Raw genomic sequence first — 141676 nt, 5'->3', positions numbered from 1 at the left:
AAAAAAATAAAAAATTGAAATTAGAAATATCTTTTAAAAACAATTTTTAATATTTTTTTGGGAGGGCGTGGGGGTAGCGGTGAGAGTGGGGTAAAAAAATTGAATTGAGAAATAAACTTTAAAATTATTATTATTATTATTATTATTTGGGAGGGGGGGGGGGGTTGGGGGCCGGCTTGAGGGTAGGGACAAAATAAATTGAATTTTTCAACAAAAAAGTAATTGTAATTTAAAGTTGGAAGAGAGTTTTGGAAAATGTTTTCCTTAAGTTTTGAAGGGAAGTTATTTTCCTTAAATTTGAGGAAAATGAGTTGATTTGAAAAACATTTTCCAAAACATTTNAATTGGAAAACATTTTTCGGAAAATGTTTTCCTTCATACCAAACACACCCTTAATCCATTTTAAAAGAATATTCACTTGAACCCAATTTAATCTCCAATTTCAATCGTTTTAAGACTCTTTATTTACATTGGTGTAATGTATATTCTCATATTTAATGTATGAATTACTATCTATTTATATCTCCTAAGATTTATCTATCAATTTGTAATTTTTTTTTATGTTCCAGAGTTAAAATTCAAATTGTGATTGTAAAAAGTAAATAACAATATGTTAAAATTATTGAAATAAAACGGGTCAAATTGACGAGTCCCGACCCAATATGATTTTTAGCCAAACTCATTTAATTTGAGTAGGTCATAACCCAATCCAATTTCTATTTCAACCCATTTTAACATCTCTAATTTTAACTCAACTAGCCCATTTGGCACCCGTAATTTTATCATAAAAAATGACTTTCTTAATGTAATCAACTAATTAAAAGTAGGGCTAATTACTTGAGTGGATCCCTTTTAAAAAATAATTACTTATTTTAAATATACTCTTTATATATAACAATACTATATATTTTATTAGATTTGTCTCTCTCTCTTGCCTCTTTCTCCCTTTTCTCTCTCGCTCTTTCTCCCTTTTTCTTCTTTATGTTGTTCTTTCTCTTTTGTTTTTCTTTTTGCTGCTTTTTTTTTTGTTGCTCTTTCTCTTACTTTTTTTCCCTTTCTCTCTCTATTTTCTTTTGTAGAGTAGTTAATGATTCGTAGACTAAATAAAATTTGTATCAATAATTAATTAATTAGACAAGTAATCTAATCGTAACAAATGAAGAGACATAATAAATTGTAAAATGAATTAAATTTACATTAAAAATGTATTCCACAAATATTAAAGTTGAATTAGTAGAGAATTAAGTATGAATGCAAAATGTAGCAAACCAAATAGCATTCTATGTAAACTGAATGGATTTGTATCAACAATGAATTTCACAAGTAATTCAATCGTAACAAATCAATAAATTACAAAATGAATTAAAATTGTATTTAAAAGTGTATTACACAAATATTAAACAAGTAAATAAATTAAATTTGCTTTAAAATTGTATTACACGATATTAAAGTTGAATTAGGAGAGAAAATTAAGAATGAATGAAAAACATAACTAATGAAAGACAAGACACCGATCTATAAATTGAATTAAATTTGTAGTATTCATGAATTAAACATGTATTATATGTGTCTAATAAATTATTTTGGATTTGTATCACTAAGTACGTAAGTGATGTTTGCAATATGTATTGTGCATATATAAGTGTGTTACCTAAATTGTTTTAGTTGATATCATTAAAAAGGGAGTGAAATTTGCAATATATATTATAAATGTAGGATGTATTGTTCATGAATTTTATACAATTTTAATACAATTATGAAACATATCTAATACAACTTTAATACAAACCTGATATAGTTTCATAAACTTCATCCTTTTCGTGCTTCAATCTAGTATTTCTCCTAAAATCAATTCTAAACTTAATCAAACCCTCTTAAAATTGAGATATAAACTCCAAAAGATATTCTCAATTATTTGTAGGAACAACCTATCCAAACCCCATATAGTTCCATAAACTTCATCCTTTTCGTGCTTCAATCTAGTATTTCTCCTAAAATCAATTCTAAACTTAATCAAACCCTCTTAAAATTGAGATATAAACTCCAAAAGATATTCTCAATTATTTGTAGGAACAACCTATCCAAACTAATCGCAAACGAAAGAGCAGACAAGTAATCTAATCATAACAAATGAAGAAACATAATAAACTGCCGAATGAATTAAAGTTGAATTAAAAATGTATTACACACATATTAAAGTTGAATTAGAACTGAATTAAACATGAATGCAAAATGTAGCAAACTAAAGAATATTATGTGATTTGTAAACTAAATAAAACTTGTATAAATAATGAAGTAATCAAGTCATTCAATCGTAACAAATCAACCAATAAACTGCAAAATGAATTAACTTGTATTAAAAGTGTATTACACAAATATTAAAATTGAATTAGAAGAGAGAATTAAGCACGAATAAAAAATTTAACTAATGAAAGAGCAGCCAATGATCTACAAAGTGAATTAAGCTTATATAAAAAATGAATTAAACAAGTAATCGAATAGTAACACATAATAAACTACAAAATGAATTAAATTTGCATTAAAAGTGTATACACAATATTAAAGTTGAATTAGAAGAGAAAATTAAGAATAAATGAAAAACGTAACTAACGAAAGACAAGACAATAATCTATAGACTGAATTAAACTCATGAATAAAACATGTATTATTCATGAATAAAACATGTATTATATGTGTTATAAATTATTTTGGTTTGTACCACTAAAAACATGAGTGATGTTTGCAATATATATTAAAAATGTAGTGTGCATGTATTATTAAGTGTGTTACCTAAATCATTTGGTTGGTCTCACTAAGAAGAGAGTAAAGTTTGCAATATGTATTATAACTATACTGTTCATTATTTTAATACAATTATAAAACATATCTAATTCAACTTTAATACAATTGCGATATAGTTCCATAAACTTTACCTTTTTTGAGTTCCAATCTTATATTTCTCCTAAAATCAATTATAAACTTAACTGAACCTTCTTAAAATTGAGATATAAACTTTAAACTGCATTTTCAATTATTTGTAGAATCAACCAATCCAAACTAATCACGAGTTCGTAAGATTCATAAAATGAATTCAAAATTTGAAGCTTTATAGTGACCATCAATGGTGAATTCTTGTTGTTGTGATTTTAGAGATTTGAAATTTTTGTTTGAGAATATGATATTGTAAAAAAAAAATTATTTTTTTATTTCTCTTCTCGTCGTGTTTTTGGATAAAAATAGTGAAATATGGATAAAAATTAATTTGAGAATAATTATTTAAATGAAAATTTTAAAAGAAGAAGAAGAAGAATAAAAAAAGAAGAGGAGGAAGAGAGAATAACACAGAAAGAGACGAAAAGAAGAAAAATAAAAAGAAGAAGATGAGGAAGAGAAAAGGGACAGAGAAAGAGGTGAAGCGGTACAATTTTTTAATCCAAAAAAATGTTATATTAAGTTAGAAAAATTATATTACCATAGATGGTAAATATTTTCTTAATATATCATATTTATGTGATTTGCCCATTTTTTAATCCAAAAAATTGTTATATTAAGTTAGAAAAATTATATTGCCATAGATGGTAAATATTTTCTTAATATATCATATTTATGTGATTTGCCCTTAAAAGTAAAGTAATGTTATAAAAATATAAATCATAATAAATTAAAGTATCCTTAAAAAAGATAATAAAACTTATTAATCACATTATTTAAGTAAAAGAATCCTAAATTATTTAAATAAAAAAAAAACCCTATAAATAAACAAAATTACATTTAAGAAAAAGAATTATCAGAATGAGTTTTTAACCCAACCCTTTTTTGGTCCTATTAATCTGGATTCTCCGCGTAAGGCCATTAAAGGACGAAATCCTCCATACCATATTTATTTATGTACTTTTATTTTTTGTTTTTTTTAAGGGTAAGGGTCTAGGGATCCCTAATAGTCCCACCACCAGACTGCAACTTCAACCTTTTTGCTACTTGTACTACTCTAAATTTTTAGAGAGAATTTTTGCTCAGAATGCAATTTAACCGTTTGCCAATTTCTTTTTGTTGATATTGAAGCATGGACAAATACTCAATATGTCTGGCGATTGATGAAGTCTTTTGAAGAAATTTAAAATTATATATATTGCTTGAATGTGGGCTCATAATCTAGCTAATTAAATTTTCTATTTCACATAGGATTTCTCGGGATTCTACCTTCCATGTGATATCTTATGGACATCTGAAACATATTTTAAAGTAATGCAATAAAGTATTTTTCTGAAAAAATAAAAGCTACGGGGAATTCGTTTTCATTGTAACGAGTATTGTGTTGAAAATAGTTATTTGGTTGAAACCACTCAAAAGTCAAAACCCATTAGTTTGCCCTTCTCCTAAACCTTACCTATAAATATATAAGTGTAGGATTTTTTACCATAACATGATGGCTAGATTTCAGGGATTTTAAGGTTATAGACAAAGAAAATTCATTTGCCTCGTTGAGTCGTGGTTACTGGAGATCTGCTGCCGCAAAAGTAAAATCCGTAAATCTCCTACTATGAGAAACAGAAGAATGACTGAATGTATTTAATACTCACCTTCAAATTGCAATGGGACAACATATTTACCTCCAAATGGATAGGATTGTAGAGCATATGCAATCTTTCAAGTTTCAAATGAAGCCAGTCCCCTGTAGTAATTAAGATATGAGATAATTTGCAGATGCTAAACTTTGAACTTTTTTTGGTCAAGTGAAGAAAACACACTGTTTATTTATTGACATTGGGAACAGGCAGGCAGGCAGCTAGCAAATTCTCAAACTTAGATGTGATGCACTACAGCTATAAGGTGCACCAAGCTATTCATACAGATGTGAACTGTATGTTGTTCCCGGGTAAGATACATATGACTTTAGCTAATGCTGCATTCAGAGGCACCCTCAGTATCACCATCTGAAAACCCTAAAACATAGGCCTCTCCCCCATCATCTTCATCACTCTCGATGTCACCTCTAGTGTGTCTTCTTTCAACATAAGCCAGTGCTTGCCTCCTATGCATACGTAAGACGTGCATAATTACATCTGGGGTCAGTGTAGCCCGTGAATGGTCTTCTCGGCCTTGCTTGTTAGCTTCCATTATCTACACACAGCAAGACAGTGCAGCAGCAAAAAAAAAATCAATAATAGATTACATGAACCAACTGTGACTTTCGATTCTAAACATGAATAGTTATTGAGAAAACTGCTAAGATATGCACCTTTTGGGCGTCACGAGGCAATGGAGTAACATTCTTTGATGATGGGGTCCAAAGCTTTATGGTCTTTTCTATTCCACATGTTGCAAGAACAGGAATAGAGGGATGGGGCGCAAGCTGATTTACTATGTGCCTATCACCAACCATCAACCTAACAAGCTTAGCACCCTTTTTCTTCCAGATAAATATACGACCACAATCAGACCCACTCATGACATATTCATCACCAGGACCAAAAAAACTCACTCCTTTAACAGTTCTCGAATTTCTATGCCCAGAATAAACTTGTGGCTCGTCCAATTTCTTTGCATCTTCACCTTGTGAAGACAGGGGAGATGGACCCAATCCCATATTCTTCTGAAACAAATATATCAATTCATCATTGTATGAGACCAGCAACTCACTAGAGCTTGAGTAAGCCAATGCTGTGATGTGAACGTCATGTGTTTCAATCAGGTGATGGGGGCAAAATGTGTTGCTAGGCCTATCTGTATTATGAGAAGCATCCATTTGGTACATTCTGATGTCATATACACGTGCATATTCATCAGAACCTCCAACAGCAAAATAATTAGGATTTCTTGGATCTATCACAATGGAGTTCAACCTAACACTGCTAGAAGATTGCTTATTGTTTTCTGTGAAAGATGAGCAACATAATATCTTTGTGGCAGAATTGCTTCGCAGGTCATACTGCAGAACAGATGCAAGTTATAGCAAAATAATCTGAGGAAGAGAACTTTTTACAGGTAAAACAGCACGTGGCAACCTACATGTTGAACAAAACCATCTTCACTGCAGCTATACAATATGTAGGGGCTCCCTGGTTCCACTGCAAGATTATGTACACGACCTTGATGCTTACCAAGCCTTTTAGTTTCTATGTGGCCATTCTCCAGCAATAGACCAAGCCTGACCTGCAGTGAGAAAACCAGTGTTTTGCGATGGCAGAAATCAGACAAGATTAAAGAATAAGCCCATAGGTGTCGGGAATTATTTCTCCCTAGTCCTTCTCAAATTACGAATTAAGCAACTCCAGGAGGCCTAAACTATAATATATTGGTACAAAAACATTCTCTGGATGTACATCCCTGCGGTCTATAAACATGTGTTACTTCATACAAGGACTTCTCAAATTACGAATTAAACAACTCCAGCAGGCCTAAACTATCATATATTGGTACAAAAACATTGTCTTGATGTACATCCCTGTGATCTATTAACATGTGTTACTTCATACTAGGACAATAAGAAGAATATGATTGGTATGAGAATTACTTATCCAATCATTCAATGCTAAAATGCAATTTGGTGATCTCACTAATTCTGCAATGTGTAAGAACTCCTAAATCGATGAAGTGTTGGGCACAGATTCTTTATGGCATTGAGAAAAAGAATGGACAAGTGAAGCAGAAGATGCCACACAGTAGCTGATAGTTGCATAGGTAATTCTTATAGCTCATAAAATGGTGGTGTTGAGGCTAGCTTGTGCACACCTCAACTATTCTACTGGGTACCTGTTACACCTCACCAACACAAGTACCGGGTCCCTGCCAAGACTTAGGAAGAGGGAAAGAAATATCTAGAATCTTTTGTCTCTACTAGAATTCGAACCATTCTCCCATTCAATGGTTTTCACACATTTCAATGACCACTAGGCCATACCCTTGAATGCTTGCCTTTAATACTCTTACCCAGGTTTGGTTAATTGTGAGAAATATAAGAAAAGAATATTATCGAATTGTTGTATCTACATTATTACATTGAGACTCTATTTATAGAGACTACATTGGACTCTTTTCCCAACTAGGATTCCTATTCCTATTCTAAGTAGGATTGTATATACTTATTCCTATTCTAGCACTCCCTCTCAAGCTGATGCATACAAATTATATGTACCTAGCTTGTTACATATGTAATTAATACGAGGACTGGTGAGGGCCTTGGTGAAGATATCTGTAAGCTGATCATTTGACTTCACAAATAGTCCTTTCATGAAACACTGGATTCGATGCAATATGAAGGGCCGCTTGATTATCTCACACAAGTTCCATCTAACTGATTTCGCCAAAATTTAGTTCTCCTAGCAACTGTTTGATCCAAACTAGCTCACAAGTTGTTGCAGTCATTGCTCGATATTCTGATTCTGCACTAGATCGAGCAACCACACTTTGTTTCTTACTCTTCCACGACATCAAATTACCTACTACTAAAACACAATATCCAGATGTCGAACTTCTATCAGAGGATAATCTTGCCCAATCAGCATCTGTATATACGCTCATAGCCTTGATCCTCGAAGAGTAGTCCTTTACCAGGAGTTGACTTTATATGTTGCAGAATACAAACAAGTGCTTCCCAATGACCATGACAAGGGGAAGTCATAAACCGACTTACAACACTCATAGGAAAAGAGATGTCGGGTCTAGTCACTATGAGATAATTCAACTTTCCAACCAGTTGTCTATACCTTTCAGGATTACTTAGTGGCCCCTGTCCTAGAAGGATTTAACATTCGGATCCATAGGAGTGTCAATGGGCCATCATCCCATCATTTCTGTCTCCTCAAGAATGTCTTAAGGCATACTTGCGTTGAGAAATAACAACAACTGATCTAGACTAAGCAACCTCAATACCTAGAAAATACTTCGGCCTGCCGAGGTCTTGAGTCTTGAAATGCTTAAAAAGAGATGTTGCTTCAAATTAGTGATACCATCTTGATCATTGCCAGTGATAACAATATCATCAACATAAACAACCAAATAAATACACTGATTTGGTGCAAAATGTTGATAAAACACAGAGTGATCAGCTCCACTATGAGTCATGCCAAATTCCAGAATTACTGTGCTAAACTTTCCAAACCAGGATCGAGGTGACTGTTTTAGACCATAGAGTAACTTACGCAATCGAAATACAAGGCTACTAGACTTCCCCATATAGACTTTTTCTGCTCCATGTAGACTTTTTCTGCAAGATCACCATGTAGAAAAACATTTTTAATGTCCAACTGATGAAGAGACCAATGACGAACAACCATAGATAGAAAAAGACAGACAAATGCTATTTTAGCCACGGGAGCGAAAATATCTGCCTCACTAGCCTTTGCCTTTCATCTACCACACAAGCATTGTTGGTTAAGTGATCTTGAACGCCTTGACCCTTGCACCATAACTCAACCGAGGAAGCGCTCGAAATAGTTTGAGCTTCCCATTAATGGTTCTAAAGTGATCATAGCACTTGAACTACCTATATTTTTGGAGCCAAAAATATCAATCCCTAAAGACATATTATGAAATAGAGAAAAGAGAAAAAAAAACAAATAAAACTAGTCGGAATCTGGGAAAGAGGGTTCAGTCACCGAAGATTAGATCTGACTGCTCGGAATTGGAAGGAATCAAAAAATAAATAGATGGTCTGCCTCGGAATGGAGAGGCGACCTCAATGGGAAAAAATGTCAAAAAATTGGCCAGAAACTGCCGCACGCGCCTGCGCGTGAAGCACATGGTGACGCAAGCCTGAGTCTTCCGGCAGCGTGTGAGGGCGCGTGACATGGAAAAACTCAAAGGAGCTCACTTGGGTTTGCTCGCTTGAGTGTTCTGCACCTCGTGGTGGTGTGGGTTTTCACCCTACACTTATAAAACAAGAAAACGATGCAAACCAGCCTTCAACAGTCACCGAAATCTGACTTCTTTTTTTTTTTGGGTAAGTTTCTCATCAATGCACCATGTGAGAAATATAGGAAATGAATATTATTGAATTGTTGTATCTACATTATTACATTGAGACCCTATTTATAGACACTACATTGGACTCCTTTTCCAACTAGGATTCCTATTCCTATTCTAAGTAGGATAGTATATACTTATTCATATTCTAACATTAATAAATGTATTGTAAATCCACATTGGATTCACAAAAATAATGCATAGATTATAAAATGTATTGTTAATCCACTTGGATTCACATAAAGTAATATAAATTTCTACATTGCACGAGTATCGGCAATGCAGAATTTAATATTGCAAATCAAGCACTGCAGTAATTATGCAAACCGTATACTGCTACGTTATGCAAAGAATAAATTAGTGATGCAATCATTTATTTTAGAAATCAAATATTACACTAGTTATGCAGAATTTTATGCTTTTTTCCTTATGCGACATTAATCGACCTCTTAGAATCTCTTAAAGGGCTTGATCGGCTCAGAGATTTGACAGGACTTCTCCTTTCCAATACAGACCACTAATATTATGATCATTTGACAGTTCTTGTTTGATAATGACCGGGATCATGATTAAATCACAACAGGAGAATGGTCCAGTAAGCAGAATCCACATCTACTACAGCGTATTTCAGACTTACAAATGAACATTTGCTCATACACATTGTCGTTATCTTTCAGATTTCACATAATAAAGTGCACAAGATACGCAGAACATCACCTGGCCATCAGCAGCAGCAGTTACTACTTTCCGATCATCAGTGAAGGGCATGAACCTGGCCTGGAATATGTTGTCCATGTGGCCTGATGAGTAAGACAATTTTGATTTCCTTGTTGCCCAATCCCATAGTATTACTCGTCTGTCATCAGAGCCTGAGACAAGAACATCGCCAGTGGCATTGAAGTCAATTGTGTTAACACAACCCTCATGACCATTTAACTTCCCATACAAATCCAGCCGCTTCACTGTAACCTGCCCCAAATATGGAAAAAGAAAATAGTTTCAGCCGCTTTGCATAATGGACCAGTTTCTCAGATTCTACAGAAAAGAATTTCAAACACCGTAAAATTTATTACCTTCAGGCAGAATATAATAGACCGGAAATGGATACTGAGCATTCGCATAGATAACACAACTAATTTGGCATTAGGGGTAGTTAGTTAATTGATTTAGTGACTGATGTGGGATTACCTTACTATCGAAATGTGAAATTCTTTTACACCAAATTATGCTGCAACTGGGACTCAAGTCTTAACCACCACTAAGTATGAAGGCCTCATTTTTGTTACCTTCTTATACTAATGTGATAATTTCTTACACATAAAACAGAGACTTAACATCAAGGAACATGAAGGCCTCAGTTTTCTTTAGTTATTTATTTGTTTGTTCCACTTTATTGGATGTGCCACAGAAACTTCACATCAGGCTCTGCCATTAAGAAGAAATAGATACAAGGAAATTAACAGTACATACCTGGTGATGAACTGGAAGACCGTCACATGGATGATACGTTCAATAAATAGTAGCTGGTATTAGCTGAAAGACTTTAAGTTTTATTTGGTGACAATGGAAAAGAATAATCATACTTAAAGCCAAATGCAGGTGAGCTTCTACACTAAGCACCTGTTGGTAACATGGAAAAGCAGGCTACAACCCTGTTGGAGTTGGCCAGATTACATTAGTCATATAAATATGTCTATACCGTTAATGGATAAAACTTAAATTCTCATCCAAAACCTAGCAGGTAAGATGCTTGGCGTTCAATAAATTTCCAAGTATTAACCAGAAATATATATGTGTACCATTCAACTCATTTAACAAGGTGACTATATCTCTGTAACTCAAACCTTTACTTTCGCAACTAGTGATTGGTTAACCACCCAAAGAAGAAAACAGACTGCCTGATGCATGACTCACTATAAGCAGTTCGTGCAAAGTGTAGTATGTTGATGCAAATTCTTATGGGTCATTTGCACAAATGCCCTAAGTTGCTCGGACTCTTCACTTTTGGTGTTGCACCCGTGTCGACACGACATGGGTGTGGGTGTGGGATCTGTGTCCGATTTGGTCAACCGATTTTGGGTACTTTGACCAAAATCGATGGGGAAAGTCTGGACAGTTTTATGTAATCAATACAAAAGTTAAGGTAAAATTGAAGAAAATGGAATACCTTTAATATAAGTTTTTTTATGTCACTACTTTTCCTTTAATCTCCTAGGATTCTCCTCAAGTTTTTCATATAATATCTCATAATTTAGGTTTTATAACTCTATTTTTAGATATTTTAATTATTTTTAGGAGAACCCTCGCACCTATATCCATATCCCCGAATCTTAAAAATTAGATCATGAAGGATCCGACCTCTAGATCCACACCCATATTGGACACCTGCACCCGAGTCTGAGTAACTTAGTTCCCTTCAACACTTTGAGAAACAAAAAAGTGGCCGAAAATGCCCCAACATCGAAAAAACAAAGTAAAACAAGCAAGGCAAAAGCCCATACTTTCGAACCATAATATAACACAAGTTATGTCGCTTAATTCCTATAGAACTTAGGCATAACTTAGTTCCTACAAAACTTATGCTAATAGAGGAATACGTTCAGTTACAGAACGTTATGTTTTAAGAAGTTCATAACCCACAAGTTATGTTTTACAAGGCATAATTTAGTTCCAACAAATATGCTGATAGAGGCATAAGTTCACTTTCGGAAACCACAAAGTTATACCTTAAGGGCTCGTTTGGTGTGAGGTATAATAACAAATAGTCCCGGGATTAAATTATAGTACCGCTTATTTTGTTGTTTGGTTGGCAAGTTTGGGATAACTTATCCCGGGATTAATAATTAGTACCGGGATAAGTTATCCCTCTCCTTGGGTGGTATAGTAATTCCGGGATAACTTATCCCGGGATAAAATAGGTAAATGACAAAAATGTCTCTTTCAATCCTTTTGTTATATCACTTTTTACATTAATGAAGGGCATTTTTGTAAATAAATAAATTGTTCTTAAAATTTATTATTTTGAATACAACAAAACAAACACTCAATAAAAAATAATTCCAACACAACTTATCCCATCATAACTAATCTCAACATAACTTATCCCAACATAACTTATCCCATCATAACTCATTTTCAAACCAAACGACCCCTAAGAGACATAACTTTTGCCGGACAAGACAAAAGTTCTCCAAACTCATGCCTTGTGAAATTAGGTCATAGTTAAGCATATTTTGACCACAAATTTTCATTAAATGAGCAACAGGGGTTAAATTAAAGAACATGATCGAGGGAAAAAATTAAAGATCATCCCGAAATAGGGGTAATCCATGCAAAAACTTGAATTCTTACTTTTACCTTCCAACATCGGGTAAACAATGAATTAGGCTAGGTCTGGCTTTGATCCATGATAAAGAAGCTATTCTTGGGTCTAACTCAACCCAAAAGTTAGCTCAAGAGGTGAGTATCACCAAAGATCACATAAAGAGACCAAGTAATCCTTAACCCACTCCAACAGATAAAAAAATAAATGGAGTTTTGTAAGTATAGAAACATTGAAAACGAAAACCCTAGAGAAATCTAAAGATAAGAAATTTAAATTTCATAATTACAATCTGCTATTTGCTTAGTGAGATGAAAATCATCGGGGACAGGATTCAGATTGCAGCAAAAACAAACCACGCCAATTTGATTTCCCTCCCCAACCTGTCTAAGCTAAACCTTGACAAAATTACTCTTTGCTGGTGAAAGATACAAAATAGCTGTGGAATAGTATAAGTGCACACAAACAGACGAACACCACCTCTCTCAATATAAAAAACGAAGAAGAAGCTGAAGTATCCCCAATTTGAGCTCTGGTAGACTAATCTATTGAGCAACACAAGTACCATGAATAGCCATAAGTACGAAATTGGGGGAAAATTCGATACTGTCAATCATTTCATCAAACAAATAAATGTAAACAACAGATAATCTTAAGTAAATCAGACCTCAGAAGCGGAGATTCGACGAGTGAAGTTTCTGGGTTGAGAAATTCCAATTTCTCTGTTATGGAACTCCATGAATTCATCGTCAGTAGACTTGTACAGCCTCTTCATGTTACCTTTAGCTTCCTCGTAAGTGCTTCAACTCTGTATATATCCACTTTAATGGAGGTTGTAATCTTCGCCCTGCGGAACACATTAACACTCAAATTTGTGCCAAAAAGGTAAGTGCGGTATTCCTAATTATTACTCCATTCTTACTAGTGTTTCATAACATAGGTATATATCTATGTATATAGAAGAGAGAAAGTATTAAATATCCCTAACCGGGTAAATTATTAGTTTCATTTTAGAATTATGGATATGCTTGAAATCATATTATCTGAACCTAAATACACATGATCATGCAATATGAGTGAAATATGTTCCTAAATTCTAGCCCAATTTAGAGGTGTTTAACACTTCGATCGGCTTTTTATTAAGAGTCTCGTGCTCTTACAATAGTTTGAGACCACTTACTATGTCATGCAATAAATTGTAGTATATCTAAGTTTAGTTAATCAATTAGATTGGTGTTTTAAGAAGGGAAAAAAGACAAATATACCTTCGAACTATCGCAAATGGTATATAAATACCCCTCGTCATACTTTTCGTTCATTAATGCCCTTGCCGTAAAAAAAACAATGCACATTTACCCCTCACTATAACAGAAGACTTATTTGATACACGTGTCGCAATCCTACGGAGGGACCTGATTTAACCAATTAATTAAATCTAAATTTTAAAAACCCACCCATACCCACACAAATAACGTATCTAAAAACCTAAAGAAAAATCCCCTTCTCTCAAATATCCATGGCTTGTAGTTGCATAATCTATCTTAACATTGAATTTGATTTATTTCCAAATGTACAACCTGGTTTATGTGACTCGTGTTAATGCCTATTGTAATATGACTTACATCTCTTTCTCCTCATTATTCTTTCTGCCAATATCATCTGCACATTGCAATCTGCACGTAGCCATTTTCAACCTCAATTCAAACCTCTTTTCACTCACAATGGTCAACTCTCACTCTTTCCGTTAATCCATTCCCCTAATTCTCTTTATTTTTCAAGTAAAACGAAAATTCACTTTTTTTCTTGTTAATATGCTTTTTTTTGTTGCCCAAAACATGCTCATTCTCATTTATCACTGATTTGGGTTGTATGGTTGAGGTTATCACTTGTAGAAAAAATTATGCATTTTGGGTTTTAGGTTTAGTTGAATTGAAATAGTTGGCGTAGTATTTTTTCGTGATCTCTCTGATTGTCGCAGAATCGATCAAGAATTGACTAAGAAAAGAAGAACATGGACGAAATCGACAGAAACGACGAAGAATTAACGAAAACAAAAAGGAATCGATGATGAAATTGGTATGTCGAGATGAAGGAGAAATCAGATTTTTTTGGTTATTTGGTTTGTTTGTGTGAGCTTATGTGTGAGGAATTGGAGATTTTTTTTTAGGTTTTTGGATGGGTTATACGGGTGGGTTAAGTGGATATGGGTGGGTTTTTAAATTTTGGGTTTAAATAATTGGTCAAATCAGGTCCCTTCGTAGGATTGCGACATGTGTATCAAATACGTCTTCCGTTATAGTGGGGGGGGGGTAAATGTGCACTTCTTTTTGGACGGCAGGGGCATTAATGAACGAAAAGTATGACGGAGGGTATTTATATACCATTTGCGATAGTTCGGGGGTATATTTGTCCTTTTTCCCTTTTAAGAATGTTAATAGTTTGAGGAGAAAACTAATAATTTGTTCAAATTCAGGGGTATTTTCAATACTTCTTTCTAAAACGAAAAATAATAATTGAAAATAGGGTAAATAATTAAATAGATTATTAAATAATAAGTGGAGATAAAATGAAAATAAAATATTAAGATAACAACATGATCACATTAAATCAATTATTACACAAAATGAGTTTTTTCATTGTTATCTACGATGAATTTAAATAATATGAGATAGTAAAATTTAAGTAAAAATTAAAATAAATATTGTATTTAAACTACAAAAAATAGCCCAAAATACCCCTGAACTGTTATGACCCGAGCCTACACCCTGGATGTGGCCGACACTCGAGAACCATTGCTGGTCCCCAAGCGAATCCTCATCCTATCTGACTACAAGCGAAAGACTAACTCAAGCATACATAAGCATCAGATTCAAAAGAAACATTTTAAAACAATTTACTTAATCTCAAAACTTCGCTAAATATACTAAGTATGAAACATAAGTTTTAAATAAAATATCTGAATCTGAAAGACTCTCCAAAACTGTCTATCTATGAAGCCTCTACTATACAAAGATGAGTGTTGGTACAAGACTCACGACTCCTCAAAAGAGCTACTACTAACAACTCATAAACTTGGAGTTTTTGGAAGCAGGGAGACCTCACTTGAAAGCTAACGAGCGGATGAAGTGATCTCAACAGACTCTTGTTGAGGATCTTAAGAACCTGCATCATTAAAAGATGCAGGTCGAATGACATCAATACATTGAATGAACGAGTATGTAATATAGCTGAATAACAAAAAAACTGAATGAAAAGACTGCAATAGATATAGATATATCCTCAACTGAATGTAAAGAAATAAAGGACTGAAATCATTAAAACTTTACAAAATACTTACTCATCTTTGAAATCAACATATTAAATGATATAATAAAAATATACTTTTAATTATATTTGAGAGATTCACTAAGCGACAACCATAACTATGAGCTACGTGATGATACAACATCTCGCTCATACTTCCAGAATTGTCAAATACCTTGCCGGGGTATAGAACACATCAACTAAGTGGATCCAATAAGCTCTGCCCGAAAGCACTTAGGATTCATCTAAAAAGTATGATCCTGTACCCATGTTGGCATACATGGTTTATGAGGAATGCGAGTTGTTTGAACTCATCCCAATATCGGTGCTCAATACTACTTCCAATAATATATACTCATGCTCAATATTTAAAAACATACTCTTCCTCTGGTTTGAGATAATTGCTCAAATTATCTTCTTAAAAGAGGTAACTGCTCTTGAAATATCTTTGAACTCATAACTCATTTAGAAATCAAAGTTTCTCTTTTATCAATGTAAAAACTGATACCTTTGGGAATACTTAGTTCCCTTATACTCTTAGGGGTCGTTTGGTGTGATGGATAAGATAAATTAATCATGAGATAATTTTTTAGTGGCCTTTAATTCATTGTTTGGTTGCAAAGGTACGGATAACTTATTCTAGGATTAACAATTAGTCTTGAGATAAGTTATCCCTCACTGGTGGTGGTATAGTAATCCCAGGATAAGTTATCCTGGGATAAAGTGTGTAAATTAACAAAAATATCCCCCATAAACTCTCTTTTATACACCACTTTTACATTCACACATATTAACATATTTTTTAACAACATAATAACATTCACAACCTTGATTATTTGTTGTTTTAATGATAAGTATATTTTTCTATTAAAAATTTACATTTTATAAATACAATTTTTATTTATGAATATATTATAAGTTGAATTTATTTGTGTAATTATTATGTTTATTTATATTTTGATTTCTCTTAAAATGACACTCCACTACTAAATTACATATTTTTCATTAAATAGTTTATTACTCACTTAATAATTATATTTTATCTATAATTAAAATGTAGATAACTTTAATAATAAATTTTCGTTTACTTTAATAAACATAAAATGAAAGTTTTATTTTTAAGCTAAATAAGATGAAAGTTTTATTTTTAAACTAAATAAGATGAAAGTTTTATTTTTAAGTTAAATAAGATCAAAATCTTATTTTTAAGATAAATAAGATGAATATTTTATTTTTAAGCTAGATAAGATGAAAGTTTAATTTTTAAGTTAAATAAGATGAACGTTTAAATTTTAAAACATACGACACAATCATGGAAATGCACACAAAAATATTTAAGCTAAATAAGATGAAAATTTTATTTTTAAGAATGAATAACTAAAGCTTGCAAAGAAAATGTAAAAAAAAAACTAAATATGGTGAGGGTATTTTTGTAAACAAACAACTTATTCACAAAAATTATACAATGAATATTAGTTTGAATTTGACAAACCAAACAAGCAATAAAAACTAATCCCAGCATAACTTATCTCAATATAATTTATCCCAATATAACTAATCCCAGCATAACTAGTATTCAAACCAAACGACCCCTTACTTAATTCATACTTGAAAACTCTTTCTAAAAAATATATCAAAATCAGATTGTGATATGATCATTGATGACTTGAAAAGTCATATTGCATAAACATTAACGGTTTATCTAGATACCATACTGCTTCAACATTGATGACATACTCGACTATCATACTAATCATGTGTTAAAAACTCTTTCTCAAAACTCATCTTTACTTTCTCAAAAACTCAGTTTAAAACTCAAATATTGGCTTTAAACAGCTTCTCAATATTTATAACTCAATTCATAGGGTTCATGCAGAATTATGGACATGAACGACTCAACTCATGGGTCTTAATAGCAATATGAAAACTCAGTACTCAAAACTCAAGAACTCGAAACTCAGAACTCAACGATACTACTCATCTTGAGAATACCCAATTCATATGGTTCATGTTGAAATATAGACATCAATGAATCAACTCAAGAATCTTAATGCATAACATATAGCAATTCAATAATTAGGAATAAAATTTCAAAAAGAAACATGAACACGAGAACTCAAAATCAACTCATCTCAAGAATACTCAAATTTAGTGGTAGAATCTTAGATTTCTCATTTACTGATTTGAAAGTAGATGTAGGACGTGAGGACGAACTAGTCCAACACTATGATAGCCTTACCTACCTGAAAGAACAAGGTTCTTTAAGAATCTTGAAAAAGAACTTGTATAGAAGCCTTGAAACCCTAGCTTGAAGGTAAACAATCAAGAAAACCTTTATTGAGATTCTTGAAATCTCTATGGCTAAGAATTATGATTTTCATTAGTGATTCATAATTGTACGGAGGAATTTGAATTGAAATGAATGGAATTCTTGGAGAAAGACTTACCTTGAAGAAGAATCTTGAAAAAAAATTGAAAGAATCTTGAATGGAGTCTTCTACTTTGATTTTTCCTTAGGGATTTGCCTTAAGATTTGAGAGATGTATTAAAAGATGAAAATCTGATTGTTTTGGGTCCTTAATTAGTCAAGAAATTCGTTTAGAGTTTTCATTGAGGTAAAAAGACAAAAACGACTCTTTTTAATATTTTCCCGTTGGCTAATTCGTCACTGCACTGTATATGATTATTAAAGTGGTCATAACTTTTTACTTAAAACTCAGATTGTTGCGAAATTGGTGGCGTTGGAAAGAAGATTCAAATACCTTTAAGTTTATAGGTTATGGGACTCGTAAATCTTCATATTGTAAGAGATATGCTTGTTTGAAGTTGACCCGAAGAGAATCTTACATCAAAACTTAATCGGTAGGGCAACTTTCAATTCTACTTTGGGCTAGGAGTTTCTAGTGACCTTAATTAATATCCAAAATCATTCACACACTAAAAAAATTACCTTTACACATATGGGCAATTTAAGAATGGGATAAGGGTCTGAAAAATACCTCAACTTTGGTCGAATTTGTTGTTGCGATACTAAACTTTCATGAGGATCTATCACCTCCCTAGACTATTTAATACCATATTTTAAACATATATATTTGCCCACGTGGACATAAAAAATAATGCAAAATTATAAATAGTAATGTGTCCACGTTGGCACATATATATCTTTAAAATACACTATTAAATAGTTCAGGGGTAAATAATACGATATTAAATAGTCTAGGGAGGTAATAAGTCCTCATGAAAGTTTAGTATCGCAACAACAAATTCGACCAAAGTTGAGATATTTTTCAGACCCTTATCCCTTTAAGAATCATCCAATCTGACCCTACAAATAAATGAACAATAGTTCGGGTCTTCACTTAGAAATTTTTGGGGTGTTATATGATCTATCGAATTTGGTACAAAAATACCCTTCATTAACCTTTCGGATCTAAAATGCCCTAGACGTAAGCTTATTAGTTCTAAAATTCCCTTTCTTACGACCAAAATTAAAAATATAATTAAAAATCTCATTTATTACATGGCTCAATTTCATTGTTGTGTTTTATAATTAACCTAAACTAATCAAATTCAAATTCATATCCAGATCTATCTAATAACCTCATATCCGCCTCACCCATAACCCCATTAAACTAACGGGAAAAAAAAATCTTAATTTTCATTTATTAATTAATCTAAATTTAATTTGTTCTTCATATTGTTCATCTTCTTCATTGAACCCAACTATTAAATTCATCCAAGTCACCTTAATCCATCTACAAAACCCTTCAAAAATAAAATACAACTTCACAATGACACCAAGAATAATAATTTGAATCACCCACTTCAAAATAAACAACAAATTATATAGAAAAATTTGACATCTCCATTAGAGGTTCATCCTAGCTTCAATGATGTTCAACATATTTTAAACCAATTTTTCTTCGTCTTAATATTCAAATACAATACCAATCATATTTCAAGCTCGAAATCATACACTTCCTAAAATTACAATTTATCTACTGATTTTGATAGTTGAAGGATTTCGAATTCGATTGAGGTTCTTTTTAAGAGTTGTAAGTTGTTCAATCTTTAAAGGGATAAGGGTCTGAAAAATACCCAAACTTTGGTCGAATTTGCTGTTGCGATACTAAACTTTCATGAGGACCTATTAGCTCCCTAGACTATTTAATACCATATTTTTTACCCCCGAACTATTTAATAGTGTATTTTAAAGGTATATATGTGCCCACGTGGACACATTACTATTTATAATTTCACATTATTTTTTATGTCCACGTGGGAAAATATATATGTTTAAAATATGGTATTAAATAGTCTAGGGAGGTAATAGGTCCTCATGAAAGTTTAGTATCGCAACAACAAATTCGACTAAAGTTGGGGTATTTTTTAGACCCTTATCCCATCTTTAAATATAATCAACTTTGAAGTATGTTTGGTTTGACCTAAATCTGATTTAGTTGATTTAGTGAATAAGATGAAAAAAAAAGTTGAAGGAAATTATTGAAACTCCATTTATGAAACAGAAGAATTTTGCATCTCAATTTCAAAATTGGAGAACTGGAGTTTGTAGACCTATAGTTTAAATCGCTTTGAAAATCATTTATTGTACTTAATTTTAGATTTACTTAATAATTTGGGGATATATTTAAAGGAAATTTAAAATCACCACCGAAGAATTTGAAAAAAAAAAACTTGAACCAAATCTATGAGAATAAAAGTTTTCCTGTTAGCTTAATGAGATTTTTAGGTGGAGTGGATATTATGTAGATCCGAATTTGGGTTGATATAATAAGTTTAGGTTAATTGTAAAATACATCAATAAAATTGTGACACGTAATAAATGAGAATTTTAATTATTTTATAATTATGGACGTAAAAAAGAAGGGTATTTTAGGATCAATAGGTTGACGTTAAGGGCATTTTAGAGCCAAAGGTTAACGAAAAATATTTTTGTCCCAAATTCGATAGTTAAAGGATATTTTAGGCTTTTTTCCGTTTAAACTAACAATACAATACAAAAGAACAGGTAACGATAATTTAAACAAGGTGTCAAACATACAATTTAAGAAAGGAAGAAAAACTTTAGAAGTTCAGTTTAAAATAAATCATACAAGTATGTGGGGTTATATATTATTTTATTAAGGATAAGATGAGAATTTTAAAGTTAAATTATTACTAATATAAAAATGTGTCGTTCTTTTTTATACTGACTAAAAAAAAATAGCATATCATATAAATCGGAACAAAAGAATATTGTAGGACATATCCTTTTAAAATTGTCTCATGACACATTTTTTTTTTTTACAAAGGTAGAAATAAAGTGTGCTTACATTCTCTACTTTTCATACTCCACTTATGAGATTACACTTAATTTGTAATAGAAATGAGACTGTAAAAATAAAAATAATAATTTTTTTCTAACTTGTCAATACTTTAAGTCTCCGGCAACGGCGCCAAAAACTTGTTTCCTCTATACACACATGTAAGTGTATGTAGTCGCAGGTAATTAGTGATTGCTTTCACAATCAGGTTTTTCAATCCCTCAGAGACTTGATTGCTAATAAGCTATTCGTTTTCCTGATGTAATTATTCGAAATAGTGTTGTTAGATTTCAGAGATGTTAATTTTGTGATTATTCTACTAACTATTACTACCATTGAATTTGACAAAAAGAGATTTAATTAAAGAAGATAATTATTGCAGGTGTTGTTCACGAAGAGTTTAAGACCTAGAGCTATGACGTTTGTGTATTTTCATCTTTTCCAATTATAGTTGTTAAACATGATTAAGATATTTACCGAATTGCTGAATCACAAGGTTGATAATATAATTATGGTCTTTCAAGCCGTATAGTCACCTATTCAAATTTGCTTCATGCCTACATTGTTGAGAGAAAATGTTGTAAACCTCTCTGAATACATTTGTATATCATCCTGTATTTGACTCAAGCAGGACAAACTAGGTATGTTTTCGCCCTAGCCGCTAATCCATCCTTGGATGAATCTTATCTCCCCAATCCACATTCTATTTATATATATCGCGTATCTATTTCCAATAGCAATTATTCATTTACTTTATGGGTTCACGAAGCCAAAAATAGTTGAGTATGCTATTAAGAGAACAAAACATGTGTGCTAGAATCCACTAAACAGTTGTATTATTAGAAGAATATGTTTATACAATGGTCATAACCCTAGAATGAGGGATTTTAACTGTTCATTTTTTTATTACACATAAATTTCATCATCCAAAATCACAAATCGTGATGACATCTATGTTCCTAATGGATAGGTAAACAAACCCAATAAATTTATCACTTAAAATTAATAAATAAAGTTGAAAGATAGGTGATAAGAAAATATCCTGAACACTAAGTCTTTCTCAAGTATAAAATGTGGAAAGACTGAATACCACCCAAGATTTAGTGTCATAAGTACAAAAACTTCTAAAACATGATGCAAGTCCGAAAATAAAATGATAAGTCTAGACGTAAGAAATATCTTGTTTGAATACTTGAACAATAGAATAAATAAAGTGATAGAGGGAGGTGTGGACCACGTATCAACCAAAGAAGCTCACCGCACTCCAAGATGACTCAAGCTTAAACTCGGAATTCTCCATGAGATACGCTCCTAATCAAAATTCAATCTGTACCACAAAAGAGTGCAAGAGTTGTAGTATGAGTACTAAACCACGTGTACCCAATATGTCTCATAGATCGACTATCATGACACAAAGTATACCCTAGGTATAACATGGCGTATAGAACCCCGAGAGGCCCTACACAAACCACTTAGCATACAAGCTAATAGAAATAAAGAGTTCAAAATGAAAGCATTTCATATTTCAAAAGAGCTTGACAAAGAGAAAGTCTAACATAAGTCTCAATAAGCTATATAATACATCATAAGGAAAGTGACTGGGACGTAACCCATACATCACATACAAAGTCTGAAAATGGAGATGACATAAAGCAATAAAGGTATCCCGGTCCTCAGAACATGAGGACTCACCAATCTTCGAAGTCAATGAAATCGACTAGCCATGAGTATGAGAGGTAGGAGCGTCGGACCCTACATTTGGGAAACAACATAGGCACAAATATACATTAGTACATGAAATGTACTAAGTATGAGGTAATATGCATAAAATATACATAATAACATGAATGACTCAAAGCATGTAGGGATGACAATGGGGCGGGACGGGCGGAGTGATTGTGGGGCAAGTCCACATAAACCCGGGAAGATTTCAATCGGCCCCACATAGCAAAAGTTTTAATTTTCAATCCGCCCTACCCCACTCTGCTTAGATCCGCCCCACCCACCCCGCACATGAGCAATATGTGTATCATTTTCCTAATTCTACTTGAAAACATAATATTTGCATGAAAAATCTTTCACTTGTTGATGTGCCTTCTCCCAAAATGGTTATCATGATTTATAGTTTTTTTTTTTGATGTTATTGATGACTATAAAATTAGCATGTTTAAGTTAAACGGTTTAACTATAATATTTGCATGTTTTATAAATGTTGAAATTTATAAATGAATTCTTTCTTACATTAATAGCTGAGCATATTACAACTTTTACTACTCTTTCTTAAGTTATTAATGAATATCTAATTCAAATAGTAAAATTAATCCATGTTTGATTTAACATTGACAGTTGGTAAAATTATTACTCAAGAAACTAAAAATAACAATAAAAAAATTTGGAACAGATGAAGTGATATTAAGGAGTAATTTTAGGTTTATTTACCAACAAGGGTTGTGGTGGAGTGGTATGTACTCCTTCATCCTTAACAAAGAGGTCTCGGGTTCGAGCCTCCTTGGGTACAGAGTCACCTTTGTTAGGGAGTCCTTTACCACCCCTCCCCCCAATGTGGGACTTTCCGGTGCGAAGCTGAATTTAATCGGGCTCCAATGTGGGTACCGGCCACCGGATGGGAAACCAAAAAAAAATTTCAGGATTATTCTAGTTTTTGAGATTTCAATTCGCAACCCGCTTCACCCTGCCAGATTTTATTTTAAAAAAGAATTGAACCCGCCCCGCAACACATGAGTTCAAACCCACCCCACCCCACAAAGACAATAACCCGCCCCGCACCCACCTCGCCCCATTGCCATCCCGATAGGCATGCTCATTCTTTGAACATTTAAAGTCTTAAAGAATAAATGACATGTGAATTATGAAATATGGTCAAATACATTAACAAAAAAGCCATAAGAAAAATCTTGAAGAAACATAGTTGATTTATGAGATATTAGCTTTAACCGACAATAAGGCCATGCGAGCTATATCATGGAATCCGGTATATCCCTCATACTGAAAGAGAGAGAATCTACTTGTCAAGGTAGAATCCATACATGTCATATTTTGCTAAAGTGGATCCACTAGCTAGGTCATTTAAGACAATCCTATGGGGGAACATAGTTTGAGACTAAAGGTTGCTACTAGAGACTATCCTATTTGAGTCTCCACCTTAAAGACCTCTCACTGCTAAGTCTAAATCCCAATGGAATAGATAAAATTCAAATATGAATATCATAGGAAAGACGATGATCAATACCAATCCACACTTTTCAAGATCAAAACATAGAATAACTCCTTAAACATAATTCAACATAGATGAGAACTTTCAACATTGTGAATCCATGTATGAGAAATACCTTTACATAGATGAAAAAACCTTTCACCATTGTGAATCTATATCAAAAATACCTTTCACAATCATGATCATAATAACATGTGAGAAAAACTTTCACAATAACATTAATAGTTTCCTTTCAAAGCATACGCAAATCATTTACAACCATTTCATAAAAACATGAATATCTTCATAAATTCATAATTCATAGCTTCATGAGTTCACCATAGGTTCATAGTTGAAAATCATAATGTAGGCATGAGTCAACATACTTTCAACTAAATATTATGTATTAATGTCCCGACCCATGGGTAACCCCTAGATGTAACATGGCGTATGGAACCTCAAAAGACCCCATACAATCCACTCAGCTTTCATAACATAAGAAATAGAACAATAAGAGTAAAACAATAGTCCAAGTCCAATAGTTTTTATAAAGAAAAATGGAAGTCTAAAACACGTCTCAATATAGCCATCTAGTACAATAAAATGAAATTGGGCCTAGCCCATACATCATGTTCAAATGTGAAATACATGAAAGAAAGTGAAACAGTGAACATCCATCCTCGAAACATGAGGACTCACCAAAGCTCGGAAATCAACCACTTGCCACAAAACTGAGAAACCTGATTGTCAGACCCTACATTTGGAGAAAGGTAGGCAAGAGTATGCGTTAGTACAAAACAATGTACTAAGTATGATAGCTATGGATAAAACATTTAAATCATGCTAAAAAGGGACATTTCATTTCATGACATGGAATTGACCAAGCTAAAACATGATATAAGAGAGTTAGAAAACGTAAGTCATAAAACCATGGTCAATGAAAGCTAACATCATATAAGTCCTTTGAACACTTATGAGATACTTCTTGAAGTAACCTTAGTTCATTATTAATGTGGAAAATTAGCCTTAACCGATATAGAGACTATGTGAGCTATAACATGATCCCCCGGTGTCTCCCACACCGAAAAATCTTGTCCTATTTGCCACGGTAAGGACCATAGTCTGAGCTTAAGTGGATCCACTAGCTAATGTCTATCTAGACAATCATCCTATTGGGGCACATAGGTAAGAGATAAGCAGATTGCTTCTAGAAGCCCGACCTCTACTAACGGGAGAGCTTCCATCTCAATATACCCTCGATGCTAAGCATAAATCCCACAGAATAGTCATTTCTTCTTGTTCTTATTAGCCATGGAAAGGCACGTCATCTTGACAATCCAAGATAAGTTCATCACCCCTAGAAATGTATCTTTCGATAACCAATCCAAGCTAGGTTTCATTAGGATAACTCTTAATCTTTGATTCAATTAGGTGAGAAAACCTTTCAACGTTAGAATCCTTATTAGGTGAGAAAATCTTTCTCATCTGGCTTTTATGTGTATATGAGAAAAGTCCTTTCAACAACACATCTATATCATCATCATTGATACTTAACTCTGAAAGCATCCTTAAAACATTTGCATAGATTTCATAAGACATGCATAATTCCATAATTTACCTTTCAAGGCTCAAAACCCACTTTCAATCATCGACATTTAGAAAACATGCGTTAGATATGGATTTCATCATAAATTCATGCAAAGCTATCAATATATGAAAAATTTCATAAAACTCTTCCTTTATAATCGAAATCCCACATCATATGATCATAACTTGAAAACATGGGGATTACATGGGTTCATAGGGGAAATCATCATAAAATCATTGTCATTCATCAATTAATGCATAAGAGATCATAATTCAATCATTTAAATCAATAATCCAAAGAACCCATGACAATTGAAGAAAACCCTAACTCAATTGGGGTTTTTTAAGTTGTAAAATAGAGGAATTCGGGAACTCCATGAATGGAAGGAATCCATGGATGAAAACTATCATACCTTGAGGCTAATTTCTAATCTTTAATGGAGGAATTGAGACTTGACTTGAAACCCTAGGTTGAATCCTTCTTCTTCTTCAAGTTTCTAGAGAGAAATATTTTGGGGAGAAGAATTGATCTTCTTTTTTGTGAATTTGGAAGAATGACTTTGAATTTGAGGGTTAAAATGCTTATATATGGGTCTTAGTGAAGGGAAAAATGACATAGTGTAGGAGTTAATTAATTAGGAAAAGACCTAACTGCCCCTAAGAATAACTGCTAGCTTCGCACTGACGGCCACTGACAACGGGCCGTAGTCAGGACGACGGGCCATCCTGCACGTCCATCATTCGTGGTCAGTAGCTTGATTTCTAGCCCTTGAACCACGGACCGTGGTCTGACCAACGGTCTGTTGGTCAAGCCGTGGTTTCAGGGTTCCTGGAATGTCTTGGGTGCCTAGTCCACGAACCATAGCCTTGGTCTGTGGTCCCATCCACGGGCCGTGGTTGGCCTCCGTGGCTGGCACATGCAACTCCTTGAAACTTGCCTCATTTCCCTTTTTCGAGTCCGGGTGTTACAATATCTCCCCCTTGAGACCATTCGTCCTCGAATGAGATTCAAGCTAGTACGAAAAGAGTAAGAGAGGAACTAACAATCCAACCTACAATGCAATGCATATAACCAAGGATGAACTATCGACTCCCAGCTAAGACGTTATCAAAACATCATAAGAGGGGTGAAACTAAATCTAACAGCCCATTATGCATGCAATGCACATATCCGAGGAGGAAACATCAACTCCAAGCTAATAACATGCTCAAATGCATATATCCGAGGAAGAAATATCAACTCCAAGCTAAAGACATGCTCACAATATCATATCGAGTAGTCTACATGCAATTCATACTCATATGCACATAAACATGTAAGAGTCAATTAAACAAACTCATTTTCTCAAAACTTGAACTTTTGACAAAGCATGCTTAATAAGGAAATCATGGAAACACATAAAAGCACATGACTCTAAAACAAAGAACAAACCATGAGGGATTCATTACCTCAAGCTAGAGTAAGAGTAGAAGGAAAGAAATGAGGATATCGGGACATCATATCGGCCTCGGCCTCCTAAGTAGGACCATCAACTAACTGATTCCTCCATAACACTTTCACGGAAGCTACTTCTTTACTTCTTAACCTCTTGACTTGCCGGTCTAAAATCTCAATCGAAACTTCCTCATAAGAAAGATTTTCATTAACTCCTAAACCTTCTAAGGAAACTATAGATGTCAGATCACCAACACATTTCTTCAACATAGAGACATGGAAAACCTGATGCAGCAATGCCAACTCATTCGGCAAATATAGCTCATAAGTAACCTTACCAATACGTCTCAAAATTTGATATGGGCCTACATAACGGGGAATAAGCTTCCCCTTCTTACCAAATCTCATTACACCCTTCATGGGTGAAATTTTCAAGTAAACCCAATCATGAAAATCAAACTTAAGATCTCTTCTTCTTACATCGACATATGACTTTTGCCAACTTTGAGCCGTTTTCAACCTTTCTCTAATAAGCCAAACTTTCTCTATGGCCTCATGTACTAGTTCGGGACCTATTAGGCAATTTCACCTACCTCAAACCATCCTATAGGAGATCTACACCTCCTACCATATAATGCCTCAAATGAAGCCATACCAATACTCGAGTGATAGTTGTTGTTATAAGAAAACTCAATCAATGGCAAAGGGTCATCCTAATTACCCTTAAAATCAATCACATAAGCCCTTAACATGTCTTCCAAAGTTTTGATGGTACGCTCCACTTGCCCATCGATTTGGGGATGAAAGGCCGTACTAAGCTTAACACGAGTACCAAAACCCTTTTGGAAAGACTTCTGAAATTGAGAAGTGAATTGGGTACCACGATTAGAAATAATGGACAAAGTCACTCCATGCAACTTTACCATTTCTCTCAAGTATAACTCTGCATAGTCTTCCGCCGAATAGGAAACTTTGACGGGAAGAAAATGAGCCCATTTTGTCATCCGATTTACTATGACCCAAATCGAGTCATATTGTCGCTGGGTGCGAGGCAAACCAACAATGAATTCCATCTTCACATCTTCTCACTTCCAAGTAGGAATGCTAATATCTTGGGATAAACCTCCCAGTTTCTCAACTTTCACTTGTTGGTAATTCGGACACGTAGTCACAAATTCCGCAATATCCTTTTTCATCCCATTCCACCAATAGACTTCCCGTAAATCACGGTACATCTTGGTGGCTCCCGGGTGAATGGAATATCGCAAACTATGGGCTTCTGACAAGATTTGTTCCCTTAAATCATCAACATTCAGAACACATTAACGACCTTCATATCTAAGTACCCCGTCTCCCCCTTGGAAGAAAGCCTCAACGGATTTCTTAGGCACTGCTTCTTTTAAGTCAACCAAAATTGGATCAAGACCTAGTTTGGCTTTCACATCCGCCACTAAAGACGGTTATGAACTATTGTGGACCATAACACCACCCTTGGTAGAATCCACTAACCGAACACCCAATGGGGCCAATCTATGAACCTCTCGAACCAACACTTCCCATAAATAATTGGCTAAGAGCATCCACCACCACATTTGCCTTTTCGGGGTGATAGAGAAAACTAATGTCATAGTCTTTCAATAGTTCAAGCCACCTTCTTTGGCGGGGATTATATCTTTCTGATTAAACACATATTGGAAACTCTTGTAGTTGGTAAACACATCTACATGAACTCCATACAAATAATGCCTCCAAATTTTTAAGGCAAAAAAAACCACCGCTAGTTCAAGGTTATGGGTAGGATAATTCCTCTCATGAATCTTAAGTTGACTTGATGCATAGGCAATGACTTTCCCATTTTGCATAAGCACATTGAGACATCACAATAAACAACAAAATCATCGGTCCCTTCTGGTAAAATCAACACCGGAGCGGAAGTAAGTCTATCCTTCAACTCTTGGAAACTCTTATCACATGCTTTGGACCATATGAACTTAGCCTTCTTCTGAGTCAAAGCCATCAAAGGAGATGCAATTGAAGAGAAACCCTCAACAAACCTTCTATAGTAACCGACTAAACTTAAGAAACTTCTAGTATCCGAAGGAGTTAGAGGTCTAGGACAACTCTTGACCGCATCCGTCTTTTTATGATCTACCTCAATACCCTTACTTGAAATAATATGGCCAAGGAAAGCTACAGATCTTAACCAAAACTCACATTTTCTAAACTTCGCAAACAATTGTTGGTCCTTAAGAACTTGCAACACAATCCTTAAATGATGAATATGCTCATTCTTATTTCTTGAATGAATCAATATATCATCAATGAACACAATCACAAACATGTCATGGTATTGTCTAAACTGTCACAGACTTAGAGTTTTCACTAACGCTCCGTGCGACTCTTGGTAACTTACTCACTATCTTTTAAGATCTTGTAAGCTCAAGAAAGCTCTTTATGCTAAGATCGCTAAGAGAATGAAAGGAAAGACTCAGAAAGATCAAAAGAGAACTTTTGAAGAAGACTTTTTTTATTGCTTTGGAGGATTGCTTTACAACTTGAGTGATGCCTTGCAAATGGTTGGCACCTCTATTTATACTACCAACTAAGGACTAAAGTGTAAATTAAAATTACTTTGCAAGTCCCTAGGATATTTACACAAAGGTCCCATTCTAGAGAAATCTACATGGTCTAGGACCTTCCATGGCATTCTTGAGAAATCTAAAGGTTTCTAGAGTTCTCCGCAAGCCTCTCCTCAACTCTAGAACCTTTTGCCCCTATCAGGTTGCGAAATCAAACTGTCAAAGTGGCGGGACGTCACACGCTCCCCCACTTGATGATGCGACGGTCGCGACGCATTGCTGTAGAAACTCCCAGACTTGGTCTTTGAATTGCCACAAGTCTTCATATTTCTCCCATGTGGCCTCCTCCAGAGATTGTCCTTTCCAATGCACAAGGAACATGGCACTGGCTTGTTGACCCCGCTTCCGTTTGGCTTGATAGTCTATGATAGCTTCAATCTCTCGATCGCGCGAGGCGGTGACAGTAATGGAGGCCCGTCGTGATTGGTTCCGGCTAGTGTCTTCCTTGCCCTCATGGTATGGCTTGAGGATGCTTGCGTGAAATACCGGATGGATTTTAAAGTGTGGAGGCAATTCCACCTATATACGATCTTGCCCACCTTGGCAACGATTTTGAACGGACCCTCATATTTCCGCACTATGTTTTTATGAACGAGCCTTAGTGCCTTGAACTGTCTTGGTTTGAATTTCACCAAGACCATGTCACCTTCTTTGTAGTCTGTAGGACGTCGTATGCGGTCGGTAAACTTCTTCATCTTGTTTACTGCCTTGTCCAAGTAGGACTTGGCAGTGTCAAGTTGCTCTTCCCATCCCTTGGCAAGATGGTAAGCTCCTAAACTCTTTCCTTCGAAGGCAACTGGTAACGGATATGGAGTTTGGGGCTATTGGCCCGTCGCCAACTCAAACGGTGTGCGCTCGGTGGACTCTCTCCTCTGCAAGTTATATGAAAACTGCGCCATGTCTAGGAGTCTTGCCCAATCCTTTTGGTGAGCACTGACATAGTGCCTCAGGTAGCACCCCAACAAGGCATTGATACATTTTGTCTGGCCGTCGGTCTGCGGATGGAAACTTGTGGAGAAGTGAAATTTTGTGCCCAGTATCTCAAACAGCTCCCTCCAGAAGTTCCCAGCTAAGCGGGGGTCTCAATTGCTAATGATATGTCTTGGCAACCCCCAATATATCACCATGTTCTTGAAGAACAGTCGAGTGGCCTCCTTTGCAGTGCATCCGACTGTGGAAGGTATGAAGGTAGCATACTTTGAGAACCTGTCCACCACGACCATGATGGTTCCATACCCGTCGAACTTAGGTAGGGAAGTGATGATGTCCATGGTTACGCTTTCCCATGGGCGTTTTGCTACGGGTAGTGGCTCTAGTAGTCCTCCCAGATGCCTTTGCTCCACCTTGTCTTGTTGGTACACAAGACAAGTCTACACATAGCACTCGATATCTTCCCGCATGCGTGGTCAGAAATATATTAACTCGATCACTACCCTCATTCGTCACTGCCCTGGATTCTCGACCCACGGTGTGTCGTGACTTTCTTTAATGATTCCCCGCTTGATGGACCCAAACTTAGGTACATAGACCCTTCAACCCGTCGTGAGCAAAAAGCCATCTTTCCCCAAAAAACGCCTAGTCTTTCCTTGGGCGGCTAACTCCATCAGTTTCTTGGCCTCGGGATCATGCCATCTTTGATTGCATCTTGAATATCACAATGGGCTGTCGTTATGGCATCAAGTTCGGCCTTCCTACTTAGCGCATCGGCCACGATGTTGCCTCTTCCTAGTTTGTACTTTAAGATGCATTGAAATTCAGCTAAAAAATCCTACCACCTAGGTTGTTTCAGGGTGATCTTTTTCTGTAACTGAAAGTAGTTAGTGGCCACATTGTCCATCTTGACTAAGAACTTAGAGCCTAGTAGATAGTGTCTCCACGTGCGCAAACAATGTACAATGGCTGTCATTTCTTTCTCCTGCACTGTGTAGCGCCGTTCGGTCTCATTCAACTTGCGGCTTTCAAAGGCTATTGGGTGTCTATCCTGGATCAAGATTCCTCCAATGGAAAAGTCCGAAGCATCTGTATGCACTTCGAAGGTCTTTGAAAAGTCGAGCAACGTCAAGACCGGTTCTTCCATCACTGCGGCCTTGATACCTTCGAAGGCTTGCTGGCACTCCGTACTCCAAACCCACGACTTATTTCTCTTTAACAACTCGGTCAGTAGAGCAGCCTTCGGGGAGTAGCCACTTATGAACCTGTGATAATGATTCGCAAGTCCAAGGAATGATCGTAGCTTGGTCACTTTGGTGGGCGCCTCCCACTCTTAGATTGCCCGAATCTTAGCCTCGTCCATTTGTAGTTTACCCTGGCTGATGATATGGCCCAAGAAGTGCACCTTCTGTTGGGCAAACTCACACTTCTCCCGCTTGATGTATAGTTGTTTCTCCCGCAAGACTTGGAAGACCTTCTTTAGGTGCTCCACGTGTTCCTCCAGGGTGTTGCTGTAGATGACTATGTCATTCAAGTAAACCACCACGAACTGATCCAAATAGGGATGGAAGATCTTGTTCATTAGCGTGTAGAAGGTAGCGGGTGCGTTGGTTAAGCCGAATGGCATCACCAACCACTCATATGCTCCGTATCTGGTCACGCACGCCGTCTTCAGCTCATCCCCCTCTGCGATGCGTACTTGGTAGTAGCCTTTTCGGAGGTCCACCTTAGTGAAGTACTTGGCCTGCCCAAGTCTATCAAACAAATTTGCAATGAGCGGGATATGATATTTGTTCTTAATAGTTACCTTATTGAGCGCCTGATAGTCGATGCATAAGTGTAAGGATCCATCCTTCTTCTTCTGGAACAGTACCGGTGCGCCATAAGGTACCTTGGATAGACGGATGTGACTAGCCTCGAGGAGCTCCTTGAATTGCTTCTTTAGCTCCTCTTATTCGGGTGGAGCCATGGGGTAAGGTGCATGTGCGGGTGGCTTGGCTCCAACCTCCAACTCTATCTTGTGATCTACCTCGCCCCTCGGAGGTAGAGTCTTCGGCAGCTCGTCTGGCATCACGTCGATGTTTTCTTCAAGGACCTTCTCTATGATCGGTGGCAAGGACTCCTTGGCACCATTGTCTTCTTCCAAACTTGAAATGGTGGCTAAAAGTGTCGGCTCCCCTTTCTTCAGGCCCTTCACAATCTGCATGTCCGACAAGTGGGCGTGTCCTTCCTTTTTTGGCACCTTGACTAAAGGTACCATGCACGACCCTTCCCGCTCCATGACCTTGAGTCGTTGGAGGTAGGGGTCAATTATCGTATGGCAACGCTGGAAGAACTCCTGCCCAAGAATGATGCCAAAGATATCTAAAGGTGCGACAATGAAGTTTGTCTTACCTTGCTATTTTCCTAGCGTGATGCTCACTCCTTGGGTGACTCCACACACGGGGGTCGGTGGTGTATTGACCGTCTTGAGGCGGGTGTTGCTTGGAACATAGTTTAGCCCTAACCTCTCTGTCGTCGTCTTGGTCATGATATTTGCTTCTTCCCCGAAGTCCACCATGGCACGAGCTGTTTGTCCATTAATGGAGATGTCTACATATTGCGTGCTGAAGTCTCTTGGCTTCTCTATTTCTTGGCTATAGCCCCGCATATTCCAACCAAGCCTAACTGCGTCGTTCCCGTGTCCTGCCCTTGCTCTTGTGCGTCCTTCTCTTTCTGTTCGCGTAGGATGGCACCAAGGTTCTTCATTTATGGGTACCTGGCATAGCCATGTGGTCTTCTGCATATGTAGCAACCATCTCCCTTGGTGGTTTGCACCTTTTTCTCTGAGTAGTTCTGGCGCATGAACCGCTTTCTGTCCGGTTTGTGGGAGTCCTGCAGCTTTTTGCCACAGCCACGATCTCCCCCACCTTTGGCATGACTACTCCTTATATCCTTTCCCTTTGCCTTGTCATGCCGGTCATGCTTAAAGTAGGTCAAGGATTCTGCTTGCGTGATGGCCTCATCTATGGTCCTGACTTATCGCTGCTCCAACTCAGTCTTGGCCCAATTTTGCGGTCCGTCCATGAAGTGGAACAACATGTCTTTGTCTGTGAGGTTGGGAATCTGAAGTGTTAGAGTTATGAACTCTTTCACATACGCCCGAATGCTTCCCATTTGCTTCAGCTCCCTGAACTTGCGCTTAACCTCATATATGATGTTGTTAGGGAAGAAGGCTTTCTTTAACTTCTCGCGGAATTTCTCCCACGTGTTGATGGTGCACGTCCCCTTCCCTATCTCGGCTTCCTTGCGCATCTACCAAAACATGGCCATCTCTGAAAGATACAACACGGCAGAGTTGATCTTGTTCTCGTCACTCTTCACCCGACTACACTTGAAGTAATTTTCCAAGTGCCACATAAAGTTCTCCACCTCTTGAGCGTCATAGATGCCTTTAAAAATAGGTTACTTGGGAGTCTCGACCCTGGCCTCCCTGTCACGGTCGAGTGACACCAATCCTCTAGCTTTCATGTCATGGTTTCAATTGTGCTTAACGCCTCCATGAACCGGCACTCCAAGGAAGTGATAGCCTCCTTCATCTCGAACTTGGCCCGCTGGCGTCCCTCTAACTCCTTACGGATGTTTTTGGTCTCCTCAAGGGTGAAGTCTTCAAGCGTTTTGAACTTTCCGTCGGCCATATTCATGCGCCGGCCTAATACCTCAACGGCCTGCCTTGCCATTTCAACCCTTACGACCCACTCCTCTCCAGCAGTGACGTCAATGGCCTCCTCACCAAGGTCGTCGTCACTTGCTTCAGTGGTGGAAGGTGGATGAGATGTTAGCGCCTCGCTTGGTGTGGGATCCAGCAGCATTTCCTCATTACTCTTTTGGTGGTTCTTCCCCTTGCGGTTCTTCCTTTCACCATCCGGTCGGACGTTGGTGGTGCTAGCGGCGTTTACGTCTCCTTCGATTGCCATTCCCTTAGTGCAAACCTTTGCTCTGATACCACGTTGTCACAGACTTAGAGTTTTCACTAACGCTCCGGTGGTTCTTGACAACTTACTCACTAACTTTCAAGATCTTGTAAGCTTAAGAAAACTCTTTATGCTAAGATCGCTAAGAGAATGAAAGAAATGACTTAGAATGATCAAAAGAGAACTTTTGAAGAAGGCTTTTTATATTGCTTTGGAAGATTACTTTACAACTTGAGTGATGCCTTGCAAATGTTTGGTACCTCTATTTATACTACCAACTAAGGACTAAAGTGTAAATTAAAATTACTTTACAAGTCCCTAAGATATTTACACAAAGGTCCCATTCTAGAGAAATCTATATGGTCTAGGACCTTCCATGGCCTTCTTGAGAAATCTAAAGATTTCTAGAGTTCTCCGCAAGCCTCTCCTTAACTCTAGAACCTTCTACCCCTATTCGGTTACGAAATTGGACTGTCAAAGTGGCGGGACGTCACAAAACACCCTATTCATCAAATGCATAAACACCACCGGAGGATTAGTCATAATGAACAAAAACTCATAATGACAATATCGAGTTTGAAAGTCTTCTTTGGAATATCATCTTCCTTCACTCTCAACTGGTGATAACCCGATCTAAGGTCAATCTTAGAGAAATAACTTGCTCCTTGAAGTTGGTCAAATAAATTATCTATCCTTGGGAGAGGATACTTATTCTTAATGGTCACCTTGTTCAACTGATGATAGTTAATACACATACAAAAAGAACCATCCTTCTTTCTAACAATCAAAATTGGAGCACCCCATGGAGAGATACTCGGTCGAATGTAACCCTTATCCAATAAATCTTTCAATTTCTCTTTCAACTCCTTTAATTCTGCTGGATCCATACGGTAATGAGGAATAGAAATAGGTTGTGTATCTAGGAGAATGTCAATATCGAAGTCTATTTCCCTTTCAGGAGGAATACAAGGTAAGTCATATGGGAATACTTTTGGAAAATCATTTACAATGGGGACCAACTCGAGAGTAGGGGTTTCAGAATCTACATCCCTCACCCTAATTAGATGGTAAATACAACCCTTAGAAATCATCCTTCTAGCTTTAAGACAAGAGACAAACCAACCCTTAGGCATAGAATTTCCTCTTCTCCACTCTAGGACATGCTTATTCAGGAATGAAACTTGACTAAACAAGTTCTACAATTGATAGAAGCATAACTTGAGCGCAACTAATCCATACCAAGAATCATGTCAAAGTCTAGCATATCAAGCTCTACCAAGTCAACAAGAGTAACTATATGAGACAAGGAAACGAGACACTTTCTATAGACCCTCTTAGCCACAATAGAATCACCAATGAGAGTAAAGACAGAAAAATGATCTAACAACACATCAAGAAGGACATCAAACCTCATAACCACATATGGCATCACAAAAGACAAGGTAGCACCACGATCCAGTAAAGAATAAACATCGAGTTGGACAACTTTCAACATACCGGTAACCACATCGGGAGAACCCTCTTGTTCACAACGAGTCTGAAGTGCATATAATCAGTTTTTCTTAGGTGCATTGGGACCCAAACCATTAGGAGGAACTTACTTGACCTCTCTTCCTTTAACCATAAGCATCGGGCAATCCCTCATTTTATGACCACTCTTACCACAACCCAAGCAACCATGCAGTTTCCTTTGTGCTTCCTTCCACACCTAGTATAAGTAGACATGGAAAATGAAGATCCGCTACCATTCCTTCCTTGAGGCTTAGGATTAGACACCCTATCTTTGTTGAACTTAGGAGGAGCATTGGAGGAACCTTGACCGGAAAACCTTTGTCGAAATATATAATGACCATGTCCACCGAACCTTGCATGAGAGAAATCATTACTGGTCTTAGACCTGTTTACCTCTATAGACTTTTCCTTAAGTTTCTTCTCTTCAATCTGTTGTGCATGAACCATGACACAAGAGATGTCCATGTCATTAATGATCATGGCGGTATGACACTCTTTAACCACCATTTTGGACACTCCCGAAATGAACTTACTCATCCTTGCCCTTAAATCGACAACCATTGTTGGAGCTTACTAAGATAATTGTGTGAAATTTAGAGCATGCTCCCTCACACTCATACTTCCTTGATGAAGGTTGATAAACTCAAGCACCTTGGCGTCCCTTATCTCAAGGGGAAAAAACCTATCAAGAAAATCAGCCTTAAACTTCTCCCAATCAAAAGGACCCGCATCTTCCGATCTCCCTTTTTTTCGTTATTTGTACCAAATTTGAGCCAGACCCTTAAGTTAATAAGTGGCCAATTCCACCTTTTCCACTAGCGTCACCCCCATGATCATCAAAACCTTATAGACCTCATCAATGAACTCTTGAGGATCTTCCTCAACTTTCGAACCATGAAACTCTGGAGGATCTATCCTAGTGAAGTCCCTCACTCTAGATACCGCTGTACCCATATTTTGGTTCACAGGAAATACAATTTTCCTATTGGCTTGGGAAGTCACAGCTTGAGCCATCACTTAAAAAATAGCCCTAAACTCCATTAGTCACTTGCTCGCCCAAATGATCGACCAGAACTTGAGAAACTTCTTATCCGCATTCTCCATCACATTTCTTCTAGAATAAGTTCTTAGAGTAGCCATATCCTGTAGAGCATCAAATAATGATTAGGAGAGAGACCTTATACAGTTAAACTCTACCACATGACTTAAGAGTGATGAGGGGCAAATACTTTAGCCCATTGATCTCAATCTTACTTTATAAAATTATGGATATCAGCCCATGATATGAACATATTCATATAAGCACTCGTTTCTCATAGTACACTCAGTCTCGCAAATTCAAGATTTGATCTTAATGGATAACAAAATAATGTTATGTCATGCATATTCTTATATCAGAACTCTCAAATGAATCGTGCTTATGATCATTCACCCTAAAGCTCTTTCAATGATCCTTTTTGGTTTTGAGAGCGATATTATCAATAATTGTTGAGTAATGATAGAATGAGAGGGTTTATGTTTCTTATTGTGGTAGTGGAAGTCTTTTTCTTCCATCCAAGTTATAAATATGGAGGTAGAAGGGGATGAGGTTTTACCATGAGTAATAGTTAAATGAGAGCAATTAGTCAATTCCTAGTAGTAATGCGTGAAATTTCAGTTGGTAGAGATGATGAAAATTCTTATAAGGATTGGTTAGGAGGAGTCCATGGAGTGGTTATAATATTAGGCTTGAATGTGGTGTTGTTAACATGTAGACAAATGCATGATGCATTATGTGTTTCTTGATATGGGCTCAAGGTTGGTTGAAAGCTGCTATAAGGAGAAGTATTCTTGGGATGAGATTTCCTATAGAGGTATAGAACCCCAATCTTGTGATTTAGATAGGAATAATAACCCTATATTAAGTACTTTATGATTCTTAGTTAGACTTGAATATAGTAAGAGTAATCCCTTTCCATTCTCAAACTAGTTGTTATTCGAAGACGAACGATCCCAAGGGGTATATATTGTAACACCTCAAGAATTTCTAAGTTAAGACTCAAACCATTCTTCATTTACTTGTAGGGTCATATCGGGTGATTTTTAAATTTCCTATATGTTTAAAGGTAAATTACTTAGTCTGGGAATGATTTTGGATATTAATTAAGGTAACTAGAAACTCCTAGCACAAAGTAGAGTTAAAAGTTTCCTTATCCATTAAGTTTTGATGTAAAATTCTACTTGGGTCAATTTCAAACGACCATATCTCTCAGAATATTAAGAGTTACATGGCCCATAACCTATCAAATTAATGGTGTTTGAATCTTCTTTCCAATGCCACCAATTTTGCACAATCCGAGGTTTGAGTAAAATGTTATGATCATTTTAGTAACCTGATACAGTGGTGTGATGAATTAGCTGACGAGAAAACATTAATAAGGGTCATTTTTGTCTTTTTACTTATAAGAAAACCCTAAACGAATTTTGACTAATTAACGACCCAAAATAATCATATTTTCATATATTAATTCATCATTATCTTCTCTCTCAAACCCTAAGGCAAAACCCTTAGGAAAAATCAAAGTAGAAGACTTTATTCAAGATTCTTTCAATATTTTTCAAGATTCTTCTACAAGGTAAGTCTTTCTCCAAGAATTCAGTTATTTTCAACTCAAATTCTTCAATACAATTATGAATCACTAACGAAAATCATAATTCTTGGCCGTAGAGATTTCAAAAAACTAATTCAAGAATCTCAAGAAAGGTTTTCTTGATTGTTCTCCTTCAAGCTAGGGTTTAAAGGCTTCTAATCAAGTTCTTCTTCAAGATTCTTCAAGAAACTTATTCTTTCAGGTTTGTAAGGCTATCATAGTGTTGGACTAGTTCGTCATCATGCCCTACATGTACTTTCAAATAAGTAAAAGAGAAATCTAGGATTCTACCCCTAGATTTGAGTATTCTTGAAATGAGTTGATTTTGAGTTCTTGAGTTCCTGTTCCTTTTTGAAATTCTATTCCTAATTATTGAATTTCTATATGTTATGCATTAAAATTCTTGATTTGATTCGTTCATGTCTATATTTCAGCATGAACCCTATGAATTGAGTATTTTTGAGATGAGAAATATCGTTGAGTTTTGAGTTTCGAGTTCTTGAGTCCTTGATTTCTTGAGTCTTGAGTTCTAAGTACTGAGCTTCCTTATTGCTATTAAGATCTCTGAGTTGAGTCGTTCATATCCTTAATTCCACATGAATCCTATGATTTGAGATATAAATTTTGAAAAGCCTTTTAAGGCCAACACTTGAGTTCTTAAACTGAGTTTTGAGAAAGTAAAGATGAGTTTTGAGAAAAGAGTTTCTAAAATATGATTAGTATGACAATCGAGTATGCCATCAATGTATGAGCAGTATGGTATATAGATATACCGTCTATGTTAATGCAGTGTGACTTTTCGAGTCATCAATGATCATATTAAAATATGACTTTGATATGCTTTTGAGAAAGTGTTTTCAAGTATTAATTAAGTAAGAGTATAAGGGGACTATGTATTCCCAGAGGTATCAATTTTTACATTGTTAAAAAAGAAGCTGTGATTTCTAAATGAGTTATGAGTTCAAAAGATATTTCAAGAGGAGTTACCTCTTTTGAGAGGGTAGTTTGAGCAATCATCTCAAACCAAAGGAAGATTTATGTTTTTAAACATATGAGCATGAGTATATATTATTGGGAGTAGTATTGAACACCGATATGAGGACGAGTTTAGACAACTCAAAGTCCTCATAAACTATGTATACCAACATGGTAAAGGGTCATACTTCTTAGATGATTCCTTATTGCTTTTCAAGCATAGCCTAGTGGATCCACTTAGTTGAGGTGTTCATTAACCCTACAAGGTATATGACAGTTCTTGCAGCGTGGGTGAGACGCTGTATCATCACGTAGCTCATAGTGATGGTTGTCGGTTAGAGAATCTCCCAAACAGAGTTAAGAGTGTATTTTTACTATATCACTTAATATGTTGAGTTAAGAGACGAGTAAGTATTTTGTAAAGTTTTAATGATTACACTTCTTTATTTATTTACACTCAGTTGAGTATATATCTATATCTTCTACAGCCCTTTCATTCAGTTATTTGTTATTCAGCTATATGACATACTCGTACATTCAATGTACTGATGTCATTCGGCTTGAATCTTTTAATGATGCAGATACAAGTTCTTAGGATTCATAACAAGAGTCCATTGAGACCACTTCATCTGCTCGTTAGCTTTTGAGTAAGACCTCCTTGCTTCTGGAGGACTCCATTTTTATGAGTTGTTAGTAGTAGTTCCCTTGAGGAGTCGTGTGTCTTATCTCGACACCCTTCTTTGTGTAGTAGAGGCTTCATTGATAGATAATTTTGTAGAGTCTTTCAGTTTCAAATATTTTATTTAAAAACAAATGTTTTAGACTTAGTATATTCAACGAAGTTTTAAGATTCAATAAACTGTTTTTAAACGTTTCTTTCAATTTAATGCTTATGTATGCTTGAGTTAGTCTTCCGCTTGTAGTCAGCCAAGATGAGGGTTCGCTTGGGGACCATCAATGGTTCTTGAGTGCCGGCTAGGTCTAGGGTGTAGGCTTGGGTCGTGACACAAGTCGTGACCAACCAAGCTGGACAACAAAGAGGAAATCGTCAGGATGTGGCTGATACATCCAGAATCCGTGAGTTCTTAAGAATGCATCCTCCAGACTTTACCTATTTAAGTGTTATTGAGGATCCATAAAACTTTGGGGAAGAGTTGAAGAAAATGTTTGAGGTGATGCATGTTGCAGATGTTGAGCGCGTGGAACTAGCTGCATACCAATTGAAGGGTGTTGCTAGAGTATGGTACGACCAATGGAAGAAAAGTAGAGTTGATGGTGCACCAATTGTGAGCTGGGCTGTGTTTGAAGAGCCCTTCATGGGGAGTTTCTTTCCTTGTGAGCTGAGAGAGGCAAAAATTAGATTATTCTTATTCTTAAGCAGGAATCCATATGTGTGCATGAGTACAACCTCAAGTTTACTCTACTTTCCTGTTATGCTCCGGAAATGATTGCTGATATGAGGAGCAAGATGAGATTATTTATGTCCTGGTTGTCTCGTCTGTCAAGCAAAGAGGGTAAGGCTGAGCTGTTGATAGGGGATATAGACATAACAAGGTTGATGATCCATGTGCAATAGGTTGAGGAAGATAAGCTGAGGGATAGAGAAGAGTTTTGAAGTAAGAAGGCTAAGACAACAAGAAATGAGTCTAGGCAGCAGAAGAATAATGTGAACCAATCCTCTTTTCAACAAAGCCAAATAGACCTGCTCCATCGTCTACTAGTGTACCTGCACCAAAGAACATATGTGAGTTCAGGAATTAGAATTCGTAGAACTTCAGAGCTAGACGTGCACAATTTCAAGGTAGTGTGGCACAAGGAGGTAGGAACCATGAAAGAGCGTGTCACGATGGCTCCACTGGTTGTTTGAAGTGTGGTCTGACAGGTCACTTCATGAGAGAATTCTCTAAGAACATTCAGGGAAATGGTAATGGGGGCACTAGAGCCCAATCTTCTTCAGCAGCTCTGCCAGACAGGGCTGCACCTAAATGAGCTACTTCAGGAACAAGAGAAGGTTCAAACCATCTGCATGCTATCACTAGTAGCCAAGAGCAAGAGAATTCGCCAGATGTTGTCACTGGTATGATCAAAGTCTTTAATTTTGATGCATATACATTGCTAGATCCAGGTGCGAGTCTATCTTTTGTGACTCCTTATGTTGCAATGAGGTTCGAAATTATTCCTGAACAACTTTTGAGCCCTGCAGTGTTTCCAGACTTGTTGGTGAGTCTATTTTAGCTAAGAGAGTTTATCATGATTATACCATTTCTGTCAATCACAAAGACACCATGGCTGACTTAGTTGAGCTAGACATGGTGGATTTTGATGTTATTCTAGGTATGGACTGGCTTCATACGTGTTATGCCTCAATTGATTGTAGAACTCGAGCTGTAAAGTTTCAATTTTCTAATGAGCCAGTATTTGAGTGGAGAAGTAGTTCAGCAGTGCCTACGGGTCATTTTATTTCATACCTTAAGGCCAAAAAGTTATTTTCCAAGGGGTGCATCTATCACTTAGTCTGAGTTAATGACTCTTAGTGTTGAGACACCACCTATTCAGTCAGTTCCAGTTAAGAGTGAGTTTCTAGAGGTCTTTCCAGATGATTTTCCTAAAGTCCCTCCTGAGAGAGAAATAGACTTCGTTATAGATATTCTTCTTGATACTCATCCTATTTTTATTCTGCCATATAGAATGGCTCCAGCTGAGTTGAAAGATATAAAAAGCAGTTGAAAGACCTTCTTGAGAAAGGTTTCACTCGACCAAGTGTCTCACCTTAGGGCGCTTTGGTCTTAATTGTAAGGAAAAATCATGGAATACTTAGGATGTGTATTGATTACCACCAATTGAACAAGGTTACTATCAAGAATAAGTATCCCCTTCTGAGAATTGATGATATATTTGATCAACTTCAGGATGCTTCTTGTTTTTCTAAGATAGACCTCAGATCTGGCTATCATCAATTGAGAGTAAGAGAAAACGACATTCCTAAGACAACGTTTAGGACCCGATATGGTCATTATGAGCTTCTAGTTATGTCCTTCGGCTTAACTAATGCTCCTGCAACGTTCATGGATCTTATACACAGAGTGTTTAAGCCTTATCTTGATATGTTTGTTATCGTATTCATTGATGACATTATGATTTATTCGAGGAATAAGGAGGATCATGCTAGTCATCTTAGAATGTTCTCCAAACTCTCAGAGATAGAGAGTTGTATGCCAAATGTTCCAAGTGTGAGTTTTGGCTTGAGTTAGTGGCGTTCTTAGGCTATATTGTTCTTGGTGATGGGATTTTATTTGACACTCAGAAGATTGAGGTAGTGCAGAACTGGCCTAGAGCCATATCTCCAACAGATATTAGGAGTTTCTTGGGATTGGCTGGTTATTATAGAAGGTTTGTCAAGGGGTTTTCAACTATTTCATCCCCTTTGACAAAGTTGACTAAGAAGATAACAAAGTTTCAATGGTCTGAAGCTTGTGAAAAGAGCTTTTTGGAATTGAAAATTAGGTTGACTACTGCCCAGTGTTGGCCTTACCAGAAGGTACACAAGGTTTTGTTATGTATTGTAATGCGTCCAGAGTTGGACTGGGTTGTGTATTGATGCAGAATGACAATATTATAGCTTATGCCTCTAGACAACTTAAGATTCACGAGAAGATTACCCAACCCATGATCTAGAGTTGGCTGTTGTAGTATTTGCTTTGAAAATATGGCGTCACTATCTCTACGGTGTTCATGTTGATGTGTTCACCGATCACAAGAGTCTTCAGTATGTGTTAAGTCAGAAAGATCTTAATCTCAGACAGAGGATGTGGTTGGAGTTACTCAAGGATTATGACATGAGTATTCTTTATCACCCATGTAAGGCTAATGTTGTTCTTGATGCCTTGAACATGATTTCTATGTGTAGTACTTCCCATGTTGAGGAAGGCAAAAAAGAGTTAGCCGAAGATGTGCACAGACTTGCACGATTGGGAGTCCAGTTAATGGAATCCAATAAAGGTGGAGTAGTGGCGATGAATGGGGCTAAATCATAACTAGTGTCCGAAGTGAAAGAGAAACAAGAGCAAGACCCTATTTTGCTTGAATTGAAGGCAAATGTTCATAAGCATTAAGTAATGGCTTTTGAACAAGGGGAGATGGTGTATTGAGGTATCAAGGTAGATTGTGTGTACCAAAGGTGTATTAACTTCAAGAGAGGATCATGAAGGAAGATCATAGCTCCAGATACTCAATCTATCCGGGTTCCACAAAGATGTATCGTGACTTGAGAGAAGTCTATTGGTGGAGTAGTATGAAAAGGTGTATTGCAGAGTTCGTAGATAAGTGCCCGAATTGCTAACAAGTCAAGGTAGAACACCAAAGGCCCGGTGGTATGGCTTAGAACATAGATCTTCCAAAATGGAAGTGGGAGATGATTAATATGGATTTTATTATTGGTTTGCCGTTGTCTCGCATGCAGCACGATTCTATTTGGGTGATTGTAGATCGAATGACTAAATTATCCCATTTCTTACCGGTAAAGACTACCTTTTCAGCAGAAGATTATGCCTAGTTATATATTCAAGGGGTAGTCAGACTTCATGGAGTTCCAGTGTCCATCATTTAGATAGAGGTGCACAATTCATCGCACAATTCTAAAAGTCTTTCTATAAAGGTTTGGGTTCGAAGGTGAATTTGAGTACTGCTTTCCATCCTCAGACCGATGGTCAAGCAGAACGCACAATTATGACTTTAAAGGATATTTTAAGGGAGTATGTGATCGATTTCAAGAGTAATTGGGATGATTACTTACCTCTCATTGTGTTTGCTTACAACAACAATTATCATTCTAGCATCCAGATGGCTCTTTATGAGGCTCTGTATAAGAGAAGATGTAGATCTCTTATTGTATTGTTTGAGGTTGGTGAAACTAGGTTGATGGGACCATACTTGGTTCATCAAGCTATGGAGAAAGTGAAGATCATTTAAGAAGGGTTGAAAACAATGCAGAGTTGTCAGAAATCCTATACTGATGTTAGGAGAAAAGACTTGGAGTTTGAGGTGGATGATTGGGTGTATTTAAAGGTTTCACCTGTGAAGGGTGTTATGAGGTTTGGAAACAAGGGGAAGATTAGTCCCTGGTATATTGGTCCTCACAGTATACCCAAGAGTTGGCAATGTAGCCTATGAGTTGGAGGTACCGCCAGAGTTAGCAGCAGTCCATCCGATATTCCATATTTCATTGTTGAAGAAGTGTATGGGCGATCCGTTACTTATTATACCTACTAAAAATATTGGTATTAAGGATAACATATGAGGAGATTCCTGTTGAGATACTTGACCGTCAGGTTCTCAAAGGGAGAACCAAGAGGGTTGCATCAATCAAGGTTTTATGGAGGAACTAGTTTGTTGAGGAATCTACTTGGGAGGCTGAGGAGGATATGAAGAAGAGATACCCACATCTCTTTGCTTCCGGAGAAGCTTCAAATCAAGGTACTAAGTTGAAATGTCGTGTTAAATTGCATATTGGGTGTTTGAGCTGAATGTTAGATGTTGCCACACTTAGTCTACTTAGAGTAATCTCATTAGAGAAAGAATGTTCCCAAGGGGGAGATATTGTAACATCCCGCCTTAGAAAGAGCTAAATTTAGAAAGAACTAATTTGGAAAGAGCTAATTTGAGATTTGTTCCGGTTAAGCTTAAGTTGTGAGTTTTGGGTCAACTTCAAACAACCATAACTTTCAGTACATGATGATTTAGGTAGCCTATAAGATATCAAATGAAAGTTATTGGAATCCTCTTTCCAAAACCATCGAGTTTGCTAAATTTCGAGTTCGGATGAAGGAGATATGCCCGTTTGAAGTCAGCCTGTCCAATTAAGGAAATTTACCCAAATTATGAGACGGTATTTTGGTCTTTTTCTTATCCACTCAGATTTTGCCTTTTTTTTGTAATATTTTAGGGGTCTAAACTGATTTGGGTCAGTTTTCACAATCCTAAATATGCTTAGGGTTTTGAGAAGAGTTCAAGAGGGGAAAAGAAGAAAGGTTNTGGTCTTTTTTTTATCCACTCAGATTTTTCCTTTTTTTAGTAATATTTTAGGGGTCTAAACTGATTTGGGTCAGTTTTCACAATCCTAAATATGCTTAGGGTTTTGAGAAGAGTTCAAGAGGGGAAAAGAAGAAAGGTTTAAGGCGTTCGTCAAGGTTCTTGAGATTTGTCGAGGAATTTCGCCAGGGGTTAATTTCTAAGAGGTATGTAAGCTTTCATAGTGTTGGGTTCATTCATCCACACGCCAATCATGTGATTTTGTCCAAAAATTTCATTCTTGAGGTAGAATGATTTGAGTTCTTGATGAATTTCTTGAAGTTTTGTTCTTAAATCGTTTACTATGAGTTTGATGAGTTCTTGAGATAAATATTATGAGTTTGAGAGTTTTTTTTGAGTAGATTCTCATGTAGTTGTATTGGGTAATTGAATCTAAAGAAAAATTGAGGAAAACAATTGATTCTAGGTGAATTAGGGTCAGAAAATGAGAAGAAAAATTCGTCGGATCGTTCGGGTGAGGGGTGGGATGACACGCCACTGATGCGCCAGCAATGTGCCAGAATGAAGCCTCTGAAGTTCAGGGGCTGGCGCCCCACGCCAACAGTGCACCAGGGTCGCCTGCCCCCACCTTTTTTCCATCGTTTTCTCCATCTAAAGTCCGTTAAAGTGTACCTTTATTCCCTTATAATTCTAACTAGTCTAAAATACATTTAATCATTGAGATATCCTTCATAACATGAATCATAACCCTTGAATTCATTTCAAATTCAAGGTAGAGTTAAGAGTAAAGTCTTGAGAGTTCTTTCGAGCCATTTTGAGAAGTCTTTTACAGTATTTTAAAACTTGTTTTTAAGACTTGAGTACTTGAGTTTGAGGATGAGGAGAGTGGATTTTCATTTTTTAAAATGAATATATGGGGACTAAGTATCCCCAAGAGTAAATGTTTTCACATTTTAAAAGAGAGAAAACATAGATTTCCAAATGAGTTCATGAGGAGTTTTTGAGTATAATCTCTTTTAAGAGAACCTTTTGAGTAATAATCTCAAACCTTGAGGATGAGGAAATGTTTTTAAACATATGAGCTGAGTTATATTTTTAGGAGTAGTATTGAGCACCGATATAGGGACGAGTTCATACAACTCAAAGTCCTCATAAACCATGTAGCCAACGTGGGTAGAAAGGGTTATAAATTTTATATGATTCCTTCTTGATTTTTAAGCACAGATTAGTGGATCCACTTAGTTGAGGATATTTTATACTCCGGCAAGGTATAGGACAATTCTGGCAGCGTAGACGAGATGATGTATCATCAGATAGCTCATAGGGATGGTTGTCTGTTTGAGAATCTCCCAAATTGAGTTATTTTGTATATTTACATACAAACTGTGTTATTATTGTATTTTATAATACATTGGGTTGTTATCTAATGTTTTAAATGCTATATATAATTGCATCTTTATTGTTGTTTTTATACTGTATTGAGTTGATTATCCATGTTTTTATACTATATATGTTTCCTTCCTTCCAAGTTCAAGCTTTTATGTTATGTTTAGTGTTCCCCTTACATGCTCGTACATTCAATGTACTGATGCCATTTGGCCTACATCATTTTCATGATGCAGATACAGAAGATCAGGGTCATCAACTAGCGCTTCATTGATACCACTTGCAGTTCCAGAGTTGTTTAGTGAGCCTCCCTACTTTTGGAGGGCCCCCTATATATTATATAAGTTTTGTTCAGATGATCGGAGGTCTTGTCTTGATATCCCTCATAGTATTAGAGGCTTAACATGCAGTAGTAGTTGAGAAGTCTGTTTTATTTTCTATTGTTAATGTTCTAGATTTGAGTTTCCCTTGTGGCCACTTTGAATATTTTTAAATGTTCTAAGTTTAGTATTTGAGACATTTTAGTTTAAACTTTATATTTGAGTTTATCTTATGTTGAGTAAGTCTTCCGCTGAGAGTTTAGCTGGGCCAAGGGTTGGCGTAGGGCCAACAATGGTTCTCAAGTGCCAATCACGTCCAGGGTGTAGGCTCAGGGAGTGAGTAATAGCACTCCAAAACATCAACATAGATTCACCAGCACTATAGTAGTCATTACATTACATAATATTTTCTTCAGTTGGCAATTCAAAGAGCTTGTGTGTTGCATTGGGATTCCATGATTGATGATTTGGAAGCAACCCCACTTGGTTGCTGGTTCTTGAATTGATTTTTAAACATTTAAATCATAAAAATTTGATAAATCAATTGTTCGGATAGATTCTTGATTGTCAATTTGGGATTTTTCTAGTCTGTGTTCTTTTGGTTGAATACATTGATTTGGGATAATTTCAAGGCATTTGTCTACTAGACCTTTTATTCCATTTGCTTTCTTGATTAAAAAATCAAGTATGTCATCATATGTTTCAAATTTTGATGAAGTCATTTGTGTGTGGAATCTTGATGAGTGTGTACTAATGGAAAAAGGAAATTTAGGGTTTTTCTATGGTGGGTTTGAGAGGGGTGCGTGTGGGGGAGGTAGGGGAAAAGGGATATCTATGAAATGATGGAATAAGGAGATTTGGGGTGTTTATGGCGCGTTTGAGGGGGAAGGGGTGTTAGGATTTTGCTCGAATTTTCTTATATTGTTTGAAGTTTATTTTTCTATTGAAGGAAAGTCAANGGGTATGTGTGAGGGAGGGAAGGGAAAAAGGGATATTTATGAAATGATGGAATAAGGAGATTTGGGGTGTTTATGGCGCATTTGAGGGGGAAGGGGTGTTAGGGTTTTGCTCGAATTTTCTTATATTGTTTGAAGTTTATTTTTCTATTGAAGGAAAGTCAATGTATTACCATAAATGCTTGTACTCTATTATGTCTATAAACAATTATCAGTAAAATAGTACTATTATAATTTAGTATTTTGTTTTAGTTTTAATATTATAATTTTATAGCTATAAATTCTTATGACAATTGAGAATATTTGATGGGGACATATATCAAATGTGTATTTTTTTTTGATTAAATAGGAAAAAGCTTTTAAAAGTCATAAAACCAGTACTACTTAAATCTTTTTGAAGAAAAAAAATTCATATGCTTGAGTGTATTTCCCTATAAATTACTAAATCTTCATCATTTTTATGTTCTTTGTTTTCTAGAAAATCGATACATTAATTAACCTCTCTCCAAACGTGTTAGATAGTGTAAAATGTGAAATAATTTAATTTCAACTATGCCAAATGCTCAAAATTCAAGAAATGTGAAATTATACACTTATTTATATTGGTTAAAAGGTTGGAAACTACATTCTACAACATATTAACACCGTTTTTTAATGAGTTGAGCTAGTAAATAAATGTGGCAATGATCAGGCCAAACTTGGATGGATTTGACGAATCATATTTTCATGAATGAGTTTTTATCGTTAGGGTGAATTTTTTGTAGAATTTATGTAGTATTTGATAATCACAACTCGACATTTGATACCTGTTTTCGTCATTGAGAGACTGCCTATAACAATCATTGATGATTGGGGGGTTTTGTCACCCTATATTTGATACTACTTTTAGGAGTGAAAGTAAATTCATTCTAAACTCAACATCTGTAGTTAATGATGGTGATAGTTACTACCGGTCACGATCTTAAAATATGACAAACGTAATTTAAGTAGGTGTTTTTTCCCTTATTTTTTGTATTCAGTATCCTATTTAAAACTTAATGCAAATACATTTTTAAACACGAGATGTATAATTGATGGCGGAGATAATTACTACTCATCATGAGTACATGTTTTTTCTTTTTCTATATTTGGTATCTGCTTTAAAACAAGCCCGTTTTCAAATTACAGAGTTCAAGTTCAAAATTATCACAGTGTTACACATCAATGATAAAAAGAATAAACTTAAAATATTATAAAGAAAAAAAATATGGAGTAAAGTTACTATAAATAAAAAGTAGGATAAAGTGTAAAGAAAGGTTATTAAATCATTTGAATAAAAAGAGATAACGACACAATCATACCAACTCACTGGTTATGTAAATAGAGACTTTTCGTCATTACATGATAATAAATTTGACAATAAAATAACATTCACAGAAGAAGAAATTTGTAAATTAAAATACCAAATTTTAACAAAATCTAGTGATGCTTTACTAGAAGGACTTTTACGTTAGAAATAATCCTAATAATCAGAATGCAAGACAGGTTTGTACACTGGTTTTTCTCCATCTTTCATTACTTGTGAAAATGGACCAATGACACTATCAAGTCTAGCGTTCACAAATAAAGATACAGATATTCGAGCCCTGCTTAAATCAACTGCTACACAATGCTCGATTCTCTTATATCGATCATTGCTCATAATCTGCAACAAGTCACCAATATTAACCACTAAGGCGCCTTTGATTGGATTAATGTGGATCCAATTATCTCCTTTAGTCCCAAGGACATATAGGTCTCCCGTGTTGTCTTGGAAGAGCAGAGTGATGCAGGACCCGTCGCAGTGTCGATGAGCCCCTATGGTGATACTTGGATTTGGGCATGGTGGATAATAGTTTATGTTGATCTTCATAGTTCCCATCAAGAGAGGTTCCGAAGATTCATCGATTTCATTGACATTGAGACCCTTCCATTACACCTCTAACAACTTTTTAGCAAGTGGTTTAGCCCACTTTTGGTACTCAAGACTTGGTACCCTATAAACCAATGACAAAGTCGGGAATTTCATTAAGAGCGTATGAAATTTAATGGCAAGGCAATTTAATGTCAAAGTAAAGAATTTCACTAAGAGTGCTTTCAATGTCCATCAGAGACAATATTTTTATCCCACAAAGGTAGAAATAAGATATGCGTACATCTTATTCTCTCCATACCCTACTTGTGGAATTATACTAGATATATTATTGTAAAACGGATATAAAAAATTCCTACATATGCAATATAATTCTGATTTAAGTTATATACACCATTATAAAATTTAGAGATAATGATAAAAAAACACGCCTGAAGTAATACATTCTTGAAAGTCTCCTATCTGACTATCATCAACTAACTAACAAATCACATCTCAAAATTAATGAGTTAGTTTCCATTTGGACGAAATTGTAAGCATAATTAACTTATGAAATAACCTTTTGTGATTGTATTGAGACACTTGGTCTTGTAAGTTTCAAGATTTGTTTTGATATATAGCTAACTATAGTTTAGATAGAAAATGCAAACACTTTACGGTTAATGATACGAAACTCATGAAAAAAGTAATACTACAGGTAAGTTTCTTATTTACTCAAAAACACGTCACCTATAAATGACACATAACCGAAAACCCACCCAAAAAGCTACCTTGTTTGAGGAGGGCAAAGATTGTTATCATTTTGTGGATTACAACCATGTTTTATACTATCCCTCCACTCCAAAACTTTTTCAATTTACTCACCAATAGCACTCCAAAACATCAAGACATATTCACCAGCACTATAACTATCTTTACAATAATTAACTTTTTCTTCAGCTGGCAATTGAAAGAACTTGTGTGCTGCATCTTTCAAATCTTCAAGAACTTCAATTGAGATCCCATGATTGATGATTTGGAAGCAATCCCACTTGGTTGTTGCTTCTTGAATTGTTTTTTCAACATTTAAATAATAAAAATTTGATAAATCAATTGTTCGGATTGATTCTTGATCGTCCATTTGGGATTTGTCTAGTATGTGTTCTTTTGGTTGAATACATTGATTTGGGATAATTTCGAAGGCTTCTGTCTACTAGACCTTTTATTCCATTTACTTTCTTGATTACAAAATCAAGTATGTCATCATTTGTTTCAAATTTTGATGAAGTCATTTGTGTGTTGAATCTTGATGAGTGTGTACTAATGGAACAAGGAAATTCAGGGTTTTTCTATGGTGGGTTTGAGAGGGGTATGTGTGAGGGAGGGAAGGGAAAAAGGGATATTTATGAAATGATGGAAGAAGGAGATTTGGGGTGTTTATGGCGCGTTTGAAGGGGAAGGGGTGTAAGGGTTTTGCTTGGATTTTCTTACATTGTTTGTAGTTTATTTTTCTATTGAAGGAAAGTCAATGTATTACCATAAATGCTTGTACTCTATTATATATATAAAAAATTATCAGTAAAATAGTTCTACTATAATTTAGTATTTTATTATAGTTTTAATATTATAATTTTATTGCTATAAATTCTTATGACAACTGATAATATTTGATGGGGACATATATCAAATGTGTATTTTTTTTTTATTAAATAGGAAAAAGCTTTAAAAATTCATAAAATCAGTACTACTTAAATCTTTTTGAAGAAAAAAATTTCATATGCTTGAGTGCATTTCCCTATATATTACTAAATCTTCATCATACTTGTATTCTTTGTTTGCTAGAAAATTGATACATTAATTAACCTCTCTCCAAATGTGTTAGATAGTTTAAATGTGAAATAATTTAATTTCAACTATGCCTAATGATCAAAATTCAAGAAATGTGAAATTATACACTTATTTATTCTGGTTAAAAGGTCGGAAATTACATTCTACAACATATCAACACAGTTTTTTTAATTAGTTGAATTAGTAAAGAAATGGGGCAATGATCAGGCCAAACTTGAATGGATTTGACGAATCATATTTTCATGAATGAGTTTTTGTCATTAGGGTGAATTTCTTGTAGAATTTATGTAGTATTTGATAATTAAAACTCGACATTTGTAGTTATGCTATTTTCATACTGATTTAAGGCCTCCCAACGATCCCGTGTCCTAGTCGTTGCGCTTCAGTCCATTTCTCGGCTTCCCTTGGGCGATTTGCACTTCTGATTGGTTCCAGTCGTCCACAACCTTAATGAATGGACTATAACGGGGTCAAACAATCTATTCGGGTTTTCGGTCGGTTCCCATTCGCCTTCCCCCCTCATAATTCATTAGTGGGTAGGGTGGTAAACTTAGAGTGCGCCCGCCACCTCTTCAGATGTGTCCTCGACAACGTGGCGGATACCGATTTTTGTCATTAAGAGACTACCTATAACAATCTTTGATGATTGAGGGGTTGTCACCCTATATTTGATACCACTCTTAGGAATGAAAATAAATTTATTCTAAACTAGAAAGCTATAGTTTATGATGGAGAGAGTTACTACCGGTCATGATCTTAGAATATGATAAGCGTAATTTAAGTAGATGTTTTTTCCCTCATTTTTTGTAATCAGTATCCTATTTAAAACTGAATGCAAAGACATTTCTAAACTCAAGATCTATGATTGATGGCGGAGATAATTACTACTCATTATGAGTATGTATTTTTTCTTATTCTATATTCGGTATCTGCTTTAGAGAATGCCCATTTTCAAATTATAGAGTTCAAGTTTAAAATTATCATAATGTTACACATCAACGATTAGAGGAATAAACTTACAATACTATAAAGAACAAAATATGGGGTAAAGTTATTATAACCAAAAATTAGGATAAAGGGTAAAATAATATTATTAAATCATCGGAACAAAACAAGATAACGACACAATCATACCAACTCAATGGTTATGTAAAGAGAGACTTTTTTTCATTACATGATAACAGGTTTGACAATAAAATAACATTCACATAAGAAGAAATTTGTAAATTAAAATATCAAATTTTACAAAATCTAGTGATGCTTTTCCAGAAGGCCTTTTATGGTAGAAATAATCCCAATAATCAGAAGCAAGACATGTTTGTACATTAGTGTTTCTCCATCTTTCAGCATTTGTTGAAATGGACCAATGACACTGTCACGCCCCGAGCCTACACCCTGGGGATTGACACTCAAGAACCATTGCTGCCCCCAAGCGAACCCTTGGCCTGACTTAACTCATAGCGGAAGACTTAAATAACAAGATAATAGTCTTAAAGATAAACTCATGAAATAACTTAGAATGTCTTACAAGAACATTCAACTAACTAGCCAAGATGGAAACTCAAATCTCAAAACATAAGCCAATAACAAGGTATTGACAAATGAACTAACTAACTGTCTATGAAGCCTCTATATACTGAGATGGATGTCGGGACAAGACCCACTACATCCTAATGAACTAACTAATGAAAGCAATAAAAAGGAAATCCTCTGGAAAGCAAATAGGCCCACCAACTGACTCTGAGTGCTCAACTGGATCAACGAGGCGCTGGGTGCTGATCCTGGTTTCTGTATCTGCATCATAGAGCGATGCAGGCCAAATGATATCAGTACATTGAATGTACGAGTATGTGAGAGGAAAACTAAATATAATATAAGCTTGAAAAGAATCTGAATAGAACACTTACCTTAGCTTTACTCAACTCAAATGCAAAGTAAAACAACTATAAAGGTGCAATTTATACAAAGCATTTAAAACAATATATGACAACTCAAGGTGTTAAAGAAATACAATAACAACTCAGTTTACATATAAAGTAATATAATACTTTGGGAGTTTTCTCTAATCGACAACCACCAGTGTGGGCTCAAGTGATGATACTACGTCTCGCCCACGCTGCCAGAACTGTCCTATACGTTGCCGTGATATATAACGCCTCAACTAAGTGGATACACTAGTCTTTGCTAAAAATAACTAAGGAATCATCTAAAAAGTATGACCCTTTCTACCCATGATGACTACATGGTTTATGGAGACTTGAGTTATCTAAACTCGTCCCCATATTGGTGCTCAATACTACTCCCAAAAATATACTCAGCTCATATGTTTAAAAATAAAACTCTTTCTGTGGTTTGAGATAATTACTCAAAAACTAGCTCAAAAGCTCTCTTGGAAATCGGTGTTTTCTCTCTTGTTTAAATGTGAAAACATTTACTCTTTTGGGAATACATAGTCCGGTATACTCTTTTGAAGCAAAGAACTTTGGTCTTTACTCTTTATTCAACTCAAAACTCAAGTCTTAAAACAAAGTTAAAACGTTTGCACAAGACTTTTGAAATGACAGTAAGAACTCTCTAGACTAGGCTCTTAACTTTCCTTGAATTTGATTTATGGATTCAAGGATTGTGATTTGTGATAGGAAGGATCTCATGATGTTTAGGAGTGTTTTTAGATAGTTAAACATGTGAAACGATCAAGAAATCACTATCTGGAAACGAGTCCGCGACACGTAGATGCATTTTTATTTTTGGTTGCTAAATAAATTTTGAGGCAGAATTGTCTGTGACCACTTCGCGATGCGAAGAAAATTCCACAACCAAGAGGAACATGTCTGCAACGTGGACATTGTACCCATATTCGCCCGACTTTTTTCCTTCTTCGTTTTCAAGCCCCAATTCGCCTAAACTCGATTCTTTTTCCCAAATTCTCTTAGATTCAGATACCCAGTAAATGTACCCAAGAACCTAACCAACAACAACTCTATAATTCATCACAATATTCTCAAGAACTCCTCAATCTCAGCCCAACTCAAGAACGAAAACAAATTCAAGAGCACATATCAAGAACATCAAACTTTCAACCTTTTTAGTACGAATTCACGCTGAAATAAACATGTTTGGCATGTGTGTGAACGAACCCAACGTTATGAAAGTTTCACATACCTAGTAGGAATGAATCCTTGGCAAAATCCACAATCGAACTCGCAAGAACTTGGCGAATCTTGAACTTTTCTTCTCCTTTCCTCCTATTTTTTCTTCTCTCAAAGCCCTAACGTAATTTTCAATAGCGTAATTTGAACTAACTCAGTTTAGACCCCAAATAATTTACTAAAAATGGATTTAATTAATCTAGGTAGTGAAAAGACCACAACAAACTTCTAAAATCCGGTTTTGACTGTCCTTATCTAGATAACCCGGCTTCAAATGGGCATATCTCCCTCACACAAACTCAAAATCGCGCAAACTTGGCAGCGTTGGAAAGATAATTCAAAATATTTCCTAAGTATCTTGTACAACACCTAAATAATCTTGAGCTAGAAATTATGGTCATTTGAAGTTGACCCAATACTCAAACTGAACTTAAATTTGTCAAATTTCCAGATTTTCATTCTTTCCAAAAATTTCCAGATTTTCATTCTAGTTGCGGGATGTTACAATATCTCCCTATTGGGAATATTCATCCTCGAATGAGATTACTCTTAGTAGGCTAAGGGTGTAACATCTTACATTTAGCTCAAACACCCAACAAACAAATCTAACACATCAAACATATAAATTAGTACCTTGGTCGGGAATTTATCTAGGCTCAAAGAGATGTGGATATCTCTTCTTCATATCCTCCTCAACTTCCAAGTAGCTTCCTCAACAAACTGATTTCTCCTAAGAACTTTGACTGATGCTACTTCCTTGGTCCTCAACTTGCGAACCTAACGATCTAGAATCTGAACATGGATCTCCTCATAAGACAAGCTATCCTTGATACCAATATCTTCAGTTGGTATGATCAATGAAGGATTGCCCATACACTTTTTCAACATGGAGATGTGGAAGACCGGATGGACTGCTGCTAACTCTTGTGGTAGCTCTAACTCATAAGCTACATTGACAATCCTCTTGGATATTCTGTAAGGACCAATATACCGGGGACTAAGCTTCCCCTTCTTACCAAATCTCATAACACCCTTCATGGGTGAAACTTTCAAGTAGACCCAATCATCTAACTCTAAGTCTCTCCTCCTAACATCAATGTAGGATTTCTGACGACTCTGCGTTGTTTTCAACCTTTCTTGAATCACCTTCACTTTCTCCATAGCTTGATGAACTAAGTCTGGTCCTATCAACCCAACTTCACTAACTTCAAACCATCCAATAGGAGACCTGCATCTTCTCCCATAAGGAGCTTCATAAGGAGCCATCTGGATGCTAGAATGGTAACTATTGTTGTAAGCGAACTCAATGAGAAGTAGGTGATCATCCCAATTCTCCTTGAAATCAATCACACAGACCCTCAACATATCTTCTAAAGTCTTAATAGTGCGCTCTGCCTGACCATCTGTCTGAGGATGAAAAGAAGTACTTAAGTTCACCTTTGAAACCAAGCCTTTCTAAAAAGATATCCAAAACTGTGCAGTAAATTATGCACCTATATCTGATATAATAGATACCGGAACCCCATGGATTCTGACTACTTCTTGAATGTACAACTTGGCATAGTCTTCTGCTAAATGGGTAGTCTTTATAAGCAAAAAGTGGGCCGATTTTGTCATCCTATCAACAATCACCCAAATAGAATCATGCTGCTTGCGAGACCTTGGAAACCCATTAATGAAGTCCATATTGATCATCTCCAACTTTCATTTCGGAAGTTCTATATTCTTAGCCATACCACTGGGCCTTTGATACTCTACCTTAACTTGTTGGCAATTTGGACACTTAACAACAAATTCTCCAATTCCCTTCTTCATACTACTCCACCAATAAACTTCCCTCAAGTCAAAATACATCTTTATGGGACCTGGATGAATGGAATATCTGGAGCTATGAGCTTCCTCCATGATCTTTTCTTGGAGTTCATCCACCCTTGGTACACACAACCTACCTTGATATCTCAATACACCATCTCCCCCTTGTTCAAAAGCCAATACTTTTTGCTTATGAACATTTGCCTTCAATTCATGCAAAATAAGGTCTTGGTCTTGTTTCTCTTTAACTTCAAACACTAATGATGATTAAGCCCCATTCCTCAGCACTACACCTCCTTCTGTGGAATCCATTAGTAGAACTCCCAAGCGTGCAAGTCTTTGCACATCTTTTGCTAACTCTTTCTTGTCTTCCTCAAAATGGGCGGTACTACCCATAGACAATCTACTCAAGGCATCCAAAACAAAATTAGACTTACCTGGGTGATAAAGGATACTTATGTTATAATCTTTGAGTAACTCTAACCGCCTTTGTTGTATAAGATTAAGCTCTTTCTAACTAAACACATACTGAAAACTCTTGTGATCGGTGAATACATCAACATGAACACCCTACAAATAGTGGCACCATATTTTTAAAGAAAATACTACGGCAACTAACTCTAGATCATGGGTTGGATAATTCTTCTTGTGAACCTTAAGCTGTCTGGAGGCATAAGCTATAACTTTGCCATTCCGCATTAACACACAACCCAAACCAATTCTAGACGCATCACAATATACGACAAAACCTTGAGTACCTTCTGGTAAGGTCAGTACTAGGGCAGTAGTCAACCTCTTTTTCAATTTCTGAAAGCTTTTCTCACAAGCCTCAGACCATTGAAACTTCATTGTTTTTTGAGTCAACTTGGTCAAAGGGGATGAAATAGATGATAACCCCTCTACTAACCTTCTATAATATCCAGCCAATCCAAGAAACTTCTAATATAAGTTGGATATGTGGGTCTAGGCCAATTCTGCACTGCCTCTATTTTCTGGGTATCAACTCTAATTCCATCATCGAAAATAATGTGGTCTAAGAATGCCAAAGACTCAAGCCAAAACTCACATTTCGAGAACTTAGCATACAACTCCCAATCCTTTAGAGTTTGGAGAACTATTCTGAGATGACTAGCATGATATTCCTCATTCCTTGAATATATTAGTATGTCATCAATGAATACGATAACAAACATATCTAAATAAGGCTTGAATAGTCTATTTATAAGGTCCATAAATTCTGTAGATGCTTAGTTTAATCGAACAACATGACCAGAAACTCATAATGACCATAACGGATCCTGAAAGCTATCTTTGGAATATCACATTCCCTTACTCTTAACTGATGGTAGCAAGATATAAGGTCTATCTTAGAGAAACAAGTGGCACCCTGAAGTTGATCGAAGAGATCATCAATTCTTGGAAAAGGATAGTTATTCTTGATGGTAACCTTGTTCAACTAATGGTAATCTATACACATCCTAAGGAACCATCCTTCTTCCTCACAAATAAGATCAGAGCGCCCCAAGGTGAGGCACTTGGTCAAATAAAACCTTTCTCTAGGAGATATTTCAACTGCTCTTTAAGCTCTTTTAACTCTGCTAGAGCTATTCTATATGGAAAAATAGATATTGGATGATTATCAGAAACAATATCTATACCAAAGTTTATCTCTCTCAGGAGGGACTCCGGGTAGATCATCATGAAAGACTTCTGGAAACTCACTCACAACTGGAACTGATTCAATAGGAGGTGTCTCAACACTAGAGTCATTAACTCGGACTAAGTGATACACACACCTCTTGGAAACTAACTTTCTTTCCTTAAGGTACGAAATAAAATGCCCCTTAGGAACTATTGAACTACTACTCCACTCTATAACTGGCTCATTAGGAATTTGGAACCTAACAACTCGAGTACTACAATCAATGGAAGTATAACATGCATGAAACCAATCCATACCTAGAATGACATCAAAATCTACCATGTCTAACTCAACTAAATAAGCTATGGTGTTCTTGTGATTGATGGAAATGACATAATCGCGATAGACTCCCTCAGCTAGAATAGACACCCCAACAGGTGTAGAAACACAAAAGGGCTCACAAAGTTCTCAGGAAGGACTTCAAAATTCATTACAACATAAGGAGTCACAAAAGATAAACCCGCTCCTGGGTCTAGCAAACCATACACATTAAAAGTAAATACTTTGAGCATACCAGTGACAACATCTGGAGAATTCTCATGCTCTTGACGACTTGTGATAGCATAAAGACGGTTTGCTCCTCCACCTGCCCCCGAAGTAGCTCCTCTAGATGCAGCCTTGTCTGGTGGAGCAACTGATGAAGATTGTCATCTATTGCCCTGATTCCCATTACCTTGCCGGTTCTTACGACACTCTTTCATGAAGTGACTCTCTTGTCCATACTTGAAACAACCTGTGAAGCCATCATGATACTTACCTGGGTGGTTCCTACCACACTTAGCATATTCATGAGCCCAGTTACCTCCCTGTGCCATACTACCATGTGATTGTGCAGGTCTAGCTCTGAAGTGCTGGGAATTTTGACTATTGTACTCATCTTTGTTTCTGGGTACGGGTGCACTAGCAGATGATGGAGTAGATCTCTTTTCCTTTTGATGAAAGGACGAACGATTTACATTATTTCTCTGCTACCCGGACTCATTCCCTGTTTTCGCGTTCTTGTTCCTAAACTCTTCCCTATCCCTCAACTTATCTTTCTCAACCTGTTGCACATAAACCACAAACCTTGCTATATCCATGTCCCCTATTAGCATAGCCACCTTGCCCTCCTTTATTGACAGACGGGACATCCCATTAATATATAGACTCATCCTGCTCCTCATATTTGCAACCATCTCCAGAGCATATCGGGAAAGTTGGGTGAACTTCAAGCTGTACTCATGAACACTTAGTGAATCTTGCTTAAGGGTAAGGAACTCCTGTACCTGAGCCTTTCTTAATTCTCGGGGAAAGAAACGCCCCAAGAAAGCCTCCTCAAATATAGCCCAACTCAAAATTGGTGCACCCTCATCTCTACCCTTCTTCCCCTGGTCAAACCAAGTCCTAGCAACATTCTTTAGTTTATATGCAGCTAGTTCCACTCGCTTAGCATCAGTAGCGTGCATAACCTCAAACACCTTTTTTCAGTTCCTCAATAAAATTTTCTGGATCCTCAGTAGTGCTTGAACCAGTGAAGCTTGGAGGATTCATCCTCAAGAACTCGCGGATCCTCGAAGTATCAACCTCTTCCTATCGAGCCCCTCTTTGTTGCCCTACTTGGTTTGTCACAACTTGACTTAACATTTAGATTGCTTCCTAAAATTAAGCATTGGTGACCTCTCCTTGGGGTTATTTGGTGCATTAGGTACCCCTTGCTCCTCAATGTTCCTCCTAGTAGAACGACCTCGAACAACTCTTCATGGAGGCATGATCAACTGAAAGATACGCGCAGGCACGAGTTAGAAAGAGACTTTATAGAGATAAACTCTATCGCACGAAATGAGTATTAAAGAATTGATGGAAATTCCTAAATGTTGCAGCCTCCTAATTATAGATGTGGCGCACTTCACACCATTAACTAGGACTCTACAGACATGACTTCATAGACTCCCTAGGACTCTTGAACTTTGTTCTCTGATACCAAGTTTGTCATGCCCTAAGCCTACACCTTGGGTAGGACTAACACTCGAGAACCATTGCTGGCCCCAAGCGAACCCTTGGCCTGGCATAACTCATAGCGAAAGACTTAGATAACAAGATAATAGTCTTAAAGATAAACTCATGAATAACTTCGAATGTCTTAAAAGAACTTTCAACTAGCCAAGATGACAACACAAATCTCAAAACATAAGCCAATAACAAGGTAATGACAAATAAACTAACTAACTGTCTATGAAACCTCTATCAACTGAGATGGATGTCGGAAAAAGACCCACGACATCCTAATGAACTAACTAATCAAAGCAATAAAAAGGAAATCCTCCGAAAAGCAAGGAGGCTCACCAACTGATTCTGAGTGCTCAACTGCATCAGAAAATGATGTAGGCCAAATGGCATTAGTACATTGAATGTACGAGTATGCGAGGGGAAAACTAAACATGATATAAGCTTGAAAAGAATATGAATAGAACACTTGCCTTAGCTTTACTCAACTCATGGATACACAACTCAAATGCAAAATAAAACAACAATAAAGGTGCAGTTTATATAAATCATTTAAAAACAGTATGTGACAACTCAATGTGTTAAATAAATACAATAACAATTCAGTTTACATATAAAGTAATATAATAATATGGAATTTTCTCTAATCGACAACCACCACTATGAGCTAAAGTGATGATATAGAACGCCTCAACTAAGTGGATCCACTAGTCTATGCTAAAAAGTACTAAAGAATCATCTAAAAAGTATGACCCTTTCTATCCATGATGGCTACAATGTTTATGGAGACTTGAGTTATCTGAACTCGTCCCCATATTACTCAATACTACTCCCAAAAATATACTCAGCTCATATGTTTAAAAACAATCTCTTTCTATGGTTTAAGATAATTACTGAAAAACTAGCTCAAAGGCTCTCTTGGAAATCGGTGATTCCTCTCTTGTTTAAATGTAAAAACATTTACTCTTTTGGGAATACATAGTCCCGGTATACTCTTTTGAAGAGAATAACTTTGGTCTTTACTCTTTACTCAACTCAAAACTCAAGTCTTAAAACAAATTTAAAATGTTTGCAAAAGACTTTTGAAATGACTTTACGAAATCTCTAGACATGGCTCTTAACTTTCCCTGAATTTGAATTTATGGATTCAAGGATTGTGATTTGTGATAGAAAGGATCTCATGATGTTTAAGAGTGTTTTTAGATAGTTAAACATGAGAAACGATCAAGAAACCACTATCTAGAAATGAATTCACGACGCGGAGATGCATTTTCATTTTTGGTCGCGAATTAAATTTTGAGGCAGAACGGTTCGTGACCGCTCCGCTCCGCGAAGAAGAATTCCCCAACCCTGAGGAACAGTTCCGCATCACGGACCTGGTACCCAGATTTTTAGGGGAATTGGGCATGGTGGATAACAGTTATGGTTGATATTAATGGTGAAAAACACGTCTGAAGTAACACATCTTTGAAAGTTTTGAGGTTTGTTTCGATAAATAGCTAACTATAGTTTAGATAGAAAATGCAAACACCTTACAGTTAAAGTATGAAAATCATGAAAAAAGTAATAATACACGTTTGTTTCTTACTTCCTCAAAAACACGTGACCTATAAATTACACATAATCGAAAACCCAAAAAGTTACCTTGCTCTAGGAGGCCGAAGATTGCTATCATTTTGTGGATTACAACCATGTTTTATACTATACCTTCACTCCAAACTTTTTCATTTTTCTCACCAATAGCACTCCAAAAAGTCAAGACAGATTTACCAGCACTGTAACCGTCTTTACAATACTTAACTTTTTCTTCGGGGCGGAGGGGTGTTAGGGTTTTGCCCGAATTTTCTTAAATTGTTTGAAGTTTATTTTTCTATTGAAGGAAGGTCAATGTATTACCATAAATGCTTGTACTCTATTATATCCATAAAAAAATATCAGTAAAATAGTGCTACTATTATTTAATATTTTATTCTACTTTTAATATTATAATTTTATAGCTATAAATTACTATGACAATTGAGAATATTTGATGGGGACATATATCAAATGTGCATTATTTTTTTAATTGTTTTAGTAAATAGGGAAAACCTTTAAAAAGTCATAAAAGCAGTATTACTTAAATCTTTTAGAAGAAAAAACTCCATATGCTTGAGTGCATTTCCCTAAAAATTACTAAATCTTCTTCATATTTGTGTTCTTTGTTTCCTAGAAAATCGATACATTAATTAACCTCTCTCCAAACATGTTAGATAGTGTAAAATGTGAAATAATTGAATTTCAACCATGCCAAATGCTCAAAATTCAAGAAATGTGAANAATCAGTGACAAAGACGGGAATTTCGTTAAGTGCGTACATAATTTATTGGCAAGGTAATTTCATGTCAAAGTAAAGAATTTCTCTCTGAGTGTTTCCATAGTCCATCAGAGACAACGTTTTTACCCCACAAAGGTAGAAATACGATCTGCGTACATCCTATCCTCTCCGTACCCTACTTGTGGAATTATACCAGATATATTATTGTAAAACGCATAGAAAAAATTCCTACACATGCAATATAATTTTGACTTAAGTTATATACACCTTTATAAAATTTAGAGATAATGGTGAAAAACACGCCTGAAGTAACATGTTTTTGCAAGTCTCCAAATCTGACTGTCATCACTTAACTATCAAATAACATCTCAAAATTAATGAGTCAGTTGCCATTTGCACAAAATTTTAAGACTAATTAACTTGTGACACAACCTTTTGTGATTTTATTGAGACACTTGGTGTTGTACGTTTCGAGGTTTGTTTTGATAAAAAGCTAACTATAGTTCAGATAGAAAATGCAAACACCTTACGGTTAAAAGATATGAAACTCATGAAAAAAGTAATACTAGAGGTATGGTTCTTACTTACTCAAAAACATGTGGCCTATAAATTACACAGAACTGAAAACCCAAAAACTTACCTTGTTTGAGGAGGCCAAATATCGCTATCATTTTGTGGATTACAACCATGTTTTATACTATCCCTCCACTCCAAAACTTTTTCATTTTTCTCACCAATAGCACTCCAAAACATCAAGACAGATTCACCAGCACTATAATTGTCTTTACAATACATAACTTTTTCTTCAGCTGGCAATTCAAAGAACTTGTGTGCTGCATCTTTCAAATCTTCAAGAACTTCAATTGGGATCCCATGATTGATGATTTGGAAGCAACCCCACTTGGCTGCTGCTTCTTGAATTGACTTTTCAACATTCAAATCATAAAAATTCGATAAATCAATTGTTGGGATTGATTCTTGATTGTCAATTTGGGATTTGTCTAGTCTGTGTTCTTTTGGTTGAATACATTGATTTGGGATAATTTCAAGGCTTCTGTCTACTAGACCTTTTATTCCATTTGCTTTCTTGATTACAAAATCAAGTATGTCATCATTTATTTCAAAGTTTGATGAAGTCATTTGTGTGTTGAATCTTGATGAGTGTGTACTAATTGAACAAGGAAAATTGGGGTTTTTCTATGGTGGGTTGAGAGGGGAGTGTGTGGGGGAGGGAGGGGAAAAGGGCGGTCTATGAAATGATGGAAGAAGGAGATTTGGGGCTTTTATGGTGGGTTTGAGGGGGGAGGGGTGTTAGGGTTTTGCCCGAATTTTCTTAAATTGTTTGAAGTTTATTTTTCTATTGAAGGAAAGTCAATGTATTACCATAAATGCTTGTACTCTATTATATCCATAAAAAAATATCAGTAAAATAGTGCTACTATTATTTAATATTTTATTCTACTTTTAATATTATAATTTTATAGCTATAAATTACTATGACAATTGAGAATATTTGATGGGGACATATATCAAATGTGCATTATTTTTTTAATTGTTTTAGTAAATAGGGAAAACCTTTAAAAAGTCATAAAAGCAGTATTACTTAAATCTTTTAGAAGAAAAAACTCCATATGCTTGAGTGCATTTCCCTAAAAATTACTAAATCTTCTTCATATTTGTGTTCTTTGTTTCCTAGAAAATCGATACATTAATTAACCTCTCTCCAAACATGTTAGATAGTGTAAAATGTGAAATAATTGAATTTCAACCATGCCAAATGCTCAAAATTCAAGAAATGTGAAGTTATACACTTATTTATACTGGTTAAAAGGTCGGAAACTAGATTCTACAACATATCAACACAGTTTTTTAATGAGTTGAGCTAGTAAATAAATGGGGGAATGATCAGGCCAAACTTGGATGGATTTAAAGAATCATATTTTCATGAATGAGTTTTTGTCATTATGGTGAATTTTTTGTAGAATTTACGTCGTATTTGATAATCAAAACTCGACATATGATACCATTTTCGTCATTCAGAGACAACCTATTTGATGATTGAGGGGTTTTGTCACTCTATATTTGATACGACTCTTAGGAGTGAAAGTAAATCCATTCTAAACTCGAAATCTATAGTTAATGACAGAGATAATTACTACCGGTCACGATCTTCGAATATGATAAGCGTAATATAAGTAGGTGTTTTTTCCTTTCATTTTTTGTATTCAGTATCCTATTTAAAACTGAATTCAAATACATTTCTAAAATCGAGATCTATAATTGATGGCGGAGATAATTACTACTCATCATGAGTACATGTTTTTTCTTATTCTATATTCGGTATCTGCTTTAAAGAAAACCCATTTTCAAATTATAGAGTTCAAGTTTAAAATTATCACAGTGTTACACATCACTGATTAGAAGAATAAACTTGCAATATTATAAAGAAAAAAATATGGGGTAAAGTTATTTTAAACGAAAAGTAGGATACAGGATAAAATAAGATTAGTAAATCATTAGAACAAAACAAGATAACGATACAATCATACCAACTCAGACTTTTTGTCATTACATGATAACATATTTAAGATAAGATAACATTCACATAAGAAGAAATTTGTAAATTAAAATATCAAATTTTAATAAAATCTAGTGATGCTTTTCCAGAAGGCCTTTTACGATAGAAATAATCCCAATAATCAGAATGCAAGATATGTTTGTAAACTGGTTTTTCTCCATCTTTCAGCATTTGTGGAAATGGACCAATGACACTGTCAAGGCTAGCATTCACGAATAGCGGTACAGATATTCGAGCCCTGCTTGAATCAACTGTTACACAATGCTCGATACTCTTGTATCGATCGTTGCTCATGATCTGCAAAAAGTCACCTATGTTAACCGGTAAGGCGCCTTTGATTGGATTTACGTGGATCCAATTACCTCCTTTCGTCCCTCGTACATATAGGCCTCCCGTGTCGTCTTGGAAGAGCAAAGTGATGCAGGACCCGTCGCAGTGTGGGCGAGCCCCCATGGTGATACTTGGATTTGGGCATGGTGGATAATAGTTCATGTTGATATTCATAGTTCCCATCAAGAGAGGTTCTAAAGATTCATCGATTTCATTGACATTGAGACCCTTCAATAAAACCTCTAACAACTTTTTAGCAAGTGGTTTGACCCACTTTTGGTACTCCAAGACTTGGTACCTATAAATCAGTGACAAAGACGGGAATTTCGTTAAGTGCGTACATAATTTATTGGCAAGGTAATTTAATGTCAAAGTAAAGAATTTCTCTCTGAGTGTTTCCATAGTCCATCAGAGACAATGTTTTTACCCCACAAAGGTAGAAATACGATCTGCGTTCATCCTATCCTCTCCGTCCCATTACTTGTGGAATTATACCAGATATATTATTGTAAAACGCATAGAAAAAATTCCTACACATGCAATATAATTTTGACTTAATTTATATACACCTTTATAAAATTTATAGATAATGGTGAAAAACACGCCTGAAGTAACATGTTTTTGCAAGTCTCCAAATTTGACTGTCATCACTTAACTATCAAATAACATCTCAAAATTAATGAGTCAGTTGCCATTTACNCCCACAAAGGTAGAAATACGATCTGCGTTCATCCTATCCTCTCCGTCCCCTACTTGTGGAATTATACCAGATATATTATTGTAAAACGCATAGAAAAAATTCCTACACATGCAATATAATTTTGACTTAATTTATATACACCTTTATAAAATTTAGAGATAATGGTGAAAAACACGCCTGAAGTAACATGTTTTTGCAAGTCTCCAAATCTGACTGTCATCACTTAACTATCAAATAACATCTCAAAATTAATGAGTCAGTTGCCATTTACACGAAATTTTAAGACTAATTAACTTGTGACACAACCTTTTGTGATTTGATTGAGACACTTGGTGTACGTTTCGAGGTTTGTTTTGATAAAAAGCTAACTATAGTTCAGATAGAAAATGCAAACACCTTACGGTTAAAGATATGAAACTCATGAAAAAAGTAATACTAGAGGTATGGTTCTTACTTACTCAAAAACATGTGGCCTATAACATATTCCGACACATACATTGTATCGGGTTTCATGTTCTAACACATATATTGAATCAGGTGTCACGTTCTGACACATGTATATTGGATCGGGTGTCACGCTGCGATACAGCAACAGTTTGGGTGTAGGCTCCATGAGAAGACCACTTGTAATTATTACATTCATATATGTCTGTCATTGATATTGGAAAATTGTATGTTGCTCCTGAAATGATAATTGAATTATGCATTATGTATATGTGTGTTTACTGAGTTGTAATTACTTGCTTATGTTCCTCTAACTGGAGTAGCCGCGTGATCCTACCAGTACACTTTGGTTTGTGTACTGATACTGCATTTGCTCATTCTTTGTTGAGTACAGGGCATCTTCAAGCGGCTACTGATAGACCTCAACTAGGGGATCATTGACCGAGACTAGATTCGAGGGTGAGCCAGTTCTTTCAGGCTTCCATGGATCCTCTATTTGTTTAGTCCATTCTTTTCGGACTCAGACTATATAGTTAGACTTATTCTTATGTTTAGTTTCAGGGTTATACCCCATTTTTCTTAGAATTGTTTATTTGTAGAGTTTTGGTACAATGACTTTCAGGTTCTAGCGGTTGAATTTCCGCAGTAGTTATGTTTGGTTGTTTATTTAAACTTTCAAAGTTTATGGAAACTCCATAGTAATTTATCATTTAAACCTTCATTCGTATATTTAAATGATTTAGTTTCTTTAAGTTTCTTAGTTGGGTTGTATTAGTGTTTCTCCAACCGGAGGGTTAGTGTGGGTGCCAATCACGGTGGTTGATGTTTGCGTAATCAAGACACAACTTCTGCAAGTGTCTATGATAGTACAATAGTTTAGTAACCCAACCAAGGGTTGAGGTCGAGTCCCAAGGGAGTGGGCGTGAGAATTAGTGGTTGCGAAAGTGCTAAAGCTAATCGTAGCTAAAGACTTTGGTGAATGAAAACATAACAAATTAAAAGGGTGACACAAGCATCAAGTATCAAATGGGGGTTTGTAAGCAAGAAACAACTAAAACAGTGAAAATAAGGAAAAATACAAGTGTGGAGACGAGATTCTTTGGATGTGATAGGAATACGGGATAGACTACATCATTGGGTAAATGTTTTTTATAGTAAATTCATTGAGTATTTGTGACTAGGCTGGACTTTAAGGGGGATAAGCTCTCTCTCGAACAACTTACCCCATTTCAAATGCGTTCCTCTCGGACACCCACTTGCCGCTTGAAGAACTGCCTCTACCTTAACCCACTCACTCTCTCGAGCTGAGTGTGTGGACATGGGACTAGGGTTCACTCTCTCGAGCTGAACCTCATGTCGACCCATTCACACTGGCCATCAATCTAGTGGTCTTAATTTTACGACCTCTCTCGAGCAAGCCGAAAACACATAAATAAACTTGTATTTGCAACTACAAATTCATTAAATTCATCCACAACCACTAAACGAAATCACATTTAAACTACGAATACACTATCAGCAAGCAAGACCCAACAACTAACCTAACCCATATTCACAAAATCACACTCCAAGAATTAGGGTTTTAGTTACGCATATAAAAGAGATAAAGACGTATACCAATATCAGTTTCCATCAATGGGTATACAAGATTAAGTCTTAAAACAAGCCAAAAGTTAAGAATCCAAGAGTCCCAAGTCCAATTTCTTGAAGATGAAACCCTTGAAAGCTCCAAGTTTTTCAAAACCCTCTCCTAAACCTAGAGAGAATATCTCAAAAACTTTGTCTCAAACTTAATAATCTAANAAATTCATCCACAACCACTAAACGAAATCACATTTAAACTACGAATACACTATCAACAAGCAAGACCCAACAACTAACCTAACCCATATTCACAAAATCACACTCCAAGAATTGGGGTTTTAGTTACGCATATAAAAGAGATAAAGACGTATACCAATATCAGTTTCCATCAATGGGTATACAAGATTAAGTCTTAAAACAAGCCAAAAGTTAAGAATCCAAGAGTCCCAAGTCCAATTTCTTGAAGATGAAACCCTTGAAAGCTCCAAGTTTTTCAAAACCCTCTCCTAAACCTAGAGAGAATATCTCAAAAACTTTGTCTCAAACTTAATAATCTAAAAACTAGATAAAATAAGGTAAAATTTGCTACTAAGAATAAAAGTTGAACTAGTATTTATAATTTTCAGAAAATGTGCAACGAAGAATCTTTCGGCGACGTTAGTGGGAATCGCCGATGCATTCGGTGATCTGCCCTTTGGTCTACTCCGTTGCCTTTCATCAGTTGCCTTCATCATCTTTGTGTCTTGGATAATTGGGTGATGTAGCACTGCTTCGTGGAGTCACTTGGTGATACGCTGACTATTTCTTTTCACCGCCAATTTGCTCCTTTCCTTCAGGACTTGGCACACTAGAACAAAAGGCGAATAGGCAATCTATTGGCAATTCGCTGAATGGGTTCGGCGATTCGCAGATCTTCATTTCTTCATTCTTTTAGCTTATTTTTCTCCTTTTTGCTCGATAGTGTCCATGCTTTCCCTGAAACTTCAAATACCTGAAACTTAAAGGTTTTTATCAGATATCGAGGTAAAACATGCATTTGAGGACACTAATTTCCTCAAAATATAGCCCTAAATGAGTCCAAATCGTGGACTCATCAGTGGTCTGGGTAGTGACAGTTATGCCTCAGTTGATCACAGACCTCGAGTAGTAAAATTTCAGTTTCCTAATGAGCATGTTCTAGAGTGGAGTAGTTCAACAGTGCCTAATGGTTGTTTCATTTCATACCTTAAGGCCAGAAAGTTAGTCCCTAAGGGGTTCGTCTATCACTTAGTCCGAGTTAATGACTATAGTGTTGAGACACCGCCTGTTTAGCCAGTTTCAGTTTTGAGTGAGTTTCTCGAGGTCTTTCCAGATGATATTCCCAGAGTCCATCCTGAGAGAGAAATAGACTTCAGAATAGATATTATTCTCGATACTCAGCCTATCTCCATTCCACCACATAGAATGGCTCTAGCTGAGTTAAAAGAGTTAAAACAGAAGTTGAAAGATCTTCCTGATAAGGGCTTGTTGACACCCAATTTTGACCGACCTTTAACCTTTTTGGAATGCTATTCGATTAAATACGTGTTTTTAAAAATGTATTTCGAGTTTAAAATTTTAATTGATTTAAAATTGTACATTTTAGTATGTGTGCTTTATAAAATTGTCATAAATATTATTAAGATATTTTTAAAATTATTAGTAAAACTCAAAGTAATTATTTTATTCAAATGTTTTAAAATTTAAGTGATGTTAATTATATAAAAAAAATATTATAATATTTTGTAGTATTTTAATTGGATAGCATTTCTTTAATTTTCCTCAAAATCATTTAAACTATAGCCTATTTTATTCTAATTCCTTTCAATTCTAGCCATTTATATTTCAATTGTAGCCAGTTCATTCCAATTTTTCAGATTTTTCAATTCCAAGGAATCTCATCCATTCATTCTAATCCATCTAACACCAAAATAAATCTCAGGCGTCCTTTATTCAAGATTCTATCATAACCACTCATCTTTTTTTAATCAATGGTCCAGATCTCATAATAATTCCTTTCCTATTTTTAAACCACCAAAAGAAACCCTATCATTTTCTATTCACTCTTTTCTCTCTTCTCCAAAAATCAGCAGCCGCCTCTCTCTCTCCTTCCCGTCCGTCTCCGACGAGGATGACATCAGCTCCGTGCAGCGAGCAGTCAGCAGCAACTCCGACCAAGCGAGTTCCGGCGAAGGACAAGGTTTGGGTCAGTTTGAAAATGGATCTCGTCTCCGGTATTTCTTCTAAATTCGTTACTCCCTCTGTTTCCTCTTTTAAGTGATTCATATTTTTTGCGTATAATTTCTTATTGTTGTTTTATTATGCTTGTTATAGTATATGATGTTTTAGTAATAGACAATTGTTCATAATTTTTGGGTTGAAAGCTATTTGAGCTTGCATTGGACACAACTCTCACTGATTTATTGCATAAGCTTGTCTCCAAATTCTACCCGTTAATATCTAAATTTGATCTTTGCATATTGTTGTAATTTGTTAATCTAGCTTTCTTAATGGTAGTGTAGACTATTCGATAACGGATCAATTTGATTATAAGATTTATTTTGGTAATTCAATATATTTGATTTCATGAATTTTTAATAATTGTGAGTATACTATTATTTATGGTTATCCATATTTGACTTCTCTTACTTGCTTATATATGGTAGAGTATGTTTAAATTGATATGATAAATTAATTGGTAAGGTATTGGTCATTTGGTAAAATTGGACAGATTTCTTTCTTGTTTATATTTGGTAAAAAAAATGAATAAATTAAAGACTGATTTTGCTTCCATTATGATTAAGGAAACAATAGTAATTGATCCCCAAAATTATTCCCTTCCTTAGATTTTTAGCTGTCAATCTGTATATATTGTTGGTATGACGACTATCCTTAATTGATTCCCTCGTCTTAGTTAGATTTTAAAATGATTTTACTTGGTTATATTTGGTAATGTTTGATTTGATTGGACTCTCTTAGTAAGGAAACAATTTCCCCATAATTGTTGTTAATCGATTCTTGTCCTTAAAAATCATGCCCTCTCCTCTACTATAAAAGAAGGTCCTTGTTTCATTCCTTACTCATGTTTTATGCTTGAACACTCCAACACTTTTACTTATGCTTATACACTTACAACAACAACAACATGCCCAGTGAAATCCCATTAGGTGGGGTCTGGGGAGGGTAAAGTGTACGCAAACCTTCCCACTGCCTCGTGGAGGTAGAGAGGCTGTTTCTGGGAGACCCTCAGCTCAAGAACAACAAATCTAAGTGACAGGAGATATATATATAAAACATAACAGCCAATACAAAAGATAGCGAATAATTAACAAATGAGACAATAACAACAAGAAAGTAATGCGATGCGCGAAACGCAATAAACAGCATAAGGCTAGGTCTACTCCAAACGCTAACAACCCATACCCTTGCAAGGGAAGACAACACGCTACCCCTACTAACCTTCAACCTTAATACGTGACCTCCACTCTTTTCTATCTAGAGTCATGTCCTCGGTAATGTGAAGCATAGCCAAGTCTTGTCTAATCACCTCCTCCCAATACTTCTTGGGCCTACCTCTACCCCTCCGCGTACCCTCTACCACCATTACCTCGCACCTCCTCACTGGGGCGTCTGTGCTCTGTCTCTTCACATGTCCAAACCATCTCAGTCTCGCTTCCCTCAACTTGTCCCCTTCTCCCGGATAACCTCATTCCTAATCTTGTCGCTCCTAGTTTGCCCACACATACATCTCAACATTCTCATCTCCGCAACATGCATTTTATGAATGTGTGCGTTCTTGACTGGCCAACACTCCGCTCCATACAACAAGGCCGGTCTAACTACCACTCTGTAAAACTTACCTTTAAGTTTCGGTGGAATTTTCTTATCACACAATACTCCAGAGGCAAGCCTCCATTTCATCCAAGCAGCCCCTATGCGATGTGTGACATCATCGTCGATGTCACCACTCCCTTGGATTACAGCCCCAAGATACTTAAAACTTTCCTTCTTAGGAATGATTTGTGCGGTAAGTCTCACTTCCACATCTGTCTCATCCACCACATCATTGAATTTGCACCCCAAATATTCTATTTTGGTCCTACTCAACCTGAACCCTTTGGACTCCAGCGTTTGTCTCCACACCTTCAACCGCGCATTAACTCTGTCCCGCGTCTCATCAATCAGTACTATGTCATTCACAAATAACATACACCATGGGACCTTCTCCTGAATAGACCGCGTCAACTCGTCCATCACCAAAGCAAATAGGGAAGGGTTTAGGACTGATCCCTGATGCAGCCCCATCTCAACTGGAAAATGTTCTGAGTCTCCTCCAACTGTTCTAACCCGAGTCTTGGCTCCACCGTACATGTCCTTTATCGCCCTAATATAAATCATCGGGACTCCTTTAGAATCCAAGCACCTCCAGAGGACATTCCTCGGTACTTTGTCATAGGCTTTTTCAAGGTCAATGAACACCATATGTAGGTCTCTCTTCCTTTCTCTATATTTTTCTACCAGTCTATGCATAAGATGAATGGCTTCGGTAGTCGAACATCCCGGCATGAATCCAAACTGATTCTCAGAGATGGACACCCCTCTTCTCACCCTCATCTCCACCACTCTCTCCCACATCTTCATAGTATGGCTCAACAATTTGAAAGCAATCACAAAAACACTTTCACCCTCACTACTCTCACATTCTAACACTGTTCATACACTAGAATATTTTAAAAGAAAATCACTTTACTCTCTACTAAAAGAAAGATTCCGGTAAACTTTAAGGCTCTTCTATACTGGGTTTTTGTTGTGTTCGTGTTGGATAGTGGATCAAGTTTGTCTTCATTGTTGCTAAACATATATTCTGCTTTACCGGTTAGTTCTTTCTCTATTAGTTTAATTTCCGTTTTGCATTGTTTCAATTGTTGTTGTATGTTTGAATGAATAACGGGAAGCATCTGGGTCAGTCTTCTTATCCTTTCTTGCTTATATATTCTCCACAACCTGTTTAATTCTTACATGCCCGTATGGTACTTGTGTACATGAAATAATTAAATGTATGTATCATATAATTAATTTTATTATCTTGCTATTGTCTTTTATGTGTTATTACTTGCTCGTACTTTTCATTGTACTTTAACAGGGTTTTGAACTTAAAGGTTCAAGAGTCGTCTCGAAGAGATTTCCGGACGAGATTCTTATGTTCAAGTTTACCTTAATGTTGTATATAAATTATTTATTCATTCTTTAAACTTGTAATATTTTCTATTACTCTAACTTTAAAACTCTCCTACATATATGAAATAACTTGGGGAATCGCCTAAAGGGGGAGGGGGAATTACGTGCTAACTTTTTTTTTACTTATTTATTTTATTACATATGATTGCTATAGCATATGATTATATTGCTTAATTTACTTGGAATATGCAAGCATGTTAGCTTCTCTTAAACAAAGCCATAAAATCAACTATGTGTTTGTGATTGTTTTTTAAAATCAATAAATTGTAAATTTGAAGCATGTTGCAGGTCTTGTTTTTTTTTAAAAAAATAAATGTGAGCATGTTAATTAATTGACTTAACTCAATAAGAGTGGGATAGCCTTAACATGTTAGTAGTTTTGATCTGAACACCTTGTAGTTCGTAAATTTTTTTAGCATGCTAATGAACTCAAGAGATTTTAAATTCTGAAACCGATCTAATTGTAAAATCTGCTTTGATTGTTATATTTAATCAACCAGCATGTTTACACTTAGAAATCATGTTCTTAGGATATAACTAATAGGATCAAAGTTAATTAGTGTAAAATAAAGGGTTTGCTAAAATCTATGTCTAACAATTCTCAGTAGGTTAAATAACTTAAATAATTATGCTGTATTTTTTTCTGCAATTGTAAAACAATTCTGTAATATAATTTTGTTGTCGTTAAAAAAATAAAAAATAAAATTAACTCACTGCTCGGTATGTTTTAACTGACTAAAATAAATCTATACATAAATCTGCTCTGCCTGTTAGCTTCTTGCATAGTAACTATTTCTGGATATATATTGCATAAAATTCAATCTGTCATAAAAAATAAATTTGTCTGAAATGATAGTGCTGCATTAAATCGACTGTACTGCTACTGAAGCTTAGCTATTAATAATTTTTTGCATCGGCTACTCGTTGCGCCGAATAAAATCTTGCTCGAATTAATTAATTTATGTATTGTTTTGCCACTTAAAATTAGCTAATAAATCTGTTTTTTTTCTGCATTCTAATTAAATCTGTTCTGCCACTTGCTTAAGTAAAGATTTTCTGTTTAAAATCTGCCCTATTTTGAGATTGTTACTTGAATTAATTAACCATTGTTTTCCTCATAATATCTATGCTCGTTGGAAATTAACTGTTAATACTTGTTAATTGATTATATGCGCACACACTTGGCATGAGACCTTCACTTTACTTGTGTTTGCTAGCATGATAAATAAAATCTAGAGGCCAACTTGAGATTTTACGTACTAAATGAAGGTCCTATTTGTTTGACTTGGTGTCTAGGTGGGCCTATTATATTTTGTTTTGTCTACATTCACCCTAATAGCAGTCCAATGCCTCTTGGACCTTACGTGGGACACTAGACACCTTTTAGAGATGAAATGCATGCGGTGGTGGGGTAGGGGTAGTTTAGGCTCTATGGAGATGATGACATCGATTCGGTCTTAAGGACAAACCTTGGTTTTGTCTGTCCCTACGAGTAACCGACCGAAATAAAGACAAGTCGAGTGCTGATCCTAAAGTCCTTCAGAGAGTCTCCCTTTCCTTCTCCCTTTTTATATGTTTATAATAATCATTTATTTGGGGTAGTTTTAAATAAAAAATAAAATTTGATTATCCTATTTGATTGTGTAAGTTTTGTCTTCTCGCTTATCTTCTATAAATTGTTTCATGTTCAATATATGTATTTAATGTTATCACTTAGTTTTGCATGTTTAATGAAGTAATAAATAAATAAATTGATCTTAATTATTTAATATTAGTTATCACTTAGCAATCATGTTTAAATAATAAATGAAATGACCTTAGATGCTACTTGTAACCCCCACATATTGCATGAGACACGTTCGTTGACCCACATTTGTGGACCTCGAGGGATGCCTAACACCTTCCCCTCGAGGTAATTTGAACCCTTACCCTTACCCTAACGCGCCTTAATTCGTTAGGTGGCGACTCTTTAATCACCCAAAGCCCAAAAGAGTTGTTAGGTCGTGCATCAAAACCTGTTTTGAGAAAAATGGGGCGCGACAGGGCTTCATTCGACCTAGTGTCTCACCTTGGGGCAGTCCGGTCTTATTTGTGTAGAAGAAAGAACGTTTTCTTAGGATGTGCATTGACTACCGCCAATTGAACAAGGTCACTATCAAGAATAAGTATCCACTTCCCATAATTTAATCTTTTTGATCAACTTCAGGGTGCCATTTGCTTTTCTAAGATAGACCTTAGATCTGGCAATCATCAATTGAGAGTAAGGGAAAGTGACATCCCGAAGACAGCATTCAGGACCTGTTATGGTCATTATGAGTTTCTTGCTATGTCTTTTGGTTTGACTAATGCTCCTACAACGTTCATGGGCCTTATGAACAGAGTTTTTAAGCCATATCTGGACATGTTTGTTATCATGTTTATTGATGATATCCTGATTTATTCGAGGAGTGAGAAGGATCATGCTAGCCATCTTAGAGTAGTTCTCCAAACTCTCAAAGATAGAGAGTTGTATGCTAAATTTTCTAACTATGAGTTTTGTCTTGAGACAGTGGCGTTCTTAGGCCACATTGTGTCTGGTGAAGGGATTCGAGTTGACACTCAAAAGATTGAAGCAGTGTAGAACTGGTCCAGGCCCATATCTCCAATTGAAATAATGAGTTTCTTGGGATTGGCTAGTTACTATAGACGGTTTGTCGAGAGGTTTCCATATATTTCATCCCCGTTGACAAAGTTGACTCATAAGAAAGTAAAGTTTCAAAAGTCTGAAGATGTGAGAAAAGCTTACAGGAATTGAAAACCTGGCTAACTATTGCCCAGTATTGACCCTACCAGAGGGTACAAAAGGCTTTGTTATGTATTATGATGCGTCTAGAGTTGTACTTGGTTGTGTATTGATGCAGAATGGTAAGGTTATAGCCTATGTCGCTTGACAACTTAATATTCATGAGAAGAATTACCCAACTCATGATCTAGAGTTGGCAGCTGTAGTATTTGCTTTAAAAATATGGTGTCACTATCTCTACGGTGTTCATGTAGATGTGTTCACTGATCACAAAAGTCTCCAGTATGTTTTTAGTCAGAAAGAGATTAATCTCAGACAGAGGAGGTAGTTAGAATTGCTCAAGGATTACGACATGAGCATACTCTGTCACCCAAGTAAGGCTAATGTTGTTGATGATGCTTTGAGTAGGTTATCTATAAAAAGTATTGCCCATGTTGAGAAGGTCAAGAAATAATTGGCCAAAGATGTGCAAAGTCTTGCACATTTGGGAGTCTGTTTGTTAGATTGGTGGTGATGAATGGGGTTGAATCATCATTAGTATCTGAGGTGAAGGAGAAACAAGACCAAGACCCTATTTTACTTGAATTAAAAGTGAATGTTCAAGCAAAAGGTGATGGCTTTTGAACAAGGGGGAGATTGTGTATTGAGGTAGGTTGTGTGTACCAAGGGTGGATGAACTCCAGGAGAGGATCATCGAAGAAGCTCATAGTTCCAGTTATTCGATCCGTCCCGATTCCAGAAAGATGTATCGTGACTTGAGAGAAGTCTATCGCTGGAGTAGTATGAAGAGGTGTATTGTAGATTTTGTTGTCAAGTGCCTAAATTTCCAACAAGTCAAAGTAGAGCACCGAAGGCCCGGTGGTGTTGCTCTATTTATAAAGATCTTCTGGAATGGAAGTGGGAGAGGATCAATATGGATTTCATTACTGGCTTGCCGCGATCTCGCAGGCAGCATGATTCGATTTAGGTGATTGTAGATCGGATGACTAAATCAACCCATTTTTTACCGGTAAAGACTACATTTTCGACAGAAGATTATGTCAGGTTATATATTCAAGAAATAGTCCAACTTCATGGACTTCCTGTGTCCATCATTTAAGATAGAGGCGCACAATTCACCGCATAATTTTGGAAGTCTTTCTAGAAAGGTTAGGGTTTGAAGGTAAATTTGAGTAATACTTTCTATCCTCAGACTGATTGTAAAGCAGACTGTACGATTTAGACTTTAGAGGATATGTTGAGGGCTTGTGTGATTGATTTCAAAGGCCATTGATGATCACTTACCTCTCATAGAATTTGCTTACAACAATAACTATCACTCTAGCATCCAGATGGCTCCTTTAAAGGCTTTTTATGGGGCGAAGGTGTAGATATCCTATTGGATGGTTTGAGGTTGGTGAATCTGAGTTGATAAGGCCAGACTTGGTTCATCAAGCCATGGAGAAGGTGAAGATTATTCAAGGAAGGTTGAAAACATCGCAAAATCGTTAGAAATCCTATATAGATGTTAGGATAACAGACTAAGAATTTGAGGTTGATGATCGGGTTTACTTGAAGGTTTCACCCATGAAGGGTGTTATGAGATTTTGTTAGAAAGGGGAGCTCAGTCCCCGGTACATTGGTTCTTACAAGATATCCGAGTGGATTGGCAATGTACCTTATGAGTTGGAGCTATAGTCAGAGTTAGCAGCAGTCCATCCGGTATTCCACATTTCTATGTTGAAGAAGTATATAGGCGATCCTTCACTTATTATACTTACTGAGAATATTGGTATTAAGGACAACCTATCTTATGAGGAGATACCCGTACAGATTCTTGTTTGTCAGGTTCGCAAGTTGAGAACCAAGGAGGTTGCATCCGTCAAGGTCTTATAGAGGAATCAATATTTTGAGGAAACTACTTAGGAGGTTAAGGAGGATATAAAGAAGAGTTACCCACATCTCTTTGCTTCCGAAGAAATTCCAAACTAAGGTACTAACTCTTTTGTTGGTACTCTATATGTAAATTGTATGTAGCATGCTTGGGATGAGGTTGTTAAATGTATTCCACCCCTTGTTCTATTTAGTGTGATCTCATTCGAGGATAAATGTTCCCAAGGGGTGAGATGTTGTAACAACTTGAACTTTGGTCAGTTTTTAAGTTTTGGGTCCAATTCAAATGACCATAAGTTTTAGCACAAGATGAGTTGGGTGGCCCATGAAGTATTAAATCAAAGGTCTTTGAGTCCTTTTTGTAAGGTCGTAAAGTTTTCTAAATTTTGAGTTTGGATGAAAGAGTTATGACCGTTTGAGTGCAGCCTCTAGCTAAGGCATTTTCATCTGTTTTAAGGAGGGGTATTTTGGTATTTCCTTACCCCACTAGCCTAGCACGTTTTTTCACCCAAATAGGGGTCTAAATTGATTGAGATCAGTTATTATTCATTCCAAAAGAGCGTAGGGTTGTTAGAGAGAAGTTTAAGAGGAGAAAAGAAAAAAAGACTCGAGCATTCTTTCAAGAACTTGAAGATTTCGCCAAGAATATGGTTCTTTGGAGGTATGTAAGCTCTCACAGGGTTGCGTTTGTTCACCCTCATGCCAATCATGTGGTTTTTATGCATAAATTCATTCTTGAGGTTGGTTGATTTGAATTATTGAGAAATTCTTGAGGTTTTATCTTCATTCTTTAACAATGGAGTCTTGTTAGTTCTTGAGGTGAGGGTCTTGCGAATGTGTGTTTTTCTTGATATGGGTTTTTGATTCATTTGTTGGGTTTATTAATACAAACGAGTTTAGGAGGAAAACATTCGATTCTAGATGATTTAGTCCTTGAATTGAGCAAGAAAAATTCGTCAAAGTTCTAGGTTTGGGGTGGGGTTCATCGCGCCCCCAAGGCTCTTGGAGGACTGGCGCCATGCGCCTGTAGTGCACCCCAACTGACCTTAGTAATTGGAGGCCTGACGCGGCGCGCCACAAAGGCGTCAAGAGCGTCATGCCATTTTCCTACTACGTTCTTGTTATGTACTGGTTCCTTTGAGTCGAATTTTCATTCTTTTCTTAATACGAACTATCTAAGCCTTCATTAATCATTAAGAGATTATATATATATATATATATATCCTACTCATGACTCTTAAATCTTCATTTCAAATTAAAGTAATGATTAAGAGTAAAGTTTGAGAAACCTTTTTGAGTCATTTTGAGAAGTCTTTTACAATCTTCTAAAACTTGTTTTAAGACTTAAGTGAATGAGTAATAGAATGAGGAGAGTTGAATTTCATGTTTCAAAATGAGTATAAGGGAACTAAGTATTCCCAAGTGTTAACACTTTTACATTTAAAACAAGAGGAATCCTTGATTTCTAAATGAGTTCATGAGGAATTTTTGAGCATTATCTCTTTTAAGAGAATCTTTTGAGTAATTATCTCAAATTGAGGAAGAGTTATGTTTTTAAACATATGAGCATGAGTTATATATATTATTGGGACTAGTATTGAGCATCGATATGGGGATGAATTCAGACAACTTAAAATCCTCATAAACCATGTATGCCAACATGGGTAAAGAATTATACTTTTTAGATGATTCCTTATTGCTTTTAAGCAAAGCTTAGTGGATCCACTTAGTTGAGGATGTTCTATACCCCGACAGGGTATAGGGCAATTCTGGCAGCGTGGGAAAGATGTTGTATCATCACGTAGCTCACAGTGATGGTTGTCATTTAGAGAATCTAACAAATAAGAGTAAATAGTTTATTATTGTATTTTCACATACATTTGAGTTATTATCTACTATTTTAAAAGCTTTATACGTCTTGCACCTTTTATTGTTGCTTTCATGTTGAGTGAGTTGATGATAACATCATGGACATCATAGATCACGTGATAGCTTTAGAGGAGCTCGAGTGTCACAATGTAAAGACATACAATGAGTGGAAGGTCCATCAAAGTGAAGAGAAAGAAGAAAGAGGTCATTTATGCAAATGTTCATCTCATAATTTCAAGAATACACAAAAGAAGACAACCAAACAAGGGCCTTATCTCATTAAGGGTAAAATTGTAAAGAAAGTGACTTCTTCATTTTATTAGTATAAATAGTAGTCCCTTTATTTTGAAATACTTAGACTATGTTGAATATTGACTCTCAAAATGTAGTATCTTCTTATTGAGTAATTAAAGTGAACTCTTGAGATTGCTAGTTAACTTCTTGGGTTTGATTAATCAAAGAGCTACCCCTTTGTGATTCTTGGTTTTATTTTATTATTCATCATTGAGTTAAATTTAGTTTGTTGAAGTCAATTGGGAGGTGAGGGTTTTAGTCCCTTGATGCCCATAATATCAATAGCATGAGTATTAATCCACATATCTTTTATTTCTTTGTTCCTTTCCTTGCTCATCCTTATCATTTGGTATTAGAGCTTAGGTTTAGATTTGTTCCTACAAATTTTGTCTTGGTTTGTACAAAACAATCTGCAATTTTTCTTGTTTTAATTTGTTGTTTTTAACACTAGATCTTTGGCCCTAGTATTTTTTGAGTCTAGGTTTCAAATTTTGTTCAATTCCGAGTTGTAGAAGTGAAGTTACTATTGAAGGATTTCAAGCTTTTCAAACTTTTCAAATTTTCAAAGTGGGTCTTTTGATTGAGGAGAAATTGGAGGTTAATAATTATTGGGTTTTGTTCTCTATGTTGAAGGAAAGAAAATCCTAAATTTTGAGTCAATTGCTAGTTGATTTGAGTGTGTTGGGATTTAGTGTGTGTTCTTGGTTGTTCCTTGAGATTGAGTCTCCTTAGTATAAAGCTTTTTGCTCTAACAATTATACGAACCCTCTTGCTATGAGGACCTCTTGGTTACTTGTCCTTTTTATATTTTTGCAAGGTTTGGATTCGAGGAAAAACCCTTTACAAGAAGGGAGGATGATAACTTCATGGAAATCATAGATCATGTGATAGCTTTAGAGGAGCTCGATGGACACAATGTAAAGACATACAATGTGTGGAAGGTCCATCAAAGTGAAGAGAAAGAAGAAAGATGTCATTTGTACAAATGTTCATCTCGTAATTTCAAGAATTCACAAAAAAAAGACAACCATACAAGGGCCTTATCTCATTAAGGGTAAAATTGTAAAGAAAGTGACTTCTTCATTTTATTAGTATAAATAGTAGTCCCTTTATTTTGAAAGACTTAGACTATGTTGAATATTGACTCTCAAAATGTAGTATCTTCTTATTAAGTAATTAAAGTGAACTCTTGTGATTGCTAGTTAACTTCTTGGGTTTGATTAATCAAAGAGCTACCCCTTTGTGATTCTTGGTTTTACTTTATTATTCTTTCTTGAGTTATATTTAGTTTGTTGAAGTCAATTTGGAGGCGAGGGTTTTATTCTCTTGTTGCCCAGAATTTCAATAGGTTGAGTATTAATCCACATATCTTTTATTTCTTTGTTCCTTTCCTTGCTCATCCTTATCATATGGTATCAGAGCTTAGGTTTAGATTTGTTCCTACAAATTTTTTCTTGGATTGTAAAAAACAATATGGAATTTTTCTTGTTTTGATTTGTTGTTTTTAACACTAGATCTTCGTTCCTAGTATTTTTTGAGTCTGGGTTTCAAATTTTGTTCAATTTGGAGTTGTAGAAGTGAAGTTACCACTGAAGGATTTCAAGCTTTTCAAAGTTTTCAAATTTTGAAAGTGGGCCTTTTGATTGAGGAGAAATTGGAGGTTAATAATTATTGGGTTTTGTTCTCTATGTTGAAGGAAAGAAAATCCTAAATTTTGAGTCAATTGCTAGTTGATTTGAGTGTGTTGGGATTTAGTGTGTGTTCTTGGTTGTTCCTTCAGATTGAGTTTCCTTAGTATAAAGCTTTTTGCACTAACAATTATACAAATCCTCTTGCTATGAGGACCTCTTGGTTACTTGTCCTTTTTATATTTTTGCAAGGTTTGGATTCGAGGACAAACCCTTTTCAAGAAGGGGAGGATGATAACTTCATGGAAATCATAGATCACGTGAAAGCTTTAGAGGAGCTCGATGGACACAATGTAAAGACATACAATGTGTGTAAGTTCCATCAAAGTGAAGAGAAAGAAGAAAGATGTCATTTGTGCAAATGCTCATCTCATAATTTCAAGAATTCACAAAAGAAGACAACCAAACAAGGGTCTTATCTCATTAAGGGTAAAATTGTAAAGAAAGTGACTTCTTCATTTTATTAGTATAAATAGTAGTCCCTTTATTTTGAAAGACTTAGACTATGTTGAATATTGACTCTCAAAATGTAGTATCTTCTTATTGAGTAATTAAAGTGAACTCTTGGGATTGCTAGTTAACTTCTTGGGTTTGATTAATCAAAGAGCTACCCCTTTGTGATTCTTGGTTTTATTTTATTATTTTTCCTTGAGTTAAATTTAGTTTGTTGAAGTCAATTGAGAGGTGAGGCTTTTAGTTCCTTGTTGCCCATAATTTCAATAGCTTGAGTATTAATCAACATATCTTTTATTTCTTTGTTCCTTTCCTTGCTCATCCTTATCATTTGGTATCAGAGCTTAGGTTTAGATTTGTTCCTACAAATTTTGTCTTGGTTTGTAAAAAACAATCTGGAATTTCTCTTGTTATGATTTGTTTTTTTAACACTAGATCTTTGTTCCCTTGTATTTTTTAAGTCTGGATTTCAAATTTTGTTCAATTTGGAGTTGTAGAAATGAAGTTAGCATTGAAGGATTTCAAGCTTTTCAAACTTTTCAAATTTTGAAAGTGGGTCTTTTGATTGAGGAGATATTGGAGGTTAATAATTATTTGGCTTTGTTCTCTATGTTGAAGGAAAGAAAATCCTAAATTTTGAGTCAATTGCTAGTTGATTTGAGTGTGTTGGGATTTAGTGTGTGTTCTTGGTTGTTCCTTGAGATTGAGTCTCCTTAGTATAAAGCTTTTTGCTCTAACAATTATACAAACCCTCTTGCTATGAGGACCTCTTGGTTACTTGTCTTTCATATGTTTTTGCAAGGTTTGGATTCGAGGACAAATCCTTTTCAAGAAGGGGAGGATGATAACTTCATGGAAATCATAGATCACGGGAAAATTTTAGAGGAGCACGATGGACACAATGTAAAGACATACAGTGTGTGGAAGGTCCATCAAAGTGAAGAGAAAGAAGAAAGATGCCATTTGTGCAAATGTTCATCTCATAATTTCTTGAATTCATAAAAGAAAACAACCAAACACGGCCCTTATCTCATTTAGGGTATAATTGTAGAGAAAGTGTCTTCTTTATTTTATTAGTATAAATAGTAGTCACTTTTATTTTGAAAGACTTAGACTATGTTAAATATTGACTCTCAAATTGTAGTATCTTCTTAGTGAGTAATTAAGGTGAACTCTTGGGATTGCTAGTTAACTTCTTGGGTTTGATTAATCATTGTGCTACCCCTTTGTGATTCTTGATTTCATTTTACTATTCTTCCTTGGGTTGAATTTAGGTTGTTGAAGTCAATTGGGAGGTGAGGGTTTTAGTCTCTTGTTGCCCATAATTTCAATAGCTTGAGTATTAATCCACATATCTTTTATTTCTTTGTTCCTTTCCTTACTCATCCTTATCATTTGGTATCAAAGCTTAGGTTTAGATTTGTTCCTACAAATTTTATCTTGGTTTGTAAAAAAAATTTGAACTTTTTTTGTTTTGATTTGTTGTTTGTAACACTATTTCTTAATTAGTTCCCTAGTGTTTTTTGAGTCTAGGTTTCAAATTTTATTCAATTTGGAGTTGTACAAGTAGAGTTATAGTTGAAGGGTTTCAAGCTTTTCAAACTTTTTAAATTTTGAAAGTGGGTATTTTGATTGAGGAGAAATTGGAAGTTAATAATTATTGGGCTTTGTTCTCTATGATAAAGGGAAGAAAATCCTAAATTTTGAGTCAATTGCTAGTTGATTTGAGTGTGTTGGGATTTAGTGTGTGTTCTTGGTTGTTCCTTGAGATTGAGTCACCTTGGTATAAAGCTTTTCTCTCTAACAATTATACGAACCCTCTTTCTATGAGGACCTCTTGGTTGCTTGTCCTTTTTATGTTTTTGCAAGGTTTGGATCGAGGACGAATCCTTTTCAAGAAGGGGAGGATGATAATGTCATGGACAATATAAATCACGTGAAAGCTTTAGAGGATCTCGATGGACACAATGTAAAGACATACAATGTGTGGAAGGTCCACCAAAGTGAAGAGAAAGAATAAATAGGCAATTTGTGCAAATGATCATCTCATAATTTCAAGAATTTACAAAAGAAGACAACCAAACAAGACACTTATCTCATTAAGGGTAAAATTGTAAAGAAAGTGTCTTCTTTATTTTATTAGTATAAATAGCAGTCTCTTTTATTTTGAAAGACTTACACTATGTTGAATATTGACTCTCAAATTGTAGTATCTTCTTAGTGAGTAATTAAGGTGAACTCTTGGGATTGCTAGTTAACTTTTTGGGTTTAATTAATCAAAGTGTTACCCCTTTGTGATTCTTGATTCATTTGATTATTCTTCCTTGGGTTGAATTTAGGTTGTTGAAGTCAATTGGGAGGTGAGTGTTTTAGTCCCCTATTCCCCATAATTTCAATAGCTTGAGTATTAATCCACATATATTTTATTTCTTTGTTCATTTCCTTGTTGATCTTTATCATTTGAGGTGAGTATGTTTTTCCTTTCTATCAGTTCAGCTTAACCCTAATTTCAATTGAAGATTCTAACTAGTAAAATTCGAGAATATAGGAATCTTATGGAGGAAAGGACTCCATAGGTGAAAACTATCATACCTTGATGTGAAAAGCCCACAATAAATAATGAATTTGGAGACTTGATCTTGAAACCATAGACTTTTTCTTCAAGCTTTAGAGAGAGAATTATTTTTGGGAAGAACTTGATCAACTTATGAGAATGAGTTCAATTGGGTAATTTGGGGGTTTAAAATATTTATATAGGGCCTAAGGTAGAAGTTAAAACGATATAGTATTAGCTTAGAACAATTAGGGAAAGACCCATGAACCTTTATCGACGGTTCATACCTACAGACCGTCCTGGTAAATAGTTAGTGGGGTTCAGGGACTTTTTTTTGGACCTTCAAATGATGGGGCCCATGTACGATTGGTAGGTCTACCGACGGACTGTACATGCTAACGTAGTTCCTAAAGATTTCTAAAAAAAATTAATTTTTCCCTTGTCACCTACGAATGCCACCTACGGCCTGTGAGTGCTCTTACTAGCCGTAGGTCACCTGCAACCCAAAACACTGCATTTTTACATCCTTTTTGAATCTGAGGTGTTATAATATCTCCCCCTTAGGAACAGTTGTCCTCGTATGGGACTCAAAACATCATAAAAAGGTAGGGAGAAGATCTAACAGCCCAACATGAATACAATCACGTAAATGTACATATCCGAAGAGGAAAATCAACTCCATGCTCAAACATATCCAAAACATCATCTCATGAGGTCTATATGTAACTCATACTCAAATTCATATAAACATGGAGAAATTGATCAAGTTGACTCATTTTTTCTCAAAAATTTGGTTTATCATGAATATGCATATATGAGGACTCATGGGAATATCTAAGACACATGAAACTAAAAGAGTAAACCATGAGGAACTAAGTACCTCAAGCTAGAGTAGGAACGGAGAGAAAGAGATGAGGATAACGGGAAATCATATTGGCGTCGACCTCTTAAGTAACACCCTCAACTAACTGATTCCTCCAAAAGACCATTACGAAAGCAACTTTGTTTCTCAACTTCCGAACTTGCGGGTCCAAAATCTCAACCGGAACTTCTACATAACAAAGACTATCCCTTATACACAAACTCTCTAATGGTACTATAGATGTCCAATCACCAACACATTTCTTCAAAAAGGAGACATGGCAAGCCAGATGCACCGATGCCAATTCATTAGGTAATTCGAGTTCATAAGAAACTTTATCAATATGCCTCAAAATATGATATGGGCCCACCTAACAGGAACTAAGTTTCCCTTTCTTTCTAAATCTCATCACACCCTTTATGGGTGAAATTTTTAAGTACACCCAATCATGAACATCAAACTCAAGCTCTCTCCTTCTAATATTGGCATAGGAATTTTGTCGACTTTGAACCGTTTTCAACCTTCCTCCATAGCTTCATGTACCAATTCGGGACCCATCAAATAAACTTCACCCATTTCAAACCAGCCTAGAGGAGATCTACACCTCCTACCATAAAGAGCCTCAAATGGAGTCATACCAATGCTAGAGTGATAGTTATTATTATACACAAACTCAATCAAAGGCAAATGATCATCCCAATTACCCTTGAAGTAAATTACATAAGCCCTCAACACATCTTTCAAAGTTTGGATAGTACGCTCTACTTTGCCATCAATTTAAGGATGAAAGGTCTTACTAAGCTTAACATGAGTACCAAGCCCTTTTTGAAAAGATTTCCAAAATTCATAAGTGAATTAGGTACCACGATTGGAGATAATAGATAGGGAAACTTCATGCGACCTAACCATCTCTCTTAGATATAACTTAGCATAGTCTTTCGCCAAGTAAGAAACCTTGACTAGAATAAAATGAACCGATTTCATCATTCGATCCACAATAACCCAAATCGAGCCATGTTGTTACCGGGTACGGAGTAAACTCACAATAAAGTACATATTAGAATCTTCCCACTAGCAAGTAGGCATGCTAATATCTTGAGATAAACCTCCTGATTTTTTATGTTCAACTTTCACTTATTGAAAACTAGGACACATAGCCACAAATTCCGCAATATCCCTCTTAATCTCATTCCACCAATATACCTCCCACAAGTCACAGTACATTTTGGTGGCTCCTGGGTGAATGGAATATCGAGAACTATGGGCTTCAGATAACATTTTCTCCCTCAAGTTATCCACATTGGGAACACACAACTGACCTTGATGTCTAAGCAATCTATCTCCCCCTTGGGAGAAAGCCTCAACGGACTTCCTAAGCACTGTTTCCTTCAATTCAACCAAATTTGGATCAAGAACTAGCTTGGTCTTCACATCTGACAAAAAAGATTATTCTGATCCATTATTGACCATAATTGTCACGCCCCGAGCCTACACCCTGGACGCGGCCGGCACTCGAAGACCATTGTTGGCCCCCAAGCGAACCCTTGACCTAGATTTCTTTACTCAGCGGAAACCTTAACTCAATAGAAAACTCCATGCAATGAAAGGTTATAAGACAACTTAACTGATAAAATTTGGCCAAAAAGGCAACTCGAGTCTCAAAATAGAATTTTATATATATATATATATACATAGATGAGAGACACAATACTAACTGACTGAATGTCTATGAAGCCTCTATAACACTGAGATGGATGTTGGGACAGACCCCGTAACATCCTAATAAAACAAAACTAGGAAAAACAAAATAACAGTCCTATGGAATGCAAGGAGGCTCAACACTGACTCTGGAGTGCTCAACTGGATCAATGGCGTGTTGAATGCTGATCCTAGGTACCTGCGTCTGCATCATAATAAGATGCAGGCCATCTGGCATCAGTACATGGAATGTACGAGTATGCGAGCTGGACAGCTAAACAACAACTTAAGCTTGAAAGGGATACAAAAGAGAACTTACCTTGGCTCTGTTCAACTCATGAATAACTGAACTCAAATATAAAGCAATAAGACACATGCAATATATAAAGCTTGTAAAACTATTTAAAACATGACGTCAAAATCATATTTATAATATCATGAAAATACCATGCTTCCTCTCAAAGTCTACTTTTGCAATGCATGAATGAAGTCCCATACCCCCATCCATACTAAGCAGAACCCCTCGAGAAACCATGCAATTTCTACTGTGGGAGTTTCTCTAACCGATAGCCACCACTACATGCTTAAGTGGTGATACAACGTTTTACCTCGCGTTGCCCAAGGACCATCCTATACCTTGCCGTGATATAGGACATTACTTTAACTTTAACTTAGTGGATCCACTAGCTTAACTTTATGTGATCATCTAAAAAGTTTGACCCGTCAAATCCCATGTTTGGCTACATGGTTCTTATGGAGAGTTGAGTTAATATGAACTCGTGTCCCCAATTCGGTGCTCAAGACCACTCCCAAAAATACTTTAGCTCATAAGTGTTTTAAACACATCTTTCTTTGGTTTGAAATAATTGCTCAAACTACCCTCTTAAAAGAGGTAATTGCTCTTGAAAACTATTTCTAAAAAGAACATATCAAAACCATATTTTACTATGATGATTGATGACTCGGGAAGTCATACTTCATAAACATTGATGGTATATCTAGAGACCATACTGTTTAAACATTGATGACATACTCGATTGTCATACTAATCATGTTTTAGAAACTCTTTCGCAAAACTCATCTTTTCTTAAAAAGAGATAGTACTCAAACTGCTCAATACTCTTTTGGAAATCTCAGTTTCCTCTCATCCTAAATGTGAAAACGTTTATAAACTTCTTTGGGAATACTTATTTCCCTAATAACTTTTGAGAAATGAACTTGACTCTTTACTCATGGCTTAACTTGAAACTCTATGCTCTTTACTTAACTTGAAACTCTATAATCTTTACTTAACTTGAAACTCTATGCTCTTTACTTAACTTGAAACCTGAGCCTTAAAATGAAGTTAAAACGTTCAATAAAGACTCTTGAAAAACTTAAAGACTTGCTTTGACTTACTCTTAACTTCTAAACTTGACTCTAACTTCACTTGACTTTGATCCTAACTCGCCTTGAATTGGATTATGGATTCAAGGTATATGATCACATGTTTATGGATGAGTTCTTGACGTTTAGACGTACCTTGGAGTGTTGAAAACAACTATAAAACATAGGTACATTACCAAGGAACATACATGAAAAAGTAGGGAATGAATGGAAAATATTGGCGTCCTTGGCGCTCTGAGAGGTGCGGGGCGCCAGACTTCAAAGCTCAGAAGGCCTGGTGGGGGCTCTGCTAGGCGCGCCGCCCCAAGGGTGGTAGCTCAGAACCCCTGTTGGGGCGCGCTGGCTAGCGCGACGCCCCAGCCTTTTTCCCCAAAAACTCGACTTTTCTCCTTCTTTTTCCAACTCTAAACCTTCTTAACTTCAAAGTTTCCAGCCCCAAACACTTAGAATCATAAAACCCCTTAATATACAATAGATTCAACTCGAAAACACAACCGGAAACATGTCCCAAATCAATAAGAACTTCAACACAATCACAAGACTTCAACAACCACAACAACAAGGCTTCAACAAACACAACCAAAACTTTTCTCGGAAATTAAAACGAGTTTGGAAAGTGGGGGAATGAACCAACCCAACACTATGATCTCACATACCTTAATAGGGATCACCCCCGACGAAAACCACGACGATCTTGACGAATCCTTGCTTCTTCTTCTCTTTCTCCGCCTCTCTCATTTTCTCTCAAGAACCCTAACTCTCACTTTTAAAAAGGAAAAACTGATTTAAAATCAGTCTAAAGCCTTAATATAACCAAAAGAAATGGTTAGGGAAAATACCAAAATACCCTTACAAATTCGGACTAAACTGCATGTGCCAACAGCCCAACTTCCAAACATAACTCACTCATACGAACTCGAAATCGAGCAAACTTGGCGGCGTTGGAAAGATCGCTCCAAGAGCTTTCCAAATATAACTGAAAATACACCTAACTCATCCTGAGCTAGGAATTATGACTGCTCAAAGTTGGCAAAAAACTCATTTTTTTTCCATACTTAGCTAAATTTCCAGATTTTTAATTCTTTCCAAAAATGACTATTTCCAATTCTAAGCTTCTTCATAGCTATTTCAAATTGCCGGATGTTACAATAACACCACCTTTGGTAGAATCAACCAACCAAACACCCAATCGGGCAAGTCTGTGAACACTACGAACCAACTCCTTCTTATCTTTCTTAACATGAGCAACACTACCCATTGATAACCGACTAAGAACATCCGCCACCACATTTGTTTTGTCGGTATGATAGAGAACACTCATATCATAATCCTTTAGTAACTCAAGCCACCTTCTTTGGCGAAGATTTAGATCTTTATATTTAAACACATAATGCAAACTTTATGGTCGGTAAAGACATCAACATGAACACCATATAATTAATGCCTTCAAATCTTTAAGGAAAAAAAACTGTCGCTAGTTCTAAATCATTGGCAGGATAGTTCTTTTCATAAGTTGTCATGAAGCATAGGCAATGGCTTTCCCATTTTGCATAAGGACACATCCTAACCAAATTCTTGAAGCATCACAATAAACAACAAACACATTGGTTCCTTCCGGTAAAGTCAACACCGGAGCAAAATAAATCTATCTTTTCAATTCTTAAAACTCTTTTCAGAAGCTTTTGACAATAAGAATTTGAATTTCTTTTGGGTCAATGCCGTCAATGGAGAGGCAATCGAAGAAAACCCTTCCACAAACCTTCTATAGTAACTAGCTAAGCCCAAGAAAGTTCTAAAATCCGAAGGGGATAGAGGTCTAGGCCAACTCTTAACTACATTTTTCTTCTTAGGATCTACCTCAGTACCTTTTTCGGAAAAAATATGACCAAGGAAAGCCATAGATCTTAACCAGAACTCACACTTACTAAACTTCACAAAGAGTTGTTGGTCCTCGAGGACTTGCAACACAATCCTCAAATGATCGGTATGCTCATCTTCATTCCTTGAATAGATCAAAATATCATCAATAAACACGATCAAGAACATATCAAGGTGTTATCTAAACACACTATTCATCAAATCCATAAGTGCAGAAAAAGCATTACTCAAGCCAAAGGACATCACCAAAAAACTCATAATGACCATACCAAGTTTGAAAATTGATATTCAGAATGCCATCCTCTTTTACCCTTAATTAGTGATAACCCAACTGGAGGTCAATCTTAGAAAAGTAACTTGATCCTTGAAGTTTGTCAAACAAGTCATCTATCCTTGGAAGATGATACTTATTCTTAATGGTAACCTTGTTCAACTAACGGTAATCGATGAACATACGAAGCGAACCATATTTCTTTCAAACAAAATTGGAGCACCCCATGGTGAGATACTTGGTCGGATAAAGCCCTTATCCGACAAGTCTTTCAGTGTCTCCTTTAATTCTATAAGGTTTGTCGAAGCCATTCGGTAAAGAGGAATAGAGATAGGTTGGTAATTGGGAGTAGGTTAATACCGAAGTCTATTTCCATTTTGGGAGGAACACCAGGTAGATCATCGGGAAACACATCTAGAAACTCATTAACAACGGGGACCGACTCAAGTGTAGGGGCTTTAGAATCCATATCACTTACCCTAACTAGATGGTTTATGAAACCCTTAGAAATCATTTTTCTAGCTTTAAGAAAAGAAACAAACTGACCTTTAGGCACATAATTTCCCCTTTTCCACTCTAGGATAAGCTTATTTGGAAACTGAAACTTGACCACTCGGGTTCTACAATCAATAGAAGCATATCAAGAATGCAACCAATCCATAACAACAATAACATTGAAATCTAACATATCAAGCTATACAAGATCAACGGGAGTGACTCTATGGGATAAGTAGACGGGACACTTTGTATAGACTCTCTTAGCCACAATAGCCTCACCAACAAGGATAGAGATAGAAAAAAGGTCTAACAACATATCAGGAAGAATATCAAACCTCATAGCCACATATGGTGTTACAAAAGACAAGGTAGCACCGAGATCATGTAAAGCATAAGAATCATGATGAAAGACTTTCAACATACCGGTAGCCACAGAGGGAACTCTTGCTCATGACGAGTTTGAAGGGCATAAAATCGGTTTTGCTTTGGACCACTTGAACCCGAACCACTAGGCAGAACTTGCCTACCTTCTCTTCCATTAGCCTTAAATGATGGATAATTGCTTATCTTATGACCACTCTTACCACAACCAAAGCAACCATCCGTACCGGCTTAGCACTTACCTAATGCCTCTTTCCACATTTAGCACAAGTAGACGACGAAAATCAACCATACTTTCCTCCTTGAGGTTTAGGGTTAGATACCATATCTTTGTTGAATTTAGGAGGAGTATTGGAGGAACCTTGACCAAAAAACCTTTGTTTGAACTTATAACGACTATGTCCATCGGACCTTGAATGTGAAAAATCACCATCACTAGTCCTTGCCTTCTTTGCCTTCCTAGATTTCTCCTTAAGTTTCTTTTCTTCTATTTGTTGAGCATGCACCATTAGACAAGAAATGTCCATAGCATTGATGAGCATGGCGGTACAACATTCTTTGACTACCATCTCGGCCACTCCCGAAACAAACTTACTCATCCTTGCCCTAGGGTCGCTAACCATAGTAGGAGCATACCTAGATAATTGTGTGAACTTCAAAGCATATTCCTTCACACTCATGTTTCCTTGAAAAAGGTTAATGAATTCAAGTACCTTTGCCTCTCTCATCTTAAGGGTAAAGAACCTATCAAGGAAAGCGACCTTAAACTTTTCCTAATCAAGAGAAACTACATCAATCACCCTCTCTTCTTTCCATTGGTTGAACCAAACTTGAGCAACACCTTTAAGTTGATAAGTGGTAAATTCCACCTTTTCCACTTGCGTCACTCTAATGATCATCAACACATTATACACTTTATCAATGAACTCTTGAGGATCTTCCTCAACCTTGGAACCATGATACCCCAGAGGATTCATTCTAGTTGCGTCCCTTACTCTATTGTCGTTGTACCCCTAGTTGGGTTCACAGGGACCACAACCTCCCTGTTGGCTTGAGCTATCATGGCTTGAGCCAACACTTGAAAAGCAGCCCTAAACTCTGTATTAGTCACTTGTTCGGCCAAAGGGTCGTCCAAAACATGAGGAACTTGAAGAAATTCTCATTCCACATTCCTCCTAACATATTCTCTTTGAGGGGCCATATCTTGCAAATCATCAGTTAGGAATTAGAAGACAGACATATAGAGTTACACTCTATCGCACGACTTTAAAGTAATGAAAGAAGTGGAGTTTTCTAATCTTCTTATAACTTCTTATTCATAAATATGGAGTTCTTCACATTCATGAATAAGACTCTACTTGATGTGGCTTATGAGACTTCCTAGGACCTTTCTAAACCTTGTGCTCTGATATCAAATTTGTCACGACCCAAAGTATAGCCTAGTCGTAACATGGCATAAAGGACTCCAAGAGACCTTATACAATCCACTTAGCATACATATACAAGATAATAGAATCTTAAAGAGTTCAAAAGACATTTTATATCATAAAGAGTTTGACAAAAGCGGAAGTCTAACATAAGTCTCAAAGCCATCTAGTACATCATAAGAAAGTGATTGGGACGTAACCCATACATCACATACAATTTGGAAATGTAAATGACATAAAGAAATAAAAGAGTCTCGGTCCTCAGAACATGAGGACTCACCAATATCTTCAGAAACTCTAAGGATCAATCTAGCCACGAGTGTACGAGATGGAAGTGTCGGACCCCACATTAATGAAACAATATAGGCACAAATATGCATTAGTACATGAAATGTACTAAGTATGATAGAAATGCATAAGAGTTATGAAATCACACAAAAAGGGACATTATATGGCATGCAATAACCAAACTAAATCATAAAATAACATGTTAGAAGACCTAAGTAGAAATAATGGTCAATGCAATCTTTAAACACATGTTAGATACTTCTAGGAGTAACCTTAATGCATTATTGTGGGAGATTTACCTTTAACCGACATAAACCATATGAGCTATAACATGGAATTTGGTGTCTATCCCACACCAAAAAATTATTTCCTTACTTGCCAAGGTAAGAACCATAAACTTCTAGCTTAGGTGAATCCACAAGATAAATATATCTAAGACAACCTATGGTGGCACATAGTTGATAGGGAGATTGCTACTAGAAAATCAGCCTCAACAACGAGAGAGCTTCCATCTTGATATCTTCTCGGTGCTAAGCATAAATCCTACGGAACAGTTATTAATCTTAACTTACCTTATTATCCATGAAAGGGCATATCAAGTATCCAATCCAAGATAGAATTCATTAGAATAGCTCCTTAATCTTGATTCATCTTACGTGAGAAACCCTTTCAACCTTATGAATCCTTTATGTGAGAAAATCCCTTCAAAATCATGTTTTGAGTAGTATGTATGAAATCCTTTCACAATAACAAAAACATCAATGATTTACTCTAAAATCAACCTTAAATCAGTTTCATCAACTTCATAAAGAAACATACATATCTTCATAAATTCATCCTTTATAGTTCAAAAGGCTTCATCATATGATAAAAATCTACAAATCAAGGATCATGCATGAGTTCAAGTGAATCCAACTTAAAAACATGTAATTATCTCAATTTATACATAAAAAACATAAAACAATCAATTGTATCATAATTGAAAGGAACCCATGAGATTGAATAAAACCATAATTTCAATTGGAGATTCTAACTTGAAAAATTGGAGGATTTAGGAACCCTATGGAGGAAAGGACTCCATAGGTGAAAACTATCATACCTTAATGTCAAAATCCCACAATAAATATTTTTGAGACTTGATCTTGAAACCCTAGACTTCTTCTTCAAGATTTAGATAGAGAAATTTTATGGGAAGAACGTGATCAACTTTTTACAATTTAAGAGAATGAGGTTAATTGGGTAATTTAGGGGGTTTAAAACGTTTATATATGGCCTAGGGTAGAAGTTAAAATGACGTAGTATTGGGTTAAAATAATTAGTAAAAGACCCAAAAGCCCTTAAAATAAAATTGCCAAACTTTCACCAACAGTTCAGACCTAAGGTCTATAGGTCCTACTACGGACCGTCCTGGTCAACCGTTGGTGGGGTTCATGTAATTTTTTTGGACATTCAAATGATGAGGCACATGTACGGTTGGTAGGTCTACCTATTGTCACACCCCGAGGCAACCCCCTTGGCGTAAACACGAGACCTAGGATCATGAATGACCCCAAGCTAACCCTGAAGTTCGCATATCATAGCATATTGAAAGATAACTAAATAAATATACCATGTGGAAGCTTAAAACAGTAGATAATTGAAGTTGGGGAATAACAAAAATTGATATGTTATATAAAATATACTAAGAGTTCAATAACACTTCACTAAAACGAGCATAACTTTTTACTCGATGATGAGATTTTAGCAAACTCAGTGGTGTTGGAAAGAGGACTCAATTATATATCATTTGGTAGGTCATGTCCCACCTAATTCCTTTTGTGCTAAAAGTGATAACCATTTGAAGTTGACCCTACAACAATTTCCCTCTAACTGGCTGCTGGCCCTCATTATGGTCTGTAGGTCCAACCACGAACCATACTAGTTGATCGTGGGTAGGATCATAGACTAAAAAGATTTGGGCCTTAATAATGGAACCCCACCAACGGTCCATGGTCCCACCTATGGTCCGTGGGTGGTTCCGTCGGTACTGACACCAGTTTTCTGAAAACTAGAATTTTTCTTTATTTTTAGATCCGAGGTGTTACATTATCTCCCCCTTGGGAACATTCATCATCGAATGAAGTCTTAACTAGTCGAGTATGGAGGGAAGGAGCTGCAATCCCTACCACTAAGTACTAGAAACTGATATCTAACTGAATTGAGTTCCAAGAACATGCAAATATGTTGAAAATACAAGAACAACTGGAGAAACATGATACGAAGACTGAATTTACACAAAAGTGAACTGAGATACTAGAGAAGGACTATTACCTTACGCTGAAATGGAATCAAAAGGAAAGAGATGAGGATACTTGGCCTTCATGGCTGCTCCTGCTACCAAAGTAGCTCCTTCTACGGACTGACTCCTCCACAAAACCTTCACTGAAGCTACTTCTTTATTTCTCAACCTATGAATCTGACGATCAAGAATTTCAACTGGAACCTCTTAATAGGTGAGGCTATCCTTCACAAACATAATTTCTAATGATACTATCGACATTGGATCACCCACACACTTCTTCAACAAGGAAATTTGAAAGACTGGGCGAACGGGTGGTAGTTCTGATGGTAACTCTAACTCATATGCCTCACTTCCAACCCTTTTCAAGATTTTGTAAAGACCTACATATCTCGAACTGAGCTTCCCTTTCTTGTCAAATCTCATTACCCCCTTCATAGGTGACACTTTCAAGAAAACCCAATCATCGATCTAAAACTCTGAGTCCCTTCTCCTTACATCTGCATAGGACTTTTGACGAATCTGATCTGTCTTAAGTCTATCCCTGGTGAGCTAAACTTTTTCCATAGCTTTATGAACAGAATATGGTCTAATCAAGGCTGATTCACCTACTTCAAACCAACCAATTGGAGATCTACATCTACGCCCATATAATGCCTCATAAAGGGCCATCTGAATATTGGAATGATAACTATTATTATAGGAGAATCCTATAAGAGGAAGGTGATCATCCCAACTGCCCTTATAGTCCATCACGCAAGCTCTCAACATGTCATCTAAGGTCTGAATGGTACGCTCTTCCTATCCATCCGTCTATGGATAAAATGTTGTGATGAGATTTACCTGGGTACTATGACCTTTCTGAAACGACTTCCAAAAATGAGAGGTAAATTGTGGACCTCTATCTGAGATAATAGAAAAGGTAACCCCATTCAACCTGACTATCTCATTAATTTAGAGTTTAGTGTAATCCTCCGCTGAATCCGTAGTCTTGACAGCCAAGAAGTGAGCGGACATAGTAACTTTGTCTACTATTACCCAAATGGAATCATATTGTCTTCGAGAACGAGGTAAACCTATAATGAAGTCCAGATTTATCACTTCCCACTTCCATGTAGGAATGTTAATCTCCTGAGTCATACCTCCTGGCTTCTGATGTTCTACCTTAACATATTTACAATTAGGACACCTAGCCACAAAATCTGATATGTCTCTCTTCATGTCGTTCCACCAAAAGACTTCCCGTAGGTCACGATACATCCTAATGGCACCTAGATGAATGGAATACCTAGATTTTTGAGCCACTGTAAGGATCTGTTGCCTCAGCTCGCCCATATTAGGAACACACAAGCGACCTTGGTAACGAAGCACACCATCTCCCCCTTGGGAGAAAACCTCTATTTTCTGTTGATGAACTGCACCTTTCAGCTGAAACAATATAGGATCACTATCTTGTTTCCTTAACCTCCTCTACCAATGAAGATTTAGATCTATTCTAAACTATTACTCCACCATCTAACGAGTTTTTAAGACTAACTCCTAAGCGAGCAAGCCGGTGAACATCTTTTGCTAATACTTTCCTTTTTTCCTCAATATGTGCTACACTACCCATAGATAATATGCTAAGAGCATCAGCTACTATATTTGCCTTACCGGGATGATAAAGCACATTCATATCATAGTCTTTGAGGAATTCAAGCCATCTCCTCTGACGAAGATTCAACTCTTTCTAGATGAACACATATTAGAGGCTCATTGATTTGTGAACACATCTATGTGAACACCATACAGGTAATGTCTCCAAATTTTTAGGGCAAATACTACAGCTGCAAGCTCGAGGTCATGAGTCGCGTAGTTCTCATGAACCTTAAGTTGTCTAGAAGCATAAGTTATGACCATACCTCGCTGCATCAACACACAACCTAGGCCGACCCTGTATGCACCACTAAAGATCACATAACCGTTTGAACCATCTAGTAGAGTCTAGACAAGAGTTGTAGTCAACCTAGTCTTTAGTTCTAAGAAACTTTTCTCACACTCATCTGATCATTGAAACTTAACCTTCTTCTGAGTCAACATAGTCAATAGGGAGGCTATGGATGAAAATCCTTCAATAAATCTCCTGTAATAACCAGTCAAACCCAAGAAACTTTTGATATCTGTTGGAGAGGTGGGTCTAGGCTATTGTTTCAGTGCCTCTAGTTTTTGAGAATTCACTCAGATTTCTTCGCTAGATACCACATGACCAAGGAAATCGACTAACTATAACCAGAATTCACATTTGTTGAACTTAGCAAATAACTGGCGATCTTTGAGAGTTTGCAGAATAACTCTCAGATGAGTCATATGCTCCTCTTCATTCTGAGAATATATAAGAATATCATCAATAAAGACAATAACGAAAAAATCCAAATACTATTTAAACGCCATATTCATTAAGTCCATGAAAGCTGCATAAGCATTTGTTAGTTGAAAAGACATAACTATAAATTCATAGTGACCATACCGAGTCCTGAAAAATGTCTTTGGAATGTCATTATCTCTGATTCTAAGCTGATGATAACCAGATCAGAGGTCTATCTTAGAAAAGAAACTAGCACCCTGAAGATGATCAAACCAGTATCAATCCTGGGGATGGGGTACTTATTCTTGATCGTGACTTTGTTCAACTGACGATAGTCAATGCAGATCTTGAGAGAACCATCTTTATTTTTCACGAACAACATTGGTGCACCCCATGGGGAAATACTAGGTCTGATGAAACCCTTATCTAGAAGGTCTTTCAATTGTTCTTTCAATTCCTTAAGCTCAGCTAGAGCCATTCTGTAAGGAGGAATCGAAATGGGCTGGGTATCGGGAAGGAGATTAATTCCAAAGTCGATTTCCCTTACGGGAGGAACTCCGGGAAGATCTTCTGGAAGTACTTCTGGAAAATCATTACTACTGGGGCTGACTCAAGAGTTAGGGTTTCGGAGTTTGAATCCTTAACCCAAAAAAGATGATAGATATACCACTTGGTAATCATCTTCCTGGCCTTAAGGTAAGAACTGAATCAACCTACATGAATTGAGCTACTACCCTTCCATTCTAAGACTGGCTCGTTTGAAACTGAAATTGAACGATCCTAAGTCTATAATCGACTGAGGCATAATAGGAATGTAACCAATCTATGCCTAGAATGATATCAAAATCTACCATTTCTAACTCTACAAGATCTGTTGAGGTGACTTTCTAAGAGACTATGACAAGGCAATTTCTGTATACCCGTCTAGCTATAACTGGGTCACCAATTGGAGTCGAGATGGAGAAGGGTTCTGAAAGAGTTTCTAGACTAACACCGAAGTTGACTACTATATATGAAGTTACAAAGGAAAGAGTAGCCCCTGGATCTAACAATGCATAAATATCTAAATAATAGACTCGTAACGTACCAGTGACCACATCAGGAGAATCTTCCTGGTCCTGGCGAGCCTAGAGAGCATATAGCCTATTTTTGCGCTAACCGCCACCTGTACAAGATGAAGCACCCTGTTGAGTTGGGCGACCTGCTCGTGCTACTGGAACTGTAGACTGAGGCCTATTATAGTTACCTCATTGCCCAAGTCTGGCATAAGGGCAATCCCTCAACCTATGGCTGGATTGACCACACCCAAAGCACTCTTCCTTACCTGCAAGACACTCACCCGGATGGTTCTTACAACACTTTGGACAAGTTGGGAAAGTCTTGTTACCTGAAGCACTCCCCTGAGACTTAGAGCCTAACACCCTACCTTTCTGATCCTGTCGAAACCTGGGGGGTAGAGCACTAGTTGATGAACGTGTTGGGGCTGTAGACCTCTACTAAAACTGTGAGCGATTTCCACCACCTGATTTCTGTTGAGAGTACTCATACTTGTTTGTCCTAGCCATTTTGTTGTCCTAAGTCATTTACATAAGCTTATCTCCCTCAACCTATTGAGAATGCGTCATGAGCCTAGAGATATTTATTTCTTCTAGAAACATAGCATTCCTGCACTCAATCTTAACTAAGTCGGATACCCCAAACATAAACTTACTCATTTGTGCCCTCGAATCAGCAACCATATATGGGGCATACCCAGAGAGTTGAGTGAACTTCAGCCCGTACTCTTGGACTGACATTGTACCTTGTCTCAATTCATAAACTCTTGAGCTTCAGCCTCTCTTAACTACCTGGGGAAGAACCTGTCCAGGAAAGCTCCAGTAAAACATTCCCAAGTCACAGGAGCTGCATACGCACCTCTGTTTTCTTTCCACTGAGTGAACCAAATGTGAGCCACATCCTTAAGCTAGTAGGATGCCAACTCTACCCTATCATGACCAGTTACTTGAATCACTCCAAAGATTTTCTTGACCTCATCAATGAAATTATGTGGGTCCTTACCAACTTGCGACCCTAGAAACTCTGGTGGATTCATCCGAATAAAATCTCAAACTTTGGTTGTTGCTAACCCATTATTAGCATTAGTAGGAACTAGGGCCTGGTAATTGTTCTGGTTAGCCACACTTTGTGCCAAGAGTTGGATAGCATTTTGAAACTATGTATTCGAAACGTCATGGTCTGGGCCTAGAGGAACTGTGTTAGTGTTGCGGGCATTAGCATTCCTTGTGTAAGAACTACGGGGATTCATGATCTGAAACGCATAACGATGAATTAGAAAGGAGATCAGACCCACGCACGAAAAGAATAGCATGAAAGTGAAGTTTTTCCTAAAACACTTCGTAGCCTCCCTCTCAATAGATATGGAGCACTTCACACCCATGAAAGGGACTCTACTTAGTGTGTCTTTCAGACATCCTAGGACTCTTGAACCTAATGCTCTGATACCAAGTTTCTCACGCCTCAAGGCTACCCCTTTGACATAAACATGGGACCTAGGATCACGAGTGACCCCAAGCTAACCCAAAAGCTGGAATATCATAGCATACTGAAAGATAACTAAATCAAGATACTATGCGGAAGCTTAAAACAGTAGATAACCTAAAATGGGGAATACCCAAAACTATTATGTTATATAAAATATACTAAGAGTTCAATAACGTTGATAGATTAAACTCAAATCTAAAGATGAATCTAATGCAATGTCTGAAAAAGCCTTTAACTGACTAAAGTTGTTGGGACATTCCCCCAGCTAACTCTAGCAAAACTGAAATTAAAAACATGTCTATTGTCCTCGAAGTATGAGGACTCACCACTAAAGCTGCTGAACTGGAGATCGGGAACCGATCTATGCATTATTTGGATGTTGACTACCTGAACTTACATCATGAAAGGATGTAGCGCAGAGTATGCATCAATACTTGGAATGCACTGAGCAAGCAGGATATAGAATAAAGTGGAACAAAATACATGAACTGAACAAAGCATACTGAGCAATGATATAATCTGAACTGAATGTAAATGTTAAAATATACTGAAAACTGAGCTAAATGCAACGACTAAGTACTAATCATAAACATGACATACTGAGACTGAATACTGAAGTATAACGGAAAAACTGGTCAAATGCACTAAAGTCTAACTGTGGGAGCTACTATTAACCGACATAAAACCATGTGAGCTTAACGTGGAGTCTGAATAGCCCCTATCGAGAGGACCCAATATACCTTGTCAGGGATATAAAGGCATGACTGGCATGATCACTAAATCTAATGCCCAACAGAGTGGACTTATAAACCTACAGGGGCACGTAGCTCTAGGACTATGAGGGTCCGTTAAACCCTAGTCCAACTCGATGTTAAGCCTACTCCCAACTGGAATGCTTATAAACAACATAACTGAAATATGATAGATAGCTCAATATTCTAACATGCTTACTGAGAATGCAACATTTAAGTACTGATAATGAAACATTTGAAATCTGAGGCATGTATATCTATTTATCTAACCTAGCTAGTGTAATTCATGAACTAAACGAATCTACACAACTAGGGTTCTGAGTTTCATTCAAAGAACTAAGCAACAATATTACGAAAACATGATAATATGGTTAAGGACACTATAACAGCTAAATCGCAACAATTATCTAAAGTTCTAGAAACCCTAGGTCTAAATAAGATAAAGGGAATCAAGAATCTGACTGGATTCTAGGGACCTAGTGGATGAAAGGAACCCACTAGTGAAATCCCAAATACCTGGTGACAAAATTCACGGAGAAATATTTTGGATTTCGGAGCTAAAACTTGAATAACACCGCTGCTTGTTCTTGAAAGAAACTGGAGCCTCTTTCTCCTCTTTTCATTCTAATTTGGATGATATTTGGAGAATAAGGGTTTTGGGTATGTATGACTAGGGTATTAGGCTTATTCTGAGTAAAACATAGTTTAGGCATCAAATGATATAGTTTAAGTGCCCAACACATAAGGGAAATGACCAAAACAACCCTGACTTAATCCTGGCGAAGCTCATCCACAAAGGGAGCGACGGTCCGTCATTTGACCTACCAGCCGTCGTTTGGGTTCGTCGTTCATGATCTGCCCAACAGGGCTTCACTAAAACGAGCATAACATTTTAGTTGGAGATGGGATTTTAGCAAACTCGGTGGTTGGAAAGAGGATTCAATTATATATCATTTGGTAGGTCATGGGCTACCTAATTCCTTTTGTGCTAAGAGTGATGACCATTTGAAGTTGACCCAACATCAATTTCCCTCTAACTGGCTGCTGACCCTCGGTCAGACCTACGGTCCGTAGGTCTAAATCGTGGGTGGGATCAGAGACTATAATGATTTGGGACTTAATGATGGAACCCCACCTACGGTTTGTGGGAGGTTCCGTCAATACTGGCACCAGTTTTCTGAAAAATTAGGATTTTTCTTCATTTTGATAGCTGAGGTGTTACACGTACGGACCATACATGGACAACAAAAAAAAATTACTTCTTTTACCCTTGTCACCTACAGATGTCACTTACGGTTCGTAAGTGCTCTTACCAACCGTAGGTGGGAGCCGTAGGTCACACCTGCAACCCAAAAATTGTATTTTTCCATCCTTTTCATCAAAGGTATTACAAGGAAGAAATTGTGTTCGCCAAAATGAGTAATTTGTTGCTGATAATATGATACATATGAAGTGATGAACATAATTAAGCATCAAAAGGGAAGAAGTGATTCGAATTTTTTAATACTGCAAAGAAGTAGACGAGGTTGGAGTGGCTTATTACACCATGTTAGAACAAGAGAATGTAGACAAAGAGAAAACTGGAAAAGCTACAAATAGCAGTGTTGATTTCTTATTCCCCACTACTTGATTGGTACAACAATTATGTATTTATAATTATAATATTATGATGTAGAGATACAATTCTATAAGGAGACTAAATGCACTCTTGTGCCTAGCCTTTGAACGTGGAATTTTGTTAGAGTTGGAAACTAATTAACGTGTCTCGATAATTAGCAGCCATGTTTAAAAATATTAAATTATATTTAAAGTCAATAGCTCGCTCGTAAAAGAAAAGGCAAGATGAAAGTCATTATTTTAAACTCAATTCAATTCACAAGGCAAAACATGTTTTCTTACATATATCATAACATGAGTAAGTATGAAGACTCGATACGAGCATGTCTATATAACGCGCATAAAGTCGGATTCAAAACCTCTTTGTAGTCAAAAAGTATGTTCAAAATAAAGATACACATGAGAAGAATGTTTTCATAAATTGACATATCGTATACCCTGCTAAAAATGCTCTAGATGTGCTCAACTACATTCAATGATAGCTCTACAATCAATTATGATGATAAAGTTTAGAAAGTTCTATGAATTCTGTACTACCCTTCATGGAACGATATCAAGAATCACCCACCGATTACAATGCCCTTAAACAAGCTACACAACCCCAACTATCCCTCGTATACTTGTAATTAAGCAAGGACCTACCGTAGCAAAATCTTCGAGAAGTCCTACTTTAATGGCTAATAGTTTATATCCCAAGAATCTCCCACTTAGACTTTTAACCATCACAATTGTTATAATGTATTATATCTAAATGCATGGTTAATAGTATACACCCTAACAATCTCCCAGTGGGATATTTAATCTTGAAAATTGTTAAAATATTATTCTAAACACATGATTAATAGCATATACCCTAACAATCTCCCACTTAGATATTTAATTTGGAAATTTGTTAAAATACTTTTCTAAGCACATGATTAATACTCCCTCTATATCTAGTTACTTGTCCACTTTTCCTTTTTTAGTTGTCCCTAATTACTTGTCCATTTTGACTAATCAAGAAAGGAAAAATTTCTTTACCTATTATATCCTCAATTAATTACTTTGAAAAAGATAGAACTTCTTGAAAATCTTAAGTTTTTTAACTCATCCACTTCATAATGAATATGGGTAAAATGGTAAAGTCATTATTTCAATCATTGTATTATTAATAGGTGTGTCAATTCAAAAGTGGACAAGTAATTAGGGATAGAGGGAGTAATATATACCCTAAAAAGTATACCTGAGTATTAGGTAACAAATCAAGGTCACATAAACACAGACAAATCATGAATTAAGAAATAACCAAATTTCGCTAATTATGTTTATTTATTGTACACGATAATTAGTAGCCACATGTCAAATCAACTATGTCATTATCATTCTAATCTCAAGGCATGGAATTAAACAAAGTGAAATTCATTGGGCCTATCAACCCTCGAAGACTATTTTTCCTCCTGAATAGCAAGGTCTCTGCGAGAGCAATTTATCGGGGTAATCAATTCAATCCTAAAAGACTATTTTTCCTCCGGAGTAGTAAGACTGCCCATGCATGCCCAATACGAACAATTCAAATCATGGCACTTCAACTGATGAATTATTAGTCTTGACATAATTAGTCATATTTTTCTTTAATCAATCTTTTCATTAGTAGAGGTACATCAAATTAATTTTCAACTTATTGTTAGAACAAGAGAATGTAGAAAAAGAGAAAACTAGAAAAGCTACAAATTGCAGTGTTGATTTTCTAACACCTCGATCTTAGAAAGGGTTAATTTTAGAAAGAACTAAATTAGAAATAGTCAATTGGAGATTATTACAAGTTAATCTTCAATTGTGAGTTTTGGGTCAACTTCAAACGATCATAACTTTCAGCAAAGGATGAGTTAGGTGGCCCATAATATATCAAAATGAAATATCTTTGAGTCCTTTTTCCAAAGGCATCGAGTTTGCTAAATTACGATTTTGGATGAGGGAGATATGCCCGATCGAGTACAGCCTGTCTAGTTAAAGAAATCCATCCGAATTAAGAAGGGGTATTTTGGTTTTTTTCTTACCCCCCCCCCCCACTAGCCTAACTCGTTTTTAGTAATATTTTAGGTGTCTAAACTGATTTAGATCAATTTTCACAATTCCTAAACACGCTTAGAGTTTTAGAGAGGAGTTCAAGAAGAGAAAAAGGAGAAGTTCAAGTGTTCGTTCAAGTTTCTTGCGATCGTCAAGGATTTTCACCAAGGATTCGATCTTTACGAGGTATGTAAGTTTCCATAGTATTGGGTTTGTTCACCCACATGCCAATCATGAGTTTCTTTTACGAATTTCATCCATAAGATTGGGTATATTGAGTTTCTTGAAGTTTGTGCTTCATTCTTTAATATGAGGTTTCGTTGAGTTCTCGAGATGAGGATCTTGTGTTTGGGTATTGTTCTTGAGAAATTTTGAGTGGATTTTGTTTTAATTATATTGGGTCTAAGAATCCAAAAGAGTTTGAGGAAAATCGTTCGATTCTAGGGGAGTTAGACATGAAATTTGAGCTAGAAAATTCGTCAAAAGCTGGGCATAGGGTAGGGCATCACACCACTCAGTGCATCCCAAACCACTTTAGGTAGTTTGGGGCCTGGCGAACCACACCACTCAATGTGCCCCAAACTACCTTCAGTATTTTAGGGGTTGGCGCCCCACGCCACTCAGTGCATCAGGGTCGCCATGTCCTCTACCCTTCCGTCATTCTTTTCTCTTGTGTTCCTTCAAATCGTACATATGTTCTCTACTTGATATCCACACTTAAAACTTCCATTAATCGTTGAGAGATCATGCATATCCAAGTCATAACTTTTGAATTCATAATTCAAATTCAAGATAGAGTTAAGAGTAAAGTTCGAGGAAGTTCTTTCGAGTCATTTTAAGAAGTCATTTACAAACATTTAAAACTTGTTTTAATACTTGAGTACTTGAGTATGAGGACGAGGAGAGTAGAATTCATGTTTTTAAAATGAATATAAGGGAACTAGGTAATCCCAAGAGTAAACATTTTTACATTTAAAATGAGAGAAAACATCGATTTCTAAATGAGTTCATGAGGAGTTTTGAGCACTATCTCTTTTAAGAGAACCTTTTGAGTAATAATATCAAAGTTTGAGGATGAGATATTTTTTTTAAACATATGAGCATGAGTTATATTATTGGGAGTAGTATTGAGCACCAATATGGGGATGAGTTCAAACAACTCAAAGTCCTTATAAACCATGTATGCCAACATAGGTAAAAAGAGGCATACTTTTCCTATGATTCCTTATTACTTTGACAACATAGCTTAGTGGATCCACTTAGTTGAGGATGTCATATACTCCGGCAAGGTATAGGACAGTTCTGGCGTTGTGGGAATGACGATGTATCATCACATAACTCATAGTGATGGTTGTCGGTTAGAGAATCTCTCAAATAAGAGTAAAGAGTTTACTATTGTATTTTATATAAATTATCTACTATTTTAAAAGCTTTCTTTATACGTCATCCTTATTGTTGCTTCTATATTGAATTGAGGTAAGTAGTTCTGAGTTTGAGTATCTTTAAGTATCTTTGGGTATCGTTGAATTGAGTTGAGTTGAGTTGACGTGAGTATGACCTTTTTTATCAGTTCAATCTTATGTCTATGTTTAGAGTTCCACTTACATGCTCGTACATTTCATGTACTGACGTCATTTGGCCTGCATCTTTCATGATGCAAATACATGTAACCAGGGTCATTAACAGGTGCTTTGTTGATACCACTTGCAGTTCAAGAGTTGCTTTGGTGAGCCTCTTTGCTTCGGAGGGTTCTACATTTACTTTCAGTCATATTAGGATGTCGTGGGTCTTTGTCCTGACTACTATCATAGTTGTTAGAGGCTTCATTTATAGACAGTAGTGTTTTGAGGAGTATTTTCATTTCCACTATTAAATGTTTAAGACTTGAGTTGCTTCTTTTTTCTAGTTGAATGTTTTTTTAAAATATTTTGAGTATCTATTTTGAGACATTGAGATAAATATTTACTTTTAAGTTCATATGATGTTGAGTAAGTCTTCTGTTGAGTATATTGAGCCAGGTCAAGGGTTTGCTTGGGGACCAGCAATGATTCTCGAGTGCTGGCCATGTCAAGGATATAGGCTCGGGGAGTGACAGATTTCTTATTCACCTCTACTTGATTTATACAACAATTATGTATCTATAACTATAATATTCTAATGTAGAGATACAATTCTATAAGAAGGCTAAATGTATTCTTGTGCCTAGCGTTTGTCCATGGAATTCTTTGTCACGTCCCGATCCTACACCCTGGACGTGGCCGACATTCGAGAACAATTGTTGGATCCAAGCAAACCATTGGCCTGGTTAGATTCTCAGCGGAAGACTTAAGCATCAATAAAAGAAATCAAATGTCATTTTACTCAACTGTCTCAAAAGTAAACTTAGAATGTTTTAGAAATAAACATTCAACTAGCCAACAAGGCAACTCAAGTCTTTAAATATTATAAATAAAAATGGAAAAGTCTCATGAACTACTGTCTATCTATCTATGAAGTCTCTAATATTATAAGGGATGTCGGGACAAGACCCCCAATCATCCTAAAAAACTGAATAACAAAACATGATAAAGGGATCCTCCGGAAGCAAGGAAGCTCACCAAATAACTCTGGAACTCGACCGAACAAATGGCGTCAGTACATTGAATGTGAGGGGAAATCTAAAATAAGACATAAGTTTGAGCTGGAACTAAAGAAATACTTACCTCTTCTTAACTCAACTCAACTCAATTCAATATAAAGCAGTGATAAAGAGACAATATAAAGAAAAGTTTTTAAAACAGTAGATAGCAACTCAATGTATTGAAAAATACAATAAATACTCAATTTTGTATATAAAAATACAAGTAACTCAGTTGGAGATTCTTTAATCGACAACCATCACACTATTAGTTATGTGATGATACAACATCTAGCCCACGCTTCCAGAATTGTCCTATATGTTGTCGGGGTATAGAACCTACTACTAAGTGGATCCACTAGTATATGCTAAAAAGAATTAAAGAATCATCTAAAAAGTATGATCCCTTTCTACCCACGTTGGCTACATTATTTATGGAAACTTTGAGTTATCAGAACTCGTCCCCATATCGGTTCTCCATACTACTCCCAAAATGTAAATATCTCATATGTTTATAAACATAACTTTTTCTGTAGTTTGATATTATTACTAAAAAGATCTTTCTCTCAAAAGAGATAGTACTAAAGCTGCTCATGAAAACTCTTTTGGAAATCAGTTTTTTCTCTCATCTTAAATGTGAAAACATTTACTCTTGGGAATACTTAGTGTCACACCCCGAGCCTACACCCTGGGCGGGACTGGCACTCGATAACCATTGCTGGCCCCAACTGAACCCTTAGCCTGGCTTACTTACTCAGTGGAAGACTTAACTCAATCGTAACTGTACTTTTAAAAGTAAACCAAAAGCTTAAAGACAACTGAGGATGTATTAAAATAACATTCACTGGTCAAAGTGGCAACTCAAGTCTCAACATAATAGAATGAAAAATGAAAAGACTAAATAACTAACATCTGACTATCTATGAAGCCTCTAACAACTGAGATAGATGTCGGGACAAGGCCCACGACATCCTAATGAACTAAACATACTGAAAGCAATAAAAGGGATCCTCTTGAAGCAAGGAGGCTCACCAACAACTCTGGAGCTCAACTAGACTCAACGATGTGCTGGATGTTGATCCTGGTTACATGTATTTACATCATAACAACGATGCAGGCCAAATGGCATAAGTACATTTAATGTACAAGAATGCGAGAAGAATTCTAAAACAAGACATAAGCTTGAAAGGAATTGAAAGAACAAGCTTGGTCTCAACTCAACTGAACTGAACTGAACTCATATCAATATAAGCAATATAAATAAGTGAAGTATAAAGAAAAGCTTTAAAACGTGGATAGTAACTCTGTGTATTTAGAAATACAATATTAACTTTGGGTATGCAAAGATACAATATAAACTCTGGAATGTATATAAAAATACAATTTACTTCTATGTATATAAGAATATAAAATACTTTTGTGGGAGTTTCTCTAATCGACAACCATCACTTAGGAGCTATAGTGATGATACAATGTTTGGCATCACGCTGCCGGGGTCGTCCTATACCTTGTCAAGGGCATCGGACCTGACTGCTAAGTGGATCCACTAGTCTATGCTAAAAAGCATTAAGGAATCATATAAACAATATGACCCTTTTTCTACCCATGATGGCAACATGGTTTATGGGGGTTGGGAGTTGTCTGAACTCTCCCTATATCGGTGCTCAATACTACTCTCAAAATATAATACTAGCTCTTATGTTTAAAAACATAACTTCTTTCTAGGATTTGAGATAATTGCTCAAAACTTAGCTCAAAGGCTCGTCTTGTAAATCAAAGTTTCCTCTGTTGCTTAATTGTGAAAGCATTTACTCTTTACTGAAAAACTAGCTCAAAGGCTCTTTTGGAAATCAAAGTTTCCTTGTTTAAATGTTAAAACACTTTACTCTTTGGGAATACATAGTCCTGATATACTCTTTTGAAGAAATGAACCTCAACCTTTACTCCTTACTCAACTCAAAACGCAAGTCTTAAAACAAATTTAAAACATTTGTAAAAGACTTTTGGAAAACTCTATGAACCTCTCTTGACTTGACTCTTAACTTTCCTTGAATTGAATTATAGATTCAAGGCTCATGATCTCATGTTATGGATAATTTCATGTTGTTTAGACGTACCTTAGAGTGTAGAAATCAACTAGAAAACATACGTACGTTTCAAGGGAACTTAATCGAAAAGAAGTGGGAAAAGATAAAAGACCTGGCGTCCCTGGCGCTCTGAGTGGCGCGGGGTGCCAGAGCCCAAAATTCAGAGTCTGGGTTGGGGCGCTCTGAGTGGCGCAGCACCCCAGATACCAAACTTCAAACACTGAAGTGGGGTGCTCTAAGTGGCGCGGCACCCCATGCCCCTGCCCAAAAAATCCTCGATTTTTTTCTTGCTCATTTTTCAACTCTAAACCCTCTAGATTCACTTGGTTCTTTCCCCAAACACTTAGATTCGACTACATAATCAAAATATTCAAGAATTTACTCAAAAGGACATCTAATTTCATGAATCTAAATCAAGAACTCCTCAACAACTCCAACAATCAAGAACCCAAAAGAAACTTCAAAGAAATCCATCAAGAATTGAATTTCTAAACCTTCAAGAATATAAATTCATTGAAATAAATCATGGTTGGCGCATGGGTGAACTAACCCAACGCTATGTGATCTCACATACCTTGTAGGGATCACCCCTTGGTGAAATCCACAAGCAATTCTTCAAGAACTTGGCGATTCCTTACTTTTTCTTCTCCTTTCTCCTTTTCTTTTCTCTTCTCTCAAAACCCTAACTTATTTTCAATAGCATAAATTGAATCCAATCAGTTGAGACCCCAAATTAATTACTAAAAAACAAATTTAATTATTTGGGTAGTGAAAAGACCATAATACCCTTCTAAAATCCGGTTTTGACTTTCCTTATCTAGACAGCCCAACTTCAAATGGGCATATCTCCCTCATACGAACTCGAAATCGTGCAAACTCGGCGACGTTGGAAAGATAATTCAAACATATTTCCTATGGTATCTTGTAAAACACCTAAATCATCGTGAGCTAAGAGTTATGGTTGTTTAAAGTTGACCTAAAACTAGGAGTTATGGTCGTTTGAATTTGACCCAAAACTCATACTTAACTTAACTTTGTCCGACTTTCCAAATTTGATTATTTCCAAAAATGGTTTCTTCCTAATTCTGGTTCTTTCTAGTTGCGAGGTGTTACAATATCTCCCCCTTGGGAACATTCATCCTCGAATGAGATTAATCTTAGCAGGCTAAGGGCGTAACATCTAACATTCATCTCAAACACCCAACAAGCAAAAATGCAAATACAAAATGCCAACTTAAAAATAAATGCCAAGAAAAGGATTAGTACCTTAATTTGGAACTTCTCCGTATTCGAAGAGATGTGGATATATCTTCTTCATATCTTCCTCAGCTTCCCAAGTAGCTTCCTCAACAAACTGATTTCTCCAAAGAACTTTGATTGATGCTACTTCCTTGGTCCTCAACTTGCGAACTTGGCGATCTAGAATCTGCACAAGAATCTCCTCATAAGATAAGTTATCCTTGATACCAATATCTTCAGTAGGTATGATAAGTGAAGGATCTCCCATGCACTTCTTCAACATGAAAATATGAAATACCGGATGAACCGCTGCTAACTCTTGTGGTAGCTCCAACTCATAAGTTACATTGCCAATCCTTTTGGATATTCTGTAAGGACCAATATATCGGGGACCAATATACCAATATCATATTGAACTATGTGTTCTGATACCAAGTTTGTCACACCTCGAGCCTACACCCTAGGCGGGACTAGCACTCGAGAACCATTGCTGGCCCCAACCGAACCCTTAGTCTGGCTTACTTACTCAGCGGAAGATTTAACTCAATCATAACTGTACTTTTAAAAGTAAACTGAAAGCTCAAAGACAACTGAGAATGTATTAAAATAACATTCACTGGCCAAAGTGGCAACTCAAGTCTCAACATAACAAAATAAAAAATGAAAAGACTAAAGAACTGACATCTGAATATCTATGAAGCCTCTAACAACTGAGATAGACGTTGAGACAAGACCCACGACATCCTAATGAACTAAACATACTGAAAGCAATAAAAGCGATCCTTCGGAAGCAAGGAGGCTCACCAACAACTCTGGAGCTCAACTAGTATCAACGATGCGCTAGATGTTGATCCTGGTTACCTATATCTGCATCATAACAACGATGTAGGCCAAATGGCATCAGTACATTGAATGTACAAGCATGCGAGAGGAATTCTAAAACAAGACATAAGCTTGAAAGGAACTGAAAGAACAAACCTGGTATCAGCTCAACTCAACTCAGCTGAACTCATATCAATATATGCAATATAAATAACCCAAACAAATCCATCAAGAACTCAATTTCTAAACTTTAAAGAATATAAATTCGCTGAAATAAATCATGGTTGGCGCGTGGGTTAACTAAACCATAAGCTATGTGATCTCACATACCTCATAGGGATCACCCCTTGGCGAAATCCACAAGCAATTCTTCAAGAACTTGGCAATTCCTTGTTTCTTCTTCTCCTTTCTCCTCTTATTTTCTCTTCTATCAAAATCCTAACTTATTTTCAATAGCGTAAACTGAATCCAATCAGTTAAGACCTCAACTTAATTACTAAAAAATGAATTTAATTAATTGGGTAGTGAAAAGACCATAATACCCTTCTAAAATCCGGTTTTGACTTTCCTTATCTAGACAACCTAACTTCAAATGGGCATATCTCCCTCATACAAACTCGAAATCGGGCAAACTCGGCGGCGTTGGAAAAGATAATTCAAAGATCCTTCCTACGGTATCTTGTAGCACACCTACTTATCCTGAGCTAGTATTTTCTTGTCGTTTGAAATTGATCCAAAACTCATACTTAAGTTTGTCCAACTTTCCAAATTTGATTATTTCCAAAAATGGTTTCTTCCTAATTCTAGTTATTTCTAGTTGCGGGGTGTTACACTTAGTTCCCATATATCATTTTTATGAAAATGAACTCGGCTCTACTCTTCCTCAAACTCAATGCATAAGTCTTAAAACAAGTTTAAATTAATTGTAAAAGACTTTTTGAAGGGACTCCAAGAAGACTCTAGATTTGAATCTTAGCTCTACCTTGAATTTGAATTATGGATTCAAGGGTTATGATCTCATGTTATAGATGATCTCTCGATGTTTATACGTACCTTAGAGTGTAGAAATCAACTAGAAAATATAGGTACGATTCAAGGGAACTCAAACGGAAAGAAGTGAGAAAGGGTAGAGGAGCTGGCGACCCTGGCGTACATAGTGACGCAGGGCGCCAGACCCTAATCTACAGTAGGTGGGTTGGGGCGCACTGAGTGGCGCAGATCCCCATGGCCCTACCTACAGAAGACTCTTTAGGGCGCATTGAGTGGTGCGGCGCCCCATGCCCCTGCCCAGAAAACCAACGAATTTGCTTACTTATTTTTCGACCCTAATTCGCCTAGAATCGAATGGTTCTTTCCTAGTCACTTAGATTCGAATACCCAACACTAGTATGCAGGAATCTACTCAAAAACAACCTTGAATCTCATACGATTATCTCAAGAACTCATCAAAACCTCAAAAATGCAAAATATGTTCGAATTAACTAATGGTTTGAAGTGTTGGAATTTAGACAAAAAATACCTTCAAGTAGGACATTGAATTTAACCTAAAACTCTTATTTTTAATGGTGCGAATCTAACCTCAAGTATTAAATAGATTCAAATTCTAACTCCAATTTACAGAGTATTATAGATACCATGTTAAATGAATCTTGGATCCAATCAAATACAAAAAACTAGTTTGAGGGGAAGGATTGTCCAAACCATGGTAAGAGTCCAAGTTACCCCATTCATCTTCGATGTGGAATTTTTCATTCATCAGGTATAGTTTTTTTCCAAATTTATATACTTCAAATCAAATCAAATTAAATATTTTCAAATTTAAAATAATTTAATATCAAATCAATCCAAGCAAGAAAAAAAAGAAGTTGATTTGATACAATTTCTTAAAACAGACCTAGGTAATTTTGTCATTCAAAAATCTTGTCAAGCTGACTAAAAAGCAAGCAACAATTGGGCAAATATATATAATATATATAGTATAATATAATAAAAAGATGCATAGTTGAAATTATATATGCTGAGGGAATAAAATATTACAAAACCTGTCACGCCAAAATCTGGTGTTGGATTTGGTCAGGCAATAGAGGAAAATCTATCCCGAAATTGGTGCTCTCATAGCTCACTAAAATTCCAAAGCCTATAAAGAAGAGAAGATCAGTCCAACAACTCTCATTATTCTTTAATTATTATTCCACCATATTATTCTTTAATATAATAATAATAATAATAATAATAATAATAATAATAATAATAATAATAATAGAAGGATCTACCTAAAAATAAGAAACAATCATGATAGAATATCTTTAATATATGAACTATGCATTTTTAATATTCTGACATTTTGTAATACTAATATACTGTAGTACCCCCTTGCTAGTGAAATAGTTTAGACTTCACTAAAAATCAACTATGATGCATCACTATCTGATTCTGTGGGTCAATCACTTAGCCTTTTTATTTTTGGAAGAAATAGTATTGAATGATGAGATACAATACTATTGAATGTGTGTCAATCATGATAGAATAAACAAGGATGTTGAGATAGATGTGTGAGCATATTAGAAGAAATATAATCATTAAAAATAAAAATATTTGGGACAAGTTGAGAGCGCCTAGCATGGTGGACAAGATAAGGGAGACAAAACTGAGATAGTTCAGACGTATGAGGAGGAGATGCACAAATGTCCTAGTGAGAAGGTATCAGAGATTGACTATAATGGGTCTTAGAAGAGGTAGCAGCAAGCCAAAAAAATATTAGAGAGATGTGAATAGACAAGTCATGGCATACCTACATTTTACTGAAGACATGACCATATATATGAGAATATGAAAGTCCGAAATTAGAATATAAAAGGTTACTCCCTCTAGTCAAATATAAATAACTTGTTGGCATTTTTTTCATAAATGAATTTTTTGAAGTCAGACTTCACTAAAAAGTCTCAAATATCTTGGGTTAATAGTTTAAGAAGAGATTGACGATGATGTTATACATCATATTAAGCGAGATGAACGATAAAGTGGAAGCTCTCATCCTCTATTATGTGTGATAAGAATATGCCATCAAAATTCAAATGTAAGTTCTGTAAAATAAATGTTAGACCATGTATGAAATGGCGTGTTGGCCGGTCAAGAAATATTGAACAGAATTGCAGGAAAGCGCTCGATAATCGTCTAAAAACAAGTAACATAAATAAGGATATTGAAATGAATATGTGGCATATTAAGAGAAATATCTCATTAGAAATAAAGATATTTAGGACAATGTGACAGAGGCCAGCATAGTGGACAAGATATATAAGGGAGATGAGAGACAGAGATAGCTCAAACAAATGAGGAGGAGATACACAAATGCCTTATCTAGTGAGAAGGTGTCAGAGATTGACTATGATGGGTCTTAGAAGAGGAAGCAACAGGCCAAATAAATATTAGGAATATATGAATAGACAAAACATGATATACCTGCATTTGACTGAAGACATACCATAGATAGATATGAGAACATAAAAGTCCAGAATTATAAGACCATGTCATTAAAATAATAAAAAATCTCTCATAAATGGAACAAAGAGAGTATGAAATTACATAGGCCAGTACCTTTACTGCTAGTCTAGATGAACAAATTTGGAAGTTTCACTTCAATGAAAGAACAAGCTAAAGAGAGAGAGAGATGATTCAAATGAATCAAAACTCCTTACACAAAAGACCATTAAAATAATCTTCAAACCTCTTCTAATTAATAACAAAAACTCTTAGTTGTATCTTTTTTTTTTTTTTTTGGCAAATTAAAGATTGGCTTATCTTTTCTAACATCTACATAAGAGGGCTATTGAGAAGTCCATGCCCAGAAGGAAACCCTAAACCATACCAATTTTGCCTGTTTGAGTACTCAAAATCAGCCACATTTCCATCTCCATTAATCTGCCATGGATATCCCAACAAGATTTTATTGTCACTACACATCTCTTCTTTCAATGCAATGGATGTTGTGATACCACTTCTCACTTCTTGATCAAAATTTGTTACCATTTCTCCACTTGCACTTTCAACATGTCCCATATTGTTCCCATTATTACCATTTGATCCATAGTAGTACAAGTTATGGTTCAAGAAGCCATTTGGTGTTTCAAGAAATCCACCCCTAAGTGCATCAAGAAAGCCAGCATGAGAAATAGCTTTTGTAGAAGAGGTGCACATGCCACGGTTTTCAAGAACATCATGACGGGCATTATTCCCAAAATTAGTAAGACAAAGCGAATCAGGAAAGATTACGTCAGTTCGAACTGTTCTCTGCAACTCTGGACACACTAATTGTCCACTTTCTTGGTTTTGGAGCCTAGAAAATGCTAGACTAAGGTCATTGGGATCATAAGAAAATTGTGTAAGAGGTGATATTTGATTACTAGGACAAGTAGTGGTGGTCATCAAGGATTGATTATCTGGACTTGACCTCTTTGATGATGATCTTTGTTTCTTCCTACACCCTCCTCCTACTGGAACATTTCTTAATGTACCTCCTTTTGTCCAATACCTTCTACATGATTTGCAAAAGTACCTAGGCTGAGTGAGACTATAATTGTTGTAGTAGCAAAATTTGGTGTTAGCAGAATCACATCTAGGACATTTTTGTACTTCATCTTGAGGCCTTGGTTTCTTTTCTTGCTGTGGCTTTGTGCATGCCAACATGCTTTCTAGTGTTTGTGAAGACATTTCCTATGGAAAATAAAAAATCAACAAAAATTAGCATAGTCCCAAATGTTTCAGTTATTTTCTCTGTCTCAATTTATGTGATAATATTCGATTTGACATAGAATTAAATTAAGAAAAAGTTATGAAACTTGCGCGCTCTAAAACAAGTAATAAATATTTGTATCACTATAAGTTATCTCATTAATGATATAATAAGCATTTTAAAATTGAATTATTATCAAATATAGAAATTAATGTGTTTTTTTTTCAGGGGAGTTCTCAAATTATAAGGTTTAAATTTAAAAAAAAAAAAAAAAACAGATAAAAGCTAAAGAAGAGAACATGAGGATATCAAGTGAATAAAAAGAAAAAAAAATTGAACTTTCAAAAACCATTTTTCATTAAAAAATTTTCAAACTTCAACCAAATTTGCTTTCAAATGTTAGCTAGTTAAATTCGACTGCTGATAGAATAAAAATTGCATAAGAGTATCTCATACTTTAGTTAAACTAAACCCTCCAATAAAAAAACTTTTCAGAGTGAAAAAAAAAACATAATACAGGGGAAACCCAAGGGAGAAAATCCTAAAAAAGTGCAAAAAATATAAATAATAATAATAATAATAATATTTACCTGGTGATAATTTTGTGCATTAGAAATATCCATATCCATATACAATTCTTCTAAGTATATATATAAGATTTAATTAATCAAAACTCTGTTTATAATATAAGAGAAAATTGATTTGAGTAATTTTGAAGAAGAGAGAAGTGGGATTAATTTGGAGAGGAATTAAATGAAAGGATATATATAGAGGAAATTTTATGCAAAAGCCAAGATTATTAACTTATGCCCCCCACTACTCTCTGAACTTCCACATACATATATATACACACAAAAGAGAGAGACAAGAGAAGAGGTGTGGGGATAGGATCAGTGGCGGACTCAAGATTTTTGTTATGGATTCTAAATATGAAAAATAAATATATAAATAAATATTTTATATGTTTATTTTTACTTGTTTCCTATACTATTTTGAAATATCTAACAATACTTATTTGGTTTATAAAATTAGTGAAATATTTATCATTTTATATTTATTTTATCATTTTTATAAAATATTGTTCATTTTTTAATATTTAATAAGAGTGGTTTGATAAGATTACTCTTATCATTTATTGTTTGTTAATCCCTATATCAACTTAATAATAGACAATTATTATTTAACAACAATGACTATTGGTAGTAAGAGATTATGGGATATATGGGGATTCGTGTAAATTTAGTAAGTAATATAGTACTTGTCTCAGCACGCAGATAAAGCAAATGTTCACATGAATCATGATAGACTAGTATTGGAAAATCATGGAATTTTCCAGTCAGTTTGATTTATGTCATATAATTTCATTAAAATACGAGTAACGACTTTGTGGGACCAAATGCCATGCTCCAAATATTTAATTTTAGCACTTTTTTTCAACTTGGTTTTATTTTAATTCCTTACATGTATCATTTAAGTATAAAAGAAATTATTCATCACATGATATAATATACACACATATTATATATATATATATATATACGAAACTCCAATTAAATAATAATATATATTTTATTCGTATTATTTGAGTTATCTTGAATTTAATTTAATCACTTGCTTTTAATTTTTAACTCAGTTTCAATACGGATAAAAAAAACTTAATTTTTATATCACACATAGAATATTAAATCAAAAGTATTAAATAAAAAGAGAAAAGAAAAAGATAAGGGTGTGATTGATGATGTAAACCTCATAATTTGTCTTATTATGCAAGCTCACCCAATTGTTTTGCCCATGTCATTTCTGTTATGCTAGCAAAATTATCTTGTAAAAGAAAAAAATAATCATTTGAGAGCTAAGTAAAAAGTTGCTGCTGCTTCCTTCTGAATATTTGTTTGTCTAACTATATTAAGGTTGCTAGGTATACAAAGTTATAATTTATCTTCACATGACTAGGGAAATATCTACTTAATTATTGTTAAATATATTTTTAAAGTAATTAAAAAAAATTTAAAATTATAAAGAAATAAAAACACGAAGAAATCAGGGAGACTCAACATCTATTATATATATATTTATATATATATATATATATATATGAAATAATTTTACTTTTATATACCATTTCGAATAAACTCCTTTACACCCGTGGTTTAGGCCCTAATTGTCAGCTCTTCTTTATTCCCTTCTGTCCATACTCCATATTATAGTGTTTTTAGCTTAAGCATGTTCTTAAAAAAATCACTTACCTCTAAATTTAATTAGAGACATATACATTAAATTATGCTTAATTAAAATTACTTCTTTCTACAATGACATGATGTATTGAAACTTGAAAAAAAACTAGAATTTAACAAAACATTGGAAACGTATGTATCTTGAAAAAATAGTACCTATCTAATGGTGTGAATTTGAATCGTAACTTAGGTTATGTTTCCCTCCAAAGAAATGAAATATCACTTTCTGACCCAACAACTTTTATAATATGATACTAAAAGAGCAAAATGCAAAATTTTCTTATTGGGAAAATTGAGAATGTTTGGTTCAATGTGGGCCAAGAGAATCATGGATATTAAATGGATAAGGATCACTTGAAGATTGCTATTGTTATTGAAATAATAAACAAATGATGATCATTAGAAGAGGCAAACTGGTCAAAATACTTGGACTCACATTATGAGAAAAGGATTAGCTATACTCATTAAGTCATTTACAACTAATTTATTTGGGGCCTCTAGTTAAAAGGATTTTGATCAAGAATCAATTTGAGAAACAAAATGAGGTTTAATTCTTCATTATATAGATTTTTTGGAATTAGTGATAATTAACTTAAAATTATCGCTAGTCGGAACAATATCACTAACAATAATTGTAATTAGTGTGACTAATTATATGATGGTGATGACTGATAACGATGATTAATGAAGGTGATGGTTATGGCCAAGTATAGCGATCGTGGGTGGTAAATGGTAGTGAGGGATGGTTGTGATCCAGGATGATGATTGTGAAAGATAGGTGATTATTCTGAGTGGAGGATGGTGATAATGAGTGGTAGGTGGTGATAATGAGAGCGGTGTTATGGATGAGGATTGGTTGTGGGTGGTGGATGAAAATAACTAGCTAAAGTAGTGGTGAATTACTATTATTTTTATATAAATTCTTAAGTAAATATTTTAATAAGATTTTAAAACTTTGTCTTAGATCTTAGATATTCAGATAAATTCAAACCATTAAGGGTTGTTTGGTAGAATGTATTCAGAGAAATAGTGCATTTATTATGTATGATATTATTTAGTACTATATTTGGTAAAATTTTTGGATCTATGTATAACTAATGCATGTATTAATTATACATCTCGTATTATAGGGTCTACAACCAATACCTTCCATTTGGTAGTATTAGTTAATTAAATATCATAAAATTAATATATGTAAAGACAAAATTAATCTTCAAATCTTTTTAATTGTTTTGTTTATTTTTTTGATTTTATGTTTTATATTTGTACTAGTAAATTTATTTATTAACTTACAAATTTTATTATTTAGAGAGAGTTGTTTGTCAATAAATAAATTTAATACAAATCAACACAATATTTTAAATGTTAGTTATTTAACATTTACTAATTGAAAAGGAAAATACTTGACCACGTGACATTTGTGATCTTAATTGAATGCATTATTTGTCGATGCATATGTATTTTTCTGATTGTTTGTATTTTGAACAATTTATAAAATTGCATACATATTAAAACTACAACTTGATATTTTTATGTGTAAACATATATGGTTTATTCCATTTTACTATTCTTTATCATTTTTTCAGTTTTAAAAGTAGATGATCTATCTTTTTAAAATTGAAAATTGATATTTTGTGAGTGATCAATTCATTAAGATGACAGTTATTTACCCTCAAATAATTCAAGTGAGAAAATTAGCAAACATAGCGATAAAATTATTCTTCTCCTAGCTTGTTAGAAGACCACCCAAAAAAAAGTTATCCGACAGTTATCTACCTTGACCCAATTACATGAAATAAAAAATTTCATAATAATTAAATGGTATAATTGGAAAGAAATTTTTTGTAGAGTTTTAAACCAAAAACCTGATTAGGTGGGAAATAATGAATCAAACACTTGATAAAAAATAGATCTCTGTGTTATTAATCATTGCGTTACTAATCCTTACATTACTGATCTTACTTCTTGCGTTATTAATTTGTGTAAACGACTCCTAAGTGACTGTACAATAAAAACGAAATTAAGATTCAGTCCTAAAAAATAAAAAACTTATCCAAACAATATTGTCACATTTTTATATTTAAAAAAATAGCTTAACTTTAATTTCTTTTTATTTTTAATAAAATGATTTATAACCACACAAATAACAAAAAATTATTTTAAATATTTTTATCTAATTAAATAATTCACATAAATTAAAACATAAAAATAATATAAAAATGAAAAGTTCAGCCTAATGGTGGGGGCACATGGAACACAATGGGACCAGAGAAATGATGAATGAAGTTAGTTGACTGGTCAAATGAAACATTATATACTGGTAGTGGGGAACTGATGTGGAATGTTTATGAAATTCTCACCTTACAAATCAGTACAAGGAAAAAAATAAATTTCTTATTATATCCTCAATTAATTACTTTAATAAAGGTAGAATTTTTTGAAAATCTTATATATTTAATTCATCTATTTCAAAATCAATATAGATAAAATGGTAAATTTATTACATTAATAATTACTTATCTATTTCAAAATCAATATAGATAAAATGGTAAATTTATTACATTAATAATTATTTTCTTAATAGATATATCAATTCAAAAATGGACTAAACAGAGGGAGTACTACTTGGCATCTCCTATGAAGAAAAGAATCTTCATGGATTTTCCTAACCAATAAAATAAAATAAAATATATCCATGCATTTTCATTTCCCACCACAGTTTCTTCACTATAAAGTTATTCAAATGTTTAATATTGATTCTTGTTTGTTGTGTAATAATTACAGAATGCAACTTGAGTGAAAGTTTAAATATTTAATCAATTAAATAAATTAATAAAATTTTCTAACTTTCAACATTTCATTGCATATTTAAGATTATAATTCATAAGATTAAAATTTTATAAATATTACTAATTTAAGATTATAATTTTTTTGGTCTTATTTATCATTTTTTTAATTTATGACCAGTCAAATTAAAAAAAATAAATTGAATGGAGACACAAAAAGCTTTATCTTTACTGTTTCAAGGAGCTAGATTGTTACGAGTAAAATGTATAAAAGAGAGTAATGTGTGAATCATTTAGATAAATATTCTTATGATTAAGATTTTCAAATATGGTAAAATTGTGTAAATTTTCTAAATAGACAATACTATTATGAACAAATAATTTTCTTACTCACACTCAATACTTTTGATAAATAAAATCAATTTAATCTGAATAATTGAAATTCAAAGTGAGAATATACATAGAATAACTTTTGACTTACTAATTAAGAATGATGAATTATTGATTTGATTTGGGAAGGAGGGAAGGTTCTAATCAGATTGGGAAATCAAACACAAGATTCGCCTAGTGCTTCGTGTAAAGGACATTATGCATATCGAGTGTGTTTGGTACGGAAGAAAAAAAATTTACGAAAAATAATTAAGTGAATTTTTTTTTTATTCTTTTTTATATTTGATAGCAAGTAAAAAATATTATCTTAAATAATTATATATTATTATCTAGCAAAACATATGAAGACGAGTAGGAAGGAAGAGGCAGGGTAGGATATTGAAATGTTACTGCAACTTGTTTTTTCTACTTTTATTAGTGAAGTGATTTTTCTCATATTTAAAAAGCTTATTTTCCTAGAGAAAATATTTTTACATAAATCAACTCCAATGCACTATACTAATATTTTATACTAAAAGGAAATATTTTTTATATATTTTCTTTCTCTTTAATATTATATATTTTTTATTTATATTTTGTTATTTCATAAAATAAATTCTTTCTGCTTCTTATTTTTTTCTTCCTATTAACCCAATTTAATTCAGATTCTTTTCTTAAATAATAATTTGATATAAATTATTGTATATTATAAATTAATAAATAATATAAATTACAAGCAAACATAATACATTATACTTATTAATGAATTATTCAAATAAAAGTAAAATCATTAATGAAATAAAATATAATAAAATTATACACCAAAATTAAGATTTAAAATTAATATTATAAAAATATACCTAAAACATAATTAGGTATACTAGGGACTTAATTAAAATATATAATTTATAATATGTTAAATTAAAAGTGTTATACAATAAAAAAATAATTAAAATTCATGAATATATTTGATGTTGTTGAATAGTATCACATCACATTTGGTGTGACACCATTTACATACTATAGTAATGTGGATTTTAGTGTTAAATTGGAGTGAATAACATCAAATTTTACACGAAAATAGAATGTGATATGAAAGTTGTTGGATTGGAAATGTCCTTAGGTATATCAAATAAATGAGTTGGATTGAAATTGGAGAGATTAAAATCGATTGAACTTAAAATTGGATTGAGTCATGATCCGTCTAGATTTTCTTTAAGTTAAAATGATATTATTGATTGATTTATGTCTTTTTATGCATAAATTGAAGAAATTGCATGCTTCTAAGTTGAATCTCCATAAACCCATGTGAAATCCATATTTTCTAGAATTGATCATATGATGAAACTTTTGAATCATGAAAGATGAATTTATGGAGATATACATGTTCTTTATGAAAATGATATATATGTTTTAAGGATGCTTTGAGAGTGATGTATCAATGTGATTGTTGCTGTGAAAGGATTTCTCACACACTACTCATAACATGATTGTGAAAGGGTTTTCTCACATCAATGATTCATAGGGTTGAAAGGTCTTCTCACCTAAAATGAATCAAAGTTAAGAAGCTATTCTAATGATAAGGCAAGCAGCGAAACCCATGTCCTTCAATGATAAGACAATTGGCGAATATCCATGTCTCATGAATGTTAAGATAATATAAGACTAATGGATATTCCATAGGAGTTATGCTTAGCACCGAGTGGACAAGTGGCGATTACCCATGTCCCATAAACTATGTGCCACCATAGGTTGTTTAGATAAACATTAGCTAGTGGATCCACGTAAGCTAGATGTTCATAGTTCTTACCTTAGCAAGTGAGAACACCTCTTTTCGGTGTGGGTAGACACTGGATTCCATGTTATAGCTCACATGGTCTCTCCATGTCGGTTAAAGGTAATCTACCACAATAATTAATTAAAGTTACTTCAAGAAGTCTCTCACATGTGATTTAAGATGATTTCTACTTGCATTGATCATAATTACAATTACATTTTCTAACCTTTGATCTTATGTATAAACTTGGTCCTTGTATGACATGAAAAGTCCCTATAGCATGATTTCATATTGTTATGCATGACTATCATACTTGGTACATTTTTTGTACTAACGCATACTCTTGCCTACATTGTTTCACAAATGTAGGGTTCGATGTTTTAGTTTCGCATCTCCGTGGCTAGGGATCACTTAGTAGATACTGAATATTGGTGAGTCCTCATGTTCCGAGGACTAAGCCTTTCTTTCTTATTGTCTTTACTTTTCAGTATTGTACGTGATGTATGGGTTACGTCCCGATCACTCTTGATGTGCTAGATGACTTTGAGACTATATATGTTAGACTTCCACTACATTTCATCAACTCTTATGTTTTGAAACTGTCACGACCCAAGGCTACCCCCTAGATGTGACACGGCGTACAAGGCTCCGAGAATCCTCATACAAGCCTCATAGCATATCATGAACTTAAGAACATAGGAAAATAGTGTGGAATTTAAAACTTTTCTTTACAATCGAAGCCTTTTATAAAATGAGAGAATCTATAACACCATGTCTCAAACCATTTATAATACTTGGGTTAAAACTCTTGAATACAATCTTAGGGACATTGCCCTTACATAAGTCTAAAACATAAAAAAAAAAAAAAAAGACATAAAGGACATGTGGTCAAGCCCTCAAATTCTATGATGACTCACCAAACTTCTTCATTTTGATCTACTATGGTCCTAGCCATGAGGGTAGAATCCGATATCTCCAAACTCTACACTTATAGAAAATGTAGAAATATGGGTTAGCACAAAAATGTACTAAGTATAGAAGTCATGCATAAAAATCCTTAAAACATGCAAAAAGGGACATTTTAGTTGAAACCATGCTATATGCCACGTTTGAACATCATCTTTGAAATAGTTGGAGAATGTAGCTCATAAGACAAATCATGTACAATTCATCATAGCATAAAGGATATCATCATGATCACAAGCATAGTCTCCAACATAAACATAATGCATACTCCAATCTTCACAAGACATAGTCCACATACATATTTAATACTGAGATCATCTCATCATAATAGAACTGTCACATAAGAAACCTTAAGCTATACTTGTGCAATGCATAGATAGGATCACATAATCCTATCTTCACTAAGCATCACTTTTAGGCCACCATAATCATTCATAACATACCTTGACCTTATCCATAACCAACTCTCATAGACAAGGAGACATTCATATTCATAACTTGTAAAAAGTAAAGTCACTCATAGCAACAATCCATATCATGCATACATAAATTCATATATCTTCATAACATAAGGAAACCACGCCATAACCCCTTTATAAGTCTACTTGTGCAATGTATAAGTGAAGTCTCATACCCCTATTCACTCTAAGTAAGGCTCTTTAAGAAGTCATAAGTATAGTGCATGTGCATGTTCATGTTCATGTTCATAATTCAAATAAAGCATGCATTAACTTATAATCATCATGTCATAAGGGAAAACCTACCATGGCCACTTCAAAGCCTACTTGTGCAATGCATGAATGAAGTCCCATACCCCTATTCACACTAAGTAGATCCTCTTGACGAACCATAGTAAATAACCCATGTTCTTATTCATAATTCATATTTTTGTTCTTGATCATTTCATGGTTCATGTTCTTGTTCATGCAGAGAAATAACCTTAATCGACATAGACCATGTGAACTACATGGGATCCGGTGTCATGCCGGACACCAAAAAGAGGTGTCATACTTCCCTAAGGTAGAACTAACATGCTTAGCTTTTAGGTGGATCCACTAGCTAAAGACCTATTTGAGCACATAGTTATGGGATAGTGAGATTTCTACTAGAAACCGAACTGATTGACGTAAAAGGTTTCCAAATCATGAGATAACTGTTTTGGGGACCCAGATTGACTGGCGTAAAAGGAACCTATTGGGAAGCCGGACTAACTGGCGTAAAAGCTTCCATCTCATTTTCATATCCACTCGGTGCTAAGAATAATACCTTTTAAGTTCATGTTAAGTCTTTACTTAAGTTCATGTTTATGGAAGAGTGACTTAACACTCAATCCAATACAACATCATGATATAGCTCATAGATTCATTATGTGAGAATAGTCTTTCAACCTTAGAATCATTAATATGTGAGTAAACCTTTCACATCATGTTCACGGTGTTAATGATAATAGCCTTTCAATCAACACAACAACATTATCATAGTCCTAGAAATTTCATGCATAGTCATGTGTAAGGGGAAAATGATCTTTCAACAATACCACAATTACACAATAATCATAGGATCTTCACTTTCTAAGTGAATCATGAGTTCATACACAATTCTTATCAACATGTACAAACCCTCATAATTTGCCCTTCAAGGGATATGAATCAACTAAACCCAAACATCTAGAATTACTACATTAGATAAGGGGAACATCATGATTCCATAATGCAATCAATACCTTAGTCACATCATAGTCATGTTCATGTATGGGGTGTGTGTGTGATTGTCCTTTCAATAACAGAACAACAACATTATCATCATAGACACTTCACTCACAAAGTGTTCATAAAACATGCACATAATATCATAATCACGCATACCCCTCTTATCTTGCATTCAAGGATCATAGATCATGTTAAGTCAACACATCTAGCATTCACTATATTAGACATTGATAGAATCATGACTCAAGTAAAACATTCATTCTATGCATAAACTCATGTGATCGTATTATAGGTCATGTGGGTGAAGTCCTTTCGCAATCATGCCATCTACAACTCAACATACATAATAGTTTCTTTCTTAAAGCATTAACATCCTTAGCTTATTCACATTAGCTTTTATCCTTAAAGCCCTAGGAGTCATCTTCATGTTCAAGTCTTACTCTCAAGCAATGCCTCACATGATCATCATGTATACCTAATTCTCGAGGTAATCTATCCACATGCCTCATTCTTGATCAATTATAGTCATATAGTATCATATAAACTCGATCTCAATACTACTCAACCATGATCCATCATATAAGTCCTAATTCAATCAATTCATGTCTACAAGCTTTAATTTTAAGCAATTCATAACTAGGTCATCTAGTCTAAGACAATTCATAAAGAAGTTCATCATACTTAGAAGGTCACATCTAACCCTCAATTTGCCTCTTTCATGACATGACACTAGACTATATCAATTTCACCATATAAATCTTAGGTTAATCAAGGATACATGTTTGATCATACTAAAGTCATGTAATTACACCATGAACAACCATTATTCACTTAATTGGGCCAATATACAACAATACCTACATCATGAAGTCACTTTAGTAAAGTGGGGAATTCATGGGTTCTTGGGGGCATTTAATCATAAATCAACCATTAAACATCAATTCAATCGTAATTCATCATAAATCAATTAGTGAAAACATTTTGAAAGGGAACCCATGACTTAGATTGAAACCCTAGCTTTTGGTGGAAATTGGAAGCTTTGAAACCAAGTTTTGAAGGGACTCTATGGGTGAAGGCTACCCATAGATGAAAAGCCACCATACCTCATGTATATTTCCTCACGAAATTGAAGATAAAAGGCTGCTCCTTGACCCCTAGACTTGACCTTCTTTTGTTCTTCAATGGAGTTTTAGAAAGAGAAATTTTTGGGAGAGAGTTGATTATGTTTTGGGGTCTTGAGATATAATGAGTTAATAGGGTGTTTAATGACTTAAAATAGTTTATATATATATATATATATGAATAAAGACTATATTAAACGACCCCTACTTAAAACTAATTAAAAATGAATTACCTAAATGAACCCTCATTTGGCCGAGACTAGACAGAACAACAGTCCATGACTCACACCCTCCACTCACGGATTGTGAGTGGACCTACGGGTCGTGCTGCTGATTCGTAGGTCAGGTCTGCAGCTCCTAAAATGGGGCCTTGACCCACGACCCCTTCCCACGGGGTGTGGGTCCATCTACTGACCGTAGATGCCCATCCGTGGGTGGCCCCTTTTGGGCAGTTTTGGGTGAACTTGTTAGGGTCCTCCTTAAGGACCCTTGGTTGGTCCTAAGGGAGTTGTACCTTGATGTTTAACACATATAACCCTCATTCTAAGTACGGGAAGCCATTTTATACTTCGAAACCCCACATCAAACTCAACAACACACTCGTAAGGCTCTAGTTCAACCTATTAGTTTTCCGGGTTGTCACATTATCTCCCCTTTGGGAACATTAGTCCTTGAATGACATTTTTGAAACACCTTTCGGAATTAAAGACTCAAGACTAGCAGCCCTTCATGCATGAAACATCTAAATGCACATAAACAAAGAGGAAACATTACTCCATCTCAATATGCTCAATGCAACACTAGGAAGTATGCACTACATCTAACAACCCATTTAAGCATGAGATTCTCAGAACTAGTCATGTTCAAGGAGGAATTACCATCTCCTAGTCATAATATGTTCAACATACTCTCATGGAGCTCATATGCAATTTACTCTCAGAAAACATTTCATTAAAGGAGGAATTTCTCAACTCCGAACTAAAGCATGCTCATATATTCTTCTCATGAAGTACAATAGGCACCGCTTACTCAAAGCACTACAACATGAGGAAAGCAATTCACATAAACTCATTTTCTTTCAAAACACAAGTTTTCATGAATATGCATGATATTAAGAAGTCATGGCAACACATAAGCACATAACAACAATGTTAGCTAGGCACACCATCTCTCCATTGTGAGTGAGCCTATACAAACACTTCTAAACATCATCAATCACATAATCATAGGGCATAATCATAGGAGGAACTACCTTTTCCAACTAAAATCAAGCTCAACACAACATTATGGAGCCAATATGCCATTTCATCAGAAGCATTACAAAGCATGTTCATTAATCAACACATGAAGTCAAATATGCCATCATCATACTAAAATGCACAACAACATGAGGAATACGTAAATCATGCAAAACTCATTTTTATACAAAATAAGAATTTTCTCAAGAACATGCATAAAATAAGGAGGTCATGGAAACTTTTTGCTAAATCATTCATGACTCCAAAACATAAAACAAGCCCAAAAATGGAACTATTGGTCTCAATCTAGAATAGAAATAGAGGAAAGGGATGAGGAATCGGGACTCTCAATCAATTTTGCTATCTAAGAACATGACCTCCCCCTAGGGAGTAAGCCCCTTTACTAAAACCTCAAATACTACTTCTTTCAAACAAACCCAAAGCATCACCAAGACTCATTATAACCTTACCGGGTTCTAAAACCAATAGAGGTCTAATGACCATGCATCCAAACCCTACCAAGGTTAACAAGAGTAACTCTATGGGACAAGGGAATCATGAGACACATATAACATCTAAGATTCCATAATCATGAAACGGGTTAAGGAGGATTTATCATCTTGAGCTAGAGGAGGAATAAAAAGGAATATAAGGATATTGGGACATCTCATTGGCCCTTGGCCTCCCAAATATCATCCTCAACTAAAATCCTTACTAAAATACCTCTCCTCAACATTCTCATGGAAGCACTTCCTTACTCTTCTATATCTTAGCTTGCCGGTCTAAGATCCCAATTGGTACTTCTAAATTAGAGAGGTTCTCATTAAGCAATCTCACCAACACCACTCAAGGTCTCATATGAGCCTACCAAATCGGGACTAAACTTCTCAAACTCACTACACCTCTTAGGGTGAGAATTTTTAGCCAATCCAAATCATGAACATCTAGAACACTCAACGACCTTGCCATCTAAGCAGATTTCTTCTAATTCTAAGGTCGGAGCAAGTCATCACTCAACTTTTTCACCGTTATCACATAAGGTGATTCTAAACCATGGAGAATTTACACTTCTATCCTCTTTTAAAGAAGTCTATTCACTCAACATCTCTAGGCATCACTTAACACCATTATTCATCAAATCCTCCAACACATTATAAAACTCATTATGGCTAAGTTGGGTTCTACCAACAAACAAATATAAGCATAATTAAACCCAAATATACTAAGGACAACATAAAAGCTCATCATGTCCAATTTATCAAGTCACAAACACAAGTACTACCGAATTAGAAGTAAGCATGAAACACATATCGGGAGAAACAATATGAGGACACTCTTGTTCTCCTCTAGCTTAAAGAGCATTGGACCTTATTTCTTTCTTCTCTCTTCCCCTAGCCATGAGTATCGGGCAATCTCTCATTTTGTGGTCACTCCCACCACAACCATAGCAACCCTTCGTGCCGGCTAGACACTTACCATCATGCCTTTTTCCATACCTAGCACAAGTAGGCCTAATCACATAAGATCCACTACCACTCACTCCTTGAGATTTTGGGGTAGACACCCTCTTTTGGTCAAACTTTGGGGACCCCTTGGAAGAGCTTTGACCATACAATCTTTCTTCAGAGGAATTGTCATTATCAAATCTATACCTCTTTGTTCCTCTAGACCTCTCTTCAATTTTCTCCCTTTAAGTTGAGCATGAATCACAAGACGATCAATATGCATATCATTCTCAAGCATATCCATACTACATTCTTTTGCTAGCAAGTCGAACACACCCAACAAAAATTTACTCATCTTCATCCTAGGATTGGTCACTATGGATGGAGCATATCTTGACAACCTAGTGAACACCCGAGCATACTCCTTAACACTCATCCTACCTTGGTGAAGGTTAATAAACTCAAGTATCTCAACCACTTTCATCTATAAAGGGCAAAACTTATCAAGGAACCCATTCTTAAATCTTTACCATTCCATAGGGCCCGCTTCTACCGGCCTCGCCTCTTTCCATTGACTAAACCACATTAGAGCAACATCCTTCAATTGGTAAGTGACCAAATCCGCCTTATCTACCGAAGTTACTCCCAAAAAGTTCAACACCCTAGAGACCTTAGCTATAAACTCTAGAGGATCTTCTTCCATCTTTGACCCATAAAATTCTGGAATTTATATCCCGACTTTAGTCAACAATTGAAAACCATACCTAATCTTCTCATTAGACACATACTTCCCTATAGGGACCAATTGGAGCCTGGGGAGGGGATTGGAGAGGAACCTCTTGCCCATCATTGTCTCTCTCATTCCTTTCAACGTAAGCCCTTGAAGTAGTCATATCTTGAAAACCATAGGGCACACATTAGGAGAAAGAACTAATAAAGCTAAACTCTAGGACGCGACTTTGAGAATTAAGAAATGAAGTTTTTCTAACATTTGATAGCCTCATATTCATAAATGTGGCGCACTTCAAATTTACGAACAAGACTCTAGATGTGGTTTGAGACATCCTAAAACCATCCCAAAATCTTGTGCTCTGATACATTGTTTGTCATGACCCAAGGCTACCCCCTAGATGTGACACGACGTACAAGGCTTCGAGAAGCCTCATAGCATATCATGAACATAAGAACATACGAAAATAGTGCGAAATTTAAAACTTTTCTTTACCATCGAAGTCTTTTATAAAATGAGAGAGTCTATAACACCATGTCTCAAACCATCTATAATACTTGTATTAAAACTCTTGAATGCAATCTTAGGGACATAGCCCTTACATAAGTCTAAAACATAAAAGAAAGACATAAAGGGCATGTGGTCAAGCCCTCAAATACTATGAGGACTCACCAATCTTCTTCTTCTTGATCTACTATGGTCTTAGCCACGAGGGTAGAATCCGATAATTCATAACCCTACACTTATAGAATATGTAGAAATATGGGTTAGCAAAAAAATGTACTAATTATGGAAACCATGCATAAAAATCCTTAAAACATGCAAAAAGGGACATTCTAATTGAAACCATGGTATAGGCCACTTTTGAACATCATCTTTGAAATAGTTAGAGAATGTAGCTCATATGACAAATCATGTACAATTCATCATAGCATAAAGGATATCATCATGATCACAAGCATAGTCTCCAACATAAACTAATGCATACTCCAATCTTCACAAGACATAGTCCACATACATATTTAATAATGAGATCATCTCATCATAATAGAACTATCACATAAGAAACCTTAAGCTATACTTGTGCAATGCATAGATAGGATCCCATAATCCTATCCAGACTAAGTATCACTTTTAGTCCACCATAATCATGCATAACATACCTTGACCTTATCCATACCCAACACTCATAGACAAGGAGACATTCATGTTCATAACTTGTAAAAAGTAAAGTCACTCATAGCAATAATCCATATCATGCATACCTAAATTCATATATCTTCATAGCATAAGGAAACCATACCATAACCCCTTTATAAGTCTACTTGTGCAATGTATAAGTGAAGTCGCATACCCCCACTCACACTAAGTAAGGCTCATTAAGAAGTCATAAGTATAGTTCATGTCCATGTTCATGTTCATAATTCATGTATAGCATGCATTAACTTATAATCATCATGCCATAAGGGAAAACCTACCATGGCCACTCTCAAAGCCTACTTGTGCAATGCATGAATGAAGTCCTACACCCCCATTCACACTAAGTAGAGCCTTTTGAAGAACCATAATAAATAACCCATGTTTTTGTTCATAGTTCATATTGTTGTTCTTGATCATTTCATGGTTCATGTTCTTGTTCATGCAGGGAAATAACCTTAACCGACATAGACCATGTGAGCTATATGGAATACGGTGTCATGCTGCACACCAAAAAGAGGTGTCATACTTGCCTAAGGTAGAACTAACATGTTTAGCTTTTAGGTGGATCCACTAGCTAAAGACCTATGTGGGCACATAGTTATGGGATAAGGAGATTGCTACTAGAAACCTAGACTGACTGACGTAAAAAGTTTCCATCTCATGAGATAACTATTTTGGGAACCCGGACTGATTGGCGTAAAAGGAACCCATTGGAAAGCCGGACTAACTGGCGTAAAAGCTTCCATCTCATTTTCATATCCACTCGGTGCTAAGCATAATTACCTTTAAGTTCATGTTAGGTCTTTACTTAAGTTCATGTTTATGGAAGAGTAACTTAACACTCAATCCAATACAACATCATGATATATCTCATAGATTCATTAAGTGAGAATAGCCTTTTAACCTTAGAATCATTAATATGTGAGTAAACCTTTCAGATCATGTTCCCAATGTTAATGAGAATAACCTTTCAATCAACACAACAACATTATCATAGTTCTAGACATTTCATGCCTAATCATGCATAAGGGTAAGGGGAGAATGATCTTTCAACAATACCACAATTACACAATAATAATAGGATCTTCACTTTCTAAGTGAATCGTGAGTTCATACACAATTCTTATCAACATGTACAAATCCTCATAATTTGCCCTTCAAGGGCGATGAATAAACTTAACCTAAACATCTAGAATTACTACATTGGATAAGGGGAACATCATGATTCCATAACTCAATCAATAATGTAGTTACATCATAGTCATGTTCATGTATGGGGTGTGTGTGTGATTGTCCTTTCAATGACACAACAACAACATTATCATCATAGACACTTCACTCACAAAGTGTTCATAAAATATGCACATAATATCATAATCATGAATACCCCTCATATCTTGCATTCAAGGATCATAGATCATGTTAAGTCAACACATCTAACATTTACTATATTAGACATGGATAGAATTATGACTCAAGTAAAACATTCATTCTATGCATAAACTGATGTGATCATATTATAGGTCATGTGGGTGAAGTCCTTTCACAATCATGTCATATACAACTCAATATACATAATAGTTTCTTTCTTAAAGCATTAACATCCTTAGCTTAGTCACATTAACTTTTACCCTTAAAGCCTTGGGAGTCATCTTCATGTTCAAGCTTTACTCTCAAGAAATGCCTCACATGATCATCATGTATACCTAATTCTCAAGATAATCTATCCATATGCCTCATTGTTGATCAATTATAGTCATATAGTATCATATAAACTCGATCTCAATACTACTCAACCATTATCACTCATATAAGCCCTAATTCAATAAATTCATGTCTACAAACTTTACTTTTAAGCAATTCATAACTAGGTCATCTAGTCTAAGGCAATTCATAAAGAAGTTCATCATACTTAGAAGGCCACATCTAACCCTCAATTTGCCTCTTTCATGACATGACACTATACTATATCAATTTCACCATAGACTCTTAGGTTAATAAAGGATACATTTTTTATCTTACTAAAGTCATGTAATTACACCATGAACAACCATTATTCACTTAATTGGGCCAATATACAACAATACCCACATCATGAAGTCAATTTAGTAAAGTGGGGTATTCATGGGTTCTTGGGGGGATTTCATCATAAATCAACCATTAAACATCAATTCAATCATAATTCATCATAAATCAATTAGTGAAAACATTTTGAAAGGGAACCCATTACTTAGATTGAAACCCTAGCTTTTGGTGGAAATTGGAAGCTTTCAAATCAAGTTTTGAAGGAACTCTATGGGTGAAGGATACCCATAGATGAAAAGCCACCATACCTCATGTAGATTTCCTCACGAAATCGAAGAGAAAAGGCTGTTCCTTTGCCCCTAGACTTGACCTTCTTCTTGTTCTTCAATGGAGTTTTAGAGAGAGAAATATTTGGGGTCTTGAGTTATAATGAGTTAATTGGGTGTTTAATGACTTGAAATAGTTTATATATATATATATATATATATATATATATATATATATATATACATATATGTATAAAGACTATATTAAATGACCCCTACTTAAAACTAATAAAAATGAATTACCTAAATGAACCCTCATTTGGCCGAGACTAGACAGAACAACAGTCCATGACTCACGCCCTCCACTCACGGATCGTGAGTGGACCTACGGGTCGTGATGCTGGTTCGTAGGTCAGGTCTGCAGCTCCTAAAAATTCTTGACCCACGACCCCTTCCCACGGTGCGTGGGTCCATCTACTGACCGTAGATGCCCATCCGTGGGTGGCCCCTTTTGGGCAGTTTTGGGTGAACTTGTTAGGGTCCTCCTCAAGGACCCTTGGTTGGTCCTTGAAAAGTTGTACCTTGACGTTTAACCCCTATATTCCTCATTCTAAGTACGGGAAGCCATTTTACACTTCTAAACCCCACATCAAACTCAAAAACACCCTCGTAAGGCTCTAGTTCCACCTATTTGATTTCCAGGTTGTCACATAAATTGTCTTTTAAACTCTCTTAATTTTTTATCATCTTGTATGATGTATACTAAGTGTCTTGTGTAGGGCCCCTCGGGGTCAAATACGATATGTTACGCTGGAGGTATGCTTTGGGTCGTGACAATCTTCAATGAACTTGAACTTGAAATTTATCTTGATCTTGACTTATACTTCAATTCAAGGGCTTCAAGCTTGTTCTTGAATCTTCGATGAATTTGAACTTGATATTGATCTTACTTTTACTTGAATTCAAAGGCTTCGAACTTGTTCTTGAGTCTTGTAGTATTGATGCTCATTTGTGGATTTGATGAACTTTATATGGACTTGAACTTGACGATCTTGATGTTGGATTCAAGGGCTTCGGAGCTTGTTCTTGAATCTTTGATGAACTTGAACTTGAACTTGAACTTTATCTTGTTCTTGACTATTACTTGAATTCAAGGGCTTCAAGTTTGTTCTTGATTCTGACGGTCTTGATCTTGATAGCTATTGAACTTGAATGCTTGAATTTTTGAACTTGTAGCATGTAGAGAAATCCGTGACTTTTGATCCACGAGTTCTCTTTGGCATCTTATTAGAATTCTTGTCCCTTTTCTAAATTAGGAGGACCCCTATTTATAGTTTGTGAATAGAGGAGTTGTGATAAGAACATGTTTCCCTTTGTCCAATCAAATTGAAATGACATGGACACATATTGGACTTTACGAATTGGGCTTTTGACACATGACATGATCCTATTGATTTTTTCGTTTGACTTGACATGCCATGTCATTTGACACACGACACCAAACTGGACATTTAGGATGAAATGAAATTGGGCTAAGCTAACTGGGATCATCTATTGTAGCCCAACTCAATTAATTTGGACTTTAATTAAATTCATATTTATTGGACTTAAATAATTAACCCAATTATATTAATCCCAATATTTATTTGGACTAATATATTAATGAACTTAATATAATCCAAATTATTTTATGAGTTTATATTTAATAAATTTTAAATGATTACAACCACATAAATAATAATAATAATAATAATAATAATAATAATAATAATAATAATAATAATAATAATAATAATAATAAGAACAACAACAACAATAATAATAATAATAATAATAATAATAATAATAATAATAATAATGGGTTGTTAGTATGAAGGGTAAAAATAAGTTCGAAAGGTGGATTGAGGGGTATTTTTAACTAAATTGATGAACGAGGGGTATATTTAAACCTTTTCAAATAGTCCAAGCTATTTTTGGATCATAATTTATCAATGTAAAAACTACTTTTGCAAAACAAAAATATTTTTCAATTAACAAATAATGGCAGGGATGAGCATTTTCTCAAAAGGAAATGACATAGACAAATCAAACTTTTAACAGATGAAATAAATGCTTTTTTTCTTTAAAATTTGATGGCATATTTGAGTCTCTATCCTAAAAAATAAGAAGCTACTTTAGTAGACCCTTGACTCGATGAGAAGGCAATACAAAATTAGACTTATGAGAGCGAGTGATGTTGGTTGCGAAAGAATTCTATAAAGGGATTTGCGAGGTGATACTGATAATTGAGGGAAGTGTCAATGTGAGACTTGAGTCTTCGCAAGAATTCGATATCCTGTAGAATTTTTATGTATATAATAAATTTCAATTGCATTTCACGGAGAGGTCCTCCCTTAATATATATACAAAATACTACACAAAATATAATGACATAATACATAAATATGACCCTTAATTTGACTTTAATAAATAACTATGCCCTTCAACTTTGAGTATGCACAAGTAGACACTTAAACTTGTATAAAATTGAATAAGTAGACACACGTGTCCTACATGACATAATACATGTAAGACGCCACGTAAGACACAAAATTTCCATGCAGGGTGCCATGTAGGACGGATAAGTCTATTTGTTCAATTTTATACAACTTTAAGTGTCTACTTGTGCACATCCAAAGTTAAATGTCATTGTTGTCGGCTGACGCCAAGTTAATGATCATGTTTATGTATTATGCCAAATGTAATTAAATATAAACTCTCCTAAAAATAAACTATTTATTGTTATGGTACGGTGTCCTAACAGTGGCAAATGTTTTTTTTTGGTTAAAATGTTACTGTCTGTTTAAAAAAGAATGACCTAAATTTCTTTTTAGTCTGTTTAAAAAAATGATTCATTTTCTTTTTTGACAATATTTTAACTTTAACTTTCCACATGATATAGTTAAGGCTACAAGATTAAAATATATTTTAGTATATTTGACATAACTTTAATTTAAAATTACAAAATTTAAAATTTTTCTTTCTTTTCTTAAACTCTCTTGCAAATCAAATTAGGTTATTCTTTTTTAAACGAATAAAATAGTAGTAACATTTGATGCCACCAAACAAACCCTCTTTTTTCCAGACAAATTTATATACGTACCACCTGTGGTAAGTTGCTTTTGAGTGGATGAAGGAGAGCCCACCAAATTATATATTCTGACAGAGACACTATACGGCTGGCTGACGAATATTTCATTTTACGAGGACCACTGTCATCATTACTTGGCTTCCTCCCTCTTCAAGTAAAGTATCTACCTTTCATTAGGTTGGGTTGGTTAACTTGATAAGAAGTTTAAGAAAATATAATAATTTAAATTTGTAATTTAAATTTAAGTTATAAATATATAATTTTTTGGTCTTATTTTACATGTTATTTTTTATTTTATATTTGTATTGAGAAATAATGTAACTTTTCTCTTCTATTTTTATTTAATGTTTTTTTAAGTCAATTTTATAATAAATGATGAATACATTTTCAAGATTAATTAACTATTCTATCAAGTGTATAATAGGCAAAATATGATAATTTATGCATAAATTTTTTAAAATGACAGGTATTGTGGTCCACCTATTTATAGAAAGGAATGACATATAAAATGGGATGGAGAGAGAATATAATTATATACTTTCTCTGTTTCAAAAAGAATAATTTCCTTTCCTTTTTAATCTATTTAAAAAAGACTGATCTTTTTTCCTTTTTGGTAACATTATAATCTCAATTTTCTACATGACATGTTTAAGACCATAAGATTAAAAGACAATTTAGTACCTTTAACATAACTTTAATTTAGGATAACAAGATTCAAAAGTCTTTTTTATTTTCTAAAATTCCGTCTGAAGTCAAAGTATGCCACACTTTTTGAAATGGAGGGAGTATTATTTTATTAAGATTAAAATTAATATTTAAAATTAAATTATTAAGTATAGACTTTTAAAATTGATTTTAAAAAATAAGTTATTTAAATTGAAACATACAAATTATATCAACATGGGTTGTGATGTAGTACACGATTCAGATTTAGCCAAGAATTTAATATGGTCTCTAAATACCGGATAGGAAAAAAAAAGGGACAAAGTATTATGTTTGACTGAAACAGCGCTAGAGTAAAAAAAAAAAAAAGAATTCCACATATATGAAGTTGAATTATCAGATATATTCTCCGAAGTTCAATTTTTTAGTGTTCAACTCTTAAACATTGCAATTGTACTTCGTATCTTATTTATAAGAAAAAACAATTATTAAGAGTGAAAATATTGTTTATTATAGCCTCTAGTATTTACTTGAGTTGTTCTCTGCATTGCCATTTTCAATTTAAAAAGCATCTTCCACAATCAATAATACGTGATAAAACATGGTCTTTTTTTATACTTTTGAAGAATTATATATGTATCACGTGGTGAACGAGGTCCATTAAGTGTTTATATGAGTATTTTATATATTATATATAGAGATTGTTAAAATATTTAATGCATAGTTAACAAGATATGCCATATATAATAACTAAACAATTTTAGTTAATACTTTACACAACTGACACTAATTATGTAAGACTTATTTTTTGCCTCCCAAGTTAGCGGATCCAAAAGTATAATAATTAAGTCCACCAACTTGTAAAATTGATCAAAAGAATCCTCATATATATAATGTCAATTACGTGAGACAAATAAAATTTATCAAACTAAGATATTATAAGATGTGTATCTACTTAAATATCGTTGTTAAAATGAAAATACATACTCTTCCGTCCCATTTTATGTGAGGTAGTTTGACTCATTATAGAGTTTAAGAAAGAAATGAAGACTTTTAAAACTGTAGTCTAAAATGAATGATAAAATTTGTGTGACTATAATTCATTCATTAAGGGTAAAATAGATATTTTAAAATTAAATTATTACTTAATATAGAAATAAGTCATTCTTTTTTAGACTGACGAAAAAGGAAAATAAGTCACATAAGTTGAGACGGAGGGAGTATTTATATAGTGGAGAAAAGTACAAAAGAGAAATGGGGCTTGTTGTTTGGGGGTGAAGAAAGACAATATGATTGAGTAGGAGGGCAAGAAATAGTTAGTGTTTGTACTGATTCTGTTTTGTTTTTAACTTGGAATGGAATTGAATTTTGTTGTCCTTATTCTGTTTTTTTGCTACTTCTTCCATGAGTTAATTTTTTTTTTTTTTTAATGTTTTCAAGTGTCCCATTGCCCAAAGCATAGTGGTGTTGGTTATATTATCCTTTCATGGGCTCATAGGGTGCCTCAACCATGTTTCCTACCTCACCTTTAATTGTCACCATCCTTGAATAACAATATTGGAATTGCATAAGCAAATATAATATAATAATCATTTTTCTCATTTTGAGTATTTATGTAGCTATACTATTTGTGACTTGTTTGGTAAGGTTCTAATTGAAATATAAGGAGCTTGGGGTGATTCCTTACATAAAAAATTATGCTAAAATTTTATGTATCGCGGTTATGGAAGAGGTGTCGTGATAGAAAAAGAGTAAAAATGGGTTGATTGGTCAAAGATACATTTTTTTTCATCGTAATCATGAACTTTAGACCGCGATAACAGAGGAAAAATTATTGACTTTCTATGATTACAATATAATAAGCACACGATAATAAAGAGTTAATTATAGAGTTGACCTTAACTTCAATAGTATTTGTGATCGCATGAGCTTGAGTGAGAAAGGGAAGGCCTAACTTGCTCGGTCTCAGAGATCACGAAAGTGTGCCTGTGGTCGCTATGAAAAAAATATCTAGTTATAAACTGGGCAATGAGGAATTTCAAATCTCATTTTATATCATTCTTGGAAAAGAAGGGCTCATGGGTGATTTTCAATGCATGGATTTTGACCCTAATCTTTAAGGCAATAATTTCCTAACATTCTTTGGTGATTATACTCAATTGTGATTGGATTTGGACCACAAAAATATAATATTTGATAAGTAAATTGGGGGGTTTTTGAGACCTAGTTTATTAAATTGACCATTTAAGAGGATCTTTGTAATTAGAAATTTAATTGCATAACTGACCCAAAAATATGAGATTTGTTATAAATCTATTTAATTAGTGGATTGTCCATTTTCTCAAATACATGAACTACTTACATTTAAGTATACATATTCCCTAGGTTCAATGAACCATTTTGGATAAGAATGTATCTATTAATTTGGACATTTAATATAGTGACTTTTGAAGTGATTTCTCAACCTATAAATAGGGTTATCATTCACCTTTGTAAGAGATACATGAAGACATTTGAATAAGATGATCTCTACATTCTACTCTCCATATCTTTGGTCGATATTTCTACTAGTATATTGATTATTCCAAACTCAAATCGTTAAATGAGAACTTACTTGGATTGTTCTATTCTTGACTCAAACCCATAGAGCAATTTCAACAAGTACTCACTATTGAATATTACCCAACTCCA

The 141676-nt window shown here is 35.3% G+C and overlaps 4 protein-coding genes and 1 pseudogene across 4 annotated transcripts; all 5 read right to left on the bottom strand.

Moving 5' to 3' along the window:
* Nucleotides 1-4647: 4647 nt before the first annotated feature.
* Nucleotides 4648-13207, bottom strand: LOC125874483 (uncharacterized). The gene is made up of 5 exons (XM_049555378.1): nt 12954-13207; nt 9682-9933; nt 6010-6153; nt 5240-5929; nt 4648-5121 (listed from the first exon to the last, which is right to left on the bottom strand). The coding sequence occupies exons 1-5, from the start codon at nt 13059-13061 to the stop codon at nt 4894-4896; spliced, it is 1422 nt and encodes a 473-aa protein (XP_049411335.1). The 5' UTR covers nt 13062-13207; the 3' UTR covers nt 4648-4893.
* Nucleotides 13208-49831: 36624 nt separating this feature from the next.
* On the bottom strand, nt 49832-51642 carry LOC125873871 (bi-functional coumaroyl CoA and feruloyl CoA ortho-hydroxylase F6H2-2-1-like; annotated as a pseudogene).
* Nucleotides 51643-59217: 7575 nt separating this feature from the next.
* Nucleotides 59218-64298, bottom strand: LOC125873870 (leucoanthocyanidin dioxygenase-like). The gene is made up of 6 exons (XM_049554714.1): nt 63799-64298; nt 60127-60244; nt 59834-59970; nt 59619-59746; nt 59376-59447; nt 59218-59279 (listed from the first exon to the last, which is right to left on the bottom strand). Exons 1-6 carry the CDS (start codon nt 64296-64298, stop codon nt 59218-59220), a joined length of 1017 nt encoding a protein of 338 aa, XP_049410671.1.
* Nucleotides 64299-65790: 1492 nt separating this feature from the next.
* Nucleotides 65791-93216, bottom strand: LOC125873869 (bi-functional coumaroyl CoA and feruloyl CoA ortho-hydroxylase F6H2-1-8-like). The gene is made up of 2 exons (XM_049554713.1): nt 92831-93216; nt 65791-66364 (listed from the first exon to the last, which is right to left on the bottom strand). The coding sequence occupies exons 1-2, from the start codon at nt 93214-93216 to the stop codon at nt 65791-65793; spliced, it is 960 nt and encodes a 319-aa protein (XP_049410670.1).
* Nucleotides 93217-116127: 22911 nt separating this feature from the next.
* On the bottom strand, nt 116128-118135 carry LOC125873168 (dof zinc finger protein DOF2.1-like). Its single transcript, XM_049554057.1, has 2 exons — nt 117917-118135; nt 116128-117307 (listed from the first exon to the last, which is right to left on the bottom strand). Exons 1-2 carry the CDS (start codon nt 117953-117955, stop codon nt 116408-116410), a joined length of 939 nt encoding a protein of 312 aa, XP_049410014.1. The 5' UTR covers nt 117956-118135; the 3' UTR covers nt 116128-116407.
* Between the last annotated feature and the right edge of the window lie 23541 nt (nt 118136-141676).

This window comes from Solanum stenotomum, chromosome 8, assembly GCF_019186545.1.
Source record: "Solanum stenotomum isolate F172 chromosome 8, ASM1918654v1, whole genome shotgun sequence".
NCBI classification, from domain to species: Eukaryota; Viridiplantae; Streptophyta; class Magnoliopsida; order Solanales; family Solanaceae; genus Solanum; species Solanum stenotomum.
Note: the sequence above shows the minus strand (reverse complement) of the source record. Positions and strands in the feature narration are given on the sequence as shown.

Excerpts from the sequence above, each read along its gene's own strand:
- LOC125873168 (XM_049554057.1), bottom strand. The coding sequence starts at position 117,955 with ATGGATATGGATATTTCTAATGCACAAAATTATCACCAG. Across the intron at positions 117,308-117,916 it reads ATGCACAAAATTATCACCAG|GAAATGTCTTCACAAACACT; the intron begins GTAAATATTATT and ends TATTTTCCATAG.
- LOC125873869 (XM_049554713.1), bottom strand. The coding sequence starts at position 93,216 with ATGAGTGTGAAGGAATATGCTTTGAAGTTCACACAATTATCTAGGTAT. Across the intron at positions 66,365-92,830 it reads CCTAAACCTCAAGGAGGAAA|GTACCAAGTCTTGGAGTACC; the intron begins GTATGGTTGATT and ends ACTGATTTATAG.
- LOC125874483 (XM_049555378.1), bottom strand. The coding sequence starts at position 13,061 with ATGAAGAGGCTGTACAAGTCTACTGACGATGAATTCATGGAGTTCCAT. Across the intron at positions 9,934-12,953 it reads GTCGAATCTCCGCTTCTGAG|GTTACAGTGAAGCGGCTGGA; the intron begins GTCTGATTTACT and ends TATTTGGGGCAG. Across the intron at positions 6,154-9,681 it reads CTGCTGCTGCTGATGGCCAG|GTCAGGCTTGGTCTATTGCT; the intron begins GTGATGTTCTGC and ends TTCTCACTGCAG.
- LOC125873870 (XM_049554714.1), bottom strand. The coding sequence starts at position 64,298 with ATGACTTCATCAAACTTTGAAATAAATGATGACATACTTGATTTTGTA. Across the intron at positions 59,747-59,833 it reads AAAACAGGGAATGAGTCCGG|AAACAAAGATGAGTACAATA; the intron begins GTAGCAGAGAAA and ends ACCCGTACCCAG. Across the intron at positions 59,280-59,375 it reads TTCTCCAGATGTTGTCACTG|TCCTTCCTGAGAACTTTGTG; the intron begins GTATGCTCAAAG and ends TGAATTTTGAAG.